The following is a 135,591-nucleotide window of genomic DNA, read 5'->3' as shown; positions in this document are numbered from 1 at the left end:
CTCAGTCTATATAATGCAACTAGCTAGACCTTTTTAATTCCAATTTATTACCTATTTCCAGGCTCATAATTTTAATACCCAGCCCTCCTTCCCCCCCCCCTCCCCCCCTCCCTCCCCCCCCCCCCCCCCCCCTCTCCCCCGCCACCCAGCAAACGTCCCATCAGTAATGTTGGACGTATTATCCAACATAATAAGCACATGTACTTTGATAGATGTTGCAGTAAAAACCCGCGTATAAGAACCTAAAATTTAAGAACCTGTTAGGCTAAAATCCTAAAACAGGTTCTTTTTTTTTTTTAAAAGAAAAAAAAAATAGAATCAATCTTTTCAAAAATATATTTATAACACAGTCTGTACACAATAATGCTATAAACACTATAACTGTACATGGTTACTGTAAAGAACATGTCCTCATTGAATAAAAAAATCCAACTTAAAATGAAACTTTATTTTATTTCTTGACCAAAAGTTAAGAACCTAATTAAGAACCTAGTTAGCCTAATTTAACACTAAATATCATTTATATAAGAACCTGTTTAGGCTAACTTGAAAAAACCTAGGTTCTTATACGCGGGTTTTACTGTATTCTGAGTGCATAACCATCACGTATTGTTGTATTATCTGAAATAGTAAGCCCATGTACTTTGATAGATGTTATTCTAAGTGCATAGTCATCACATATTGTTGTGTTATCTGACATAATAAGCCCATGTACTTTGATAGATGTAGTGCATAATCATCACATATTGTTTTATTATCTGACATAGTAAGCCCATGTACTTTGATAGTTGTTATTCTAAGTGCATAATCATCACATATTGTTGTGTTATCTGACATAATAAGCCCATGTACTTTGATAGATGTAGTGCATAATCATCACATATTGTTGTATTATCTGACATAGTAAGCCCATGTATCGTTGACAGATGTTATACTAAGTGCACCATCATCACATAAGTATCGACCAGGATACATACTAAAATGATTCACTGTAATCCCATTCTTCTGCCATCTTATTACATCATATTGCACCCTCGTCTCGCCACTCCGGTCACGCCTTCCCCATTCGTCAAAATTGTCTGGGCCACCCCATCCGTCACAGTTTCTTGCAAGCTCGGATGTGTCGTCTGGTAGGAGTTGGAAAGATATGCAAGCCTTTGCTGGCACTGGTGGTGACTCGGAAAAATATCTAGTAAAACAATTTGATTTTTTTGATACATTGATCAATTGAACGATGCAAATGCCGCTATTATGCCAATGATTTATCGTTAGATTAAAAAGTCTCTACTCCTTTCTGAAAGCAGAACAAAATTTGATTCCCAACCTCACCGTTCCTCCTAACTTGTAAAATGGCAATGCCTGGATCTTTTGTTGTTTTTTTTAATTGTTTTGAAAAAACGAGAGAGAGCGAGAGGTGCATGATTTTGCTTATATCTCATCCAGAACAAACTAGGCAATCAACGAACATTTTGTTTGTAACTCAAACCAGGCTTTCAGCTCCATAAACAACAGCTTGTACTTCTATCTTTTGAAACATGCCACATGCCACATGCCACATGCCACATGCCACATGCCACATGCCACATGCCACATCCGTTTTGAAATAGCTAAATAATTCGTTCGCTCCAAAACATTACCGTTCTACTAACCTGATAACACTGTCTCCTGAGGCGGTCGCCTTTGTCATGATGTGAACTTTCCTATTAACCGATTTCTTATAACAAAACCACCGCATTTGATTGAAGCCCAGACGATTTCTTAGCTCTTTTAATGTTGCAGGCTGGATAACCAGTTTAGGATCGTCATACTGTGAAATACTTCGCCAATTTGTTGACAAAACGATTAAGGTGTTAGGGGTTTGGCTGGTCAGAACGGTCTTCTTGACCAGCGTCCATCCACCTGATTAAAAGATAAGATATCATCACTGACGGGAACAGGTTAAAGCTGTGCTGGTTAAAATGGGAAAAGCGAACAATCTTTGGTAGCAAGGGTGGTCTAGATCTACGCTGCTTAGGCGTCATCCCCTCTCTACAATGCAAGGCTTGTGGTAAGCTGCCGCACGTTCCAATCCCGACCACGCAAGTGTGTAAGTTGAGTCCATGTATGACCCTGGAGCACAGCTCCAACCAGTTTGAATTAGTTGGGGTTCATTTGAGAGAAGGTAGGGAAAACCAGAAGACCCAAAAAACCCGGTCTGGTGTTCTGACTAAATTAGTAAAACGCTTTCAAAGATAAACAGAACGACGTAGTTAGAAATTTACGAGAATTTCACTTTGAAAAAAAGGACGGATACGCAAGATAAAGTGCTATTTTGCGACCTTTTAAGGGGGGCACGCTTCTTTTAAATGAAGGGGGAGGGCTGGGGGCGTTTGCTATAAACTTTTTAACATTAGGTATGATCCTCCCCATTTTACTCAGTAAGGATATGATCCTCCTATTAAGTCAACAAGGAAACAGTTTCGTCAAACTGTAAAGAGGTTTGACCCTCAACAATTTTTTTACTAAAGACGCTCACCTCTAAAGCCGCAGCCCGACTCCCTTACCCGCAATAAAAAAGGTACCTGGCCCTAAAAACTATGAACAATTTATTTAAAACAACAATGTAATTTTTCTCACCACCGTCAGTAGTCATATCACAATAAACCAGGATCTCTGTGGATTCAGGAGTTTTGATTGTATATTCACCATCGCCACGTGATTCGCCTTTGTCCCTGATCTCCTTACACGAGGTTCGAAGTACCTGAGCTTTGCAAGATTCACCCCCAGCTGTGGAAAATAGTTATGCACTTATTGAATTCATCCGAACCAATAGTCCCCTCCACAATTCCCTGCGCCATCTTGAAAGGTAGCCTTGCCTTTGCATCGAAGCGAAACGAACGGTGAGCTTGCAATGTTAGGATAGAGACCTGTTTTTAAGACCTTGTATAAACATTCGCATGTCTCTTTTAGTACAAGTTCACCGTTCGTCTCGCTACGATGCAAAGGCACGGACGGCTACCTTTCAAAATGGCACATGGAACTGTGAAGGGGACTATTGTGGCAGAATATTGAAGTCTGCCATGATGCGCGAAGAAGAATCCTATAGGTGTTTAATCATATCGGACAAATATGGAGACTACTATAATGCCGGCATAACAATAATTTCATTTGCAGTCCGATAGGCTCAGTACTACCCAAACAATGGATCGCCACGTGACTAAAATACGGAGATGGGATTGGAGGATTATTTGTGAGGTATAATAACATAAAAATAAATAGATAGATAATAAAAAGTAGTTGGGATAAATAGAAAGTAATTATCCTAACTAGTATCTCTCTGATTGAGGACGAATGCTTGAGAGAACAATCAGCTAGCACGCGCGCTTTCTATTTTCCCGTTTGTAACTAACAGAAGGTTTTTTTTTGAAAGAACATAAAAGTGGCCCCCAACGGTAACCGATCATGACTCCGCATTACCATCCCGCAACTAATGTATTGCCGATTGGCAGAACACAGAAGTTGACACGTCTTGCTCCTCTTGACACTTCTTTCGTCCGGTGTTCTATCAATCACCTGCTTGCTTTATAGTTGTACTCAGTACACGCACGCGCGTTCTCTATTTCTTCAATTTCATCAGTGAAACATTTTTAGTTTTATCCTTTTACTTTGCGAGATACCACTGAAAAACGCATAAGCGACCGGACTAGAACAGAACTACAATTTCCTTCAAACCATCGTTTACATGTATCGATGTTGACTCCACTCCGAACTATGTCTTGCCTAATTCTGTCCTTCTCCTCACGACATAAGAGTGTTATTTTCATTGATTAATCACAACATCCCCCTGCCAAGCAATTATCTGGACTTATTAGACCACTCAAACACGAAAAACAAAAACCATCAAATCATTTACTTCTCAGATCGATAGGAATAAGCCCGAAGTAAAATTTTATCATTTTTTGAATGGGATTATCTCGGCTAATTTCACTGGGAATTCTTTAATGGCGACTTTCCTGCTGTTAAATGTCTGCTCGTTTCCTTGTTTAGCTTCCGTTAATTGGGGGCTTTTTGCCTTCTGGCGATATAGAGCTTCATTCATAACACGTTAACTTATGACCTGCTTTTTATATACACTTATTTCAAAAAACGTTATCGGTCGGATAACTAAAATGGGCGACCTGAAACTAAACTGAATTTTTGTATTGTTACGTTTTCTGGCTAAAATACAAGACATCACATTTCTCACTTAAAGGGCATGCTTCATACTCCAATCTAAAAAGAAACTACGTTGTTTGTTGGCTGTGAATATATTTCATTCTGTAGCGTGTTACTTGGTTTTAGATTTCAGATTTCCGACCGACAAGGGTTTTTGAAATAGGTGTATAAGTAGAAAATACGTAATTATATCAATGTATATGATATACCAACTAGGAACTACGAAAGATAATAGATAATAGATAATAGATAATAGATAATAGATAATAGATGATAGATGATAGATGATAGATGATAGATGATAGATGATAGATGATAGATGATAGATGATAGATGATAGATGATAGATGATAGATGATAGATGATAGATGATAGATGATAGATGATAGATGATAGATGATAGATGATAGATGATAGATGATAGATGATAGATGATAGATGATAGATGATAGATGATAGATGATAGATGATAGATGATAGATGATAGATGATAGATGATAGATGATAGATGATAGATGATAGATGATAGATGATAGATGATAGATGATAGATGATAGATGATAGATGATAGATGATAGATGATAGATGATAGATGATAGATGATAGATGATAGATGATAGATGATAGATGATAGATGATAGATGATAGATGATAGATGATAGATGATAGATGATAGATGATAGATGATAGATGATAGATGATAGATGATAGATGATAGGCGTGTATGGATATTCATAAATTCATAAAATATAAAGTCGTCAAAAAACATTCGACCCCCTCTTCAGCATGGCCGGTTCTTCTCGTATTTCTTTTCCAGAATTTTCTTTTTATATTGAAAAAAAAGAAAGGGAAATATAAACTATTGTACTCTTAGCTAATTATCATTACCAGTTTATTCTATGAATATATTATTTACTTATTTTTATCTATTAATGTAATACTGTTTTGTAATTTAAGCTTAAAGTCTGTAAAGCGTTGTTGAATCTTATAGAATTATAAGATAAAGGTATTATTATTAGTAGTAGTATTACTCCAAGGCGCTAGCGTGCTGTAGTGCACTTAAGGTGGCTGCCTACTTTTGAACGTTCGAATTGAGCCCACGATGAGCGCGCGCTCAAAAACCGCTGAACAATCTACAAGATTTTATTGAAGAACCATACGCGTTTTGAGCTTCAACAGGGCAAAACCCTCATATTTTGCACGGGACTCTATGTTTTTTGATAGCTCATTCGAAGAAACTCCTAAAAATCTAGGTTATATCAACATTTTAGGAAAAGTTTAAATCAGGAACACGTGAAAAAATAGATTTTTGTAGGGATTTTTGTTCGACTTTATGAGATTTTCTAAGAGCACCGAAACTACAAAATATGACAAATCAATGTATCTCTCTGTCTTTTTGTCGAAAATATCCATGTATTATTGTAGAATGATTGACTAGCCTTCATTTATGCAATCATATAGTCTGCAAATAACTATTATTTTATTCATCTTAATTTTTTTCTAATCACTTCTAGTGGCGCAATTTTTACTCCAAAAGCTCGTGCGTAGGCTTCCATTAAATGCTGATTATCTCGAAAACGAGCTCGGGACACCCTATTTTTCTTTCCAGATTTGGAATCAGCATTAAATTTCAATTCGGAAAATCGAAGTTTTAAAAAAAGCTTAAATCAATTTCCAAAAGTAGGCAGTCACCTTAAGAACAATTCTCTTAAGACTCAAGTGGACGTACATTTTTTTTTCTTTCTTGTTTTTTTCTTCCGTTATAAAAATAGAAAACTAAAGCATTTAATGGCGCTTGGCTGGCATGCTGTTCTGCATTCAAGTGGGAATGAATTTTCAACTCGTAAACTAAAGGTATCGAAATTTTAGTCGTGGCGTTGTTTTGAGAAATTTTTTTAAGCAAACTATGTTTATCTGGGCTTACCTTGATTTAGTTCGGGCGCACATGTCTTCTCGGATAAACACTGCACTTGATTCTGTAATAAGATCAGCAGAAATTATCGCTGATTATCAAATTCTCTTTTTTGGAGGCGTCACTAGGGAATTGAGTTGGGCGCCGGATAATGTTCACTGTGGGTGGTTTGTAATCATTTTAAGGCGGAAAAAAATGAAAATAATGGTCATGTAAATAAGTGCGTGTCACTTTCCTGGAAGGTTTTTAGGGACCAAAAATCCAAATATGCTTTCACGAAACAGTAGCGGATCTAGGCGGGGTGGTTTCATGGATTCTTCCATTGAACCCCCCCCCCCCCCCCCCCTTGTGAGATCTGTGAAGCCAAACATGTTTTTACGTTTAGTAGAATGACATTGAAACTCCCCTTTGTGAAGCCAATCTAGTGACCATGACCTTTTTCTACGAGGCAGCTATTTTGAAAAGCCCTCTTTTAAACAAATTTGGAACCGCCATTTTGAAATCGTATGAATAGGGAAAGGAAAAAAAGATGGATTTTATAGATCCTTTAGTTCTATTCTTTAGTGTTTTTTTAGAATGAAGATGTCGGTTAGCCGCTTTTGTTTTGACTTCAATGCTGCTCTGCGAATTCGCAATGACTTCGAATTTAATTTAGGGATAAAGATAACGACGAAAGAATTTGAATCGTACTATATATAGCAGGCTCCATGCAGGTGCCATGACTATCGTTTTCAAAATCAGGCAAAAAAAAATTTGAAACGGTTATTATAATTGTACTACTAAGATAAGGAAGGCTTTTAGAAAGGCGAGCGTTGGTTATCAGCTGTCTATTTTCTTTACACATCATCTCCAAGGAAACGAAGAATTTAACAAAAAACAAATTAAGTGCATATTAAAGAGTGTGAGATTGGCCAGAGGGATGTTAATATCAAACACTCAAGATTATCTTTGACATCTAAGTTCTTGAATTTAGTACGGCACATGTTTGCACGAACTGATCGAAGTGAAAAGTGAATTGTCTTGAAAAAGGATCGAAAATTATACGGATATCAATATGATTGTTTCAGCCTCATTTTTTCAAAATGTCTATTCTCAACAATTGTCTATTGACCATCGTGATTGTCACAATAATTTGATTACGATTTTTTAAGGCCTAATATCCCTAAATAACTCGGAAAAAGTACACCAACTGTTCTTTCTTATTTGATTGATTTGCCAAAATCAAAGACTTGCTGTAGACATGTCACTATTAAGTTTTATTGGGTTGTTACTCTTGTTTCCTGTCTGGGAATCTCTTTCCCTTTGCTAGTTGGTCGAAACATTCAAGATTTCTCAACCATGGGCTGTTTATAAACGCATCTGACAATGCATGGCTTGCGCATGGCTTTTCATTACGAAGGACCAGAAAACAAAACAAAAACAAAAAACAAAACAAAACAAAACAAAACAAAACAAAAATTAAAATTAAAATTAAAATTAAAAAAAAACATCTCGACCAATCAAAATGGCGGCACAGCATCGGAAACAATATACTATACTTTTCTTGTTTGGCTTTATAATTTAAAGATTTCCGTTTAATCCAATATTTTCCTGGACGGATAAAAGCATTCAGCTTAGAACAAAGGAAATACAACAGCTTACAACTGATCAAACAACAATTTAATGAGAGATAATCAGTAGAATTGACTTTGAGAAACCTTAGAGCTCTTCATTCATTAAGGATAAACTAACAGAAATATCATTAACTTTTTGTGTATTTGCATCAACCGAATCTTCAAAACTTTCCTTTAAATTTCATCGAACTCTCAAAAAACCTGTGCAAATCAAAAGTCAAAACACGGAATTTAGCGATCAACGGTTTTGTTCATGGACGGAGGATCGGAAAACTGGAGAACCTAGAGAAAACACCTTCATTAAGGAATAAAGACCATTCTACTAACTGATCGAGTACATGAATTGAAACCAAGACCCCAGAGATGTTAGGCGAGTGCACTATTGCTACTACTGTCTCGCCACATGTCAGGGGCGGATCCAGGGATGTTAAAAGGGGTGACTAGTCACCTCCCTTTTGCTCAAATTTCTCAGTATATCGTTAGTAACGCTGACAGTCACGGGCTCCTTCTCCTCGAATTCATGGTAAAAACTTTTTAATAGTCGCCCCCATTCTAAATTGAATCCGCCCCTGCATGTATGTCTAATATGAGGATATAAAGCGCTGTATAAGTTGTATATGTTCATGCATAATTCAAATGTCATATAACTAATGCATTATGATTGCCACATATGTACTAATCTTTTACGATTTCTGTATTATCTTAAACCAAAAGAGTATGAAGTAATTCATACTTGCTTGCTCAAACATATACAAGTCTAGACATCATTTTATTTTGACGTTCTAAACTCATGAAATAAGGGTCTAAACAGCTGCCATTTTTTTAAATATTCTCAATGAATTCTCCCAACTCTTTATCCCAGTCTTATCCCTAACACAAACATAAGTTATATGAGCAAACAAACATAGGATAAGTCATATTTGATGAAGATCAATATTATGAAATCCAATAAAAATGAGGATTTCAGTTGATTCTATAAAATGAGATATTATGATATTTTGCAAAGACTTTTTTTAAACGACGTTCACAGTGACCGGTAAAATAATTAATATTCATAAACTTTTTCATTCTATAAATAAAATACGAATTCAATTACACAAACAAATCATGTGTGTTCTGACTGATTGATTTTAAAACAAAGTGCAACGTTAATATAAAAGTGCAGTTAATTCGGAAATATTTAAAAGTCTTAGCGCAGTTTTTACAATAGAATCCTAATGTAGCCAAAGGGCAAAACTGTCGTCCTTTGAATGTCGTTGAGAGTGTCATTGAAAATGTTTGCAAAGCAAAAATAGAATCAAGAAGATCTCAAAATATTAGGACTTGGCCTTTCTTGTTGTCTTCAAAATATTTCATTTAAATGATTCTTTTTGAATAAGGCGACCGGCCAGTCTACTGAAAAGACTGACACTGAAAAAAGTAATGAAAGCGGGGCACATTATACATATCGGGAGGAATGGCCTAGGACTTGGCGTATTTGTTTTAGATTTATAAGCAATATCAGTAATAAACAAGGTCTATCAATGTACGAAATGTAAAGATTTACAACCACTACTGCATTATTTTTGTCTATTTTTTGTTTATTTTTGTTTATTTTTATTTTAAGCCGTCTCGGAGCTCGTCGATCTCACTCGCTTTGCTCATGTTGTAACCAGTCAAAACCGATATTATCAGCCAGTCCAACTGAAAGAAATCTAACATCGACTTTAAAAAGGAAACAAAAACAACACTGATTGTAATTCATGTATTCTTTTTAACGAGAAAAAAAGTTTGAGAAATGGTTTATTGTTAGATGTAAAGATAACAGAAAAGTCCCTTGCAAATTTATGATTATCCATAACTTATACTCAAAATGCTTTTTTCGTGAACTTGTGGGAACTTTCGCGCCAAAAACACGCGCGCTCCCGGGTCCCAGATTCTAGGTTAGTTTTGACTATGTCCTATATTCAATGTAATCCTGTTTTTCACCTGGAGGGATAACACAATAAAGGTGTGAGGACGTGTTTTTAGTGCGCCTTTCAATCCAAATAATTAGTTTATCTTAAAAAGGAAACCCAAAATGATAAAACTATTATTTTAATTTTCAACGTTTTCCTTGTTTTTTTTTACTTTATTTCTTTATCAAATTCATATTTTTTAGCAGCGTTTTCTAGTCTATTCGGGACGGTTTCTGCCTCAGCTCGAACATAGTTAATATTAACTATGGCTCGAGTGAGGGGAAAAAGACAGTTAGAACTTCAAGACAAATCTTAAAATTTTTTAAGCATTATTCAAACCTTTTTTCTAAGGAACAGGTGTTCAAAAAGAAGTCATTTCTTATCTACATTCGTATCAACTAATATTATGAGGTGTTATGAGTTCTTGGTTGTACTTCATTCTTTCCTTTTTGAACTACACTATTACAGTATCCTTCAAATATTATTTTACTTTAAGTTTTTTATAATTGTTGTTAAAATCATCTTAGAAAACAAGACTCTTAAGACTTTATCAAAGTCGATATCAGAGATAAAGGCCCGTGTTGGAAATGTAACACATGAACTGAAGCACGGCTTTTTTACATTATTGAAATGGGTCTTACAGGGTCTACCTACTTTCATATACTTTGATATAAGTAATGTTAATGTAATCATTTAACAATCACGTCTGATGAAGGAGCTACTCTCTGAAAACGTTTGTAATTTTTTACGTTTAACATTTCTTCACATTTTACTGAGAGAATAATAGGGAAATATTTCCATAACATGTTGAAATTGTTTAAAAACAATGCATTCAAATAAGCTCTATATCTAGTTCATTATAAAAGCTGAAATCTCAGGCTTGTTTTAAGCGGACGATATCAATTTAGACATCACAGGAATCGATTCATCAGTGACTAGGCCAATAAACATAACGAGTGAACAAGATTTTGCGGGTACAAAAATAAGAAAAAGATAATAATAATAATAAAAAAACATACCTTCTCTTTCCTCAGTTGTTGGAAGACAACTCCTTCACTATAAACCAGTCGTTCACTATCACAGCTGTCAAAGCTCGCCGACAGTCCAAACGAATTCAATCCACATATTCCTTTCACCATATCAAAATGGTATGAAACACAGTTGTTGTCCTCGGAGCAACGTAAGATGCATTCCAACCAGTCAGTCGATTGAACCGAACAGCTATGAGTTGACCTTGTATACCGACTAGTTGGTAACATACGATTGCGAAAGACTTGAGAGTGAACGAGTCTTTGTGATGTGACCAAGGCGAACAGGCTAAAACTTTGAAAAACAGCAACAAAGATTTTCTGAATGCGAGACATTTTTGCCACTGACCGACACTGCAATTTTGATGGTTTTACTGCCCTTCTCTTCTTAATGATTTTGACTGTTTATAACTACAACCCTATCTTTAAAAATTAAAAAAAGTACTTGATATTAATCCATTCAAAATATATCTTCTGGCAATGTACGCGAGACATGCATGTGGCTTGCTATATTCCGGTGGAGATAAATACGTCTTATCAAGTTCCTAATTAAGGATGTCGCTAATTGCAAACTTTTGAAATATATTTTTTACTATAACGCTTGATAAATGCTTCTGCCCAGAAAAATCTTATTCTATTTAAAATATATAAACACAGTAGATATTTCATGCACTCGGAAGACAGAATTAACTCAATATTTTTATTTTTGTTTTTTTATTTTTTGGTAATTCAAAAGAATAATTAAGATGTTATATTTAAACATATAATATAACTGTTTATGACGTCACGAATGACGACTAATAAATTGATATTTAAAAACAGAAGATTTTCCCCTTCAAAGATCACTTAAGAAAATTTAAGTTTCTCACAAAGGTTTTCACTAAGCAGACACTTGAGTTTAGCAAATAAAAATCTTTATTGAATTTCTTCAACACATAATTCGTCAAAGCAAGTCCAGACCTTCAATGATTTTTACCTCGAGGCAATGACAAGATGATAAAGGACCTCTCTGAAAGATTGAGCGAAGTTAAACGAGAAATAGTGACCCCAGTTTGTCTCTAAACAAACTGACTAGTTCTTGTAGCTGTTTTGTCTTCAGTGAGTGACAACTAAGTGTAAAAGTGCCAAAGTTATGACGCACTCTACATAACATAAAATGAACGATGCCATACTCCTTACACAACTAACAAATCTCTTAACAAAAGCTGAATAAGCAAATATTCATGAAAAATTGCAAAATGAAAAAACTATATGTGATTTTTGCAGGCTACATTATTTGGTTTATTGAGAGTTCCTTCAGTTTTCAGAATTTCAGTTCTACTTAGTCATTCGGCCTTTCGAAAACAACTAAAAAATAGGCGGCGTTTATCAAGTTTTGTTTGAATAAATGATTTTTATTTTTTCGGCTTTTTGTTTATTTCCACAAACCCTAAATACTATTTTTGATCATAAAATATGTTTTAAACAAGAATACTATTTATTTATATTATCCTTTTTTGTCTCATGTTTTATTCTTGCTTTTTCTTTTTTTTTTCTTTTCTTTTGCTTACTTATTAGGAATTTCTCCAGCCAACCTAGAAAAGCTTTTCACCGACAATCAGTAGAAGCAAAAAAAAAAAAAATATATATATATATATATGTATATATATATATATATCTTTTTTCTTTTCTTTTCTTTTCTTTTCTTATGGAATTTTTTCCAGCCTGCATGCTTAACCGCTTCTTTACAATCACTGGGTCAGTTCTAGAAGCGACTATTGCCATCACTCCAATCCCCTCTATACTAAATACTAACTCTAATACTGAATACGCAAGAGTCCAATAAGCGAAGAGTAAGAAATCGGAAACAGCTGGTTCAGCTATTAAATCCAAAAGAAAAATAAGAGAAAAACAACGGAAACAAACAATTATCAACTCTATATTTGTCCAAACTGTTTCTCTCCATAGCACAGAAAAGTACGGGGGGAGGGGGGGGGGGAGTGGGGTGAGAAGTGGTTAAGTGTATGAGCATTGAACAACAATCACCCCCATCTTTCCCTCCCCTCTCTTTCAAAATTGACTATTTACAATAGACGAAGCTGTCAGTTGTTCTGGAAAAAAAGAAGGAAAAAATACAAATGAGGGCCACTTATATGTCCAACGAGACTTGACAGAGCGTTCTGCGAGTGCAGTAGCAGATATAGAATTTCCGGGTTTCTAGAGCCTACGATTTGGCTAATGAGAACGACAATGCGTCCGGAGTAGCTCTCAACAAAAATGTAAATCGGGTTACCTGTGGAAATGGTTGTTTCCCGCGTGATGGAGGGGCTGCTACAAACAGATTTCTTAAATTAAATAACCTTTTCCAATTTCAGATCACGTGTCATTCCTTTAGCATAATATTCTTTGTTTTCCAATAATCGGTTTGAGAAAAATATTATTATTACTAATTATCTATCTATAGAAAGAGTGTCAATAGATATAACAAAAGATCAGTATAAGTTATATTACACCAGAGGTTACCTCAAGATCCTCCAAGGCCCTCCAGTGCTTCCCGGGGGAGGGGGGGTACTCCCATATATGGACTATACGGGGATGATCCGCTGAACAGGGTATGGTTTTTCGAGCTTCTTGTCATAAACAGGGTATGCAATTTCACTCAAGTTCGAAGTTCTTCCTGAGTTTCCTTTCATATTCAGGGTTTCTACTTTCGTATTGACCGAAACTGGTTATTATGGTCGTAAAAAAAACGATACGCGAGATGGCATGATAATTGAAACAGGAACTTAGTACAATAAATTTTATCTTTTGTCATGAACAGAGTCTACAAATTTGAGTTTTTTTGTCATAAACAGGGTGCCCCTTTCAGAATCCCAGCGGAACACCCCTACCAAAATAGCGCAGCGCACTGATTCTAAAAATAGCTTAAAGATTCGGACAAACATTGCATTCTGTTTAACCGCTACGAGGACTATACGAACCGATTTTATTATTTTTACATAAAGTTACAATAATAACTCGTGTAAACTAAGATCAACTGCGATCGGCTGTGAAAATTATCTGCTGAAAGTAAACTTGTAAGTTTGTTTGTCCGAATTTCGCCTTTGTCTTCGTTTTTATGACGTCACGGCTGCGCTGCGCTATTCTGGAGGAGTACCCCCCACCCGGGCAGTGCTTCTCGTGCTTCTCACTCCTACGCGTTTGCACACGCTACACTCGGGCTGACCTGACACTTGAAAAAGGTTACTCATTAACTAAGCCTTTGTTGTCAGGCAGCTTCTCAAATCCGAGCCACAAATATTTCTCCTCTTCAAAAGAAACTTGGGCCTTTTAAAAAAGCCTTTATTATTCCCTCGTGGGACCCAGGTAGGTGACAAACTATAGAAAGATAGAAATCAAGCTCCAATAGTAATTCAGTGGTCCGGCTAAATCATCTTTAATATTTTTATCGATCGGTAGTTGTGTCAAAGAGTAAACAAAAAGTTTTCTATAATCCACAAAGGAGTTCTGAACTTCATTGATATCTCTCGTGACTCAGGATAAATACCTTGGATAAGTTGTAATGCTTGAATGACTCGGGATGGAAGTCGGTTTTCATTCTTTATTCTCGAAGTTTCAAGTAAGATCATCGGAAGACACAAATATTGCACTAGCTTACAACTAGTACTACTCTATGTTGGAATGTTACTTTGTCTTCAAATAATAGTTGAAGAACAAGATTTTCTCGTTGTAGGGGGCACTGGTTTTATGTATTAGCAGAAACTAGATACGTTTTTAGTTTCTCGTGGTATATTTATGGATAAACTGTGTGTTTTATACGATACCACTTCACACTCGAGGACATAGTAGAGTGAAGTCACTAAATCCGTGAAATAGTTTCTGTCGGGTTCAAATGGCGCATGAGAAGTACGTTAATTAGATGCATGCTGTGACCGAAGACCCGTGGCAACATCCACTGTTTTTAATACGCGTTTGGCTACCCTGCGAGCAGAGTCTCCTTTTAACTCCTCTACGGGCGAGAGAAGGAAAGGAGACTCTGCAGAAATCGTGTATTTCTTTGTAGTGCCGTTATCCAAGAATCTGGATAATGAGATGCATAATTTCAGGTTTCATACTGGTTTAAACTGGTTTTGATGCGCGAGTCTGCATTAAATAATATGGCCGATGACCAAAATTGAGCCCGCATCGTATCCCAAACTGTAATTTCGAAAGCGATCTATATCACGTTTTATCAAAACAAAAATCAATTTCAACCAATTACTCATCAAAGGAAATCGCTAGAAAGTTTTATGGATGCCAAAGACCCGTTTGTTTCGCTGCCAACAGGTCATGCAAAGCAGGGCTGTCAACCCCCGAGATATTCAAATCTGGAGAATTGATAGGGAAGGGAAATGACGTCACAGCGCGTCAAAAAGCGCGCGAAAAGACGTCTTTCGCTTTGTAACATTTGATATGATTGGTTTATTTCTGACCAATCAGATTATCGCTTATATTGCAATGGCCTGCTTGCAAGAACAGTTTATGAGGAACGTTTTGATTTTGTTAGCGATGTAAAATAACACAAACAACACAAAATAATTGGAATTTTAATTATGGTTGTGAAAGTTGAGTCTCACAAGAAATGGTCAGCTTCGGCGATTATCCGGGAGAATTGAGACTCTAATCTGGAGACCGGGAGATACGGTCCAAAATCTGGAGACTCCCGGTTTATCCGGGAGAGTTGACAGCCCTGTGCAAAGTCACTTATTTTCCAGCTTGTAACTCCGATGATCAAACATCTTCAAGAAATCGATCCAAACACTAGTCGATACCCTAAATATCCTCTTTTGGTGGCAATAACTCCGCTCCAGGCACTGATGAGCGACCAAATTTCCGCTTGTGAAAAAATAGTGCTTCAAACTGCTAAGCTTGATGAAATTGAAGCAGTGAAAGAAGAACACGAGATCATCTTTCACTGAGGTCATGACTCTAAAAACATGTTTTAAGTGGTAATCGTGTTCGGACAGGAACCGGAAACCATTTATAAAACGAGTGAGCTTGTGAACGAGTTAGTTTCTTAGCAACCGCTGCGCATGCTCAAATAAAATTGTACACGATTTCTGCAGTCTCCTTTCCTTCTCTCCCCCGTAGAGGAGTTAAAAGGAGACTCTGCTCGCAGGGTAGCGTTTGGCATTCTAAACTAGGAAAGCCGAGAAGGGACTTCAGACTTCAGAGATAACAATTTCAGAGATAACAATTTCAGAGATAATAATTTCAGAGATAACAATTTCAGAGATAACAATTTCAGAGATAACAATTTCAGAGATAATAATTTCAGAGATAATAATTTCAGAGATAATTATTTCAGAGATGATAATTTCAGAGATAATAATTTCAGAGATAATAATTTCAGAGATAATAATTTCAGAGATAACGATTTCAGAGATAACGATTTCAGAGATAAAACTTATTATTATATAATTACCAATGAAATATTTATTTTTCTCTATTTCTACGCTCATTCGTGAGAGATCTTTTCATTACTTGAAGATAAAATTCGTATCTCCGCGCGCCCATGCAATATCCTCTATTTTATTTATTTTATTCTATTCATGCAATTACACTGATCAAGTCTTTGCTTCGTCTCCTTTAGATCGATTCGTCAAGGGCGCCAGGACAGACGGATTGGGTTTTGAATATGTGTGATTGTTTCAGTTATTCGTAGATTTCTAATTGAATTGATATATAATGATGAAAAAGTAAATTATACACCGTGAAAAGATAATATATACTAATATTATACTAATCACGCTCTTAGTATTTTTAATGATTTTCGCTTTCCTGATAACTCTTCTAAGCTTTTGTTTACTATGGATGTCAAATCTTTGTATACTGTTATTCCTAATGATGAGGGCCTTCGTGCTCTTCAGCATTTTTTCGATCTTCGTCCTGTCCTCGAGCCCAGCACTCCCAACTTTGTTACGCTTAGCTGAACTTGTTCTTACTCTTAATTGTTTTTCTTTCGGTGATCGGTATTATCGGCAGGTAAACGGTGTTGCTATGGGTACTAAGATGGGCCCTAGTTATGCCAATTTGTTTGTTGGTTATATCGAAAACCTTGTTTTTCAACAATATACTGGACCTAAACCTGAGTTTTTTGGACGGTATATTGATGATTGTATTGGTGCTACTTCTTGTTCTCGTAATGACTTAGATTCTTTCATCTCTTTTGTTAACTCTTTTCACCCTGCCTTAGACTTTACGTGGGAGGTTAGTGAAACATCAGTCACTTTCCTTGACATCTTGCTTAGTGTTAATGATGACCGTCTTAGCACTAGTGTCCATTACAAACCTACTGACTCTCATTCTTATTTACTCTACTCGTCTTCTCATCCTAAGCACACTCTTAACGCTATTCCGTTCTCGCAATTTCTTCGTCTTCGTCGTTTGTGTAGTGATGATCTTGATTTTTCTGTTAAATGTTCTGAGATGCGTTCCTTCTTCCTTACTTTAAGCGTAATTATCCTGCTCATGTTATTGATCGCGCCATTCGTAAAGTTTCTACTATTGATCGTACCACCGCTCTCACTCCTCACACTCGTCCCTCTAATGATCGCATTCCTTTCACTCTTACGTATCATCCTATTAACATTTCCATTAAACCCATTGTTAACCGCAACTTTTCTCTGCTTGACTCTGATACTCGCACTTCTGCTATTTTCAACAACCGCCCTCTCTTTTCCTATAAACGTGATCGTAATCTTCGTTCTTTCTTGGTCAAGGGAGTTCTTCCCTCTAACAAAGAACCTGGTACTTTTCGCTGTTCTCGTAAACGTTGTTATACTTGTCCTAACATAGCCTCTCACACTTCTGTTGTCGGTACTAAATCAACTGTTAAAATCACTGACCATTTTGTTTGTACCACTTCTAATGTTGTATATTGTATTAAATGTACCCGCTGTAATCTTTTGTATGTGGGCGAGACTGGCCGCCGTCTTGGTGATCGCATTTGCAATCATCTTTATGATATTCGCAATAACGATCCCACCAAACCAGTTTCCCGCCATTTTAATCTAGCTAACCATTCTCTTTCTGACTTCATTGTTTTCGGTCTTTCTTTGCTTAACGGCAACAATGATTGTCGCAAGACCAAAGAAATACGGCTTATTCACCTATTGGGCACTCTTAGTCCCAACGGGATTAATGAACGCTTTATTTTCAACTAACCTTTTCTTTTGTCTTTTGATTATTTGTTTTTGTTTCCTTGCCTACCTTGCTCTCATTGGTTTCTTTTGTCTTATTCTATCATATATACACTCCTTTCTACCACTTCTTTCTCTTTTACTCCGACGAAGGACTAGCGTCCGAAACGTCAGTAAGTTTTTTCATCTTTTCACGGTGTATAAGTTACCTTTTCATCATTATTGTTTCATTAGAAACACCGACGCAGCTCACACTAGTTTTTAGCTAGTTATATCTTTGAATTGATATATATTTGTTTCTAAATGGATAGTAAATACTGTTCACTTATCTTTCCAACCAACGGTCTTTCTTGTTTGAATCAGCCGTACGATATGAATATATTTACCACGTCCACCAACGGTCTTTCTGGTTTGAATCAGCCGTACGCTCTGAGTATTTACCGCTGCACTATCCGTGCCAAGCAGTGCTGGCGTCGCTTCGTTAGCGATTACTCACCCTTAATAAGTTAATCAAATTTACCTTCAGTACAGTAAAATAGACCGTCTATTTTAAGTGAACAGTATTTACTATCCATTTAGAAACAAATATATATCAATTCAATTAGAAATTTACGAATAACTGAAACAATCACACATATTCAAAACCCAATTCGTCTGTCCTGGCGCCCTTGGATTCGTATGCATTACGAACTCCGTTATAGCTCCTGTTCGGGGCCATAAAGTCATAACTTGAAACCTTTTTCTTCGAGTCAGTTAAAATTTAATTTATTTCTTTAACTTGTTCGCTTTCACGCTTCTTGGTAACTAACTAACTTTAAGGGAATAAATTATTTGAATCTCTCGGGACATTTATTAAACAACTCGTCCTCGCTTTGTTCTTAATATTTCACTTTGAACTTTTTTAATACCTTGTTCACGAGCTTGTTCAGCCCCTATGTTTTGGTAAGTAAAAGTCATTCAATGAATTTTAATTATATCATATGAGCTATATATATTACCGAGTATCCACTGACATTCACTCTAAACGAGTATAATAATAATAATAATAATAATAATAATAATAATAATAATAATAATGGTTTAGTCAATAGAATCCACGAGGTGGCTCTTCCCCTATTGATAAAACTATCTAATTTACAATAACATACACACAAGATAAATTTACGATAAACTATGAAGCTATAAAATAAATTAGACATAATAAGGAATAAGATTGACATAATTACTATTGGATAATTCTAAGCTAGACAATTATTATACATAAATAAAAAGGACAAAAACTGAAGATACTGGGGCTACGCCCACCGCCCCCAAGCAACCACCCCAGGTCGAGATATTCGGGGCAACAGACAAAGAGAAAACTGTCCCAAATGCCACGACCCAATAATTGCCCAGGGTACAGCAGCGCAGCACCAATATCCATCAATCAGGTGAAAGATAAATTAATTAATAAAAATTAAGTAATGTCTAAGTATAGTATTGTATGATCTAAATGCAGAACACCCGATAATATAGCTCCGATATGAATGACTTTCACTTACCAAAAAATAGGGGCTATAACGGAGTTCGTGCTGCATACATCGATCTAGGAGACGAAGCAAAGACTTGATGTCATTGCATAATAAGTTTTAAATTATTATCTCTGAAATTATTATCTCTGAAATCGTTATCTCTGAAATTATTATCTCTGAAATTATTAACTCTGAAATTATCATCTCTGAAATCGTTATCTCTGAAATTATTATCTCTGAAATTATTCACTCTGAAATTATTAACTCTGAAATTATTCACTCTGAAATTATTATCTCTGAAATTATTCACTCTGAAATTATTATCTCTGAAATTATTAACTCTGAAATTATTATCTCTGAAATTATTAACTCTGAAATTATTATCTCTGAAATTATTAACTCTGAAATCGTTATCTCGGAAATTATTAACTCTGAAATTATTAACTCTGAAATTATCATCTCTGAAATCGTTATCTCTGAAATTATTATCTCTAAAATCGTTATCTCTGAAATTATTATCTCTGAAATTGTTATCTCTGAAATCGTTATCTCTGAAATTATTAACTCTGAAATCGTTATCTCTGAAATTATTATCTCTGAAATCGTTATCTCTGAAATTATTATCTCTGAAATCGTTATCTCTGAAATTATTATCTCTGAAATCGTTATCTCTGAAATTATCATCTCTAAAATCGTTATCTCTGAAATTATTATCTCTGAAATCGTTATCTCTGAAATTATTATCTCTAAAATCGTTATCTCTGAAATTATCATCTCTAAAATCGTTATCTCCGAAATTATCATCTCTAAAATCGTTATCTCTGAAATTATCATCTCTAAAATCATTATCTCTGAAATTATTATCTCTGAAATCGTTATCTCTGAAATTATCATCTCTAAAATCGTTATCTCTGAAATTATTATCTCTGAAATCGTTATCTCTGAAATTATCATCTCTAAAATCGTTATCTCTGAAATTATCATCTCTAAAATCGTTATCTCTGAAATTATCATCTCTGAAATCGTTATCTCTGAAATTATCATCTCTAAAATCGTTATCTCTGAAATTATCATCTCTAAAATCGTTATCTCTGAAATTATTATCTCTGAAATCGTTATCTCTGAAATTATCATCTCTAAAATCGTTATCTCTGAAATTATTATCTCTGAAATCGTTATCTCTGAAATTATTATCTCTGAAATCGTTATCTCTGAAATTATTATCTCTAAAATCGTTATCTCTGAAATTATTATCTCTGAAATCGTTATCTCTGAAATTATCATCTCTCAAATCGTTATCTCTGAAATTATCATCTCTGAAATCGTTATCTCTGAAATTATCATCTCTGAAATCGTTATCTCTGAAATTATTATCTCTGAAATCGTTATCTCTGAAATTATCATCTCTGAAATCGTTATCTCTGAAATTATTATCTCTGAAATCGTTATCTCTGAAATTATTATCTCTGAAATCGTTATCTCTGAAATTATCATCTCTAAAATCGTTATCTCTGAAATTATTATCTCTAAAATCGTTATCTCTGAAATTATCATCTCTAAAATCGTTATCTCTGAAATTATTATCTCCGAAATTATTATCTCTGAAATCGTTATCTCTGAAATTATCATCTCTAAAATCGTTATCTCTGAAATTATCATCTCTGAAATTATTATCTCTGAAATCGTTATCTCTGAAATTATCATCTCTCAAATCGTTATCTCTGAAATTATTATCTCTAAAATCGTTATCTCTGAAATTATTATCTCTAAAATCGTTATCTCTGAAATTATCATCTCTAAAATCGTTATCTCTGAAATTATTATCTGTGAAATTATTATCTCTGAAATCGTTATCTCTGAAATTATCATCTCTAAAATCGTTATCTCTGAAATCGTTATCTCTGAAATTATTATCTCTAAAATCGTTATCTCTGAAATTATTATCTGTGAAATTATTATCTCTGAAATCGTTATCTCTGAAATTATCATCTCTAAAATCGTTATCTCTGAAATCGTTATCTCTGAAATTATTATCTCTAAAATTATTATCTCTGAAATTATTATCTCTGAAATTATTATCTCTGAAATTATTATCTCTGAAATTATTATCTCTAAAATTATTATCTCTGAAATTATTATCTCTAAAATCGTTATCTCTGAAATTATCATCTCTGAAATCGTTATCTCTGAAATTATCATCTCTAAAATCGTTATCTCTGAAATTATTATCTCTGAAATCGTTATCTCTGAAATTATCATCTCTAAAATCGTTATCTCTGAAATTATTATCTCTGAAATCGTTATCTCTGAAATTATTATCTCTAAAATTATTATCTCTGAAATTATTATCTCTAAAATCGTTATCTCTGAAATTATCATCTCTGAAATCGTTATCTCTGAAATTATCATCTCTAAAATCGTTATCTCTGAAATTATCATCTCTGAAATTATTATCTCTAAAATTATTATCTCTGAAATTATTATCTCTAAAATTATTATCTCTGAAATTATTATCTCTGAAATTATTATCTCTGAAATTATCATCTCTAAAATCGTTATCTCTGAAATTATTATCTCTGAAAATCGTTATCTCTGAAATTATTATCTCTGAAATCGTTCGTCTGAAATTAATCATCCTCTAAAATCGTTATCCCTCTGAAATTAATTATCTCTAAATCGGTATCTCTGAAATTATCATCTCTAAAATCGTTATCTCTGAAACTTATTATCTCCGAAATTATTATCCTCGGAAATCTGTTATCGCTGAAATTATCATCTCTAAATCGTTTATCTCTGAAATTATCATCTCTGAAATTCTTAATTAATCTCTGAAATCGTTATCCTCTGAATTAATCATCTCTCAAATCGTTATCTCTGAAATTAGCATCTCTAAAATCGTTATCCTCTGAAATTATTATCTCTAAAATCGTTATCTCTGAAATTATCAGCTCTAAAACTCGTTATCTCTGAATTATTATCTATCTGTGAAATTATTATCTCTGAAATCGTTATCTCTGAAATTATCTCTCTAATTATCTCTAAATCGTTATCCTCTGAAATTATTATCTCTGAAATTATCACTCTCTAAAATTATTATCTCTAAAATTATTATCTCTGGAAATATTATCTCTAAATTATTATCTCTGAAATTATTATCTCTGAAATTATTATCTCTGAATTACATTCTAAATCTTATCTCTGAATTATATCTCTAAAATCGTTATCTCGAATATTATCATCTCTTGAAATCGTTATCTCGAAATATTATCTCTGAAATTATTATCTCTCTGAAAATTATTATCTCTGAAATTATATCTCTGAAATTATTATCTCATCTCTAAAAATCTCTGAAATTTTATCTCTCTAAAATTACTCTGAAATTATCATCTCTGAAATCGTTATCTCTGAAATTATTATCTCTGAAAAATTTATCTCTGAAAACTATATCTCTGAATTATTATCTCGAAAATCGTTATCTCTGAAATTATTATCTCTAAAATCGAAATTATTATCTCTGAAATTATCATCTCTAAAATCTCGAAATTATTATCTCTGAAATTATTATCTCTGAAATCGTATCTCTGAAATATTATCTAAAATCATCTCTGAAATCGTTATCTCTGAAATTATCATCTCTAAAAATCGTTATCTCTGAAATTATCATCTCTGAAATCGTTATCTCTGAAATTATTATCTCTAAAATCGTTATCTCTGAAAAATTATCATCTCTGAAATCGTTATCTCTGAAATTATCATCTCTGAATCGTTATCTCTGAAATTATTATCTCTGAAATCGTTATCTCTGAAATTATTATCTCTAAAATCGTTATCTCTGAAAATTATCTCTGAATTATTATCTCTGAAATCGTTATCTCTGAAATTATTATCTCTGAAATTATTATCTCTGAAATCGTTATCTCTGAAATTATTATCTCTGAAAATCGTTATCTCTGAAATTATCATCTCTAAAAATCGTTATCGTTTATCTCTGAAATTATCATCTCTAAAATCGTTATCTCTGAAATTATTCATCTCTGAAATCGTTATCTCTGAAATTATTATATCTGAAATCGTTATCTCTGAAATTATCATCTCTAAAATTATTATCTCTAAAATTATTATCTCTGAAATTATTATCTCTAAAATTATTATCTCTGAAATTATTATCTCTGAAATTATTATCTCTGAAATTATAATCTCTAAAATAATTATCTCTGAAATTATCATCTCTTAAAAATCGTTATCTCTGAAATTATCATCTCTGAAATCGTTATCTCTGAAATTATTATCTCTGAAATCGTTATCTTGAAATTATTATCTCTAAAATCGTTATCTCTGCAATTATTATCTCTGAAATCGTTATCTCTGAAATTATTATCTCTGAAATCGTTATCTCTGAAATTCTTATCTCTGAAATCGTTATCTCTGAAATTATTATCTCTGAAATCGTTATCTCTGAAATTATTATCTCTGAAATTATAATCTCTAAAATATTATCTCTAAAATTATTATCTCTGAAATTATTATCTCTAAAATTATTATCTCTGAAATTATTATCTTGAAATATTATCTCTGAAATTACCATCTCTAAAATCGTTATCTCTGAAATTATCATCTCTAAAATCGTTATCTCTGAAATTATCATCTCTGAAATCGTTATCTCTGAAATTATTATCTCTGAAATTATTATCTCTGAAATTATTATCTCTAAAATTATTATCTCTGAAATTATTATCTCTAAATTATTATCTCTAAAATCGTTATCTCTGAAATTATCATCTCTAAAATCGTTATCTCTGAAATTATCATCTCTGAAATCGTTATCTCTGAAATTATTATCTCTGAAATTATCATCTCTAACATCGTTATCTCTGAAATTATCATCTCTAAAATCGTTATCTCTGAAATTATCATCTCTGAAATCGTTATCTCTGAAATTATTATCTCTGAAATCGTTATCTCTGAAATTATTATCTCTAAAATCGTTATCTCTGAAATTATCATCTCTAAAATTATTATCTCTTAAATTATCATCTCTAAAATCGTTATCTCTGAAATTATCATCTCTGAAATCGTTATCTCTGAAATTATCATCTCTAAAATCGTTATCTCTGAAATTATCATCTCTAAAATCGTTATCTCTGAAATTATCATCTCTGAAATCGTTATCTCTGAAATTATTATCTCTGAAATTATCATCTCTAAAATCGTTATCTCTGAAATTATCATCTCTAAAATCGTTATCTCTGAAATTATCATCTCTGAAATCGTTATCTCTGAAATTATTATCTCTGAAATCGTTATCTCTGAAATTATTATCTCTAAAATCGTTATCTCTGAAATTATTATCTCTGAAATCGTTATCTCTGAAATTATTATCTCTGAAATCGTTATCTCTGAAATTATTATCTCTAAAATCGTTATCTCTGAAATTATCATCTCTGAAATCGTTATCTCTGAAATTATTATCTCTGAAATTATCATCTCTAAAATTATTATCTCTAAAATTATTATCTCTGAAATTATTATCTCTAAAATTATTATCTCTGAAATTATTATCTCTGAAATTATTATCTCTGAAATTATCATCTCTAAAATCGTTATCTCTGAAATTATCATCTCTAAAATCGTTATCTCTGAAATTATCATCTCTGAAATCGTTATCTCTGAAATTATTATCTCTGAAATCGTTATCTCTGAAATTATTATCTCTAAAATCGTTATCTCTGAAATTATTATCTCTGAAATCGTTATCTCTGAAATTATTATCTTTGAAGTCTGAAGTCCCTTCTCGGCTTTCGTACTAAACCGACCGCATTCACCATTTGCCATACATCGGTTCACTGGTCAAACCACAGGCAGCCCAAACAAGGTTCCTGTGTATGGTTTATAAGGGAATGTATCGGAGTTATGATAAAGTTACGAAATAAAATAATTATTTAGGTAGAGAAGAGCGGATTTTGAAAAAACCCACTAAACGGCCTCAAATCGCGCTGAAACTTCGCCAGAAGACTGAACAAAGTAAAAGCAACGACTGCAACAAGTTTTGAAGCAAATTATTTAGTGAAACATTTTATTTTCGTAACTTTATCATAACTCCCATACATTCCCTTATAAACCATACACAGGAACCTTGTTTGGGCTGCCTGTGGTCAAATACAAAGCATTCAGTCGAGGTTGCAAGTTTCAAATTTGAATAATCCTTCGAAAGTACCTTGGCGCCTCGCTTGAGCTCTTTGTGTTTGACCAGTGAACCAATGTATGGAAAATGGGGAATGGATGGCACAAATGAATACATTATAATATAATTATGTCATTTCCCATGTGCCATTTCAGTCTCAGCTTTTATGTTCTATGTTTCTGACCCCGACAACGATTCTTCAATTGAGTGTATATTTTTACTTGTAAAAGCTAATACACATTGTTAGGCCCTAATTCTTTAATTTTGTGTGTGTGTGTCTATTTGACTATTACACGTTGACTGACATTTTGTATTTCACAGGTTATATGCCTTTACTCTATTGGAACTGGCCATAAGGGACTCACCAATCATTTTTTTAGCTGGGAGGGGGGCTGGTGGAATTGAAGTGGGGGGGGGGGGGGTATCCGAAAAATTTAGGCTTCTAAGGGGGGCAAGGCAAAAAAAGGGCCTTGACGAAAGGGGGGACCATCCAGAAAAATTAAATATTCACATTTCATGTTTATGAATTTACCTATTCTATTAAGAAGATATCCAAACTTACACTTCTTTCTGGGTATGGCGGGGGGACAGCCAAAAAAAAACACTGGTTGATTCGAGGGGGGGATGGAATTTAGCCAGATTACTTTTCTCTTTTTGGACGACCTTCACCTGTATAAGTATTGTGTACTAAATTATAAAACAAACACTGAAACAAAAACAAAAACAAAAAAAAAGAAAAAAAAAAAAAAAGAAAAAAAAAAGGAAAAAGAAAAAAGAAAAAGAAAAAGGGAATAGCTGCTGAATAGTTTTGGACACTAGTTTATTAAATTTAAATTTTTTCAGCACTTCTCCAGAGCTAATTGGGAACTGGATAGAATGGGTAAAAAGGATACCAAGAAGAAGAAGGAAAAAGATGTTCCTCTTGTGATTGTGAATGATGCGAACAAAGAGAAGGATTTTCAGGATGAAGATGATGCAGAAGAAAAAGTAGAAGAAAAGCCGCAAGAAATCAAAGTAGGTGTATAGCTCACTTTTTAGACAGACAAAGAGGGAAGGGGGAGGGTAGAAGAGGAAAGGAAAGAAAAGAGGGTGGAAACTGGATAGAGAGGAAATCAGAGGCTGAAATAAAGAAGACGAAAAGAGGAAGATGATGGAAAAGAGTGTTAAGAACTATAAAAGGGGAGAGGGAGTGAACATGGACTAAAAATAGTGAGGCCGTGATCTCGGTGTTTGTTTTCAGAAACAAGGCACCAAACAAGAGCAGCTATGCTCTGCGGCCTATACTGGCGATAAAGAAGGAGTAGAGAAACTACTTGATAAAGGAGTTGGTAAGACACTGCGGGGATATATATATAGATAGATTGATGGCGATGATAAGTTCGGACATCCGTCGGAAAATACTCGGGTAACTAAGGCATTTTATACATTATATGGACTCGACTTTTTGCCCAGATTAAATTGTAATGCAAAATATGAGATAATGGGGTTTGAAAAGGCAAACATTAATAAACCTTTCCTTCTCTTGTTCAAAATTGCTCGCGCTGCTTTGTAAACGCAGGAAGCCCGCCTTAGATAAAGGTAATATTTAACAACTATTTGCCGAAGATGAAGTGAATATTGGGGAATATTCTCCATATTCACCGAGTCTGAAGTGAATAATTGTTTTAGTATAATATGGCTTGAATATCAGAGAAAAGATAAGATTCAGAATAAAAAAACGTTTTAGTATATTTACTTCCTGCTCCGGCAAACTTTGGAAAACCTCATAATCACCGCTCGAGCAGTGATTATTGTCTCAGAACCAATGGTCGCTCGACCAATCACAGCGCGAGAAACTTTATATTCAAGCCTAAAATTATACTAACAAGTAATCCCTTTTTGTACTTCTTCATTCCGATGTGTAGCAGATTATTGCTTAATTAAAGCCAAAATGTGCTAAATTTATAAAAGATTTGCTTGATTATTTTTGGTTTTATTACTCTTATCTTTAATGGGCTCCCTGTGGTCAAATTCTAGACATCAACTACCGTGATGAGTATGGCAAATCACCTCTTCACCATGCCACCTCGGGCAAGCATCACAATATTGTTGAGTTGTTACTTGGTCGAGGCGCTGACGTCACTCTTCAAGACCAACGTGGTGATACACCTTTGCACGCTGCCGTGAGAGCTGGTGACGAGCCTTCTGTCAAGGTTGGTAGCAATACCACTGACTACCACTACACCACTAACACTACCACTACCACAACCTCTACCGCCACCACCACCACCACCACTGTCACTGCCACTGCCACTACCACTACCACTACCACTACCACTACCGCTACCTCCACCACTGCCACTGCCACTGTCACTGCACTGCCACTGCCACTGCTACTGCACTGCCACTGCTACTGCCACTGCCACTGCCACTGCCACCACCACTGCCACTGCCACCACCACTGCCACTGCCACCACTACTGCCACTACCACTGCCACTACCACTGCCACTGCCACTACCACTACCACTACCCCTACCACTACCCCTACCACTACCACTACCACTACCACTACCACCACCACCACCACTGCCACTACCACTGCCACTGCCACTGCCACACTATATATTTATAAATATTGTGTTTATCTTTCATTCTGCCATCAGTGTTTACTCACCCAAGAACGATGTAACGTCAGTGCTGAAGGAAGAGGACTGTGTTCGCCTTTGCATATTGCTTGTGGTATGGACAGACTTGCCATTAGCAAAGTGTTGGTAAGTAAAACGTCTGAGTAAACGTCTGTTAATCTTCTGGGGAAAGAACGCAAACAAACATCAGTCCAAGTACTTCGGTGTCTAGTCTGTCTGTCTTCCTTTCCCACTCCCCTGAATTCACTGCATTAACTTGCTGTCCGTCCGTCCGTCCGTCGTTCCTTCCGTCTGTCCGTTCGTCCGTCCGTCCGTCCGTCCGTCCGTCCGTCCGTCCGTCCGTCCGTCCGTCCGTCCGTCCGTCCGTTCGTCCGTCCGTCCGTCCGTCCGTCCGTCTGTCTGTCTGTCTGTCTGTCTGTCTGTCTGTCTGTCTGTCTGTTTGTTTGTCTGTCTTGAGTTAATGGTTATCCAATTATTATTAAGGTTGAACACAACGCATCGATAGATTGTAAGGATGAGGACCAAATGACACCGTTGGGTCACGCGGTCGAAAAAGGAGCCAAAAATACCGCTGCTTACTTGTTTAAAATAGGTAAGTACCCCGCTACGAAGTGTCACGTAATAGTTTTGTACGAAGGGTGAATAGCACTATCCGATGGATAAATCTTATCCAGTGCATCGACTTATCCACTGGATAAACATTTATCCGTTGGATAGCGCTATCCAGGCTTCATGCAGTCGAGGCCAGGTGTTTACAAAGTTCAGCTTTAGACTATTTTTTATTTTTTTTATTTTTATTAAATACTAAAGTTACAAGTACAAACAGATAGTTGAATAAATAGTGAAATTACAAAAGCAAAAAACAAAACAAAAACAAATAAAAACATAAAATACCGGGGGGGGGGGGGGGGGGAGGTAATGCGTAATGCAAAGGAAGGAACGCTAAACAGAATCTGTAGTCATCAATGATATTAAAGGTTTCCATTTTACATTATGATATTCCAGTCTTTTTTCTACCTTCGCAATAAATAGTTTGGTAAGTCTTTTTGATCTTCGCAAGAAACTCTTTCATTGAAAGAGCTTTAGACTATGGTTGGATTCTTTTCAGTCAAATCAAAGCTTGGTAGTGCAGAATCGCTTCTCTACAATGCGGACTCCGAAGGAAGCACTCTTCTCCACATGGCTGTGGACAGCGGTATTACCGATGTAAGAAAAATTCTATTTGTTCATCTTATTTCTTTCTTCTTTCCTTTCTCCATTTGTTTATTCATCTGGTTAGGTCATTTATCATTTCATTCCTTCTTCCATTCATCGATCCATGCCCTTATCCGTCCATCCGTCCATCCGTCCATCCGTCCATCCGTCCATCCGTCCATCCAAGCATTTATCTATTCATTCACCCATCCATCCACCCACCCACCTATCCATCCATACACCCATTCATTTATTCATCCATCCATCCGTCCATCCGTCCATCCATCCATCCGTCCAAGTTTTATATGATCGTAATAGTCCAGCATGTTTAGTTTAGTTACCGAAAATGTTTTGACTTCGAGACCTACTTGTGTCCTGTTCGACAAACCTCTTTCGAAGCAACCTAAACATTGATATCCACAAGGTTAAGTGTTTGACCAGACACATGATGCCACACAATCGTAGATTAGATCCAAAGATCTCTCACCTTACCATATCAGTCTTACACATTCACTTCGTTTTTCGCGTCTACTTTTTCACTGAAGTTTCTAATGTTCTTCCTCCTAGATTGTCGAATTGTGTCTAAGCAACGGAGCAAGAGTGCGAGAACCAAAGGTATGGTAAACCATGACGGGTTACGTCGCGCAACATTATGCACGTAGGGGTGGGGGGGGGGGGGGGGGGCAGGGGACGGGGGTAAGGGATAAGGATAGAACCTGCCGGGGGACTGCTCGGTATCCCCACTTCTTGAAGTGTAATTCTGGATTTTGTTCTCAAATATCTCAGACATGAAAATGTTTTCTGTTTGCATGCATGATAACGTATAGTCACTATAGACAGACACCCTATAAGCATTATTAGCGTTGGTGTCATTTAACAAAAGATTTGTTATTAGCATCCATTGTTAACGGCACCACAATGGCCGCCATGCTTTTGTCTTTTAACTCTCTTAGGAATGCTTGCAACCCATCAATAAGATTCTTTCTTTGAGTTGTATCCAATAGGTTACTATCAATAGACGTCACTTCCGCTAACAGCTCTTTTTTGATGGCTTGTAGAATCCTGGAGATCGTTTTGATCTCTTGTTTTCTGGTTTGATGTCGTGAAAATAATCAAATACAATAGTTTGAGGACTTATTTTGATATGTTGTTTTGACTTAACATCCGCTAGTTGCCCCTCAGTCAACCGTTTGTTTGCCCCCCAGTCAACTCCAAAAAGTCACGTGATTGATAGTAAACAATATTCATTTGTCTTTTCATGCACAACCGTTAAAACAAAGGAATTATGCTCTTGGGGATGACACGTGGTCTAAAATGGGTAAACATTACGCCCAAACTTACGAAAAGTCTATCTGAAAGGTGGTTTGTAAGCATCTTCTCTAATATACTGTCCTTTGACTAAACGTTGTTGTTGATCGGATCATCCCTACGCGCCTAGAACGAAAAGGATAACGGGTAAACTAACATGAATAATTAATTGTTCTCTATCAGTCGGTGACAATCGCACAATGGAGAGCAAAATGCACAATTGTCTTCGCGTTTTACGCAAGGAAAACAAGAGCCGTTTGACATCATATTCCATCAAGGATGTCCCAAAGATCGACAACGTGCGGGCGCTAAAAGACTATCTGCTTGAGCGCTGTTCACACGAGTTATCACCGGCTACAGATAGTAGCTTCGAAATAGGTTACTTTCGGGGGATAAGAGCCAAAAATTTAGTATTTCCAGTCCAATACAACTTGCTCAAGACGTGTTAGATAACATATGCGGTAGCTAGTAAATGTGAATTAATTATCCCCATGATCCTTTTCGTTCTACGCGCGTAGGGATGAAGCCGATCAAACGACAACGTTTAGTCAAAGGACTGTATTGATGGGTTGCAAGCATTCCCAAGAGAGGCAAAAGACAAAAACATGGCGGCCATTGTGGTGCCGTTAACAATGGATGCTAATGAGAAATCTTTTGTTAAATGGCACCAACATGGCCGCGATGACGTAACGTGCAATCGAAGAATATTTTATGTATTTTTCATCATGAACGAACTTGCTACTAATCGAGCACGTCATTTAGCGAAAAAGATCTGCTACTTTAAATTTAATTATTAAACCTGCAGAGAATAGGGGCTCGTTCACACTAGTTTGGATAGATCTAGTTTGGATAGATTCAAAATCACACACTCTCTCGTCCACTCGCTCACTCGCTCACTTACTAAGATGTTAGATAATTAAACGTTTATCGATCGACTTACGTCATCTGCTTACGAACGTTACACGACACTAAAACTGAAGCACAAAGCTCTTATAAAGTATAGACTACTTTCACTATTTATATGACGAAATGAACTGCTGATGTTTCATGTGGGATGTTTCTAGCACTGTGGACCCACTGTCAATGCGCACACTCGCACATGGTTTTATCTTCGGATTATTTATATCAAGGGGTCTGGCACATTAAATCGCGGTAACCATGGCAACCCTGACACGACTCACCGTGCACCTGTCACACTGACGGTCTGGGCCCAGTTGTTCAAAGCCCGATTAGTGCTAATCCTTGGTTAACTCTTAATAAGACTTATAGAGTTAATCCTGGATTAGCGCTAATCCAGCTTTGAACAACCCGGCCCTGGTCAGTGGAATACTTACCTATACATACCTACCGTATGGAGGGAGGGCGGAAAAAAACAAATATAGCGTTTAGCGTGGTTGCCAGAGGCTAGCGATAGTGAATGCAAACGATAGTTGGCCGAATTGAATATCAAGCTAGCGTGATCACATGGATAGCGTGCGATCGAGTTGACCCATTAGCAATAAATAGCGTTGATCGATATCGCGGTAATCACAGCAAATAGCTTAGCGTAATCACCAGAATAGCGTGTGACTGTGATAGCGTGTGTTTAACGTATGTAGGTGGACAGAGGGCAGACAACAAACGACTATTCGCTGCTACACAGATGGAGTCTAACTTTGCCTAAATTTCATTTCACACTTAATTATGTTCACACTTACATGCGAGCTACTTTACATCGAGCTACTTTAGATCCGAGACGATCGATTTCGTACCGATCGCGGCTCGCTTTGGCCCACTTTGCCCGTTTGTCTTTAGATCGATCTAAATGGCTAGTGTGACCGGCCACTAATTGCGTGATGAAAACAGTGGGAGTGGGTATTAATTAATTCAGTAGCCCAATAGGGGTCAATACAGCCAGCGCACTAGGATAATAAAATAACAATATGCGTCTTGCATACAAAAGATCATTGATGCCGAAAAATATTTAGTCTGCAATCAGGTGGTTGTCAGTTTTGACCTTAATAGACTGGACTGTCAACTTCGATCAGCCAGAGTCCTCTCTTTGTACACTTGAAGGTTAATCAAGGTGAACGATGCGTCCAGTCGTGTATGTTTTCGGTGTGGTCAGTATTCGCGGGATACTTGCAATGAAACAAATCCGTTTTCAATTAATATACGGATATGTTTGGACGTGGCCATAGTTATATGGGATATCCAGGGTCATATCAACTTTTCGTTCTATATACATAAACCTTTACTTTTAACATTTACATTTTTTTCACGACCAACACCGCTAATTCAATTACCTATATATCCTTCATATTTAACAATTAGACTACGAGGTCGAGTTTTCTATGACTCAATAGACTCATGAAAACTTTACTGAAAACGACGGTCAACCGTCGGCTTTGTTTTCATTCATATTGACTTGATGTCTTAACTTATAAGCTCAGTAAACTTTTTCTATAATTTGTATAGCTTTCCGTTTCTATTATTACAGTCAAAAATCTCTTTCCAATATTTTCCATCTCTTTATTAGTTCTTGGGATCAGTTTTCTGATTAATGAGTGCTAAAATGAACGGTTTCATTCACAAATACTTCAAGTTGTTGTCAACTAATTCAAAAGCCAGCCATGTTTGAAATTTGCTTAAGCTTCTTGTCAGTTAATGTGTACTTTCTTTTGTGTTTTGTTCTTACCAATTAGACTTCTTCTTGAATACATGTGAATACGTTGTCTAGTTCTGTTTTGTTTTTTTTTTTTTGTTCTTCGAGGAAATACTTTTAAAATGCCATCATTATCTTTTACTTGTCCAGTCAAGCATCGCATTATGTACTTGGCTCCACCATACTTATAAGATCTACTTGTTGTCCAGCCTGAAAGTCGCTATTCACTAGGGAGAGAAACAACCAACTGTTACTTAAACCTATTCAAACACGATGTAAATCTTTCGGTGATCGTGCCTTCTCTGTAGCTGCTTCGAAAGTCTGGAACGCTTTGTCTGGCCCGGTTGTACGAAGCCCGGATAGCGCTATCCAACGGATAAATCTTATCAGTGAATGACAGTATCGACTTATCCACTGGATAAGGACTTATTCACCGGATAGCGCTATCCAGTCTTCGTACAACCGGGCAGAGACAATGTTGAACTCTTTAAAAACAGACTCAAAACGTTTCTATTCTATTTACCACATAACTGCACCTAATTATTATTATTGTTATCTTTATTTTATTTATTCATTTTTACCTATATTTCAATCTTGAAAAATGTCTTTAAAATATTTTTTTCCTATTTTTATTGACTGTATATAATATTATTATTAAGTGCTCTTGACTATTGTATAGTACGAGCGCTATATAAATTTTAGCAATTATTGTTATAAAAATCTCAGCCGTGAAATCTGACGGCCGCTTTTTGTTTAAATTGCCATAATTCTTCAGTTTTCAATTTATCTCTACCGTCCAAAACCTCAAATCCTTTCCTTGATACAGAGTTGGGTTTAATAAAAATATTTTAAAACAGGATTAACTGCAATACCAACATGTTGACCCACACATCAACAGTACATCAACTGGAATTCTGTATATTTTGAATCGCGATAAATTGGAATTAAAACGTTGCACAAGATGATCTTATGATTTAGGAATCAGCGGGTCTGATTCAGAATTATAGCCGTTTCTATCGTTAACATCATTGATTTTGACGCAGATGGGTTTTTTCGACCTCCTGATCCGTTTGATCAACAAAACACCACCAATTAAAATTAACAGACTTCCAAGACAAAATAGTCCTATTTCTACATAGAAACAAACCCTAAGTGGAATAATAAGGTCGTCAAGAAGCATTTTAGCCGTGCTATGATCTACTGTAGCATTGTTACTGAAATACATTACTGGTACATAAGATTCGCGAATGTTTTTGGTTCCAGTAATGTAATCGACTTGTTGGATATGAAGATTGATTTGTAAGCGTATCAGAGCTTGCAAAGGAATGCCAGTCATGGGCTCTATCGATAGGAAGAGACCATGTTTATCTTTGTTTGGAGAAAGACCTTGGACCTGTTGTCTTAAATACGGATCGCCCAGGAGAAAATGAGGTGTAGAAATGACAATGGGAGACTCGATAGAACTAGGCTTGCAGTCTCTGTTTCCTGCTAGAATACCGTTCGGGTAGCAACGATGTAGACAAAATGCCTTGTTATCTGGATTAGAAGTTTCATTTTCGAACAATGAAGGCGGCGTAGTGAATCTATAGACATCTATTCCCTCGATAGAGTGTTGGAGATCGAAATTCAAATATATTGAACGACATAAATTTGATGAGAAAAAGTACAGCAGATCACTTTTGGTTATCCCTGGATTGAATTGAGTTCCGTCGCTTCCATTGAACATGTTAGCGTACTTGGTTTTCCACAATCCAACGTCTGCTTTGTTTTTCCATCTTTCCCACGTGGCCACCAATTTCAAATTATCCTTCCCCGTGTTCACCGTCACTTCCCCATCAAATGATTTATTCGGCTGTAAGTTCATCAGAGGAGAAACATCTGGGATGAAAGAAATCTTAAATTTCTCCTTCAGTTTTTCAAACTCCGTGAAAATAGTATCATTATATCCCCATATTATTTGTTGAACACTTCTCCTCATTATCAAATCTTCGTTCATTGTCTCAAGTAGCAGATTGATGGCAAATTTAGCTATCCAGGGATAACCTTGAGCAACTACACTTAGAATCACATATGGAATATTTATAGTAGTGATATTGTCTTTGAAAGGATCACAGCTTGGACAAGAAAGTTCCTTATCAAAGACATAGGTTTTTTCCTCATTATAAGATACTTTAGTCCTTTCGCTATCGAAGGTGATGTTTTTCTTGTCTAAGAATTCCCTGTAGGAATATGGTCCCCTCTGCTTTACACATGGCAGCCCACCTTGTCTTACTTCAAGTTCATTTATAATGTCAAACAGATAGAATTCTATATGAATAGGCACTGTTGGAAATTTCCATTCTCGGTATCGGAGCGAACTGTTGTCTGGACTTATCACCAGTTGTGACTTTAATTCGGACTTGAATATCTTGTTGACAATCACTTTGAGCACAACGCCAAACGAAACCAACATAGCTCCGCTCAGAAATAAGATTATTACCTTCCTCCATCGAGAGATAAATCCTTTGTCAGCGATGTCTTCAGCCATGGTTGGTTGGTTGGTTTTGAATCGAGTTCCAAAGCCTTGCCAGTCAAAATATATACTTTGGACATTACGTAATCATTGTCACATGGTTGATTACATTCACGTGACATAATAGAGCGTTTAAGAGCGGCTGTCTGTAAAAGCCAGACAAATTATTCGAAATTTCGTGGCAACAGTCAAAAAATCGATTTATTCATACTTTGAAGTTAAATTGTACTCTATCTATGATGGCCGAGAAGAGACTTCAGACTTCAGACTTCATACTTCATACTTCGGACTTCAGACTTCAAACTTCAGACTTAATATGGTCACTCAAACCACGTGTCATTTCATATTTACTTTGTACAGAAATCAATCAATATGGCCGAAAAGGTAGAAATGAGGGTTTTTATCCTTTTACTACAATAGTTTCCATCGATGTTTAATATTTTATTGCTAAATAATTATTCTAAATGAATTTATAAGCCCTGAAGGGACTTCAGACTTCAGACTTATGGTCACTCAAACCACGTGTCATTTCGTATTTACTTTGTAAAGAAATCAATCAATATGGCCGAAAAGGAAGTCTGAAGTCTGAAGTCCCTTCTCGGCCATCGTACCTATCATATAATATTAACCCCTGTGCACTTAGTTTTGCAAAATTATTTTTTGTTCGGATGAAATCTTACGACTTTGACAATTTGACGACTCTGAAATAGAGAAGAATCAACGATCTCGTGTACAAAGTACAATCAATACTTGACTTTCAGACAGGTAGCTGTAACGAAGAATTTCTTGAATAATTATTTGCAAAACAGTTTTCTTGAACTTAAAAGTAACCTCAAAACAAGTGAGAATTTTACCATTAGTACATAGCCGATACAACGGAAAAGCGACTGAGATTTTCACTGTATGTGATGTCAAGATGATTTTGTTCAAGATTATGAAAAAAATTTCGCACTTAAATCAAATACAAATTTACATATATTGAGGTCGCACTGCGATTAAACAATCCCTACGCAATGTAATTTACATGACATTGTTATCGCGTGGATGTTTCCGAGTCTTCAGGAGAAGGCATACGTGAATCACTTGAAGAATTAGTAATCATTGTTGTGGTACTGCCATTTGAGGCGGAATGGACGGCACAAATCCCCGGGGGGGGGGGGGGGGGAGTACAATGTTGTCGTGGTACTGCTATTTTATCTTGCACGTATTATCTCTTGAATAGTTGTTCGAATTCATGTTTCAATGGTTAGATGTGGCTTTGCACAGCTTCACTCGAGGTCATGTGAACCGCAGGCGCTCTCAAAAATAAACTTACCAGTAATTGAGCTATTGCACTAGGCAAAGTTTGATAGGATTTGGTGTCTTAATACGACCAAACCTGTCATCACAAGTTCATTTCTAGTGCGACCGTAAATTTGATAGTCTCCCCCACAGCCGCTTCCAGTGTCGTCACGCAACGCTTTCTCCCCTGAGTAGAAAGCGTTGCGTGACGACACTGAAAGCGGCTGTGGGGGAGACTATAAATTTGACCGTCCATCAAAACTCTGCCAACTGACCAAAATATCAAAGGCGCCGTCGAACAGGGTAGAAACTGGACTTTTTGGTCAAAATTTCTCTAAACAAAAGAAATCACAGCGGGAACTATCATCGCTTGTCATCTTACAGGAAAACAGAACCCTGATATCTGATCAACTAGAGCGGAATTCATTAGAACGTTAATTGTATCCTTGTTAAGTCGTACTTTGGACTAGGAGCTCTCCAGGCGTATGGATTGCAGTGGTGTAATCTTCGACGAACAAGACTTCTCCTTTGCATATAACAAGACAAAATTGCAAAACAAATTGCTTGTTGAAGTTGAGTTTGAATTTGAAAATAAAAAAGGTAGAAAAGGCTTATAGTTATCGCTAGTGCTTCGACTGTACGCATTGTTGGAAATATGTTTATAAAAAATCGCTCGAAATAAAGAGTTCATTGCTTGGCACTGCTTTAATAAACTGTTACATTGCCAAGTTTGCAAACGTCAGTGCGACCACAAACACATCAAGAAGAAAGATCAAAAAAATGTCATTTCCGGTGTAAAGACCAAAACTTTGGAGAAAATTTGGCGATCAAATTTTTGTTTTGGCTTAAGTGCTGAGTGCGACCCAACAATAGAACTTGACACTTTCTGTGACATGCGCATATACAAGAATACGGCCAGGATGCTTCGGCGTCAGATTTCTACAGTTTAATTCCTGTTGACCTCTGTTAGTCACATGTACCAACCAATCACGTCCTGTCTCTTTGTTTCCTAACTCAGTCAATAAGCATTTTATCATATGACCCTCACGAAAAGAAAAATAATAAAATAAAAGAAAGAAAGAAATAGTAAATAAAAGCTTAAAAAGAGAAAGCGCGCGGATTCGAGCAGGGCCGTACGCATCCGTACGGCCCTGATCTCTCAAAGCCGTACGGCCCTGCTCACGCCATTTTCCCGAAGGTTTTTCTAAGAGCGCGCGCCCGGGCGAATAGGGATCATATGATAATTAGGTATATTTGGTCGATTGTAGAAGCTTAAAAGCACATTTACCTATGAATGTTTTTCATAATCTTGAACAATATCATCGTCAAATCACATACAGGGAAAATCTCGCTTTTTCGTTGTATCTGCCATGGTAAAATTCTCACTTGTTTTGAGTAAACTTTTAAGCTCAAGAAAACTAGTACTGTGTCTTGCAAATAATTCTTCCAGAAATTCTTCGTTACAGCTACATGTCTGAAAAGCGTTGTGACGCATATAGATAGTTTATTAGGTTAGAAAGGTAACGTATTGATTGTATTTTGTGCACGAGATCGGTGATTCATCTCAACTTAAGAGTCGTCATGAAATTAGCATATTTGCCTGTTTTCATAAACATTCAAATTTCTTGCGAACAAAAAGCTATTTTGCAAAACTAAGTGCACAGGAGTTAATATTATATGATATCTAATAACTTCAAAGTATGAAGAAACCTTATATCTTATTTTTTGCTGACTTTAGTAATATTGATTTTCCCCCATTTTGACATTCATTGGCCGATATTTGCAAAAGCTTGCTCTAACTTACAACTGAGTTAAAACGAAACTGAACAAAAAATTTTGTTGAAGAAATTTTAGATTAATATAATACAATAACCGCAATTTCTTTTATTAGAGAACTGACAAGACAACAGCGTTCCATCTTGCATGTTCTCAAGGTCCTGTGGAGATGGTGCGCCTGCTGACGAAACAAGACCCTGCAATCTGCCGCATTTGTTTGATTGACAAGGGAGGTATGTCTGGCCTTCATCGCGCGGCCACTAACAACCAAAGAGACATTGTTGAATTTCTCCTTGATCAGGTGAGAAATAGACCCAATTTGAACACGGGAAATTTTTTCCCATTACAAACCACTTGTCATTCCCTAGAGTATTCATTTCTTTGTTTCTTTGTGGCGCATGAAATTACAATCGCTAGAGAATGACGCTTGCTCACAGGACATGATCACGTGACTGTTGCTGCCTGACAAGAAAAATGCGGACTACTCTATTTTAAAATACGTTTTGATCAAAAAAATTTTTCAAAATGCTATTTTTTCCCTAGTGGCATGCTTTCGATTTCAAGATACGAAGTAGTTTAAAATTTGTTTGCCATCCACAGGCAGAGCCTTCCCCAAGTGATCTTTGGCTGAATTGATTCGCAGTGATATCAGCACGTGACTATTCGTTGACTTAGTTTGGCGTAGTTATTGACTACACTGTAATCCCCCCACATGCTCTCGCTACCTCACCCCCTCATCCATTTCTTCCTAGAGTTTTTCGTCAAAGACTCAAAATGTTCACACACTTTCAGTTGTTTTTTCGGTCGTTTCGTTTCGAAGGGCAGCTAGAACGATTCATATCAAAAAACGAAATGCTTCAGTGACGAAAGAAATGATACGTTGTCCTGAAATGAGAAGATGATTGGATATATTACTGATAATATACATTGCTTAGCACGATTTTTCGAGAAACTTGTCTCAGCAGGTGACACGAGAGTGTTAAAAGGCCGAGTTCTGTTGCAACTTGTATCGCGCGATGGGAAGCGAATGATTGGATATATTACTGGTAGTATACTGTTACTTCAAGGTCCTCTTGCATTGCATAGTACGATTTTTCGAGCAACTTCTCTCAGCAGGTGATAGAAGAGTATTATCGCGAAAAATACTAATGCAAGTTGCATATGCATATTTTGAAACAATCATGATATAAAAGCTGGATGTAATGGGAGGGAAAACATATCAGAAAAAAGCGTGCCTTGATATTATTTGTATTTGGATGTACTTGAAAGCCAAATTATTGTGATTCTCGCTTTCTGATTGGTTAGAACTTGTGTTGTGTTGCGTGACAAGTCACAAGTTCCTATGTCGTAGAAGAAAATTTTAAGAAAATGGTTGCAGAAAGTAGGAGATTTTATTACCTCTTCTGGAAAAATACCAGTAGCGCAAGTGTATGATGCACAAGTAGAATGCTCATGCAATCTGCCGAAAAATTTCCTCGTAAAACAAATTGCACTAAAAATCGTTGCGTGTAGCGGGGTCTTTAAGGGTTGTCCCCAACCTTCTCCCCAACAAAACTCCTTGGTTTGGGCGCAATGTTTTCAGACAACGTGTTATTCCCTGGAGCATTATTTCTTTGTTTAGCCGTTGTGCAAGAGAAGGCATATAGTTATGGATACATATAAAAACAAAAATCGTATTCTCAAGAGAATGACACGTGGTCTCAAATGGGAAAACATTACACCCAAGGCGTGGAGGTCTATCTTCTCCCCAACCTTCTCCCCAACCTTCTCCCCAACCTTCTCCCCAACCTTCTCCACTTTATTCTCCACCATAATCAAATATTTGATTTCGTTGTATCTTTTAGGGTGCTTCAGTTGATCTTCCAGACAAAGCACGCCGAACCCCGCTCTTTATGGCAGCGTCAAGTGGAGCGACAGAGACTGTGGAGCTCTTGATAAAGCGTGGCGCCAACATTACAGCAAAGAACCTGGCAATGAAGTCTGTACTGCATAGTGCTGTAGGACACGATAATACTATCGATGCTATACTCAAAGTAAGATCGCCACAATAATCAAAGACTGTTTACACGAGCGATTTGAAGTTAAAACCAAATAACTGCGATTGTCGCGCGACAATCGCACTGCAAATATCGCGCGTGTAAACGTAATTCTTCCATAATCTTCACGTCGTCGTATAAATTTCCCTCTCTTTTTTCAGAGTCCTGCAGCATCGTATCTCATCTCTGAGAAAGACAAGAATGGATTCGCTCCAATTCATCAGGCAGCGATGGGAGGACATCTACAGGTACGGACTTGGGCAACCTGTGGCAAAAACAGGGAACCCACAAGAAACCATTTTAGATTTAGAAATAAGAATTTTAAATCACTAAGTATAATATTTCAAACATTATTTATCTTGTGATCTGCGGGCAACATAATCTAGTACTTATGTTAGGGCGCTTGCTTTTCCGTTTCTTTCCACATGTAAATGAGATTTGATTCGATTTTGCTAAAAATCGAGGGAGTAGAACGGCACGACAATCTTGGCCGATGAAATGCATTGATATGTAAGAGATTTTGTATTAAAGAATGTTCCTTACCTGAGCCGGGTAGACTAATTCTGAATTGGTTCTTTCAGAATATTCATTTGTTCATGACCAAAAACAAAGCTGCAGCAGGAATTACATCTGATTCGTTGGACACACCCCTCCACGTGGCTTGCAGGTAAGTACACCACAGATAGAGTAGATCAGTTTTATATGACAGTAAAACAGCACAACGCTGACTAATGCAGGTGTTACATCTGATTCGTTGGACACACCCCTCCACGTGGCTTGCAGGTATGTACACCACAATAGAGTAGATCAGTTTTATATGACAGTAAAACAGCACAACACTGACTAATGCAGGTGTTACATCTGATTCGTTGGACATACCCCTCCACGTGGCTTGCAGGTAAGTACACCACAGATAGAGTAGATCAGTTTTATATGACAGTAAAACAGCACAACACTGACTGCTGCAGGTGTTACATCTGATTCGCTGGACACACCCCTCCACGTGGCTTGCAGGTAAGTACACCACAGATAGAATGGATCAGTTTTATATGACAGTAAAACAGCACAACACTGACTGCTGCAGGTGTTACATCTGATTCACTGGACACACCCCTCCACGTGGCTTGCAGGTAAGTACACCACAGATAGAGTAGATCAGTTTTATATGACAGTAAAACAGCACAACGCTGACTAATGCAGGTGTTACATCTGATTCGTTGGACACACCCCTCCACGTGGCTTGCAGGTAAGTACACCACAATAGAGTAGATCAGTTTTATATGACAGTAAAACAGCACAACACTGACTGCTGCAGGTGTTACATCTGATTCACTGGACACACCCCTCCACGTGGCTTGCAGGTAAGTACACCACAGATAGAGTAGATCAGTTTTATATGACAGTAAAACAGCACAACACTGACTAATGCAGGTGTTACATCTGATTCGTTGGACACACCCCTCCACGTGGCTTGCAGGTAAGTACACCACAGATAGAGTAGATCAGTTTTATATGACAGTAAAACAGCACAACGCTGACTAATGCAGGTGTTACATCTGATTCGTTGGACATACCCCTCCATGTTGCCCAATATTCTATGGGATATCTCCCAGTTTGCTAAATCAATATGGTATTGTGTTAGGTATGGATGGCTGGAAATCGTAAAAGACCTTTTGGTCGGTCGTAATGTTCGGATGATAAACCTGCAGAATAATCAAGGCAAGACTCCGCTTCATTTTGCTGCAGGAGAAGGCCATGAGAAAGTCGTGGAGTTACTTGTAGAAAGAGGAGCAACAGTTGAACGGTGAGAATCATATCACTGGAAAATAGTGCGTGCTCCAGTAAACCATTTTCGAGTTCCAAATTACTGCTGTGTTCCTTGATTACGGACTAATATACTCAGGATTAGTCTCGTATCAGTGTCTAAATATTCACATATACTAACGGTAAAGGAAACAATGCACAACACTACAAACACTTTGAATTGCCATGAACATTCACTATAAAAAATCAATATTATTCTTCACAAAATCGAGGATAAGCCTGATTAACCGAGAACTCAAAGCTGGAGTATACATAGATACCACGGAAGACATCATAGAAATGTCATGGAAGTCAGCACTAGCTTCCATACCATACCACATCTGAGGCACGCATGCATTTTTCACACGTCATTTCCAAATTATGAAAAAATATATTGTAAATCACAACTTCCAATGTATTTTCCATGGTGCTTTCCCACCAGGGAATTAGTTACATTGCATGAATGAAATATTCTATTATCATTGATCATTGTTAGGTCACGTGATATATCATTGGTTGCTGGTCAGGTGATCATTGTTGGGTCACGTGATATATCATTGGTTGGTCAGGTGATCATTGTTGGGTCATGTGATATATCATCATTGGCTGGTCAGGTGATCATTATTGGGTCACGTGATATATCATCAATGGTTGGTCAGGTGATCATTATTAGGTAACAAGTTTATTGTTGGGTCACGTGATCATTTGGTATATTCATTCTGTTCATGTCTTGGGGTTTGTTTCAGTGATGAGTTAGAGCGAACCCCTTTGCACTTGGCCGCAATCAATGGTAGCAGCAGATGTGTTGACTGTATTCTTGGCAAACATCCAGATTGCCTTAACTTTGTGGACGATGATCAGGTAAATATCTATCTAGTATCTGCTTTCACCCACCAATGATAAATGTTTCCCTAACAAAATGCTTCAGAATTCTCAAGGGTGCACAGGCTAAGCTATATACTTATGAGAGTTTGATCATCTTGGCAATTCACGAATCAGACACAGAAATCCTTCAGCATCATCACATTCTGACACTGCATTAATGATGTATTTGAATCTGATATCTCTCACGCCCAATGACTTAGTCAGAGTTCCAAAACTTGAGGGAGTTCCTGCAAAATCCATAAGAACTCCATCAATGTAAGCTCTCATTGGGATTAATCTTTGCTTTTTTGACTTCAGAATACAGCGCTAAACCTGGCTGCCCTTCATGGACATGAAGAACTGGTAGAAGACTTGCTGTCCAGGAGTAACCAGCAAATCCTGATGAACAACTTCAATCAAAATGCTTTAGATATTGCCATTAGGATGGAAAAGAAAGATGTTGCTATGACAATAGCTGATCATGACAGGTGGGGATTATCTCTTGATATATTCCAAATACTTATTAACTATTCACAAGGTGGCCAGCCAACCATATGCACCGATATCATTTTTTAAATCCTATTTTTCTCATGTGACAGATGGAGGGAGCTTATGAATACATCCTCTCCTGGAGGACTGGGGCAGATGAAGGTGCTTCTGATCAAAATGCCTGACGTCGCAGAGGTATATTCGATTAGTTCATTAGTATTGAACAGCAAGCTTTTGTTATCAATTTCATTTTTCTATACAAATCTTACATGTAATAAAATATTGAAGATTTTATGAAATGATATATATGCAATATTGTATATTAGTGGCTCAAACTTCCCCAGCTAACTAAGGGTCTCTTATATATTAATATCTGATGATTTGGGGGAAGTCTGTGAACAAAATAATTTTGTGTTTTGTAGCGTATCCTAGACCGTTGTGTAATCAAGGAAGGAGATCCCATCAAACAGGATTATAAGGTACATAATCATCATAATAATCATCACCACTACCAGCATCTGATCATCATCATCATCATCATCATCATCACCATCATCATCTGTGGCTGATTCATAATTAGTGTTACATTAACCAATATTTTTTTTAAATACATCAAAAGAAAGCCTCGAAAAAGCATAAAGGCTGGTTGCGAGTAGTAGGATTCAGCATTTCTGGATTTCTGGCATTTCTAATCTGTAGATGCTTGTATCTCAGCCTACATGATTTTGATTTTACTGTAAGGATTTATTCTAGCCTTTCATACTCATTATATACTCAGTTGAAAAATCATTGTCAAGTTCAAAAACATATTAACATAGAAGCTGAGGCCAAAAGGTTCAACTGAGATACATAGTCACTATGAAACATGAGTTAAAGCATTTAATAGAGGGGAATGGTTAGGAAACCTATTGTTATCAGGTCTTTGTTCGCTTTTGATGTTGAACCGGTCTTGACTGTGCACATTATGTTTGATTTATGCTCATCCAAAATTGCAAAATAAGTAAACATAAACTTTGTCTATGGGATTGAAATATCAAATATCTCTTATAAATCTTTAAGTATTTTGAACTAGAAGTCAAAAGAAAGATTTTGGTCTGTTCACTCAGCCATTGCCAACAATGGTAAAACAATGGTAAAACAAAGGATTGTGCTCGGTCACGCTTGAAAAAAGTGAACAAAGACTTATAACAAAAGGGTTTCTTAACCATTCCCCTCTATTAACTATGGTTAAAATGATTGTGCAACAATTTACACTGAAGATTTCAAGAGTTGTATCACTAGATATATACATCTAATTAACACACATACTTCCCATGTACATTCTTGGTCTCAGCTTCTATCTTCTTATTTTGATACCTACTATGATTTTGCAATTGAGTGTATGGACTCATTGAATGTGATGTCAAAGCAGCTCCATCTGGGATCAAAAAAAAAAAAAAGAATTCCAATCTCCTGAGATGAAAATTGGAACCTATTGTTTTGTCCCCCAGATTGAGATGCATTCGAAAGTGCTGCAAGGGGTCTATATGAAAATATTGTGTACATGCAAAGCTTAAGTAATGCCCAGTTTGATTAGGTAATTGCAGTTCACATGCTAAGAGACTTGAAATTACTGTAATAATTTAGCAATAAATTATTAATACTCAAATTTGTTCCTTCCAGATCACATATGACTTCAGTTTTATTCAGGGGAAAATTAACTCCAAACAAGACCCTTTGGGAGTGTTAAGGGTAAAGTCAACTTCTTATAAATAAAGTTAATTTCTTTATTCTAATTCTATTTTGAGTCTTGTTATTATTTATTTTTTTCAATTTGATAGTCTTTATTTTATTTTTATTCTTATTCTTATTCTCATCTTATTCTCATTCTCATTTTTATTTTTATTCACATACTCCTAGACCATGGCAGCAAAGCGCCATGACAAGTGTATGGTTCATCAGGTCATTTTTAAGTTAATGGACAGGAAATGGTAAGTTTTATTTTCACTTTTATTATTACTTCATCTCATCCCTTATCATTTTATTTCATTTTGTTTCAATTGACTGGTGCACCAATCACATTGCTTAAAAACATATATACCTACATGTATATTTTGATGTCATTTATTACGTCATTTTAGGTTGACGTATGGTTGGATCTCTTTGTCGATCATCATTTTTCTTTATCTTTGCTACTTAATACCGCTGACCATTCTTGCCGTCCACTTGAAGCAGAATGAAGTCGTTATGTGTCAATTCAACGAGTCAAATCCAAAGCTGGTAAAACAAGATCTTTTGTGAAGCTATCAGTCAGATTGGGGAATAAAATAAGAAAGTAGGAAAGAGAGAAAGAACACGAAAGAAAGAACACGAAAGAAAGAAAGAAAGAAGAAAGAAAGAAAGAAGAAAGAAAGAAAGAAAGAAAGAAAGAAAGAAAGAAAGAAAGAAAGGGAGGGAGGGAGGGAGGGAGGGAGGGAGGGAGGGAGGGAGGAAGGAAAATCGACTTCTTAGTTCCTATTGGAATATTCATATGCAGAAAAAATTATGTAGAATATACAGACCGTAGAATATATTACCAGATGAAATTACTAATATAGAGGATGTATTTATCATTAGATTTTGTTGATGTTCGCTGACCAGTTCAATTTTTAATTCGTTCTTGATAGGAACATGACCAAAGTGAATTGATCTACTCACTACAAGATAAGGTACGAAGTACTAGTACAAATGTATTGATGTGTCGTAAAATCCATGAAAGATTGGTTCACCGATTTGGTTCTCAAGGCACCAAAAATAAGGCTCCTTTATTCTGCATGTACCACATACTGATAGCTCCTCAATTTGAGCGTCTCTGTATAGAACTTTTCTTTTGTTCATCATTTTGTTTGTACCGAAGCTAGAACACAATACATCCTGTTAATCGAACTCAAAAAAGCATCAACATCATCAACATCATTATCATCATCAACATCGTCAGGCTCATCAACATCATTATCATCATCAACATCATCACCATCATCAACATCATCATCAACATCATCATCTCAACATCATCACCATCATCATCAACATCATCATCATCTTCAACATCATCATCTCAACATCATCATCATCATCAACAACAACATCATCGTCATCATCAACATCATCATCAACATCATCATCAACATCATCATCAACATCATCATCATCATCATCATCATCATCCATTAATATTTCTTCTAACATCCTTTCACTTAGGTCCGTCTTAAATACAACGACATCTGATTGCCCTTTTGACTTGTACCATTTAATTTTGTGCTAACTGGTTCCTCGTTACTCAGTTTTCTTTCTATTGTATTTTACATCCTTCAGGCCTCACTTTACCTTCATTACTGTGTTATCGCCATGACGGCTTTTCATGCTCTGCGAGAGTTTCTCCAGATGTATAACAATGTAAGTCCACCATAAAAATTATATAGTACGAAATTGTTTTGGTAGAATAACACTTATTATTATATAATTACCAATGAAATATCTATTTTTCTCTATTTCGAATAATTGATACCTTCACACGTGAAAATAACACCATTGCGATGGCTATTCAAAAATACACGGAAAGAATTGCCTGAAAAAGCCAAAACATACTTTCATTGATAATTATATAATAAACAGTATATTACATGGGCGCGCGGAGATACGAAATTTATCTTCTCGTGTTGAAAATCTCTCACTCGTTCGCTGCACTCACTTGTGAGAGATCTTTTCAACACTCGAAGATAAATTTCGTATCTCCGCGCGCCCATGTAATATCCTCTATTTATTATAACACTCGTTATTTTTTCCTTTCTCGCTCGCCTTAAGATAGCCATCGTAAAAGGAAGTTCACTATTTGAATCCGAGTTTGCAACGAAAAAGCATTAGCGTGCGAGACTTGGAGCAAGTCTACACTGCATGTGAATAATAGCTCTCGAAGAAACAAACTCGTGGTGCTTCTTTAACGTTTCTAGTTTATTAGTGACCCCCATTTACATGCTCATCCGATCAATGTATACATTCGTAGATGTAATTACAAAGGCAGCAAAGTTCTTTTCGGTTATCATAAGACCCTGAGTTTTGGTCCGGCCGAGGCTTGAACCACGACCTCCCGCACGTTCTTACCAAATGAGATAACTGTGTGTAAGTTTGTTTCCCTTTTGTCGTGAAACTTTTATATGTTCGTCTTCCATGCAGCGTCTGTTGTACTTCACATCGTTATCTAACTATCTCGAATGGACTGGGTACATCTTTACATTCCTTTACGTCATCCCCCCGTATGACTGCAAGTGGGGCATCCATCAGCGGTTTGGTGCTGTCTCTTTGTTTTTTAGTTGGACCAATCTCATTCTGTACTTTCGCAAGTAAGTATTTATAAATTATTACGACTGCATTGCCACCTGTTACATATAATACATGGACTTCAGACTTATCATGTTGATGATATTGCAAGGCATATCTAAACTTTTTCTTCTCTTCTCTTCTCTTCTCTTCTCTTCTCTTCTCTTCTCTTCTCTTCTCTTCTCTCATCTACTTTTTTCTTTCCTATCCATTGATTTGATCCTTTCCCTTTAATCGCCTTTTATTTTCTGTTGTCAATTTCCTTTATGGTCTTGTTGTCATATAACTCTTGTTGTCATATAACTCTTGTTGTCATATAACTCTTGTTGTCATATAACTCTTGTTGTCATATAACTCTTGTTGTCATATAACTTCTTTTCTCCATCTCGTTCAATCCAGGTTGTCATTCTATGGTCAGTATGTTATCATGCTGTCAACCATGTTTGTGACGCTGTTTAAGGTAAGTACGTCCATCTTTAGGTGAAACATTTTGGTGCCATTGCAAATGGCAAAACTTAGGTCCTTTCGGATATAGCGTGAACATGATGCATTGTGGTCTAGCTTGGGTACAAGCATCTTTTGTTCATTTTGCTCTCTCTCTCTCTCTCTCTCTTTCTCTCTCTCTCTCTCTAGTTTTATTTTACCACAGCTAGGTCAGAATGCCCATCCCTTGTTTGTTGAATTCTAAAAGTGCATGTCTATGGCAGCTAAGCGGTTGTGCTAGCCGCTTCGAACATAAAAAGAGAATGAAAAGACCGTTTTAATTATCGATAATATTAATATATTAGTTCTCGTTAGATCTATGATAACAAATAAAAACACTTTTTATTTCAGGTATTGATGCTGTTTTTCTTGTTTGTGATGGCGTTTGGGACGACGTTCTATCTTCTTTTGGATAATGTTGTAAGTACTGAATAAATACATTGGTTTTCTACATGGTGACACATGCCTGCTCATTGGGCTTCCTTTGGCATAGGCCGTCTAAACCACAGACAGTCCAACCTTGTAGCATAGGAAGTCCAAAGTCATTGAGATGCCCGTTGAGGAGGATGACAACGGTACTTTCTCAAAAAGCAATTGGATGCGTGGCTAACTTGAAAATACAAAACAAATCCCACCTTTTCTCGATGGAATTTGTGTCATTTCTTAATTTTGCATTTCCATGTTAACCTCTCATTCAAGATAATTTTGAGAAAAGTTCATTTATCATTGGGAATAAACCTCGATTCACACAGATTGTGAGAGGATAGTGTGAAATGTGTTAGTACATAATCTCCATAATTTTAATTTCGTAAGAAAAGAACAAAACACATTTCAAACAGTCACACACACGTTAGTCTCCCTGGCATTCGGAGCGTTGCGTGACGACCGACACTAAAAACGGATGCGAGGGAGACTACACACACGTTTGTAACATTATATTTCACAGGATTCATTTCTACGGCTCGAGTACTCCTTGATGACGATGTTCGTAATGACACTTGGCGAGATGAACTACGCCGATACTTTTATGCCGTGGAAAAACCTTCCCCACCCCACCCTGACAAACATCTTGTTTCTCGTGTTCGCTCTGGGGATGCCTATTATTCTTATGAATATGTTGGTGAGTACAGAGTTGATATTACTCTAATCCTGTCGGTCACGTGGGGCTGAATATGGACTACTTCGACGATACGGCGGCCCACAGGAAGCCCAATTTAGATTAAAGTGAATGGTAAATTAAAATAAAATCGGAAAAATGAAATAATTGATTATTTCTTAAATCGATTTCACGAGATTTCACGAGTTTATTGATTTCACTCTAGCATAAATAGCGTAGATCAAAACAATTTATGAACCACAATAGGTCGTTCCTATGTTATTAATTTAGGTGGAGCTTCCGCTAAAAAATTATTCGATTTCAGTACATATCGTAAGTGGTTGATGATTGCGCATTCGATCATATTCAAAATGTTAATTTTCGCATTATAAATAATAAATATTATTATGATCATTGTTTTGAGTCGGCTTCTCCCAACTGGAGCCAGAACTGGAGCCAGAAGAGGGATCAAACATTTCAAGATATAATCTCTCTTAACCCTTGATCTTTACTGGTTTCTATCGTAGGTTGGTCTTGCTGTTGGTGACATCGATGGTATCATGAAAAACGCGGCAATGGATCGATATGTCACGCAGGTACACGCGGTTATTCTTTCTTACTGACACAGCAGACTTCGCGTAGAAACTTTCAGCACACATCTGGCACATCTAGTTTTCTTCTCACTTGACAAGAAAAATCTATATAAGCACTACCCTGAGGTCTCCACCACATGTATTCCAGTACTTTGGAAAACAGAATTTTTATTCCTTTTTCAAAAAAAAATCGTATTAAAGGGTCCAAAACCAATCGTTTTCGAAAAGTTGTGTTTTCAAGAGGCGTATTCAACGGATAAATGTAGACGGAAACACAATCCGTAAAGAAAACAAAATCCGTGTTCAAAAATATCCGGATGCGGGATATAACTGAGTCGTCAGTTATTTTACCGAGTTGTTTCGCATTCGCAGATCGAGATGTTGCTTGATACAGAAGACACGTTGCCACTACGAATCCGAAGAGGCCTGAAATTTGACAAAGTTGAAGAATATCCTAACAGGAAGCTTTCTTTGAAAACGAAGGTAAGTATTTAGAATACAGTCACGTGACTCTTACCTTTCGGACACCTCACTATTGCGGAGAGGCAAAAAATACTGACACTAGAGACCTATAACATCAGGTTTACCCCTAACCGGTAACGCTTGGGGATGCTCTTCCATCGACACTTCAAGGCCTTGCTAAATGTCTAAAGTTTGAAGGAAAAGGCTTGACGTCGGACTGCAGTTTGGATTTGCGGTACCTAACAAGAGCGTCGTGCTAGAGGTCTCTATTATTGACTCTACGGAAGCTGAGGCTCGCTATTACGGACACCAAGTGATGGTCGTCCCGATGGTGTCCGCAGCAACGAGTTAATTGACTGTACTTTTGCGCTATAGTTTTTGATATACGGCAGAAAATAATAAAGCTATTCCTGTCAAAGTAGGGTCACTGCGTAGCTGTGTGGGTTAAGCGAGAGGAGGGAATGGAAACAAGGCTGCAAACTGAACCCTCTATTCTTCTTCTCTTCTCGTCTTTTGCAAGTTATTTCCTTCTTAGTCTCTTGATATCTTCCCACAAATCCATCCCAGTGTCGAGTTTATTTTTCCTAAACACAGTAACCCAAGGATTACCATGGTTCTGCACTTTTCCCAATTTCATGTTAATTGTAGCTCTTGGTCAGCACCAGCCACCTTTCTTTTCTCGGTGCTGACCAAAAGGAACGTGGGCTCAGGGTACGAGATTGCAAATTTTCATAATGTTAATGATATGTATCGATTTGTTATGTAGATCTATCATTGGATATTTGGTTTTACTCATCCTGGTGAAGACGAGGTTGAAGACGATGAAATACAGGATGATCCGATGGAGGTCATCAAGAACAAACTGGAAGATCAGGAAAACAGGTGATGGTTTATACTGCTCATATTTGAGCCGGCACTCGACCACAGCTCTGCCTGTCTGTCTTTCTCTCTGTCCGTATTTGCCTCACAGCTAGTCTGTCTGTACCTCAGCTGCCTCCATCTCTTGTTCTGTCAGCTGCTTCTATCTCTCTACCTCTACTGTCCGTCTGTCCAGTACTTATCTGCCTTTCATTCTGTCTGTCTGTCTGCCTGTCTGTCTGTCTTTTTTATTTAGGTTGATAGCGTTCGTAGCACATTAAATAGGTCGATGACCCGGGCGGGGGGAAATTATCCCCCATCGGGGTCGATGAATGACGAGAAATTAACAGCTGACAAATGACCTATATTTTACCCCTTTGACAAATAACAAATATGACAAACCATGATCAGACGGATTCCATGAGTCTGTCTAACGACGATAATAGACCATGCCAGAATCCGAATTATATATTGTCGCCACGAATCTCTGGAAAACGTTGTCTATTGTTGCCACCACCCTTTATCAGCTAAGAAAAGGCTCTGCATTAATCTGACTCGCAAAGTCTTTAGTACAGTTTATTAAAATTTCGTCTTATTCTTCAGGATTGAGCAAATTTACGAACTGTTACAACTCCAGACACAAGCTTTAGTAAAGATGGACAAGGATGGTGCTTTTAACGTCGAAAGCACGCAGAAACCCCAAAAGAAAGGGTTTTTCTCGGGGTTTTCTTAAAAACCGGCTCCAAGTAGCTCGCATATAACATATTTATATCGTGGGCCGTTGTTTGTTATAAAAAAGCTTAGGGACGTACCGTCTACAATTTATGGGTTGGGGGCTATGTTGAGTATGAATTTTAAAACAATTTTTCTTTGTTAGCCTCATGCACCATTACAAACCTAATATGTTGTTATTTTTTGCCCCCTCCCCCCCGAATTTTACCCATTTTATTATAACCCCCTACATTTTCGACTAATTAGCCCTCTCCCCTCCCCCCCCCCCCCCCAATTCTAAATAGCTAAACCCCACCCATAAATTATGAACATTCCCTTAGAACAGAAAAAAATCTCCCTTTTATTTAAAGAAAAAATTTCTTTTTCTGAAACTGCTAAAACAAACCTGCAGCAACTGCGTGCTGTAGCATTTAATTTATTGTACATAGACATCCAGTGTGTTAGGCAGTATATTTAATCTTTATAGACCCCTTGCATGTGCTCAATTTGGAGGACAAAACAAGACGATTTCAGTCTCATGAGAATTGGAAACCTATTGTTATGTCCTCCAAATTGAGCTGGATTCCGACTGCAAGGGTCTACTAAAGGCGTCATAGACAATGTAGGCAGAAACTCAGTGTTATATTAATTTATGTCGATAATTAAGATATTTACCCAAGGCTCGCCCTTAGGAGCATTAACTATTTTTTAACCAGCTATTTTGTAAGTTTATTTTTGTAATAAATGAAATAAATTATGAATATCGATTCGTTCAGCTATCAAAAAAATCCTTCTGGCTCCAGAGGTTATAAAATGTAATCTATTGAGATTTTGCACGATCACGTGCTCACGCCCATAATACAGCTTGGGCTGCCTGTGGTTAGATGGCAGAACAATAAAATCCCTTTGCTCTTGGGAATTGAACTCTTTCTTATGTAAAATGATTGTATTGTTCCTGCCATTTAACATGGCTGCCGTCACGTGATGGTGCAAAACCTCTATAGGTTGCTATCAATAGACGTCACTTCCGGTAATTGCTCTTTTTTGATGGCTTGTAGAATCCTGGAGGTTGTTTTGATCTCTTGTTTTCTGGTTTGATGTCGTGAAAATAGTCAAATACAATAGTTTGAGGACTTATTTTGATATGTTTTGACTTAGCATCCGCTAGTTGCCCCCTAGTCAACCGCTTGTTTGCCCCCCAGTCAACTCCAAAAAAGTCACGTGATTGATAGTAAGCAATTCACGGTGTCTGTAGCCTGTGAACATTGCTTTCCGTGGAGGTGACTGGGGAGAAGGAGGAAGGGGACATCCTTCCCTCCTCCCCAGCACCCTCCCCTCAACCTCGTTCCCAGGGCCCTCTCGGCCCGACTCCTAAAACAAAATGGCGGTCGTCGGGGAGAAGACCCTCTGGTAAAGGCTGTTCTATCAAGCGTTTTTATTGTCCTGAAAAAAAATTCTTTACAAGCACTTTGATTGGTTGAAATTTTATAGTACAAGATGGCGGACTTCTTATCTGTATTTCGTCTCGTTCCTCGGTGAATCGTTTCATCCTAAAAAGGTCGTGTTAATTATGATTTGAAAAGAAAGAGCAATAACCCAACGGCTTCTACTGATATCCTAAATGGCGCATACAAGGTTTGAATGATTGGTACAACTTAGTTCAATGTTAAAAACCGTCATGAAACAAAGTAGGTTCGAAAGAATTTTTTTATTCACAAATATGACCTGGAAGCTACACATAATACAGAATGAAATAATCATAGTACAGGGTGCAAAAATACAGACCAAGAAAGTTATGAAAAACTTAATTGCGCACGATTATCTTCAAACGGAATAATAGAAAGATAGACTTGAACAATGAAGTTTACATTCGAGTTGTTTAAGTTGTCCGCTGTTGCCTTAATAATTCTATGGATATGAGAGTAATAAACTATAGTTGTATATTTATTGTAATAAATTTACAGTAGTATTGTAAATAAATAAAGTATTGAAGTAACAAATTGCTGTTGGTGGTGTTAAAAAACCTGTTAAAAAATTAATTTAACAAAATTGCTAACTGGCAATGCTGAAAGAAGTGACAAACAACCTAAACATGTTTGAAAGAAAACAAATGTATGAGAACATTTGTCACTAATTCAAAATCCTTAATCTAAATTTATTTATTGCGGTAACTGCAAGTCAGTCATTGCTTCAGCTGCAAGATAGCGATAATTTGTTATAAGGATGTGAGAGTCCACTCCTCTTTAGTGCGTGGTGGGGAAGCGTCATCTAAACCCGAACGAAATGAGCTGTAATTAAGCCATGGGGCTGTTCAATATATCAACAACACACGGTGGGAGTTTTATTTGATTTGAATTATATTAACTCTTTCCCGTTCTTGCAAAAAAGGGGTTAAAATGGCAGGATCTAAGTTCAATTTTATATTTTTTAAACTATTTTGAGGCATCTAGGGCAAGATACCTCAAATTAAAGCTGATTAAATTTGCTCTTAAAATAATCAATTTTTTTAACCAGAAAAAGAGGATCACTTATGAATAAATTAGCATAAATTACATAAATTAACTCTTAAGGCAGTGATTTTTTCCTTAAAATCCCCTTAGTTTCCAGGGTTTACAGAGCTTGATGAATTTCTTTTACAAAAAAGTTTGATAATTTCATCGAGAAAAAGCACACCAAGTTTGGAGACAAAATTCTCAATTTTCAATGAGATATGAGATTTTTCGTGATATGGTTTTGGCCGCGCAAAACTGGCCAAAACATGTTTCCTGGGCGTCCATTTATTAAATGCCTTTTTTTGGTCTCCAAGCATTTCCTTTAATGCGATTTTAATTACAAAATTGTATTAATGCAGAATATATTCCTTCTTGAGCCTTTTTTTATATAATAAAGCCAGTCTCCTGCCCTTAAATAAAGTGTATATCAGGTCTAGAATTTTTTTACGGTTTTGGCATCTCTAGATGATATAAATAAATATTCCAAAAAAAAATTTTCGATTTCGAATTTTTTTCACCTCGAAATCAGCCTTCAAAGTTAGATTTCTGGCGACGCCCAGTCGTGTTGGCCGTGTTTTGGGAGACGCTAATGGACTGGCACTAGTTTTTCTGTGACGTAAATTCGGTGACACAGTTTAGATCGGCCTTTCGAAGTATTGTAAATATGCCTAGTAGGTGCGTGGTTGGAGGGTGTTCAAATATAACGAAGAAAGGCATAAAACTTCATACGATCCCTTATTTTAATGATGACCGACCAATAGCAAAGGCTAGAAGGAAAAGATGGGTCGATTTTGTGTTGAAAAGACGAGCAAAATGGACGCCTACGGCGACTTCGGCAATATGCTCGGAGCACTTTTCTCCAGAGGACTACAGTCAGCGTTACTCTTTCGGAGAAGACGACAGAAAGCTGGCACACTTAGTAAGGGATGAGACCGGAATTGTGTCATACCCAAAACTTTACCCAGTTCCATCGACTAGTTCAGCTGAAGCCAACAATTCTCAAAGAAATCGCCGAAAGGTAAGTCGTCGATTGATAATGAAAAAATGTCACACATATTGGACTATATGCCCCAACTGTAGCACTATCGTTTGTTTACTATATAGATTCTTAGAGACATGATCGCTGCTAGTACTGGTGAGTCCAGAGAAGCCATGGGACCTGTTAGAGAGCTTGAGAATGAAGACAGGTTACCTGTAGACAATGCAGAGGAGCCTGATACAGTAATCAGTGCCGAGGATTGTTCTTCAGCGCGGGATTTCAGCACCCAGACTCCAGATTGCTTGGCTTGCAAAAAGCTCAAAGAAGAAAAACGATTGCTACATAATAAATGCATCGATTTAAAAAACAAGATCGATTCTCTGGCAAAGGAACCCACTCCAAAATCGTCCTGTGGTATTCAGTGTAATTTAACACAGCTGAACGACCATGAAGAAGGTCTTGGAGAAAGGATCGGAGAGAATTTGGAACAAGACGATGAGTATGTAAATATGGAAGTGGAGGAAGATGATGAGGACACAGTTGACTATGACATTACAGAGGAAGAGCCTGAGAGTATCCCTGATGACGTTGACTATCACCCCTACACAGATACAGAGACAGAAACTGAAACGGAGGATGAAGAGCATATGACAGGAAAGAGGTATGGAATAAATTTGATCTTTATAGTTTAAATCTTGACAAAAAATAATTTGTTTTGCTGTTGTTTTGTCTTACAGATTCAATTCAAGCAACTATAGCACTAGAACTGAGCCTAAGTACATTGTCTTCTTGTCCAAGCTGTTATTGTTGTTCTCCTTCTGCCACTCCTGCAAGACTGAAAACCCTGTTGTGACATACCGAGAAGTAGGGACTATGCTCAATATCACTACTACATGCCAAAACCCCAGATGCCCAAAGAAGGAAAATACTTGGAGAAGCCAACCCAACATGACAGGCACTAAGATCCCAGCTGGTAATATTCTCCTGTGCTTTGCTGTCCTAACTGCAGGTGCTTCTGCAAGCAAGGTTTTCAGGCTATTTCAGCACATGGGAGTTGCCTGCATCACACTTACTACTTTCTTTAAACATCAAGGGGTACGCAATGTTTACAAAATGCTTTATTTATAAAAATGATCTATCATAGTTGAATTTAGTTGAGTAATGCAAACAAGGGCTCTGTACCTGAGAAGTAGGAGAATTATTTTCCATGTAAATTTATTTTTTGAATTTTAGGAAAAGCTGTTTCCTTCCATCCTGCTGTTTTGGAAAAAGTACCAAAAAGTAAACAATGGCATTAGAGTCTCAGTGCTAAGGTGTATTAGTCTACTATCCATTTCACTGGTTTAGTGACTTCACTCTTATATTAATATGTAGAAATGTATCATTTTGTAATACTTTTTACAATTAATTATTTTATAATTTTTTATTATAGTTGTAAGTGCAATACAAAGTGACAAATACAAAACAACCCTCATAAAGGCAATTTGAGTCATTTCTATTAGACCCATGATACAAAGTTGTATAATTAGTGAGGAGAGTCGAAGTAAAACAAAAGAAAACAGTGAATATCTACTACTATGTAGTGCAATTTTTTTCATGCTTCAAGTAAAATCACTCTAATGCAATGTTCTGTTTATAATATAATATGTATCACTCGTTATCTTTGTATCCACAAAAATCGGTGCTAGGAAACTGTTTTCTTATCGAGTGGTATGCACAAGCAGGCAGTGGGATTCTCTTGGATCCTCCTCCTTGATAACCATGAACCAATTGGGTGAATTCCCTGTAAGCTGTTGCACGGAGAAGCCTAAAATATGAAATGATAATTTGTTAGTATATAAACTTATCAAACAAACAAGAATATATTCTTGAAATAAACAACTGTCAGTTACAATTGCTATTTACATCATTATCATGGAAATAAGTAATACTTTAAAACGGCATGGTATGACTTGTAAAGCACGTGAACAGTAAAAGATATAAGAAAATAAGGAAGAAAACATTAGTCATAGTTATCTTACTTGTTCTGGGCCCATGTAATTAAAACTAAGCTTAGAAGAAAAAAAAAGGATTTACTCACTCTTCTTCACTGCCAGTTTGTCTATACTTATATCCGTCGATAGTGCGGTATTTGGCACATGATGAACGTAGGGACCAGCGATTTAAACAAACAGGCTCAAACCCTGGATGTAAGGTCACACAAATGGGAGGTACTTCCAATTCTTCGAGCACTTCGGAAGACTTCAGTGACTCGAGACAACCCTCTATTTCGTGACAGCAATTACACTGTTGAGGTTTTTGAAGTAAGTCTTTCTTGCAATGACCGCATCTACACCTAAAAGAGGAAACGTTTAGATTTGCGAGTTAGTAAAAAAATCAAAACGAAACTAAATATTTTGCAAAAAGAGTGAGCTTGTAGCTAGATCTTGATAGTTACGTACCAAGCGCTATTCGGCGTGACGCCATCAAATCTTTCTTGAAGCTTTTCATTTCTCTTCTCGATCTTTGAAATTTCTTCGTTATATTCACTGCAAGTGGTTCTGAAGAATATGGTCCTACCAATTCGTGAGATTCAGACCTGGGGTAGCTATCATCTGACTCGTGTGTTTCAGCATGTTGATGGCATTCGTCCTCTATTTCTCCATCCTCTTCCTCTGAATATATACTTGAAATCTCGCTTTCAGAGCTGCAATCACTCCCGTAATAGTTCGTAGCCATCTTGTGAAATTATATATTGAAATTTATGTTTTTTGAAGGAATGAAAGTCACTAACGGGTCAATGTTTACAATACTTTGTCTACTCGTATCCTTGACAATCGCTTTTCTCGGTTCTCGAATTTACGTCACTAGTTACCAGTCTCCTAAGACACGGCCAACACGACTGGGCGTCGCCAGAAATCTAACTTTGAAGGCTGATTTCGAGGTGAAAAAAATTCGAAATCGAAAATTTTTTTTTGGAATATTTATTTATATCATCTAGAGATGCCAAAACCGTAAAAAAATTCTAGACCTGATATACACTAATTACTAATACTAGTAATAATACGTACGGGTCAAGAGTTGTATGTGGCAGTAAATAATATTGTACATGCTTATGCTAATACTCTATTTGTACAAAACAAACAAACCAGTTAGAATTTTTTTCATCTTTATTCACTAAAGCAATAAAATATGTAGGACAATACACTTCATTTTCAACATTGCTTACGGTTTTCCTTAGTGTTTCTTAGGCAAACAAACCTTCAATGCAAAAAGGCAAAAGGAGGTAAACATTTTAGTTCATAAATATACAGCTAATTGATACACGTTTTCTTACGGCACAATGTCGGGAAACTGAATATAAAACTAGTCATGGTGATAGTCCTTACTGTGTCACACCCTGAAGCAGTTCATTCAATATAGCTGTTGACAATAGCTATGTCAATTAGGTGAAAGAAGAGAGTCTTCCACCAACGCATACACTTTCTGAGACAGTTGTTGTTAGCCAAGATCTGGTCAGAGCGATCAACAGCATTCATATAAGAGTTATACTGCTTGATTGCTGCTGGTTGTTGGACATTGATCTGCCTCCAGACATTTCCAGTCTTAACCGTTCTCGTCACCTGACATGCTTCATTGGCATTACCAATGGTTGTCAAGAGGGAAACAACCTTGTTGTCCTTCCACTGCAGGGTAAGAACAGGTGGGGTCCTGTCCCACCTCATGCTTCCACGATCTTTTCCCCTTGCCCAAGTCTTCCCATTTTTGAGAACTACTGGGAATTCTCTTCGACTTTCTATCATGGTACCAGTACATGGCACCCCAAGCTGGTACAAATCTCTCACCAATGGAAAAGATGTATAGAAATTATCAAAATATAAGTGATAACCTTGGTGGAGAAAAGGTTGCATAAGTTTTAAGACCACATCATATGCAAGACCATTGGCACTGACATTTCTACCTGCAGCCTTGCCAATGTAAACATTGAAGTCACAGGTATAACCATTACTACTATCCGCCAACACCCACAGCTTTATACCCCACTTGGTTGGTTTATCCCTTATATACTGCCTTATGCCTGACCTGTGTCTGGATTTTACCATCCGTTCATCAACGGCCAGGTTTTGCTTAGGCTAGTATAAACTAAGGCAGCGGGCTTTAAATGCATCTATAAAAGACTGCACTTTCCTTAGCTTGTTACCAGGGGCCTCAGCTGCGGGGTGGACAACATGGAGCATAGCCATAAGAGCTTTGAATCTGTTGATAGGCATAAAGGCTCTGGCCCAAAGACCATGATAGAGTGTCTTTGTGCTCCAATATCTGTCAAAAGTACTAGCTTTGACAAGACCAAAATAGATGAGGACAGCTATTAGCTTCCTGATTTCTTCTGGATTTGTATCCAGCCAGCTACCATCTGGCCTAGTGTAAGACTGTTGTACTCCAGTAGCTGCTATCTTTAGATATGCATAGCTGTTAGTATGCATACATATATCATTTGTCATATCAGTTGTAAAAAACAGCTGGAAAAATTCAATGGCTGTGGTTAAAGTGTTTCTTAGATATGGCTGGTCTGAGTGTAAGCCAGGTGGCCGTCTAGGTGCAAAGGGTGGTAATATATTGCTAGTATCTGGGTGGTTATAGCTTTTTTCCCCTTGTTGAGCAGCATTCTGAACTCCAACAGCACCTCTCCCGACATTTCTTTGACCACGAGCCCTGCCAACACCAACTCTTCTACCAGCACCACGGGGCCTGCCAACACCAACTCCTCTAACAACAGCACTAGCTCTTCCAACAGCACTGGCTCGTTTAACAACACCAGCTAGTCTAACAGCACCGGCTCGTCCAACAGCACCGGCTCGTCCAACAGCACCGGCTTGTCCAACAGCACTGGCTCGTCCAACAGCACCAGCTCTAACAGGTCTACAAGAATGCACAGCAGAAAGGGGAACATTGAAGTCTGGATCACTTTCCTCACCTGATGAGGGATCTGAGTCTGGTGGTGGTGAATCGGTCTCCTGTTGTTCCTCCTCATGATCATTACTGTTGAAAATTCAATAGTAAAGTATTAGTTCAACTTATTTTCAATAAAATAAGCCATTTGACTTTATATTTTATGGTCTAATAGACTGCTTAGAAAAGATGATAAATAGAAAAATCAATGAAGAAAAGGAAAATAACACCAGATTATGAAAAGTAAAAGATTTGCATCGATCAAGTTCTTCAAAAGCATTTGGTAAATAAAACAAAATATGTTAAAATTTCTAATCTTTTCTTAAGAAATTCAATCAAAATTAAAAGCTGAAAAGTCAAAAAGAGATTCTAGATGAGATTTGGCATACAATGTATAAAACGAGCAGAGTATAAGCCACGATAATATCAAATTTAAAAACAGCATCTAAATTGCCATGGAAACCGATTTGCCAAAGAAGTGCTAACCGCTTCAACGAAAATTTTATTCGTAAAAAAATTAATTCTATGGCAAGAGATTGTCAGAAATTTATGAATAAGTATATGACTGTTGCAAAAACACTGTTCTGGTTGTCTATGTGGTGTTATAAATGTGATTTTTTTTAGGTTTTACATGAATCTAAATGTGATCATTCGTAAACACGCTTCGTGACAGTTTTCACTCACCTCGATTCTTCACTTTCAGCGAGTATTTCTCGGTTCAAATCCGATTCTTCTGAACTAGGAATCCCTCCACAGCTGCTATCATCACTAAGGGCATCATCCATGATAAAAGAAAGCATTTCCTCTCCGTCAATATCAAAATTAAAGGCTCTTGCTCGCTTTGGTTGAGACGCCATTTTTGAGCGTCACGCTCCAACGAAATTTTTCGGAGTCGCCGGTCAAAAACAGAGTCAATAATTACTCGGCGATTCTGAAACGAAGCCAGTGATTGGTTTATTTCTTCCGAAGGCTAGTTATCGATTTTCGTGGCTTTTCGATGAGTTCCGACGATTTTATCCGATTATGACGTCATCAGACGAATTCGTCCGATTTTACTGAGCGTGAACGGGAAAGAGTTAAAGCGTAAAAATGAGAATTCAAAAATACCCATATGATACCCATATAATCTTTGTCTGTCTGTCTGTCTCTCGGTCGATTCAGTTATTAAACACTAACGGTAAGCCTGGGCTACCTGTGGTTTGGCCGCCATTTTGGAACGAAAACCACGTGATCAAATACTCCTTGGAGTATTTTAGGTCACGTGACCAGCCTTTACCAGGGTCTTCTCCCCGACGACCGCCATTTTGTTTTGGAGTCGGGCCGAGAGGGAACGAGGTTGCCCTCCCCTCTCCTCCCCGGAGAGCCATGTTCACAGGCTCTGGTGTCTTGGAATGTGTTAGTTCAAAAACGAAAAGAAAATAGGGAAAAAGAGGAAGAAGAAAGAAAAAACACATTCGACTTGTAAAACACCAAACCAATTTAATCATGCAACCGTAAAAAGTCTATTATTAGTTTGGAAATAAGATCCAGTAGCAACCCATTCCTCTTATGTTAACATGATAATGTAACGTACATTTAGAAGTCTATTATTAGTTTGGAAATAGAATTACGTAGTAAACCATTCCTTTTACATTAACATAATAATGTAACGTACATTTAGAAGTCTATTATTCGGTTTGGAAATAATATAAAATCACGTAGCAACCCATTCCTCTTACATTAATATAATAATGTAACATTTAGAAGTCTATTATTAGTTTGGAAATAATATAAAATCCCGTAGCAACCTATTCCTCTTATATTAATATAATAATGTAACATTTAGAAGTCTATAATTAGTTTGGAAATAATATAAAATCACGTAGCAACCCATTCCTCTTATATTAATATAATAACGTAACATTTAGAAGTCTATAATTAGTTTGGAAATAATATAAAATCACGTAGCAACCCATTCCTCTTATATTAATATAATGATGTAACATTTAGAAGTCTATTATTAGTTTGGAAACAATATAAAATCACGTAGCAACCCATTCCTCTTATATTAATATAATAATGTAACATTTAGAAGTCTATTATTAGTTTGGAAATAATATAAAATCACGTAGCAACCCATTCCTCTTATATTAATATAATAGTGTAACATTTAGAAGTCTATTATTAGTTTGGAAATTGTTGAGGCCACTAGCTCAACAGTATAGAATTCCTGTTTTCCCGCCGTTTTGTGCTGTGTGAGTCCGCTAACCAGTTAATGTCGCTGTCGCGTCACGTCGTGTGCACGTTGTCATTTGTAGTGTTAGTGTAATGTGATCATCAGCTTCATGTGTTATGTTCTCGTGCAGTGTGTTCATCAATTGGTAAGTTCTTTGCCATTGCTTGCTTGCAGTATTGTACCATCGTAATGTAATACTCTTTGTTTTAGGATTTTACTGTGTGTGTATCGGATAGTTTACATGTGAAACCATTTGATGAATAAATCGAATCAGTGCATATGAAGTTGAGACGTGTGTGTTTAACCCCTACAGAAATAATATAAAATCACGAGGCATAATTCTTCTTATATTAATATAATAATGTAACATTTAGAAGCCTATTATTAGTTTGTAAATAATATAAAATCACGTAGCAACCCATTCCTATATTATTATAACAACAAAAATGCTCTATTTTTAGTTTGAAAATATGACCACGTAACAACCCATCACTCTTATATTACTCAGTAGTCTACACCCTTGGACGTATATATTGTTCTCATATGCATGCACTATTTGGGAAGCAGTTAGTTCATTGTGCATTCATTCATATAAACAATTTTTTAGCGGCACCCGGGAAATCGGCGAATTATTTCAGCTAAAATGGATTTTTTTTACAACATTTCGATCAAATGTTACTAAGCTAAGTACCGCCTTTTTTCATTTGTTTTGGTCGTGTTTCGAAGGGTAGCAGAGGTATGTCAATATCCGGAATGCATAAACTGTCATTATCAGGAGGAAATATCATGATTAGGCGGCCACATTTGATTGCGAACTACAACCACTTATCGGCTGAACCTTTGCAAAAATGCCATGCAATAGGCCCATTTAGCTTATTCGTAACTAAGGTTTCTGTTCACAGTCTATTGTATAGAACGATCTGAGCCGTTTCTGTTTCTATTACAGACCACGTGTCTTCATTTGATCGTGAATGAAATTCTTTGTTTTAGCTGTATCGATACGATATTTGTGTTTTTTCACATGGCAACCGTTTATACACTAGGGAATGAATGGCACGTGGTCTGAAATGGGAAAACTGTTAAAGACTGGTGAAATCGTCGGTTTGACCCGGATAAGAAAACTCGACAAAGGTCTGATTCATGAAGAAAATTAAGGACTATTTCTATGTAACGACAATACAATACTCCCATTTACAGTGCGACTACCGTAAACAAGGACGCCCGGTCAAATTTTCATACACATTAGCCAATCACGATCGAGTATTTAATAACATAATCAAAATTTTCATATTTTTTCCAAGGACGGATCCAGATGGGGGTGGGGGGGAGGGGGGGTGGGGGGGGGGGACAAAACTGAAGAATTAGATGCTTTTTTATCGTTTTTCGTTGTGTTGACGGAAGAAACTCGATTAGCCCCCCCCCCCCCCCCCCCCCCCAAGCTCCATTAGCCCCCGCCCCCCTAAAATCTTGGCTGGATCCGCCCTTGTTTTAGTTCCTTCAGCTTGCTTATTTGTATGTTCAGTGAAAAGTGAACAGGAAACACTTTACACTCCAAAGTCTTCAAAGTCTTCGGCGGCGTCAAAAATGAGATTTGTTAATTTTGATTTAAAATGTGTTGGTTAACTGTAAAAACAAGAAGTTACCGAGTAATGCCTATCATGCGTGACTAGTTGGGACTTGAGTCGGTTGACTATTATATAAACAAAATATTCGAACTGCTGAAGTTTCGGACGTAGTGGTTTCGTCGAAGTAAAAAGAAGAAATTACTAAGTCCAAAAACCCCCCGAAGATAACTGGGAGTGTACTCTTCCAAGAATCAAAAGTAACCAGAAAATCAAAACTTCCCAGAACTCTTAGTGATTTCCCAGAATTCTTGTGCAGATTTTACCCACAATGCTGTTCAATCGGGGTGAGCCCGCGATACTTTGTACGTGTTGATATAAATATCGAGGCGGTATGACGTCAAGTAGCCCATAATATAATAGGTTCGGTTGGAGCGAGAGCCGTCATGTCCAACACTGAGTCGCATGGCGTTTTCCGAAACAGGGAAACTAAACCACTAATACTCCATGCAGCACTCGCCACAAGAGATCAAATCCAGGCTAGACCGTGCAGTGGACCCTGAGGGAAATGTGGGTACATTTTCAGGCCGTTTTGTTTTGTTGTGTACACACGGTTCGCATTTTTGTTCGAGTGTTTGATTTTGGTCGTTTGTGTTTTTCAAGGTTTTGGATATGGCCGCCGTATTGGAGCTCGTATCGACTTTAGAGCGACTGCCCATCACTAGGGAGGCCTTAGAGGTACTATACTTTGTACTGCTTTACTTTTCTCGTTATATGTGATCTAGATTCTGAGTTCTACGCGAAGGAAATAGTTCTCATCAACTAAAAGTCTAGGATGAATATCAAAGAGAAATCTTGGAAGACTGAAAACGTTGGTTTAAATTGTATTGTATTTCGTCTGAGAGAGCTAAAAAAGCCTTTATTCATTCTAGTCTTGCTTAAAAACGTCTAGCCTGGAAATTTTATAAGTATATTCGCTTTGGACTTTAATTTTTTATTTCAAAATGTGTTTTTCCTCAACAAAGTCCTTGGTACTAGTACTGCATGTACAAGCTAAAAATGCCACCTAAGCTAGAGGCCATACAGATTTTTTGTTTTTTTGTTTGAATATTGTAAAACGCTCTTTTTCTCCAACCCTAACATTGGATTCAACAGATTCTTTAATAATAATGGCATACGAACATACTATTTTATTCCTACGTTTTTGGTTTTCCAATCCAGATAATCCATAGAACACAGTATGACTATACGTCCTCTACATGGACATATCTACAGTATGTACACATAGAACAAAGCGATACTCTCGTCTATCGATTTCGTTTTGTAATGTTTTCCTGTCTTTCTTTATATTAAAGTACAAGAACGAAAAACCTCTTACAAAGCTAAACATTGAATCACGAAATTCCTAGCTTGATAATAATTTTAGTTTTTTTATAAATCCCTAAAAGGAAAGTTTCATTTAGTATATGTATCATATATTGTCCGAATACTTTGTATGTAAGACTATTAAAGAAACATTATAAGTAGTAATAAGCTGTAAGAAAATAATTTATTACGTGGTATAACATACAGGTAGAGGATTTGAGTTATTTTAACCCAAAAAGGCTTTGATTCAATTGAAAGTTTAGCAAAATTTATAAAGGTTACATTTGTATACATAGCTGTATAAATGACTCTAAAGACTATATTTTTTAGAGCTGATGGAAATACATCGAACACGGTTTTTAGAACCACATTTTGGAACTACCACGGTACCGTTTTTTTTTTTTTTTTTTTTTTTTTCAAATTAAATTCCTATAAGTTTTTTCTTTCTTTCTTTTTTGGTCTTCCGCATTCGTATTGTGTTAATAGGAATTCATCTACACAAGCTCCACCTTTAGATTGTAAGTGAATTAGTTATTTTTATGTTTTAAAAGAATTAGATGTTGCTTATGGTACACCTACTGGTCAAAAACGCGTCTCATAAACAATAGTGTCTATACTGTAGACAGGTCTATTTACCTGTCTAAAGTATAGATGTTTATGTCATAAGGGCTTTGTGTTCATGGTAACTCAGGGTTTTATGTAATTAAGCTTCATTCAACAAATAATATTACAAGGAAAATTTAAACAGGCATATGTAATGCTTATAAATCAGTATCGAGAGATTTGGAAACTTAAATTTTTATCTTATAAAAATATTGACGTCAAAACTTTATAGTTAATTTTCAAATTTATGTTCTTGGCTTTTTGAGGTTTGATCTTTCCAAAAGCATGAATTGATTTGATTGAATAATTGTGATAACTCTGTCTTGTGAGTAAGGACAAGTCTTGACTATATGTTAACATGTACACTACGGCTGAATACATCTAGATAATGTTCCACTAGCAGTACATTTGTATAGATCTGTCAACAAAAATTATTTTGATTTACTTACTTCATTAAAATAGGGTCAAAAGTTGGAAGTTAGTATTTTTGTTGTTGTCGTGTGTTTAAGGACAAGTCTTGGCTATACGTTAACATGTACACTATGGCTGAATACATCTAGATAATGTTCTACTAGCAGTACATTTGTATAGATCTGTCAACAAAAATTATTTTGATTTACTTACTTCATTAAAATGGGGTCAAAAGTTGGAAGTTATTTTTGGTGTTGATACCTCGTAGGGGACCAAGTGTCCTATATGTATTCCCATCTTTTTTCAGGAAAATCATAAATAAAATAAAAAATATATTTTGAGGAAAATAAAAGAGCATTGAAATTTATCTTATACTGTACTATATCATTTATCCCTGGTTAAAAACTAAGCCAAAACAGAATTTCAGATATAACCATTGAAATTTGGTGACTTTGAATAAATGTATTCAGAATATTTACAGTATCTTTAATTTGTAATGGAGTTAGTTGATATTTTTGCTGTATTCATTAGCAGAAGGCAAACTAAGAACCCTCCAACTCAGGGCTTTCCAAAACGGTTGATGTAAGTCGCCGGACATGATGACCAGTAAAATTATTAGTTTTAACTTGGTCATTCATTGTTTATGACTTGGTGTCACTGGTCAAAATGACCAGCAAGGTAAAGATTTGACTGGACAAGTTCCAATTCTGGGTAGACATTGTCCATTGTCCAGCTGTTATTTTAAGCCCTGCAGCTTAGTTTTGATAGGCATTTTAAAGAAACTCATTTCAAACTGCTTAAAATAGTTTTCACATTTGCTTGTACAAAACCTCAGCTCATCTTCTTGAACATTGTTTTACATTAATGTCAGTTGTGTGTAGTTTTCTATATTATGTAACATCTATTGTATGTAAAGACATGTGACTGTTGGTGTGACTGGATATATTAGCTGTCTGTAAGGAGGTCGTCTGTAAAGACATGGTATAATATAAGTGCTTTGATAATATTGGAATGTTTGGATATTGTTAGTAGAATATCACACTTGAATATACGCATGCCAATATTAAAAAAAGTATAACTGTATAACTGCCTGAAGAAATTTATGTTTGGCTTTAGCTAGAAATAACTTTACGAAAGCTACGAGTTCGTAATATTTTTCTATTTCTAGCCTAATATCCACTATGATGTGTCATCGTTTATTTTGCTCCCAAAAAATACCATCTTTTAGTACTTTACAGTTGTACTGCCATTTTGTCAGTTCTCAAGGCAAACATAATCCTACCTTTTTGCAAGGGTGCTTTTGGTTGTTGGCGCTGTTTAGATAACTCAATTATTGCAAAAAATATTCCAACTAATCACAGCTTTTAAAATCCTAGGATTTCCCAGAGTCTAGTATTTTGTCAAGTATTTGCATTACCAATGATAGGGATCTGTGGTCAAGAGTGGGTTGGTTGGATGTGTTTTTGGCTTTCACAAATCAAAATATCCTAAATCACTCAGTCCATTTAAAATTTGATGTCAAAATCCAAAATATTTCGGATATCTTGAATTATAGCTAGGTGTATGGCCCTTGTAATAATATAAATGGGTACTAAAAGAGCCACTATAATTATATAAAATCACACATCTCTTTTTCACATTTTTTGTATTTTTCTTGGTTATCAGGCAAAAGGAATAGTTGTAGAATAAAAATCATTCTTTCTATTTTTCACATTTTTTGTATTTTTTCATGCTTTTCAGGCAACAAGGATAGGAAAAACTATAAACTTGCTGCGTAAAAAGACAAACAATGAGGTCCTTGCTAAACGAGCAAAAAAGCTTGTTAAGAAGTGGCAAAAACTAGTTATCAACCAAATAGGAGCGAACTGTAATGTTGATTCTCCTATAAATGGCAGTCGCATCTCTTCTCCACAAATAAATGGTACCCTTAGTGAAACTGACAAGTCCTTGACACCGACCTTAACAGATAGGAAGGTCAAGTCTATATCTATTAATGACTATAAGACTAAGGGAGTGAAAAGGAAACGCAGTGGCTCGAGCTCTGGAGACTCGCCTTTGACATTAATCGACACTTCAACACAGGATAGTCCCAGATCACTTCACCCACCTAATGTATCCAGCGATTCTAAATCTCTCGTCCCCACTAATGGATCATCAAGCAAAAATGAATTTATACAGTCAAAAGAAATATCTTCATCATCTGTGGTGCACAAAAAACCTAAGCTCATGGAGGATCAAACTAAATTATTAGATGAAAAAGATGGTACATCCATAGCGCATACATCAGAGTCATCTACTAAGCACCTTACTAATTCTGGGAATTCAGATAACGATAGTCTTGAAAAAGATATTGTCACATCTGAAGCTCAAGATGAAATAAATATTATTGAAAATTCTGAAAATAAAGAAGATCGAACCAGTGCTCCCTCATCTGAGATCAAATGTAATGTAAATAATTTAGATCAAAATTCAGATAAGGCTAATTTTTCTAATGTAAATGACAATGCTTGTGAAACTGACAGCAAGAGAGATGTAAATACTGGACCAGTTGGTGGTCAAAACCATTGTACGCTTACTCAAAGGGAAAATACCAATATAACACTTACTGGAACAAAGGAGGAAGTTACCAGGGTTCAAGGAAAAAATGGCCTGGATATTGAATGCAAAACAAATGATACAAACTCTCAAAAAGATCCTGATATTCATAATGTTAGTGAAAAAAGAATCTTGGATACTGAACATGATATGTTACTAGAATCCCATGAAGATATAGAAGCGAATCAAACATCTGATGAACTATCTCCAAAAAGTAAAACTGAAAACCATTCAAAAGAAATGGTATCAGAGACTAACCAAGAAACAGAAGAATTAGATGATGATGAGTCAGAACCAAAGGAACTTGAGTTAGACATGAATAAAGAGGCAAATGGTATTAATGGTCGTTATAATGATGATGGGACATGGTATTCTTGGACAGACGTAATGCCCTGCAATGATGGCACCTTAAACATTCTACCCTATGTGATACTAGATTAATTTATGCCTTAGTCATTTAAACATTGATTTTCTTTGTTTATTTGAACAAATATTTGAACAATTTATTAACTTTGGGCTTTCTGAGAAGGTTCGAGAAGGTCAGGGCTCAAAATAAGAGGACCAGCCTAAGAGGTGTTTGACCAGACAAATGGTCAGAAATTGTCAGTTGAACAGCCCTTATTTAAAGCCCTGGAATATTTACATTTATTTGGATTGGATATATGTCTTTAAACTTATGCCAGCAGTTAGTTCTGGTAATCCATTACTGTTTCATGGTAGTGAATTTATCTTTGCTAAATGCATGCACTAATATTAATAGAAGTTAATGGTTTCGAACATTTGTGTGAACAGTTGAAGCTTTCCTTGTTTGTATCAGTTTATAGGTGTCTGTTGTACAGATGCTCAAGGGATCAAAGTGATTCCTGGCTCCAGTAAGAAAAAAATATAAATAAATTTGTATTGTTGAACATAGATTATTAAAAACTTTAGAGGCAGGTTTTTTTGTTGCATTAGCCTCATTGATAAAGTAATGAAAACTGTTAGTCTAGTAAGAAAGGGACTGGCTAAATGATGGACCTCAATACTTTCATTTCAAGTTCACTTTTGCTCAGTCTTATCCTCGATTGTGTTCTTTACTTTTACATTAAGGTTCATTGTATAGTAGAGTACAAACACTAAAAGTGTGCAACACTTTTCACTATTTAGTAGTAAATAGTGCTAATTAAACAATAGAAAACAATAGGATTATCATGATTTAGCAGTATTCAGTGGTATTTATGTTGCACACTTGTAGTGTTTGTATTCTAAGGAATGTACATACTACGGAACAATTTGAGTCGATAAAAATGCCATTAGTTTTGGTTGAATAGTTGAATATTTTACCGCACAACCCAGACTAAGGCTGAGCAAAAGAAAACTCAAAACTGGATTATTGTCTTTTGTATGTAGACAGGAAACCCATCTTGGATTTTTGGCAACAAAATCTTCATACTCTACATTTGCATACTCAATACTTTGCAGCTTTGGGAATAACCAGAAGAAAAACTGCTTTTATTATGCTTAAGGCTGATCAGACAATGTTGAAAATATGTCCTTGAACATTGAAACAGAGAAAATATTGAAACATTATTCTCACATTTTCCAAGCCAAGCCTTTTGATATCCTGAATGCACAAAAATAATTCTTAATGAACTGACCAGTATTTTACAGGTAAAAGCACACGGTATACTGTCATTGATTGAAGGATGTTTTTTGACCAGTTAACCTCCCTTCAAAAAAAAAAGAGAATTAAGTACTATGGGCCAGAGCATCTATCTTTGAGGGTAACCACGCCTGTGCATTGAAGAGAGAGCTGTGGTGAGCTTGCAGTGATAGAGACCTGTGAATAATTGTCCAAGGTGTTGAAAAGGATAAAGGTATTTTTATATGGCTCAAGGTCCAAAACATCAGTGTAGTAGTTTAGCCTGTTTTTCCCCTACATTGTTCAAAATTCAGTTACTAGTATCATTAAGTATATTTATATTAACGTGACTGGTTATACTCATGAGTGGTTCATTGAGTGACTCTTGTTTATAGTACATACAACATAACATACAAGAATGTTGCACTTTCTTGTTTTAAATAATACTCCTGTTTACAGTTGCATTCAGTGGCCTTGAATAAAAGCTGCAAGTCAAGATTGGAGTTGCTGCACATAGCAAAACTAAAGTTTATCATTAACTCCCACCTTAACTTGGAACTATTATTCATGGTCACTGAACGCAACTGTAAAAAGTAGTATTGCCAAAGCATAGTTCTGAGGGTGGGCTAATCTGGAGGTCTTGGGGATTCCTCCACCTGCCGGACCCCCCTGCCTGCCCTCTGAAAATTATGAAAGTGGGGATTTAAAGTGCAAATGAACCCTTCGACAATACTTTCAGTACTGATTCTACATGAAGTAAATAGTTGAATGGTAAAATATTTCTTGATTTGAGTGATGCGTTTCTAAGTTATGAAGGTTTATACTTCCAATATGCTAATGAGTGTGACGTCTATTAAGGCTTAATCAAATATACAAAATCGAACTGGTTCATAGAAACAGTATGTAAAAAGCATTATTTTACTCATGGTTTACATGAAAGCTATTTACAATTTTTATTTTCAAAATGGCCAGCATTTAGTATTACTAGTTACAACAAAAACACTCAAATACCTTACCTGACGTCATCATCATTAACATATTGGAAGTATACACCTTCATAACTTAGAGATGCATCACTCAAATCAAGAAATATTTTACCAATCAACTATTTACTTTATGCAGAACCAGTACTGAATGTATTGTCAAAGGATTCATTTGCACTTTAAAAAGCTCCCACTGTCCCTGGCTGTACATTGTGGTTAGACAATGGAGTCCTAAAACAGGGTCCCGACATTTGTTAATAATTGTAATTGAATACCACTAAGCTTTCATTGTTTTATTTCTGTTATCATGTCTTTGTCTTAAAATTTACAACAACAAAATATTGACCTCAAACTATGGTTACTCTGGGGTTTTAAGGCTCTCTTGTTCCATTGTCATTAGCCAATCCGAGTGGAGGAACTAAACTGGGTTGAGTTGACACTGCAGTGTATTGTGGGGCTCTTTTAGGGGACATTTCCAGGATTGCATTTATATTGTCCCCTTAAACAGTCCCACAATGCACTGCAATGCTAACTCAACCCAATTTTTCCTCAGCCTCAGACTGGTTAATAAGGATGACCTTAACTCAATATTACAGATTAGATTTCATTATCAAGCATAATTATTTATTTATACCATTAATGAAGTTACATAAATGTTATATGGTTGTTGATAAAATGTGATCGGGCCATAAGGTGGTGATGGTGCATCTGGCCAGCTGTCACCAGGACTGGTGGTTGGTATTTGGAATTCATTCATGTATGTCTGGTCATAATAGTGTACATTACTTTTGGTCTAACCTGGTTATGATCACCATTTTGTCCTTCATGCCTCATAAAGGAAGCATGGGTGGTTTAGGGGTGTAAGTGGCCCAGGTTTGATTGGTGTTGTCAGTAGAGTTGCTTGTTGGTTCTCTCCCGTGGCTTATGTCTAGTTTTTATCTGGATTATTCAGTTTTTCCTCCCTATGCAAATATCATCTTCTAAATTCCAGTTAGAATCCAGTGAAAGAATTAACTCTTTAGAACACTGTTCTTTGCCATTTATTATCCCATTTATTTATTTATATGGTGTCGTTTGTACTCAAGCTAGACCAGAATGCTCCCTGTTTATCTAACTCAGAAGAGGCCTGAAAATGTCTGTATTTTAAATAGACTCTGTAGCCATGGTGATGACAATGGTCCATTTACATGAATGCTCCAAAGCTACTACCGCTATGAAGCCAAGACCTAGATATCAAAATGTATGCCAACTAGTGAGTTTTAAGTTATTGGCTTTGGTTGATTTTGTATAATATCAACTAGTCAAAATATTAAACGTTTTTCGATTTCAAATCATGTGCAAATCATAAAAAATAGTTCACAAATCCTCAAATCTTTTCTACGAATGCATAAAGCTTTGGAGTACTCATAATGCCAATAATTTTGTACAACCTTTATAGGAAAATATTTAATTGCAAGATAAGCTTTACCGAAAAAGTGGCCCAAAAGAGATGGGCGAATGGGAAAAGGGTGAGTTTTTGTCCCCTTCCCCTTAAACTTCTACACTTGGGTATTGAGTTTTGGAAGTTATATCAAAATAATGTGTAGTTTTAGAAATTATCCATACCCCCTACAGAAAATTTTTTAAAGATCCCCCACCCAACCCCAGAAATTCTAATTTTCTTCCATACAATCTCCGTAATTTTGTTTTTTCTCTGAACCCACCCTTCAGAAATTCCAAATTCCTCTGGGGGTAGGGTTGGGAATGGATAATTTCTGGAACTACACATTACCCAATTTATTATTACATATTTTGGTGCATACTTTTTAACTAGCACTATGGGAAAATAAACAGCTTGTGGGCAAATACATGTTTGAAATAGCTGTATACCTGAAATTCAAAAATCATTGTCTGGTTGAAAAGGTCCAATCATGGAAGCTAAGGCAAAGGGTGTTCTTGGTAGTTGGTATCCTGGGCATTTGAAAAGTGTTTGCATATAGACACATGTGGAGAGTGACAAAATGCTTTGTTTGGTAGCTTGAATCTTTGTCTGATAGCTGCAAAGCTTCAATATTATTAGCCTCATAAACTGATTACCCAGAAATTCCCTCAATCTTATCTTCTATGATTTGAACATTTTGAACCTGTAGTTTTGGTTTTATGGAAATATCTAATAATTTTTGAAGGCATTTTTTCAAATAAAATGTTCCTTTTTAGATTTTCAGATGAGATTTCATCCAAGTTTTTTAAAATGATACAATACAAAGTTCTCATAATTTGTTCTTCCTGCGAGTATAATAATTCATTATTTTACCCACAAGGCTAGGATATAGCCATAGCCAGCCCAATTTTCTTACCTATAAACGAAAATATCATCCATAAGGGATGGATAAGCTTAAAAAGTTGCTGTATAATACACTTTATCATATAATTATCCATAAAATACCTATATTTCTCCTTTTCGAAAAATAAAAACTTTTCATAATAATAAAAAGCTTATTAAGTTGATTTTATGGATAAATATATAATAAACAGAATATTACATGGGCGCTTGGAGATACGAAATTTACCTTCTCGTGTTGAAAATCTCTCACTCTTTCTCTGCACTTACTCTTGAGAGATCTTTTCAACACTTGAAGATAAATTTCGTATCTCCGCGCGCCCATGTAATATCCTCTATTTATTATTGGTCAACTTTTCCTTAAACCATAAAGAATATATCTTTTTTCTATTCTAAGTTCTACGCAAATGAATCTGTAAAGTCTGCATCTGAGGAATCCTGAAAGAGAAAAAGCTTAGTTGAGTCATAAAATCATCGAAAGATACTTTATAGTTGAATTAAGTTTTGCCAATTATATCGAAACATGACTGTGCACAACAAAGGTCATATGTGACATCAAAGCAGATCTCGTGATTACGGTACAGAACGCTGCAATTGAGCAATAATTTTGCCTGCTATGATTGGTTTAATATGTTGTTAATGTAGAAGAGAGATTATCGGATAATAATGGTATTTGAAATTACCTTCCTTGACAAGACAGGAGTTACCTAGTCACTTGTATCTTTACCTCAAACTATGTTACATTAATGTCAAACTTAGAAAACTGTGAACACTTAAAATATGTTTGGAATGTTAAACTTCATATTCTGACCAATCACATGCAACAGTTATAATTAGAAAATGAAATCATTCTCACATACGATTGGTCAGAACACAATAATTACCATTCCAGACATATTTTAGGAGTTTTTTACAGTTTTTTAGTTTGACTGTAATTACAGCCAATAGTATAGGCATGTGTTTTTATTTTTTTCCATCCAAAATTTCTTTGGGTTTAATGATTATGCAAACAGATAACAAAAAACACTGCTGCATTTTCTTATAATATATATATATTTTAATTATTTAGAAAAAAATACATGTAAGCATTACTGATAACAAAATATTCCTTACCTTTAAATGGAAAGACATGCTTTCTGGTTCGTCTTTCTTGATGTTTGAGCCAAAAGGGTCATCATTAACAGACATTTTCTCAGCAAATGGATCATTATCATCACTAAAAGGATCTTTAATGGTGGAGAACTGGGAGAACACACTACCTTCATCTGACTTGAACAGGTCAATCTTTTTTCCTTCATTGTTTGAGGAGAAATCAGCAAAAGGGTCTTCTCCTCCAAAATCTGCTACAAACAAGTCATTCTTGCTCTCTTTTGCTAAAAAAGGGTCAGCGAAAAAATCCTGATTGTTCAGAGTAGCTTCGTTAGGTTTGCTACTTGTATCCTTTGCGGCACTAAGATTAAAGTCTGTAAAAAAGTCATCACCAAACGGATCTGGCGAAGTCTTAGAGTTAGTTACGTTATCTTTATCTTTGTTTTCTTTAGAAGTTTCATTTTCCCAATTTGCTTGCCAAGAACTTGAAGTCCCCTCATTTTTTGGGGAGCTAAAAGCATCAGGATTAAACCCTGTAATACTAAGTGGAACAGGGGGGTTTACATGTGTTTGAGTCTTTTCCATTTCCAAGTCGATTCTCGGAGGTAAAGCAGGAGGCAGGCGCTTGCCTTTTGAGACAGGGGAATCTCTCCCCGACAACCCTGCAGGTCTTGGAGGTGTTGGTGGAATTTGACTAGACAATGGACTCGAAGAGGTTCTTGGGCGGGGTGGGAGTACTGGAAGTGCTGCCTTGAATCTTGGGGGTAGGGGTGGCGGTGCATTTGGAGAAGTGACTTCATGTTGTTTGGGTTTTGTTGGGTGAAATGGTATTGAGGTTGGCCTGGTCAACTCCTCGGATGTTGTATCATCAACTTGGTCTTCACTGACTGGTTCAACTACTTTTGGTATGGTCACTTTGTCACTTTCACTGTCATTTTCTTTATCAGATGAACTTGATAAACCTTCATCATCTGCAAGGGACGGTTTGTTTTCATTTTCTTTATTGTTGGTATCTTGTGACTGAGTTTCTTCAGAATCACTTTCTTTATTATGCTCTTTAGTGTCTTTCTCGGATACCTCATCTTTTGAATCTACGACTTGTGACTTTTGTGGCTCCTGATCATCTGGTTTTATTGCAACAGTTCCAAAATTACTGAAAGAATCTTCAGGAAAGAAGGGTTCATTTTTGGAACTAGACTCCTTAGTAAATGGAGTTGATGCAAAAGCATCTCCGAAAGAGACCCCTTCAAAATAATTTTTAGTTTCTCCATCGTTTGAATCAACAGGTGCCCCAAAAGCATCGTCCCAGGAAAAACTTACTTCACCATGGGGTTTTTTATCATCAAAAGCTGTACTCCAGGTGACTTCATTCTTGACATCTGTTGTTGAAGTCAAATGTGGCTCTTTTTCATCCACACTATCAAAGCCCCATTGAAATTCCACTTTGGATTCTTTGCTCTTCTCAGATTTCTTGTCTTCTACATCAATGCCATTTTTTCCATTGTCAAAAGTACTAACCCATTCTGTGTCACCCAAATCTTTTTCTTCTTTCTTTTCAATATTTTCTGTCTTAAAAGGAGGGGAAGAAATTTCAGCCGAACCAAAAGCTGCCTCAAAATGATCACAGGATTTATCCATTGCTGGCTCTTGGAACATGTCTCCAGAGCTATCCCCTACACTAGAATCGACAATATCTGGCTGTTTACTTGGCCCAAAAGGCACAGGAGACATCTGTCCTGGTCCAAATGCTGCTTCAAATGGATCACCAGAGAAAGCATCAGCAGCCTGTGATTGGGATTCCTGTGTTGTTGTTACTGTCGTAGGTGCAAAAGGGTCATTTATTGGAAAATTATTGTTGGAGTTTGCTAATGCCATTTCATCAAAAGTATTGTCTCCAAAGCATTTGAACAAGTCATCATCACCAAAAGCTCCTGCTGAAAGCTGTTTCTCTTGGACTGCCGAGTTTTTGGATACTGTTGGATCATTCAAGCTATCACTCCGAGGAAACGGCTCTACAGTAGAGCATGATTCCTTAAAACTAAACCCCTTGAATTCCGCTTTAGCAGCATCTTTTGTCTCATTTCTAGGTATACTTGGAATGGTTTCATAATTTGTAGATGGTATAGTTTCATAGTTAGGATCTTCTTCAAGAATGGTTCCTGTTTCTGGGCTTGCATGACTGACAGCCCCTTCTGGGCTTGTAAACCCTCCACGCCCAGTTGGTGGTGTTGAGACAGAATGGCCTGCTTTTAGATCTAAGCTTCTAGTGTCAAAGGATGTAGCTTCAGATGATGATGACGACACTGATTCTTTTCTAGGGATATCAACTGATGACAGGGAAACAGAGTCAGAAGCAGAGTCAGATTGGGTGAATACAGACGCGCCAAAGAAAGATTCTGATATAAAACTTGTGGCTGATGAATCTGCAGTTTGTGGTTGATTTTTCTAAATATTAGTAAAAGAACAATAACGTTAGATCAATGATGTGCATGTACACCATTTCATACTTTCATTGGACATATACAAATGTAGAAATAATGTCAAGCAAGCTACTTTGCTTTTATTTGATTATTGTCTTGAAGTAATAAATATTGATTAAAAATGTATCTATCAGTAAAAATATACAAATAAAGAAAGGAATAAAGCACCAATTTATTGTTTATTGGAAAAGGTGAATCCAGGTGACAAGGTGAAGTATTGTGTGGTGGGGTAAGGTGAGTTGAATATTGAGATGAGATAAGGTGAGGTGGGTTGGTGTAAGGTGTGGTGCGTTGTGGATTGTTGAGGCAGGGTGGTGTTGTATGGGGAGAGGTGAATTGCAGTTAGATAGTCTGAGCTGGGTTGGGGTGGGGTGGGGTGGGGTGGGGTGGGGTGGGGTGGGGTGAGGTGAGGTGAGTTGAGTTGAGTCCAGTCGAGTCCAGTCGAGGTGAGGTGAGTTGAGTTGAGGCAGTGTGGTGTTGCGATAGGTGAATTGAGGAGAGCTGGGTTGGGGTAAGGTGGGTGGGGTGAGGTGAGTTGAGGCAGTGTGGTGTGGTATGAGTATAGGTGAATTGATGTCAGGTGAGTTGGATTTTTGAGGTTAGTTGAGACAAGGAAGTATGGTGCGGGGAGAAGTGAATTAAGGTGAGATGAGGTGAAATAGGTTGTGGTGGGTTGGGGTAAGGTGTGGTAATGTGAGGTGAGTTGGGATGGCGTGAGATGGTGTGGGTTGAGGTGAATTGAAGTGATATAAGGTGAGCTGGGTTGGGGTAAAGGTAGGTGTGGTGTAGTGGGGTGAGGTGAGCTAGGTGGAATGGTGTGGTGTGATGAGATGAAATGAAGTGAGATAAAAGGCAAGGTTGGGGTAAGGTGAGAGGTGTGATGAGGTGAGATGAGATGAGGTATGATAGGGTAAGGTGAAATAAAGTATGAAGGAATGAGTTCAGTTACAAGGGAAAACCGGAAAACCTCAAAAGGCAAAAAAGTCCATTGCATGGTGAAAGACATTTTTTCAAGTTTTTCAAAATACTTTAAGAAATATAAATAGGGAATTTCGATCTTAAACAAGAAAGGAAGATGTCAAATTGACACCATAATATACCTTGAAGTCAAGATGACCAGTCTTAGGGCTGTCATGAGAGGTGGATGACGCATATGGAGCTGGTGGAAGAGGACGTGATGGAGGCACCTAACAAAACATATATACTCCATTAGTTCGGAAATGAATTATGATGTACAATGAAGAGGAGATAACTAGCTAAGAACTAGAGTGAGCTGCGTCGGTGTTTCTAATGAAACAGCAATGATAAAAAGGTAAATTATAACCATGAAAAGATTACTGACATTTTTTCATCTTTTCACTGTGTATAATTTACCTTTATATAACGTCTAATGCTACTCTAAGTGAGAGAAAGGCATTAGGTTTGTAACTAGGGAAGATAAAGAATATAGTTCTTTTACCTTATAATGTCCAGCATCAGAAGTATTATTTTCTGACTGCATTTTCACTGGACTTGGCATTGCTTTTGGTTCCTTGAAACAAGAACAACATAATTTAACAACAATAATAATAATATTAATAATAATAATAATGATAACAATAATAATAATATTTCAGACAATATATTCTAATTCAATCAACTTTGAGATCATACACTGATCTTTTTAGCAGGAAGAATATTACAGTGTTAAGAGAGGAAACATAATGTGAATACATTATCACCGGCCATACTGTACTTTTGTGTGTGGTTTGCAAAAAGTGACAGTCTGTCAGTGGTTTTCAGGCAGATATCAGTAGGTTAATGGTGTAATTTGAGATCACACATTTATTGTTTTAGAAGGAAGAGTATTACAGTGTCAAGAGAGGGAACATTATGCAACTACATTATCACTGCCTATATGTGGTTTGTTCTGCAAAGTGACAGTCTGTCAGTGGTTTTCAGGCAGATATAGTAAGGCAATGGTAGGTTATCAGTAGGTTATATGTAGATTAATGGTGAGCCGTTGGCCAATAACCCCATAACCTCAGGGCCATAGCCACTGGTACAGTTGGTCCAGTTTCAACCGGACCAACTTTGAGGGAAAAAATATAAGAAAAATAATAAAAAAATATAAGAAAAATGGAAAACCAGACCAATCAGAAATTTGTGGCTCCGGCCCTGAACCTACTGACACTGATTATTTTGGGGGTCATATTCTTTATTATTACTAAAGTGACCCAGTGACCCTTGGAACCTTTCAGGCCCAGATCGAGAGTGGTGAAAAGCAAACATAACCAAGCAATAGATATTTTTTGGTTATCAAGGAAGCACAAAGCAAAGTAAATCTATAACCATCTTAAAGTTGGTCAGGATTAATTGAGGAAAAATTGTGCCCTCAGCCTTATGGACTTGGTCCGTATCTTTTATAGTTTTTCCTACCTCATGGCCAGTAATTACTTTTTTCTCAAGTTTGGTTAGGATACTTTACCTCATAAATGATATTTTCATCCACAGGACTGGCTGTACTTTGACCTATGTTGTCACAGAAAAAAAAAAATGTTGAAATTAAACGACATAAAACCCAACAACAAATTAGTCTGCCATCTAAAATCCGAGTAAGCAATAAAAGGAACAATTTAAAACATTATGACATCATGATCTCACATTTTAAATTATAAATGACTAATATCCAAAACGCCAGTATAGTACTATGTACTATATTTGGCTTAAGGTGATGCCGTACGGACCGAGCGAAATGATTGAGAGCCAAATATTTTCCTGTATGGCCTGACGTAACTCAGTCAATAAGCATTTTATCATATGACCCTCATGAAAAGAAAAATAATGAAAGAAAAGAAAGAAAATACAGTCGCAGGTTTTGAACAGGGCCATGCAGATTTGTATGGCCTTGTTCATGCCATTTTCCGGAAGGGTTTTTTAAGAGCGTGTGCCCGGGCAGATATGGGTCATATGATAAATTTATTTATTAAACTCATTAATAATTCATAAGGAAACAATAAAAATCATGACCATGGAGGAGTAAATTCGGAAACAGAATCATCCTGATTGGCATTTACTTTAAATTGGATTTTCTTTGTTAGATTCACTCTTATCTTGAAAATTTTAGCAGAACTCAAAAGAACTAACCTAGACGTTTGATAAGTAATGTACAATATGAGCAGCTGATCTGTATGGGCTTTACAATCACTCCCCTTTTACTCCAATGAAAGACTAATGTCCAAACTAACAATATAATTTTGATTTTTTTTAGCATTTTCCCTTCTTATTTGCAATCTCATGGATGGGTTGTTCAATAACAAGGTGACGGCAAATGTAAGGAGCATGGATTATATTTTACCATTAGGAACAGCAACATTGTTTGCTTTAGCATTTGATTGATTGTTGGCTTGTTCTTTTTTCTGGTTAACTGCATCTTGTCTTAATTTGAATACAGCTTGGAAGAGCTCATATAGAGTTGCAGTTATTACGCCAGCCTAAAAGAAGATAGTAGATTATTAATATATAGATGAATTATAGAAGATAGAAGATAATTAATTAACTTTTTGTTTATAGAGGATAACACTCCCCCCACACAACCACCAACAACTTCCCTTTTTGATAGTACGGCTACTCTAAACAACTAGTGTTTACTGGGTTGCCTGTGGAAAACCAGCCTTAAAATGTGTTCCGTTTCTCTGTCTGCATTGTGACAAAATGCAAGACCCTGGATGCAACCTCATTGATCGTTAAGTCAAGTCATCATGATAGCCAGAGGAAAGCAATTATGCTTCATTTCTCTACTTCTCTACTGATCTTGTTAGCCTTTGATTGACATGAGACACAAGAACATTGTCTCCATAATGACTGGATATTTTGTTTCCAGAAACAATCAGTGATTTACAGAACCGAATTAAGACAAGCTGAATGATAATTCTAATGGAATTCGTAGAAAACCTTGGCTTATTTTGTAGATTAAATGAATATTTTCTGAGTGAAAACATTCACTTCTTCAGCCGACTACAGTTTCAAGACAGTGATTTGATCTTGTCACGTCATGGCAAGGTCAAGCTGATAAGTATTGCAACTCTCTTAGAACTACGGTGAGGTACACCTTAAGGGGGGGGGGGGGGGGGCCCCAATTTAAAGGAGATGGTTCTTTTCTGTAAAACATTCCATTATCTTTTGGTTAACAATGCAAACTTCTTCAGCTATACTAGGCCATTGTCATGATACAGGCAACCCAGTTTTCTAAAAGTTTTAGCTTGCTGTTTGGTCAAATATGTTTTGTTCTGAGACGTACCACTTTGTCATACTTAATTGCATACATCATGTGACCTGTCTTGCAGCGTGCACTACAAATGTAACCAAAGATCTTCTTGTCATCAGTATCATGAGTGATAAATGAAATCTTGTTGACAGGGTGTTCAAAAACTATATTCTGAAATATAAATATGATTCATATTTATCAACATTATCAAGGGTGGATCCAGGATTTTGAAATAGGGGGAGATGGAGGGGAGGGGGAGGGGGAGGGGGAGGGGGAGGGAACTAAATGTTAAGCATTGAGAAACATTTTATGTAAATTAGGCAATTATTTCAAATGAAATGAAATTAGGCATTATACATAAGCAAGGATGAATTCCTTTTAAGGGGGTATGGGAGTCATGGGAATCCCGTTACCACCCCTTTGATCCGCTAATGATGGGAGTGTCAATAGAGTGGTTTCATGACAGCCATGTCGTATGGCAAAAGAACAGAAACGTTGTCGTTTTGATTAAATGCATAATTTTATTGGTCACCAGTGCCCCTTTTCAAAACCCTGCTTATCCATGCTTGTAAGGAAATGAAACCCCTTATTACGCAAGAGCCTAACATCGTCATAATAAAAATGGTTCATATTTATGACATACCTTGGACTTTTCATCAATAATACGGATCCCTCTGAGCGTTACATTGAGAATGATCTTTTGCTTGTGTTCACCTGTCTGCTTGATATGGTGCTGCCATTACAAGAATGCCAATAATAACAATAATTATTTATCATTATTATTATTATCTTTTCAGTAACTAGTCAATGCTAAAAACTAAACATAACTGGCACCTACTTAAATGTTTAATAAACTGATATTGGGGTTAATATTGATATTACCTTTAATTTCTTAATAGCCTCTATGCACATGTTGTCTCCCCTTGGTCCAGTGACTTCTGATATCCCCAGAAGCTGGAAAGATAATGTTTGTTAAAAAAAACTGGTATTGTTCAATGATTAGACCAGAACCTTTTATAAATTTATAATAATAACTACTTTGAATCAATTTTCTTTGATATAGTTTGTATTTACTGTAAGTTCTTCAATATTGTTATTTTCATCTGCAAATTACTCAAAACATTTTAGGCAACTATCATCTGTTTTTTCTCATCCACCTCAATGTCTCTTTTAACAGTCATTAATCCCAGGACACCAAAAGCTACTTGGCAGGTTCAGGGCTGTCAACCCCCGAGATATTCAAATCTGGAGAATTGATAGGGAAGGGACATGACATGAGCGCATCAAAAAGCGCGTGAAAAGGCATCTTTCACTTTGTAACATTTGATGTGATTGGTTTATTTCTGACCAATCAGATTATTGCTTCTATTACAATGGCCTGCTTGCAAGAACAGTTTATGAGGAACGTTTTGATTTTGTTAGCGATGTAAAATAACACAAACAACATGAAATAATTGGAATTTTATGGTTGTGAAAGTCTAGTCTCACAAGACAAGAAATGGCCAGCTTCGGGGATTATCCGGGAGATTTGATACTCTAATCTGGAGACCGGGAGACACGGTCCAAAATCTGGAGACTCCCGGTTTATCCGGGAGAGTTGACAGCCTTGAAGGTTATTCAAGCAAGTTTTATGCATATGGACTAAATCAAGGTCTAATCTTCATTTTTGATTCTTGATTTGGTTCATGAGATATTAGTGATTTTTATAAATTGAAGACTTAAATGAAGACATGGACATGATAACTTGAAATTCCATTAATGGGGTGAATCATGCATTGTTAGTCGAAACTCTGAAACTGAGAGAATGAGCATCTATTGTTTGCTATGAAACCAGAGAAAGAGAATTAAGAGGAAATTTTGTCAATAACGAGCAATAATGGCAAAATACGCCAAAAACTAGACCTTCGTATGAGTTTTTATCCCAATTTTCGCTTTGGGTTATTAAAACCTTATTTAACAGTTAGAAACTGATCTACTATGATAAAATGCTTCTTTGAAGTGGTATTTTCAATTGTACAAAGATGTTTTGTGGCATTTGTGTTAGAATGTAGCTTTGTCAGGCTTTTTTTATAGAAAAAAGAAATATGGGAAGCCTTATTTTATTCTAAATAAATAGCTGTTACCCAACCATTATTTATTTTCAATCAACATTTTCAAATAATGATCAGCCTCTCTAGCTGATGGCTTGCTTTAAATCCTTGATTTAGCTACAGTAGCTGCATCTCCTTTCCCCTCCTCTACCCTACCCTCCCCTTCCCTCCCCTTCCCTAACATGCATATCCTAGTAGTCAGTTATTAGATAGGCCCACTTTCAATTTTTATTTAAGTCAAGTCTTGTAATAATTAAGACACGTATGTCCACAAGGATAGGGTTAATGGGTGCTATTAACAAATACGAGCAACAATGAGAATTATATGAATATTTCTATATGGGAAAGCATAGCACTAATTTAGCATTCAACTGGGAGTAAAAAGCATCATAATTAGATCTTATTAACCGAGCGGGAGGTCTGTACGGGATAATCTTGACAGAAGTCTGTACCCGACCGAGGTCAAGATTATCCCGTACAGACCGACCAAGCTCGGTTGATAAGAGTTTTATTATATGACCACTTTTCATTGAAAAGGACAAAATGTTTTCGCCGTAAGATTTATATGCGATCGGACCGGTTAATACTGGAGAATCTAGACCAGTCCGCGATGCGATCTATCCAATCAGATTGCTCAATTTGCTAGTGTCCAGGCTCTAAGATTCACGGTCATATAATAAATAAAGGATATAAGTCGAGTTGAAAAAAAGCCAAAAAAATAATGAGGGTTTTATAGGAGCACCATATGCAAAGATCTGGCGAATCAGGCAGTATGTGAACATTTATTTATAATAACACCCCTATACAAACGACACTCTTCAAAAGATTATCCAAACAGAATTTAAAATACATGTAACTTAAAATGTACTCAAGCATCCATTAAAATACTCTGACATAAGATATTGAGTATAAACTTAATATATAACAATAATTATTAATCATGGTGTTAAACTAAACTATTATTTTATTGTTTCGTAAGAAGAATGCGTTATAAACACTAGTGTGTGTAAGTCTGTCTGACAAATGGACCAGACAGCTGGGCTACAGGACAAGGAAATACCAGAAATCCATAAGGATATCTGATTTATAATGATATTCAACTTGGGGAAAAAAGCCGTCCTGTAGGAAGCTTATAATTTTTAATATAAAGCTTACTTACTTTGCATTTGAAGCTCACACCATCTCCCCTAAACTTCTCGACATTGATAACTGCTTCCTTTCCTATTATAACGTAACGTATTAATCTTTTGAATATAAATTTAAAAACATCCGATAAAGCATGATTGAATAAATACAAACGATTTGCAACACGCTTGCATCAAGTTTAATTGAAATAGGCTTAAACATTCTGAATTAAAAAGTGGTATTCAATTTATGATATTGAACTCACACATGCAAGAGAGTCTCAATATCTCTTCTCGTTCGTAAAAAGAGTAATCATAAGTTCTATGCTTAGTTTTACGGTTCCTTGAAATTCAAGTAGTTTACCTTTAGGTGGTTTAGTGCCTTTCATTGAAGAGGACTTTTTACTCTTGGCTTTGCTTTGCTTGTCGCCGCCTGGAGCCGACATGTTGCTCTAGTTAACACGTTTAGGGAGAAACTCTCCCCTAAAAAGAAATACTATAGAACTGCCTTCAGCTTGGTCTCCATTTATATCATAAATTGTGGAGTATTTGGAGAACTTGGCCCCCTAAAACATCCTCCCTCTACCAAAAACCATTGGATCGAGCATGAAGATTGAGTTACGAGCCAAAGCTCTTCGCAGGCCTGTGCGACAAAACTAAAATCTAGGGAAGGGAGGGTTGTAATCTATCAAAAATGGTATTTGATTACATTGGGAGAAATCAGAAACACGGCTTAAATGCAATCGTACAATTAATATGATACATATACATAAGTTTGTGTTGGATTTTAGATACGATTTGAAATTGTAGACGCTTTTTGAAAGGACGTAAAATAATTTGACTCTCTCCCTCCCCCTAATAACAAGCATTTGGGGTTATAATAAGGAAAGCGGTTTATCCCATGAGAGGCTTTCACTTCCAAAATGGCGACTGGCGGGAAGATTGATATTTCTCAACTTCGAAATCTGATCCGCCATTATCTTGACAACCATCAATATAAAACAGCACTTTTCTGGGCTGATAAAACTGTTTCCTTATCTAAAGGAGAGGTGCAGGATGTTTATTGGTTCGCTCAGACTCTTTTCTTGACAGGACAGTTCCAACGGGCTTCTCATGCCTTGAAGAGCAGAGGTCTTGTGCAAACCAACCTTGCTTGCCGTTATCTTGCCGCCAAGTGCCACTCTGAGTGCAAACAGTGGCAGGATGCTCTCGATATCCTTGATGCCGAGCCTAAAGATGCTGGAGATAAGGATTCTGCTTCATTTAACGACAGTTTTTGCAGTAGTTCAAGTAAGTTAGAAAGTGTAGTGGCTTTGTTGAAGGGGACTGTCTATGAAGCGATGGATAACAGGAGCCTTGCTACAGAATGTTATAAAGAGGCGTTAAGTATCGATGTTCATTGTTACGAGGCCTTTGACTTGTTGATATCTCATCATATGCTCACAGACAAAGAAGAAAGACACTTGTTAGACACTTTACCATTTCAGGATCAATGCACTACTGAAGAGTCTGACCTTCTAAAATTCTTGTATGAAAGTAGACTACAGAAGTACACCAAACCTGAGGATCCAAAACTACCTGCAACCTTGGACAGCCTTAACGACAACCTTGACATAGTAGTCAACATGGCCGAGAGACATTTTTATAACTGTAGCTATTCCATGTGTCATAAGATGACGAGTGCTGTCTTAAATTCTGACCCATATCATGAGTCCTGCTTACCAATCCATATATCTTGCCTGGTAGAGCTCAGAAAGGCTAACAGCCTTTTTTATTTTGCTCACAAATTAGTGGATAACTACCCTCAAAAGGCAGTTTCCTGGTATGCAGTTGGATGCTACTATTATCTTATCGAGAAGTATGAGCAGGCGCGCAGGTATTTTAGCAAGTCAACTGCTATAGAACGTGTGTTTGGTCCTGCTTGGCTTGGGTTTGGCCACTCATTTGCAGCTGAAGGAGAGCATGATCAAGCTATGGCTGCTTATTTTACAGCTTCCAAGCTGATGCCAAAGTGTCATCTGCCTCTTCTATACATAGGTCTAGAGTATGGAAAGACAAATAATATGAAACTGGCTGAAAGGTTTTTTACCCAAGCCCTTACCCTTTCACCAAAAGATCCTTTTGTACTACAAGAAATGGGAGTGATAGAGTATCAAAATGGTGATTATCCACGAGCTGAAAAACACTTCAAGGATGCTCTTGAGAAAGCACAGAACATCAGTGGTGAAGTCCTCTCAGAAACATGGGAGACACTGCTTAGCAATCTAGGGCACACATATCGTAAGTTGGGAGAGTATGAAAAGGCCATGGAATGTTACAGGCAAGCTCTGGTTCTGGTACCAAACAAAGCATCTGCATTCTCAGCTATTGGTTTCGTACACAGCCTTAGAGGAAACCATTATGAAGCTATAGATTATTTCCACAAAGCCCTTGGTATCCAGAGAGAAGATACATTCAGCGTTCATATGCTTGGACAGACACTTGAACAGTTAACTTTTGAAACCCAACCAGAGATAACTGCAACCGAGACCAGTGAAATTAGCATGGAAATGGACAAGGGATCTGATGAGGAAGACGACTAGACAACTCTGTCATGAATGAAGAGAATTATTTTATTTTCTTAACAAAAGCCAAGAGCAGTACTTAAACAGCAATGTGAAATGACAGTTTTTGGCGATATTTGAGTGATATACTGTAGTCATTATACTAACAATGGTTCTAACAAAATGATGTGGCATACCAAGCAGTTGCCAGATTTATGAACTGCTCTTTAATGTGTTGCATAATTACCAACAAAGTGGGTGTAAAAATTCGACTATAGTAAACAAAATCATTACTGTATTTTGCTGCTGTTTCCATAAACATGCAAACTCTGTAGCTGCAAGCTGCATACTGAGATTTAGTTATTAGCTGCAGCAGTCAAAAATGTGACAGCTACCAAATGATTAGTTCTAAATTGACGGCAACGAAAAAACAAATTTAAGCTTGAAATTTATTTAATTTATATTTGAGTAATGTCAGCACAGAAGAAAATATGATGGGGAAAGCTGCAGATTTCATTGGTAAAATTCCATAACGTGACCTTTTGCTGATTGCATTCACATTACCCATTGTGCATTTCATCCCTTGGCATGGCCATAACCAAGGGGGTCCATTGGGTGCATGTCCAACCCCCCTCTCCTCTGCAAAAGCTGAAGGTCTGCTGACTCACTTATTTGTTGTTTCTCTCTTTCCATCTGCAAATTGTAGATGGAAAGAAGGAAAATTACTCTTGGTCTCTTTTAAGAAACTACATACTAGTCTCTTTGATTTTCCAATCATACGTGTAGTCCCCTGTTTTTTCCCACCCTAACCTCACATATTTTTCAACCTTACCCCCTCACTTTTTAGGGTGCTCCTCTGGTTATTGTACCCCAAAATTAAACTGAAAAAAAAAATTTCATCAAATTTCATTATTTACCTTCTTACACCACGCCGAAGGCTTCCTGCTGTCGGAATTTTTCCTGGACATGAAACATCTGGCCATCTTTTTACTGAATTTGACGCAGCCATGCCCTGGAATGGATTTGGTGCAGAACAGGCTCACCAAATCAGTGTGGCAAAGTATCTTATCTGCCACACCCTGATTGTGATGAGCCTGTTCTGGACTCGTTCCAGCGCATGCTGTCATACCAGCGGTCGAAATTAAAGAAAAATACAATATTATGCTTGTTATAATAAATTCGACAAAGTTACCCTATTCTGATTGGACAAGTCAAGCACAATTAAATCCCAAAGTTTACTTTGTAGTACAAGTCGGAATTTATAGATACTCGTGATGTAGCCTTAAGGCTTGTCCAATTTTGAAAACTTTCAAAACATCACTATAAATTCCGAATTGTACTACTCGAGATCGAGCTTTTTCCTATATAAAAAGTAATAAATACCAAGAAAATTATTGAAGTCCAGATTTTTTAATGTTGCATGGATCAAATTAGACGTACCTCGCTGCTGTATTTCCGCATAAGGCCGGATATAATTATGGAATTAAATTTGTTCCAATAGACGTATAATATATCTGGCCTGTACATTGCCCTGGTTTGCAAGGGTAACTATCATTCTCTTGGTTAAAGCATTTGGCTTATATTGGACATTCAAATCTAGGACTTTTCCTTGGTCTTCCTTCTGAAGTTCATCAACCGTATGTGTTAAACTGCTCACCCTATCTCTCACTTTATCCAGCTCTTCCTGCAAGCTTGCGTTTTGTTCTTTCTCATAATCTTTGTCCTGTTGGATCTTCCTCTTGATAACCGCTCTGCTCTCCTCTACTTCCTTCAGTTTGTGTTGCAGCTTCGAGCACTCTGCAATATTTAAATCCTGCGTGCATGCGCATGCAAAATTCCCTAGCTAAAAACTAGTGTGAGCTGCGTCGGTGTTTCTAATGAAACAGTAATGATGAAAAGGTAAATTATACACCGTGAAACATTACCTTTTCATCATTACTGTAAAATTTGAACACGTAAGTGATTGTATATATACAAAAAGTATCCTTATCCTATATCACTTAAAAAATTTCATTCAGTGTGACTCATTATAGTGCACACACTAAAACCGTGAACATTAAATAGTACAGTTCGTTCGTTCATTTGTTCGTTCGTTTGTTCTTCATTCGTTTGTTCATTTGCTCATTTATTCATTTTATGTTTGAATATTTAATAATTTTATCTGTTTCATGCAATCCTTCTCTATGCCTCTATGAGATTCCCTATTACTTAATTGATACATCTACTTATTTACATACATGTATTTTTTCCCACTGTAAACTTCCAGATCTGAAGAGGAATGTTTCCTTAATGAACATGGAGTATTTGTCCTTATTTTTTGGGATGGTTGGTAAGATGAAAAAAAATGTTAAATTTAAATTGTTGTTTGACCCACCCCCTTCCCCCATGACCTGTGACCTATTGACCACTCCAGGCACCACTAACCACACCCACCCACCTGATAATTCCATTACAGCCAATCACACACGGCCTCTAATGATTGTTTCTGTTGCGACAAAGGTTTTGGTGGATGTCAATCACAAGGGGTTTCCATAGCATTGTCAGAAAACACAAAGCGATAAGGGTACGTACCTATAGAATGTCATGGAAACGCCTTGATTGATGTCCACCAAAAGCTTCTTCATTGCGACAGAAACAAACGTTAGAGCGGCGCATGTGATTGAGAATGGCTGTTAAACAAGTGTTACAATAATACTTTCCACATCTTCTGAATCTGTATTTAATACTGTAAACACCTGTGTATAATGCACACTTTTTTCAGAAAAAAATAACAGCTCAAAAATCATGAAACATATTTTTATTTTTATCAAACTAATTTGATTATAAAAATCAAAAACCCATTTGTTTGATATATTCCTTCAGATAGTGTATAGCATTCTATTTACCTCATGTTTCATTGTCCTGGAAAGATTGGTTAAACCTAAGACTAGAGGAGTTTTCATATGACTATGAAATGCTCCAAGTACAAATACAGTCATGAAACGGCAAGGCATACGCCAGACCAATCATGTTACATGAGAATTTACTCTCCATCCAATCAAAGACCTAAAACACTGCATGAACACGGCACGGACACGGTCACACCAAGGTCATGGCTCTGTCAGACCAATCACATTTTGCAAGAAAAAATCAGCCAATCAAAATTCTAGAAAACACCATGGTCACCACAAAGAATGCATACAGCGCTGAGCTTTTCTCAGTTATGAAAAAATATTCTCTACATCCAAGTAGAGAAGTAAAGATAAGTGTGAGATCACACTTTTTCAACTTTTGTCTTAACCCCACACATGCTCTTATATTTACATCAAAATTATTTTCCTGTGACCGATATAAAAAGAGGGATTTTTTCTGTGTTTCAGGGCTTTTATGCAAGCCTTCAATACCTTTCCAATAAAGAATTCCATTTTACATTTCCTTTAATACAAGTGAGTACATATGAAAAAGCAAAAATACTAAAGAACATGACCCTTATCTTGTATCTGTACTAGATCTACTAATGATCACTGATATGAAATTGTACACCCTATCCCAGACTAAAAGACGGAAAAGACGGTTTTTCAACAGATTGCAATCAATACTTACTAACGTTTTTATTGTTTTTGTGCTGGCAGAAAGCGTAGCCTATTCGCCAGACAAGAATGACCAAATCCTTAACCCTATCCCAGACTAAATTCATTGATACCCTATCCCAGACAAAATGTCAAAAAATGATACCCTACCCCAGACCCAAAAGCCGAAAAACCATACCCTATAGGGTGGCACATACCCATATAGCAAATATAGGGGAGTACCCCCCCGGGTTATTTGGCCATGTATTTACAAAGCTGTAGTTTTAACATTCAAGGTAGTACACTGTAACTTTTATAATAATTACAAATTTGAAGTAAAAATGTTATTAAAGTATTCACTAACTGTTCAATGTGTTTTGATGCTTATTCTAGGCATTGAGATGGTACTATAGCAGTAGCATAAGCCAGGGTTTGCTGAGACCCTGAGACGTACCCTGTGGGGAGGGGAAAGTTGATACTCTGGAAACAAACCTAATTTTTTAATTTAAAAAAAGTTAAATATTCTATTATTCTATTTGATGTTCCTGACAATCCTTCTACAGTGAGCACTTTTCATCTCTTGCATGGCATTCTCCAACGCTGAAGTCAAATGCATCAGATTAACAGGATCCACTTGGACAATCTGAGCCGACTCTTTAGTGCCTTCCTTCGTATGCAGTTTCATTAAGACCAAAGGGTTTGTCTGGTGATGTAAGGATCTGCTCGCTAGCTCCACATCAAACCGCCATTCCAAGTTGTGATACTGTGGCAATGTGACAGCCATTTCTGCCAGAATATCACGAATCTCCTTCCGATTATCCAGATAGACCTCCAACAGGGCTTTATTAACTTCCTCAGAGAAACCAAGCGTCATTACAGAATCCTGAAAGTCTATCTCACCAATAGTAAGTCTTGAGCATTCAGTAAATAAGTGCATCAAGCCATTTATTCCATTTTTCACCGTCTCGACATCCACCCCCAGTTTCTGGGCTGCGGCTTGGAAGATCTTGGTATTTGGCGGGCCCTTGCGAATGAAATCGAGAGAGATCCTTACAAACTCGAGAATGACCTCCAGATCTAAGGTAGTTAGGAACTTTAGGTGGTCTTTTTGTTCTTGTGAAAGTATTAGAAGCATTTTGGTTCACTCGAGATTCCTTCCTCAAGGTTATGGATCATGTTACTATCACCAACTTCCTGTGTAGCCAAGCCTTCTAAAATCAAAATGGAGGACGAACTTTGACTTCTTGGTGAAAAATAGTCAATTCCTTAAAAAGTCACGAAAAAAGCATGGATCTCACTTTTAAGTTGAAAAATGCCTTCCAGGGCCTTTCTACGGAGGCTAGGGAACTATATTTAAGCTCTGAGGTTCCTGTGTTATCTGCACCACCTACGTCTTTACAGTTTTATCGTCAGTGGGTCAGTCCTAATATTCCAGTAATCATCAAAAATGCAATAAACCATTGGCCTGCCTTAAAGCTTTGGAATTCAGATTATTTTAGGGAGAAGATAGGGGATAAAGAAGTAACTGTTGCTGTCACACCTAACGGCTACGCTGATGCCGTGGTTGGAGATAGGTTTGTAATGGCGGAAGATCGCTCCATGAAAATGAAACAGTTTCTTGATATTCTTGATCATAAAACAGAAGAAAAAGGAATATTTTACATCCAAAAACAGAATTCAAATTTTACTGAAGAGTTTTCTGAAATCATTTGTGATGCAGAATTAGACATTCCATGGACCTCAGAAGCGTTTGGGTTGTCGCCTGATGCAGTCAACTTCTGGATGGGAGATGAAAGGGCTGTGACGTCAATGCATAAAGACCATTATGAAAACTTATACTGCGTCGTGTCTGGGACGAAAACATTTATTCTGATTCCACCAACTGATGCTCCTTTTATTCCTCATGGTCTCTATAAACCTGCAAAATATGAATACAATTTAAAAGGAGATTTTGATATTGTCGATGTTGAAGATTCGACACAAGAGGATAAAGAAGTGAAGGCATTGCTTCAAGATGAACTTCCTGAAATCAAAGATATCCATGGAAAAAATCAAAGAGATGATGTCAATAACCTTGAAAAAAATCATTGTGAAGGTGACAAGGAGGTTGATGATGATGATGAGGTCGATGAAGATGACAGTGCTGATGTTGATGACAGGGAAATGGAAAATGAGAATCTTACTCCATGGATTTCTATCGACCCATTAAATCCAGACTTGGAAACATTTCCTGAATATGCAAAAGCCAGACCAATAACTTGCACAGTTCATTCAGGAGAAACTCTTTTTCTTCCATCTTTGTGGTTCCATCATGTCCAGCAGAGCCACAAGTGTATTGCTGTAAACTTTTGGTATGACATGGAATATGACATAAAATATAGCTATTTTAAATTCTTAGAAAAGCTCACAAAATTGTGAAGAAAATAGGTTTTTACATTCAATTATGGATTGAGAAAAATTTCCTGATACAAAATTTCCTACAAATATACAGTATCTTGCAAAGGCTGTCTATGAAATAGTTCTGGATCCCTCACTGCATTTAATCAAGAATGCAAGATACCCTAAGCAGATAAAGACTTTATGTTACACTTAGTGTTCTTTCTTATTTATTGACGACATAAAAAATAAAAATAGACAAATGAATAAAAGACATGAATAATCAAATGAGTTTCCAAAGTAATAAAATGCATAGGAGTGCACTAAATTATCGTATGTAGTTACTATTCAGTGCTTTGGCCTATTATTTTCCTTTTTGCACAATAATTTATGGCTTCTTTTCGAAATCAAATATGCGTAGAGGCATCAACATTGTTTGGATTGAGCATCCTACATGAATTGCGGTTTTGTTTGGAATAAGTGGAAAAGCTATGCTTACTATTTTTCAAGGGCCAAGTAAAATCACTCTAACTCTAAAAACTCTATCGTATGGAATTACTTTGAATATTCATAAATTCTAATGAAGATCCATGGAATTTCAAAGTGTTGGTATTGTTGAAGTTGTTCATTCTTTACTTTACTGTTGGTATTTGTGAATATTTGGACACTGAAATGGGGCTAACCCTGTATAATAAGTCTGTGATCAATGAACCGAGCCATAAAATGGTCTTTTACATAACTCGCCCTCACTTAACTTACCTGCAAACTTGTAGAGCATGAGGGCGAGAAGTCTAATTGTTTAACAAAATTTGAGGTTTACACATGCTCTCATCTCTTAGGTCTTTGGTTGATTCTTTGACTAACTATAAACATCAGTAAAATGTGATGGATCTCTCCCTTTGGCTTTGTCCAGTTTCCTCCCTTTTAAAAACCCTAAATTGTGAGTTAGCTGTGCCCTCACTGCACTTAGGTTAGCCCCAAGGCTGTTTCAGAGTATGACAAATTTTGTTCATAGCAAAAACATTATACCTTTGTCCCTCATAATCTACAAGTTTAGGTCCAGGTTACCATGAAGATATCATCAACTTTGTCAATGTCATCTATTTTTCATGTTTTAGACAAAAATTAAATTTTACGCTTTTTATTTCATCATGTTCAAGCATACATGAAATGATTTTGCTTTGTTGTGTTTGCATTTTCGCTGTCAATTTTGCTAATTTGATTACAAAGAAGCCTTTAGTGAACCAAGTACCACTTGATACAAAAAAAGGAGTAAAATGTTGTTCACTAAAGACCTAACCTTATTACAAGGAGCAACAAAGGCTGCGAGATCATATATTTTAAAAAATAGAGTGGTTGACAATAACATAAACTGGCTGCCATACGTATTTTTACACCAACACTGGACCTCAAAGAAAGAATTAAGTCTAAGAATTGAAAGAAGCTAATTAACAAAAGGTGAAGAAAACTAAAAAATTCCCACTTTCATGTTGGGAAATTAGAGTTCATCCCTCTTCGTTTCTTCTGTTGTTTCATCCTCATCTTTCTTTTCTTCAGCTGGTTCTTCTTCTGACTTTTCTTCTTTCGCCTCTTCCTTTTCATCTTTCTTATCTTCATCTTTCTTATCTTCAGCCTGCAAAAATTGAAGGATTGAAGACTTTAATGAAGTTATATCACAAATATCACCTATAACACCTATAATGAAAGTGCTTCCAAGAGCTACCAAGTCAGAGCATTGCACCGGAATCGCCAGGGTACAGGTTCAAATCCCATTCAAGACTCAGAATTTTTTCTGAGTCTTTCAATTTGCAGCTGCATAAGTTGCTTCACATACTGTGAGGATCAGCTCAATTTGATATATACATTACAACCACAGTACAATACTCTCATACACATAATAGTCTTGTTATTATCAATGACAGAGCAAGTCTTGCAAAGCATGTAACACGTCCAACCCTGCTGCCATTGAAGAGAGTATTATTTAACCTACCTCGTCCTCTTCATCTTCTTCCTCCTCCTCCTCCTCCTTCTTCTTGCTTTCTTCCTCCTCTTTTCTCTTTTTGTCTTCCTCTTCTTGCTTCTTTCTTTCCTCTTCATCTTGTTTATCTTTCATCTTCTTTTCACCTTCTTTAGTCTTTTCAAATTCTTTAGCAGCTTCTTCTGCGGATTCTATTGAGTCTGTTATTAAAACATTATCAAAGATGGTACCAGCTTTCACCTAAGAACACAAAAGAACAAAACATCCATAAGATGATAAAGATACCAAAAGATAAAGGGTTTGAGGGCGTTTCCATGAGAACACCATCAAAAATACCATTCATATTTACTTTATAATGCCTTTCAAAAAACAAAGGCATCCTGTAGACATTAGGTGCACTTTAATGAAACTTTAAATGCGCTTTTAGTAATAGAAAAGCTATCAAATAGGGTTTTTAATAGAAGCCGGCAGCCAGCGAATCTTGCTGGGTATTTTACATGAACTCGCCACCTTTTTTGGTTAAATTCCCCAAAATTTAGGGAAAAGTGAGAAAGGTTTGCTCGCTGCTGCCCACCTATTCACTAAGTTTTGCCGCTTACTCAACCTGCTATTCAAAACCCTGCATCAACAAACTGAACAGTATTCACAGAATATGCTGTATAGAATGAATAGAGCAGTTTTCATTACCATATGAAACAAAGTGAACTTAAATTAGAGTGTATTAAACACAAAATGACATAGAAAACAAAAGAATTATTGTGAAGTAGTGCTTAAGTGTATTTCCTGGGTTAATGAAAACCACTCTATAGAATGTCTGACAAACTTGAATTCAAAAGATTTTTAGTAGCTATCGATTTTTTACTTTTCATAGCTTTAGAATGCTTTAATTGTAAGGCAGGCATTTACGATTTTAAGAAATCAATGTTCCATGCTGTATATCGAAAGCACATAGCTTGTAGGATGTAGCAACAGTGACTAATAAGGTAGAACAATGGTTTGGGGACTGGTGTAGTGGTGAGGATGTTTGAGTCAGTCCTTACCTGCCATAGGTCAAAACCAACAGCGCCAATGTCTTTGTACAAATATAGGTTCTTATCTTCAGAATAATCTGGGTTATCAATTTCTGGATGAACCCATTCACCCTTGTAGTTGGGATTGTCAATCTGTTTTGGTTTCCATTCACCCTAAAACAAAATGAACAAAATTTAATATCTGTTAAAAAATAAGCTTTTTAGAAATTAAAACTTTAACATTTGAATGTTTTTGACATTTATTAGGCATTCCAATGTTGAGTTAAAAACTGGGTTGAGTTTGCATTGTGAAACTGTTTTAGGGAACATATTTCCAAGTTGGTTTCTATTTCATCCCTAAAACAATCCTGCAATACACTGAAATGTTACAGAGGATATAAACACAAGATCAAAGAAAAACGTTAGACAACAAAGTTTTTTTATTTATCATCGGCTTGATCTTTTTCCAGCAGTAAAATTTTCATGGAACTTTCATGGATTTTTGACTGATGATTCTATGCTGCAACTTCTGCAGTTCTGATTGCAACTGAAACTCAAAAGGAGATGTTCACAAGGGATTGTAGGTATTTACCTTATACTCAGGATTGTCAATCATTGGTGGCTCCCATTCCCCATCAATTTCATCATCCCAGTCCTCTGGTTTCTTGGCATCAGGGTCTGGAATGTTCTGTGGCTTGTCCCAATCCTTAAAAGTCACAAGGAAAAAGTAATAGAATCAGTACTCATTTCAATCTGTATTCTTATTGTTGTTATTTATTTGTGACCCTTGGTGTGACTTTGAGGGTTAACCAAATCTGTATTGTAATGTATTTTTTTAACTACATTAGGTCTGTTCCTTGTGAGTAACAAATACCACTATTTTTACAACAACATTAATACAACCAGCTATGTGTATTATTTAGCACACAGATTATCATTAATGTTAGTGCTATAGCTTTGTCCTTACTTCTGGTTTCTTGTCTTCTGGGTCATCGATTTTCTTGTTATCATCCCAGTCTTCAGGCTTCTTGGCATTTGGATCTTTGATCTTCTTGGGTGGAAGGAAATCCCAATCTTCTTCAAGTTCACCACTCTCTACTTTCTCATTATCAATTCTAACTTCATAGGTGTTGCTTGGTTTCACAATTAAGGTGTAGAGATGGGTCATTTCATCATCCTATACATAGAACGAAAAAGAATATTAAATTAAGATTGGTACTTGAAAGCACTACAGAGGCTTTACAGAGGGAGGAAAACCAGAGAACCCAAAGAAAAACCCTCATATCAAGAGAGAGACCTAAAAGACTCATGTACAATGCAGAGTCTGAGAATATAACCCAAGACCCCAGAGGTGAGAGGCAATTGTGTTAAAGCTTTGCAACCTTAATTTCCAAAGTTTGGACAATTATACACCTATTTAAAAAAATTTCAGTTGAAGATCTGAAAAAAGGGATCCTAGACTGAACAGAATGTTTGCGGGTTTATGCTTTATGGCAAAAATCTGAAAAATTGAATCTAAAAGGGAACTATTTGTTTAGCACTAAATACATTATATTTTGCAGCGTGTTACTCAGTTTCAGATTTCAGATCTCTGACCTGCAGTGTGCTTTGAAATAATATATAGCTGTATAGCAGTGAAAGGTTCATCTGAAAATGGATAATGGAGACAATGCACCAACTATACCTTGCATCTAATTTCCTTCTTTGTCAGAAGATTCTTTCCCTTATAGTTGAAAATGACATGAACTTTCTTGGTTCCTGGTCCACAAATGTCAGGTCCTGTACATGAAGATCATACCGAATAAGAAAATAGTTCAGTTTGTTTCTAATGTCTCTAATCTAATGTTTCTTTGTCCTCTATAATTCCAAGGGATCAGTGCTTCAATCAAACATTTACCAATTTAGATCATTGTTAATTTGTTGAATAATAGGTAATTGCTAGAATAGGTGCAGAACCTGGAGTATTTGGAATAAAGACACATGAAAATCACTCTTATAAACATAATAACATTGCGTTTGTACATACAGTACAAAATGAGGATGCTGGTAATGCATGAAAGGCTGGGCCTAAAGACAAAAGATTGAATTTTGAATGAAAAACCATCCATTTTCCCTCTATGACAGACCATCTTAATCCCCTTGTACCCGTGTTTCTGTAATGCACTTGTATTCAGAGACTCACTGAAAAACTGTATGAGGATGCGAGCCTCCCTCATTAAAAATCGTCATTTATCAAACATTCACAATAAATAAAAGATGCTAACCGGGGTAATAAGGAGTCTGTCTAAATTTGTTTAATGCAAAGATAGACTCTTAATCAATAAAATTGATAGACATTTTTTCAGTTACATAGGCTTTTCTCAATGAAACTGATTATCTTCCCATTTGCAGAAAAATCTAAGAGATTTTTGACTTTTGTTGTTTATTATGTCAATGGGAATTTTTTTTTAGAGGTGAATTTTCAAAATCAACTGAAAGTGGGCGGTAGAGTTTTAGATTCTTTGCTATCATGCAGTTCACTAACTTTTAATTTGAGCTGCTAAGCCATAACATTTTTTCCCAAAATTATAACAGAATGAAGTGGGGATACATTTTTAATTGATATATCTATGGGGGGTACAAACCATACTTAATGCTTTTTTTATGAAAGCACTGTCCCCCTGCTACATAAAAAACAATAGGTCCCTAAGGATGCTTGGTAGACCACTTGCAGAAATACTTAATATATCTTGATTTTGAACTAACAGGGGGTCCAGAAATAATAACAGTCAACAATATCTTAATTTAGGGGTAGAAATCAAGTGGATATAAAATTATAGATGTGCACATATTCTGAAATGCAACTACTTACCAAACATAATCAAGTATGGGGAATCTCCATGCATATTTTTCTGATCCAAATCGCTTGCGAAGACCTGACAAGAGAATACAGCAATGTTAGGACCATCCTACTCCACCCCACCCCATACAGTAAGAACATGGCGGAACTACAATTTTAAGATTTCTACACCCAAAATCTCAAAGAAAAAAATCGAAAATTAAGTTATTCCTTAGTTACCTTGATATAACCACCACCACAATCTATGTTCTGTTCGTGCTTGACGGTAAATTGGATAACTAGATTTTTGTCTTCGTTGGAAAAAGGCTTGTCGAACTTGGCCGAAACTGCATAAAACCTTGCATCTTGGCTAGTCTTAATACCTTGGTTTTTAAAGAATAAAAATCAATTGTAAATATGTATAACGTGAATATAACGAACATCTATTCAGCTGAATACACTCATTTTCATTGAGGGTTAAAGATAGCTATTCATATATTTTTTCAATTAACAAATTATAGGCGAATTTCGATTCAGAATCGTGAGGCTTACAAACCTTTGTCTTTCTCTGCATCGCCGTAAAATTTACCGGCAGTCAATATAAATTTGCCTGCTTCAGCTCCTTTCTTCGTGGACTGAACCCATCTATCTTCCCAAGATTTATCTAAGGAGAGAATATTGATTTTGATTTGTGAAATAAGACACACCATGCTCTCAAAATTCAAACTTCAAGCTTGGATGGACTACGAAATCAGAGAAGAACACACGGAGAAATGCAAGATTTACCTTCAAATTTTTCTACAAAATAATCTGTCGAGAAGACATATGAAACTAAGGAAAGCAGCACAAGTCGATGCAGGAACATATTTAGCTTTCTAGAGGACCACAATTCGGCAATCTTGACTATAAAAGAATGGCTTTAAGAAGGAAGCGTGAAGTTTTGTCAAGAAACCATGTGAATGGAACAACGCTCTGACCGGCCTTCTGCGTGGTGCGTTCTGATTGGCCGATCCCTAAAACAACCAATCAGGTCTCAAGATTTCAAACACGTGGCCTGTATCGACCAATTAAAATGCACCACACGTCGAAGCGGAGATTTGACGGGTGCCTCGATCATATGGAATTTCCGGTGGGTTTTCTCTGACATGGACTTTATTCAAATTTTTTAAATTGCTAATTTTTTTAACCGGTTTCTTTTTTTTAAATTATGGTTGTCTCCTAAAAGCAAGACGAAATAATAGTTCTTATAGTTAATGAATTTATTTATTTTCTCCAGATTTAAGATAAACAAAAAGCAGACTGTAGACATATCAACTGAATGATAATGAATGCATAAAGTTTCTTCAAAACTTCGGCCTAAAACATTGAATTTAATTGTTTTTGAATTGAAAAACAAGAGAGTAAAAATAGAAAAGAGATAGTTTTACGCAAACTAATCCTATGGTAACCGTAACGGCATCTCTCATGATGTTTCCAGCTAATATTTGGTGTCGTAATTATAATTTTTAAAAGCGTCGAAAATGAAGTTCAATTATCTTGGCTTTCACAAAGTTACTTAAAATGGAGCTAAAACAGCAAAATTCAAAGAAGATAAACACTACCTTTCAAAAATTGGCAGGTGCAAAGGGAAGTTACCAGGTTGATAGCAGGTAAAGTTGTACCTATTAATTTTATATAAACAGAAAAAAGCATACAGCACAATAACTAATGACAGCCCCTACTTACCTTTCCGCGCCTTGGAGATAATGAACTTTTAAAGTTTATGCTCAGTCTTCTAACGTAGAAGTGCTAGAAAATAAACTGCCAGAAAAAGAAAAGACAAAGCCAAAAATATTTGCCGAAATACATTCATAAATAATAAATATTAAAGAAGCACGCTATCCGTTGGAGGCACTCCTGTTTTCGTTCAGTAGGAAATAACCGAACCTTCTGCCACATTAAGTTCACGAGGAACTAGCTTTCTTCAAAATAAAAGTGTTTGACCCTCCACAAAAATTGAAATTATAGTTTACGGATTGCCCTAATTTATGGACTAAAGACTTTGACAGAATTCCGAATGTCTGATGGAAAAATGGCTCAGATTTCCCCCTCTCTCGTCCCCCTCTCTCGTTGTTTATCTCAATTTAGTCAAAATATAAAGAATGTAACTAAGTTTTCATGATAAATCAGAGTTATCACGGGATAATCTCTTTATCATATCAACGACAAGTAATGATTATAGTAAAATATATCCATTTAATATTTTAACTAAACTTTTAACTCGGGGTTAACAATGGGCTAACTGCAAAGAGAAGGATGTAACTGAAGTCAAAAGTGAACTTAAAACCAGCTTCTACGTGGCAGAATGAATAAACAGTTGCACCGGCGCCAAAATAATCGCTTTCAGTTTTTTTTTCTTCATTCAGTTGAAAAACAAATGTCTTCATTTTTCATTATAATTTTCAATTGAATGTACATTTTATTTCTAAAGATAAGTTTCCATAACAACCATTTTAGTTAATATTAAAGTTACTTTTAAACTATTAATCAAGCCATATTGTGGGAACTGAAACTAGTGTATTAGTATAATATCCGCTTTTTTACAGGCATGGCGTAATTATTTTCTGATATGGTACCCTGATATGGTCTAATTGTAAAATGTACCTGACTGAAATACGTAGAAGTTGTATATTGAACAAATCATTCCATTTAGCCGGAGGGCAGTGAAGACAGCACCAACGTTACTCCTTGTCGATGGTGTCTCTGTCTCACTGGCTCCATCAAAACATATCCACGTACGATCACGAAACATGGACAATGTTTATTTTTTTTAAATATCGAACAGAAAGTTTTATATATTTAACCAAATTAACCTTACAACATGGCATTTTTTAGTTCAAACTCCGCCTAAGTTTCAATTCAGTAACAGCACGGCTTCTCATTTCGGAGTTCTCGTTGAACTGATCTGTGGGAACGAGAAAGAACTTAAATGCTTAAAATAATATTGTTGGCGATTTGATGATTATATACATATTAACTGAGTTTTTCATTGTTTTTTCTTCTTTTCTTGACAATTATGAAGCTTGCTTCTCGTGCTTTAAATCAGTGTCACGTGATCGATGGCAACAGCTTTTTATACAATTTCTTCATACTCATATAGCAGCCTATAACAAACGGTTAATAAACGAAAGACCTGACTTTTTCGTGCTTAACATAATTTGAATGAGTCCAGTCCGAGGAAGATCGATGCCCAAATAAGTAGGCAATCTGCTCTTTGCGATAACGGAAGTTCGAATCCACCTCTGTCCGTTATAACTGTGAAACACTGTCTCGAATCAATTACACGCATATTTGACAACATCTAAATGGTAATTATTGTAATGTCTCGATGTCCATTCCCCCGCGTCTTATGATTAGTCTGGTCTGTTTGGCAGTGATGCCGGTTTAGGAAAATTAAGATAAAAGTTATCCGCTATTCTTATGTGCTTTCCTTTGGCTGAGAATTATAGCAAGACCGTTTATCCATAAATGCTTGTAAATGCTCTGTTCTACCTAGGCTTCCTTCCTGAATTTAACTATGGGGCAGAATTGGTATAAAGTGGCTTTAAAAAACAAAGTCTACGAAATTTGGTGAAATGGCGATCGGCGATTGGCGATTGCACGACCGAAAGGCACAATGGGCACAATGGTTTCGTCGATCGAGTGAACACTAAATATCACAACAACATCTGTGTTATTGACAAAAATAAAAATAAATACAAGTCATTTCATCTATTCTTGCATCTTGGTATGACCTATCTATCACTTATCGTCTATTGCCTATCGCCATTCTCCCCTTCAACCTTTTTTAAAAAGCAGCTGTATCACAGCAAAGACAAGCGCGCGCGTTTTATATTCCTTAAAATGATGATGAAAAACAACTTCATTTAAAAATATAAATTTTCTAAGTTTATTAAATTCTTTTCAATTATTTTATGACTAGTCTACAATGCTATTCATTTATTATCAGTTAGTATTTGAACACAACCTATTCGTTTTTAATATTAATTTTTGTCAGGCATTTATCAGAACGAAGCATGTACTGGTAGATAGTTGCTCAAGAAAATAAACTTTTTATTTTCGTCAACCAAAAAAAAAATGTAAATGTGAGACGATTTTGTGTCAAATCAATCTCGTACCCAGAGCCGGCGTTTCTTCTTTGACGCATTCCCAGTTTTCCGGAAGTTAAATATAATTATTGAAATCATGCTTTCAACCCGAGTTCTGTGTTTACTTCCGATCAAAATAAAAATTAAAAATCATAAACATATTTTTTTAATCTTTGGCAAGTCTTTTAACGTATGCGCTCTTATACCGGTCCAAAAAAATCGCGGATTCAAAAAATGGATTATGCCAGAGCCCTTGTTCTTCGCCGCAGACCAGAAGAAACGCAGGCTCTGGGTACGAGGTCGTTGCAATTTTGCATCAATAACTTAAACTACTTTATTCTGATTGGCTGACGATAGGGTATTTTCTTGGAACGGCATGTCTCGAAATGCTGGTGTGTTACAGGTATTACTACCATTATCGTTGAAGTGCGACCCTCGAAGTTTGATGTCTCGTTCGCCGACTAGCATTTTCAGTAACGACCGCCAATCGAAGAACTGAAATAAAAAACAATATATTGAGGGAAATTTTGGACAGAATTAAAGATTTTAAAGGATTAAAGGATCAAAATCTTTAATTCAATCTAAAGTCTCCATCAAGATATTTTCCCCAGTTCTTTGATTGACGTTCGTTAAGATGCTAGTCACACAGGAGACGTCAAACTTCAACGATAATGACAGTAATACTGAAACTGCCTTGCGTTTACTTCAGTTTAGTTGGTGTTTGGTAAATCTTAAAAACCTACCTTGTAATATCAGATAGCACACATTTTTAACCCAATAGAGCTTTTTACTGATACGGCAGCATAAAGCATAAAGTGGCCAAGTTACTTTTTCAAGTGATTTTACGCCTTGATGTTTCACATCTCTCTCCATCTCTCTTCACATATTAGTTTTTAAGTGTGTTACGCGACGTTGGATAACGTAAAGTTTTATAAAAAGGCACCCTGACAGCTACGCTGTCTATAAATTTTCAAATATTTCCTCCCTCAGCATCCCATGTCTTGCTTAAAACAATAGAATTCAAGATGGCCGCCGTATCAGTAAAGAGTTCAATTAGCCTACATTGTTTTAGTTTTGGGCGTGATATATAGTTTTTGCCATTTTTGTTGGATATCAACCTCTTGAGTACTATTCCTTTATTTTCCAGTAACGTTTTAACGAGGAATAACATTCCCAAGAGGTTTAGAATCAGTATTAAAATATTACTCCCAATCTAAAAAGTCCTTTTTTTTTTGTCTACCTATTTTTTACAATTCTTATTTTATGCAAAATTTCGTATAATAATCTCTTACAAGAGTCCATACACAAAAAAATAACAAACCCTAACACAATTTGTATGGCAACGCCTAGAAATCTTGTGCCAAAAGAAAATGTCTTAAATCTTAAGCATCAATAGACCTCTTCGGCTATGACGTAATGTTTTCCCATTTCAGACCACGTGTCATTCCCTAGAGTATCATTTCTTTGTTTAAGGTTTGCGCTCGGTTGCACATGAGAAGACACATGAATATGGATACAGCTCAAACAAAGAATCTTATTCTCAAGGGAATGACACGTGGTCTGAAATATGAAAACATTACCCCAAGCCGAAGAGGTCTATTGTGGACCTTATGATCTCCTTATTAGCCATTTCGAGGCCGAGGAAAAAAAACTGGGTCGAGCTGACATTGCAATACATTGTAGGACTATTATAGGAGACGAAATACACGCTTGAACATATGTTCCCTAAAACATTCCCACAATGCAGTGCAATGCCAACTTGACCCAGTTTCTCCTCAGCCTTAGAATAGCTAATCAGGCAGACACTTTACCAGTATGCCCTGTGGTTTTGTACATACAGTGAATGTTCTACTGACAGCTTGCCCGTCACCTGAATAGACCTATATCACTTTGATACGGTAGGGCTAAAAGTTCAACCTTTTTTTTTGGTTGGTGTTCAAGGGCACAGCCGCCATGTTGGGTGAATTCACAATAGATTCGGGAATCGTAGTTTTTTTTGTTACGTTATCCAAAATGGCAACCATGTCTTTCGATATGTAATTTCCTTGAGAATGCCTGCAAACCAAGAATTACGGCGATTTTTAAAAATTTATCGCTATGTGTCCACGAACTCTGATTATAATCGGAATCAAAGAATCGAAAGTTGGCTACTGTTTGGACTCTCACTTGCGTCACCCAGTTTGAAAACCCATTGCCATAGCAACTGTGTTACCATGACAAGGATTCATTGAGATAATTGGTTATCTATTTTATAGAAAATCTCAAGTAACTGAACTCTCTAACGTAGTGCAGTTACATTGATAATTCTAATATAGTAACTGTTAATTGAGTTTACGTTGCTCGAGAACCAACTTAACTGGGAAAGCAAGTTTAGTGGCAAGATGAGGATTGTGCTTTTGTAAGGAGTTTCGATGGTAGTGGTTGACCAGGTCTGCTAGTGATTCGTACAGCATGAAGTTAGCAGCAAAACCAAAATGCCCACGGGAATCATTGTAGATAGCGATGTGACGAACTTTAAAGTCGAATCTGAAAACAAAAACATCTATTTTATTACGGTAACTTACAAATTTCTCGCGCGCTGATTGGTTATTTTTTTATCATTAGTAAGAGGACAGCCCTGACATAAAAATCTGATGTCAATCTGTTAATCATTTAAGAATAGCATCATAATAATGCAAATCATTCACAAACTGGAATCGAACAAACTGAGGGTTTTCCTGGTCCATATCATCACCACCACCACAACATTAAAGCAACATCAACATCAACAACACGATCAACTTCAACGACATCATCTTCATTTTCGGCATAAAATTACAGATAAAGAGAAAAGTCTTTGAGGAGAGCAGGCCAGCTGAACTGTAAACTGATGCGATAGAAATGTTAATCTTTCTCGCAAGAACATACAATAAAATCTCATCCTAGATCCCGCGTTTCTTCTAGTCATGCAGCACCAAGCAAAGTTCCAAATTTTTTTAAAATTCTCCTTGCCAAATCTCCTCAGGTTCTGTTGCAGTGACCTGCGTGCGTAACACGGAGAAAAGGATGTACTTCGAAACAACATTAAAAACTGTACAAATAGAGGACGTGACGTTACTTACGATAGACTGACAGAAAACTCGTCTTTCCTATTGATGCTTTCTCTTATCATGAACGTCCCGTCAGGGCAATCCTTCAGGAGGTTCTCCGATTCTTCCCTGCAAAGACAAAAGCAAACGTTTTTCAATGTCCATTATGACCTTTAGTGAACTTGACGTGATAGATGTATTATCTGCAGTAAGACCTACAGATGATCATGCCCTAGTTCACATGATACCAGGAATTGGCTGAGGGCTCTCGGCCAATCAGAAGCGAGATAGTGAGTACGATGTATGATAACCATCATTATCACCACGGCACCAACATTTATCACCATTACCATCATCAAAATCCTAGGCTACATCAAAAGAGCAGCACCACTTTTTTGTAAACAGGATATTTATAACCCTTTAGCAGTCCCTTACCTAGTAATTTTTCCAAATCTCCAGTTTTTCTCGCTCATATCAATGTCAGGAATCTGATAAATCCTGGAAAAAAGAAGAACTGGCTGTTACCTAATTTTATATATGGGGGAAGGCTGAGGCTTCATAAGGGTCATAAGTAAAAAATTGAGCTCTTGTAGAAGTTCAACCCTATTTATAATATCTTAACGAAATGAAGCCTAGTTCCTTGTTGGCTTATGGGGAAGGTCATGAATTACTTACTGAGTGAAAGTTAACAAGGAAAATGCTTTCATCAAAATAAAAATGTCGTGACCCCCCAGAAAAGTTCATTTTTTTACTGATGACCATTCCCTCTGAAGCCCCAGACCGAGAGGCACTGAAGCAAGAGAACGACTTGAACCAAGGGCGATAACCTAATTAAAGCGCATCAATTTTTACTAAACAAAAGTTCTTTAAAACCAAAATAGTTTTCACCACATGACAACAGAGAGTTAGGTGTTCTTTAATGCTGGATACACTTACCCTTCGTTGACTATGTCCTTGATTTCATCATGTGAATATCCCTTTTCCTTTAGGATGCTGAAAATCAAGCGTAACACATCAATCACATATATACAGCATGTGCATGTTACGTCATAGTCGCCATCTTGGTTGATGATAACAAAGTATTCCTCATTAGCTTTTCTTGTTAGATCAACCAAGATGGCGGCTGTTTCATTGTTATTCATATCTCTAGGGATTTTGAGTCACATGGTTGCACACACTCTATAGAGCAGGTGCATGTTACGTCATTGCTGCCACCTTGGTTGATAATAACACAGCATTCCTCATTAGCTTCTCTTGTTAGATCAACTAAGGTGGCGGCTGTTTCATTGTTATTCATATCTCAAGGGATTTTGAGTCACATGGTTGCGCACACTCTATACACCTAGGTTCATTGCTTGAAACAATTGAAACATGGGACAATCACTGATATAATGCTTTGCACTTGGCACCCGACATCTAGATGACAATGAGGCTACTACTGTAGTAATAACATACTCCATATAACGTTGTCTATTCTTCTGTAGTTCGATGATTTTCGACCGAAGGATGTTCATTTGCTGGTCTTTTTGCCGACTGTCTTCTGTAATGTTGGAGTTCTCGCGTTCTGATTCCAGCAATTCACATTGTGCTTCGTTCAAGCGGTGCTTTAGCAATTCAAAATTTGTTCTTAACCTGGCAAAGAGCAATAAATGTGACATTAGAAACATGCACTCTCCCCATTACAAACCCGCCTCCTGTTTACAGACACCCTGCCTATTACCAACCCCTCCCGTTTACAGACACTCTACATATTACCAACCCCTCCAGTTTACAGGAACCCTTCTCGTTAGGTCCATCGTTATAGACAAGTACTACGTATCAGAGACCAATTACGACACTTTACTGATAAAGAACACCATCTATTGCTGGTTTTCACAGCCGGATAAATTTAACAAAAGATTCGTCATTAGTCTCTTTCGTTATATCATCCAACATGGCCGCCGTGTCTTTTGTTATTTCATACTATTGGGAATGATTAAAACCAGCAATTTCACATAATGTATAAATAATGTATAAATGTATAACAGAAAACTCTCCCTACAACAGACACTCCTCACTACTCCTCAACATCCGTTATGGACAATCACTCCCCTCCCCCCTTTACGGAAACGTTCTCGAAGGAGAATATACACACTCAATAACAGCCATCTCACTGTTCCTTCAGTGATCATATATTTATGGGCAGGCTTAGGGGTATTGATCATAAACTTGACTGGTCAACTGGCTAAACCGGCTTCATTTGATGTTACTTACATAACACGTGCTTGTGGAGGTGCTTCCCTCTGAAATGATTCATGAATCCGAATCTGTTCTTCGATCATTAACACAACAGACTTATGCGCATCCAAAACTAACTGAAGATCAGCAATATTCTAAACAGAAATCGTTCAAAACGTTATATTAGCAGGCGCTCTGGATCCTTGCCGAATAGGTGTTTATGGGTTGCCTGTGCCATGCAGGTAAATACATGGCGCTCAGGATACGTACCAGATACCTTTGGGGTTGCCTGTGGCACGTGGGTAGATAAAGGGTATCTACACCAGGTACCTTTGGGTTCCCTGTGCCATGCGGGTACACACGGGTATTTGTTTCAAGACGTGTGGGAAGTGCACCAGATCCCAAGGGACCAGATACTTATGAGCCCGCGCGACTTTTAAGAAACCGCATGCGCGTCCATACCACAGGAAGACCAATCAATTAAATTATGTACCACAGGAAGACCAATCAACAAATTTATGTCTGCCGTACTCCCTTGCAGATAACTCTGGGTTCTGTACCATGCGGGTACAGATGCGCATCGATGTCATTGTGCTTGGGATGTGCACCATGTTCCTCTGGGTCACTCATGATGTACATTAACTGTAAAGTAAACATTTCAGTATTTCTGTGTCATAGCTAATTACCTGTATCGATTCATCATATTCCTTACGGAGGCCTTCGAAATTCTTAGTTTCACTATCCAACTCTGCATTGATCTTTTCCAAATCTTCCAAAATGGTTATGTTTTCAGAGTTTTGGGCAACTTCGTCCTCCTGATCAGAGGTAAAAAATAATAGAAAAATCAATGATTAAAAGAATTTATGCTATTAGGAAATGTTTATTACTTATGGGAAGATGATAATGATGATGATGATGATGATGATGATGATGATGAATGTCAAAAAGTAACCCGGTTTGAAAGCAAGGTGCATGCTTGTTATCATACCTGTTCGTACTTGGAGATGGGGTGTGTGAGCCTAACATCCAGCTTGGGATTATACTGTGCTAGAGACCTGCCTTTATAGTAGTTGACAAGTTCCACAACAGAGTGGAAAGTCAAGGGCTCTGAGAAACCATATTTGTTGTTTTTATACATAATACGGATTAATTTAGTTACTCCTCCTTTCCTACAAGATGAAAAATATGAAAACAAAAGTTAGTAAAAAAATAAATGAAAATGTCTTTATTTAAGTGTCTAGTCGTTCTAGCGTTTTGGACACTTTTCACTTAGGCCAAAAAAAAAAAAAAGTGTGTTTCCTGTTGTGCAACCAACCCTAATTTTCTTGCCGATTTTCGCCAACCCTAAAAATTTTTTATTCCCAAATGCACCACAGGGTTCCCAGTAAGCTCATTTCCACTGTTGTATCAGTAAAAAAAATTAATTTAAAAAAATCCGACCTACCGACCCCAATTATTTTTCTCATGCAACAGGAAACACACTTGTTTTTTGGTTTGGCCTCACACACACTACCACTACATTCAATGTTTTATGTACACAAGGCTTAACTCACAAGTTGATTTTTACAAAAGGAAGAAACTGGAGAAAACCCTCGTAGCAAAGGAGAGAACAATACATCAAACAAACTCAATTCATAACATGTGGCGACCTCAAGGCCCAAACCAGCAACCCGACCCGTTGCAGCATAACAAACCTTTGCTACCCATTTAAGAAGTAGTAAAAACAATAATGGCATTAAGAATGGCCTTTTTTTCTACTAAACTCTGAAGGAACTGAAGGAAAACAAAAAACCTGTAGAAAAACCCTTGAAGCACAGGAGAAACCAGCAACTCTACTCACAAACAACACTGAATTTGTAAATCAATTCTGGATTGCATTATTGAGAGGCAAGGATTCTCGTAGCTACACCACCCATGTATTATATACATTGAGAAAAAATGGTACAATTAGCTGGAATAATCTGAAGGGTGGAACCAACATGGCCTATTCAAGCTGCATGTGTGCAAAGAAACCAGTCACAGCAATTGAATGAACAACGACCTTTCAAGATAAAGAAGTTCTTAATAGAGTTGTCACGCAAGGTTTTGTCTGTTTGTGGGGAGGAAACACTTTGTGACTTAACGTTGCATGATGACCAGGTAAGAACATTTGTGTGTATGGACCCAATACATGTCTTGCTTCAGCTATTTTCTTACATTAGTGTTAAGGTATATTCTCCTTGGAATCTCTTGGAATCTCTGACAATAAAAGAACCATCTTCTGTGTCTTTCATACGCTCCTGAACCTGCTCTCTGGAATTAAGAATAAAAAATGAACACAATCAATAAACAGCCAAATTAATCAACTACCAAACTTTAATGTATCTAAAATTTCATGTAAGCCTTCTATTAGTTAGCCCCTGACACTAGATTTACTGTCTGTCCAGATCCCCATGCTTAGCTATTTATATTCCTTCCTGAAGTGGCACAGGCAGTTTACAAGATGCAATATATTTAATCTGGCACCCCCTTAAATAATTTGTCAAGGAAAGGTAGGTTTTTTTATTAGGGGGAAGGGCTGGTATTGCAGTAAACTTTTTTTTAATAGTTGTAGCCCTCCCTCTTTCACTCAGTGAGAAATTTATAACCCTCTTTTATTGAGTCAACAAGGAACTTGCATTTGTCAAAGTAAAAAGGTTTGACCCCATGAAAACTCAAATTTTAACTGATAACCCCCCCCCCCCCCCCCCCTCAAGCCCCAGCCTGCTCCCTGATAAAAAATGTACCTTCCCCAATAAGGGATAGAAATTGTAACTATTTTATGTCTTACTTGCTTGCTTCTCCCCAATACCAAACCTGCTCTTTCAAGTCAGGCAGGGGATCTGGTCTGCTAACGGAACCAGACTGGCTTTGTGGTTTATGTGGTCTGGGAGGAACTGCATGAAAAACAAAGAAAATAATTAAAGCTGGAATAAAAATCCACAAAAAGCTGATAGTGATGTCAGTTTCCCTCCCTCCCTCCCTCCCCTCCCTCCCTCCCCTCCCTCCCTCCCCTCCCTCCCTCCCCTCCCTACCTCTCTTCTCACTCTCTCACCCATCCTTGCATTACTTCTTTCTTTGTTCCTTCTTTTCCTTTCCATTCTTTCCTTCCTTATTGAAGTTCCATTCACTAATCACTTCTCCCTTCCTTCTTTCTTTGTTTCTCAGTATACATCTTTCTAGTTACAATGTATCAACATCTACATATATACAGCCTTATGCACTTTCTGGCATGAAGACCAATGATGATCATGATCATTTTCTAAGCCATGGGAGCATTCATTATTTATGGAAAGGGGTATGGGGATAAGGGGGGTCCAGCCCTTTTCTCTAAACAAGTATGGGAAGGGGCATCAAAAACATTTTGATATATTTATGATATTTGGTGGATACTAAAAGTTTGTAGTTTGGAGGGTCAATAAAAATGTTTTGTTTCAGTGGGGGGGGGGGGGGGGGGGGAGGGAGGGAGGGGGGCAGGATCAATATAAGTCCCCAGAGCCTGCCCCCCCCCCCCAACCCCACTGCATAACTTATGAACTGTCCCTAATAACAACTTTTTACAGTATGTGTGGGAGAGTAAAGGGACTACAATAATTAAGCAGTGTGATAAAGAAATGAATTTTATGCTGGGAAGTTCACACTATACCTGGCGGTGCCTCTTCAGCTATTTCCTCTACTGACCACGGTCCTTGGTTTATGAGAGTATCAAGAATTTGAATCTGGATCTCATGGTTTGTAGCCATTTTCCTAAGCATCCAGACAACAAGGAATATTATGGAAACAATCATGTGTGTCAGTAAATCACACACGGGGCTTAGAGCCCCTGCTAGCCTGCTTGCAGGCATTCCTGTTTAAAGCCCCATTTACACTGGCGACGTTTGCAGTGATTTTTGGTGCGATTTTTGTGGCAATTATCAGAAATATGAAATCTTTTGTCTCATCCTTCAAAAGAGACATTCGTCTAGGAAAATTTTGGTATCCTGAAAAAAACTTTACAAGTAAATTCTTTACCATTATTTATTATGGAAAATATTGCAAAAAATTGCAGTAAAAATCATTGCAAAAATCGCTGCAAAAATCGCTAGTGTAAAAGGGGCTTAAGAACCAGGAAGAATGGGGTGGAATCTCTGCACTAATTTTCCCTATTCCAAACAGATTTACAGATTCAATGTAGGCTATTACTGAACACTCACAGTGCCTCCTTTTACCAGGTTTTACACTGACTTAACACTGGGGTAATGGGTCCCATCAGGGAGGGGGGTGGGGGTTGATACATTATGCTGAGAAAACTAAAGATAAGCTAGCCTATGATATTAAGGTCTTGCGTAGAGTTGAATGAGTCCATTTTACTTCAAGGGGAGTGGAGGGGAGAATAAGTCCATTAATTTTGAGCTCAACATACTTTAAATCTCTCTTGGGTGGTTTCAGCAATATATGAGCAAAGATTCTAGACAAATCCATTGAAGACATTTTGTTGTGCTGCTGATGCTTGCACACCCTACGACACAGATAAATTAAACGCTAAAGATCAACAAAATCTAATGATTGTTATCTACAGCAAGGAATTTTTGGGAGGGAGGTCCAAACAGAGGGAGGTCCAAAAGTGTACTCCATATAAAACGGACTTCAAACTGGCTGTGGCAAAACTAAATTTTAGAATAAAACAATCAATTATTGAATGTCTAGGTACAACAGGGGGTTCAGATCCCTTTCCCTCAACCCTCTTCCTAGATCTGCTTTTAGAAAGACAGATAAATAAGACAGGAAGAATAATTCAGGTAAAGAGTTAGAGATCCAATCTGTATGACTTGGGCTTTAAATACCAACTGGATTAATGAGATAGAGAAAGATTAAAAAAGGATATTTGATATTACTACTTACATGTGGAAGTGCTTCATTAGATAGTTTATGACAGACTTGTTTGGATGTGGTAATGTGTCAATCTCTCTTAACAGATTGTCAATACAGTTTGGGTTACCTGTATGAAGATATATAACACGTTATACTATGTAAATAATCAAGATGGAACTAGCAGTTAGGGAAACACCAGATCCTACCAAAAATTAGAAATAGTGGCTTGTCATGATACAATGATTTTTGCTGTAAGATTACAAGTATTCTATGTACTACATATAAGCAGCAAGTTCCAATTTGTCAATAATTGTTTTCTAGTCTTAGGCTCCCGGGGGGGGGCCTCTGGGGAAAAAAGTACCGGGGATGCCCCTCGTATCTCTTAGGGGTAAAAATGCACGATTTGGTATCTTTTAGGGTGTTAAATGTGAATTTTTCAAAATCAGCATTTTCTGATATATCTTAGGGTGTCGGAAAAGGAGAGAAGCATGCATTGATATGGCTTATCCTAGTCACTTTTTATATAAAATTTAATATTATTTGTTGTGGTATTTCTTGGGGTTAAAAATCATTCAGCCACGCCCTTTTTTAAAGACTTCCGGTATCTTTCAGGAGTCTTTTTGAAAATTTCCGACGAGCATCCCCAGTACTTTTTTCCCGGAGTCCCCCCCCCGGGCTTAGGCTAAGCCTTGTAAAGCAACAGCATCTTTAGGAGTTGGGGATGGGAGGGTAGTGGAACTAAGGGCCACCATGTTCTTGCCCATGTGATGCACAACTTTATTTGATCCCTCCCTCTTCCCTTTTTCCCAAGAGAAGGGGTGAGAGACTGCTGTTCACAGGCTAAGACAGAAGTTAGATTGAAAATTTGCTGAAATTACAGATGGTAACATTATTTCATGTTACACTCACTTTGACATATTTCTATGAGGTCATGATACTTTTCTTCTGTAAAGAGACATGTGGGAAGCTCCTGCAAATACATCTTTAGGGCAGAAGCAATACAATGAGGGTTGTTCCATTCCTCATCTTTCATATTCACTGATTCAGGATCTGTCAGAACAAAAAACATAAGAATCAGTTAGTTGCAAATTGCCGAAAACATTGGCATGACTTTAAATTCAATCGCATTTCCAAGAATATTCAGGGAATGAAGGCACATTAAATTGACATACTCTGGTTTAAAGCAGAACGTAAGTTGTATTTCTCGGATCCTTCTGGTGTCCAACTGTAAATCCCTTCGACTTTGAGACCCCTGGCTTCAATTGCCTGCACACATTTCATTATTACTATTGGGGCTGGTCTGGATGATGACTGGAAACAGCTACTCAATTCCTGGCCAAACACTGGATCTGGAAACAAAGACAATGGACAATATGTTTAACTTTTTAACCTTACGTCAGTAAGACTTCAACATTCCAAACCTGCTTTTCGATTGCCTTATAGTAAAGCTGGTGTGCTCGAATTCTTCCCTGTATATGGGAAGCACGGGTGGTGTAGCAGTGTGAGCGCTCACCTCTCATCAATGCGACCCGAGCTCAAGTCACGCAGGGTTCAGTGTTGTATATAAGTAGAGTTGTTTGTTGGTTCTCTCCTGTGCTTCGAGGGTTTTCCGGTTTCTCCAGTTTTCCTCCCTCCGCAAAAATCAACTCCTAAATTCCAATTCGATCACGGAATGAGGGCCACAGGTTTGTTAGCCACTGGCTATTAAGTGCTACCCTCGTGAATAAAGGACGGTTATGCTTACCCTCAATATCTGAATCTCTTGCTCCTTTGACTCTTCTCATGGGACACACTGGTATGCCATCTATTTTACACTTTCTATGGCAGCAAAGTCCACACACTAGGAAACGAGAGTAACATGTAAATAGCATATTAGCTAATGGTAATTAAATCTGTACTATTTCTTATCTAGTAAAAGAACAAAATACTGAACTAGAGAAAATCATGTCAGGGCCAGGTTGTACAAAGGGTGAATAGCGCTATCCGATGGATAAATCCTATCCAAGAGATAAATTTATTGGATAACAGCATCGATATATCCACTGCATAAGGATTTATCCATGGCATAGTGCTATCCACCTTTCATACAACTGGGCCCAGTTCATTGGCTTATACAGTTCTTATACTTCCAGACAGAAATTATGATCACAGTTTAATAATTTTTATAGTTTTCGTGATCTCTGATTCCCAAGGAAAAAAATTTTCCATAATATAATAATAATAATAATAACTTTATTAAAGTCTCAATAACTTCTAGCCAGGCACAAGCGCCCTACTAATCGGGGAGACATGATTCAGGATTCTAGCATATTCTAAGTTAATTTGTGAATATTGTTACAGTTGTTTCAGCAAGAGTGGTACTTTCTCAGACTGTACCTGTGCACTGTAGCCCCTGATCATGCAAACCCCACAGGCACTTCTCACAATTATCACACCACTGTAGACTGTAGAAATTCTGAGCTTTGAAAGTGTGTCCTCCATCTGAACCTTAAAAATGCAGAATAAAGACAATAACAAGCTTTAATCAATATATGCTTCAATCATATCAAATGAGGATATTGTTTTCGAATGTAAAGAGTAAGAATTGATGTACAATTTTATTAGCCTTTTCTTCATCTGTTTTGGATTCCTGTTGCAAGTAGTGAATTAATTAAGGATGGAGACTGAATCTCTCAACCTGTCTCCAGTCATATGTCAATGGAATGGAGTGGAGAAACTTGCTAAAACACACTGCAATTTAGTGTGCAAAAATCTAAAAATCGTGCTGCAAATTGCCGAAAAAAATTGCCTGTGTAAACAAGCCTTAAGAGTGTTACTATCTTACCTTTTGGAGCTTTTTGGACACCACAAAAAATATTAGATTGCCTCTAAAAAGTGCAAAACACAGTTTAAGTACAAAATCTAACCTTTAAACTATAATCTTTAAAAATAATGATTATTAATGATTAATAACGTTGATTTTATTTTGATTTATTGTCTTATCATATTTGATTGTAAGTACAATTGCTGGGTTTCACTTGACATCATTTTCTGTCTCTTGTGGAATAAATTAGATTATTGTGATAACCTCAGTGCTCTCCCAGAGAGCTGTGATATAACTAATAATAAATAATAATAAATAATAGTATAATATATTTGAAAGCTAAAACTAAACTAAATACTTTATACATCATTGGAAATATCTATTAATGAATTGCGTATATATTAATTAAGTGCTGATCTCTGATATTGATTTAAATATTATTCCATAGATAGGCCCACTACAGGAAATACTTTTTTGTGTGTGTTTATCAGCTGAATTGCATGATGTGATTGACCACCATTATGTTACCAGTAACACTTGATATCATGTATAAAAATGAAGACATCCAACTAAATGACATCTGCTTTGAAATTATAGTGGAATGATTGGAACCAGTTTATATTCCTGGTAACTGCATATTTTATGGCCGGCCAACCAATTGTTGGTCAACGATATTGATGGTTTGAAAACATTCCCACGTGAGTCAGAAGACATGGTGGTATAAACAGTGGGTGTAAATGGGAAGTTTTTTGCTAAATACCAAAACGATGGTGGCGATGACTTTATGTTCTTAATGAAGAATCAGCTGTCACTATTGACTAATATACAAGTTTAATTCAAATCTAACTAGTGGTCTATCAATAATGCCTCGTTTGAATAAAAATATAATAATAAAAATGCCTCGTTTGATTGAATGAGCTACTACTAGGCTATAAGTTATATCCTATTGGTAGCAAAAAGTGCCAGCTTTGAAAACCAAAACATTTATTTACTTTAATTCAAAACTTGTTTGCATCTATATATTTGACCAGCTAGTTGGATTTGACTAAAACAATAAGTCCTCTTGTTCTCATGGCCTATGAGTGATTCATTGCCCATTCAGTTTTCGGGACTAATTGCTAAATAGTCGAGGTATAGTCTATAGTTGATAGTTGGCAGATCATTGGCCAGCTAACATTCGGTCAATTGGTGATTATTGATCACTGGTTGGCTGGTCATAAAGTACATGATTACCTATGTCCCTAAAAGTAGTAAAAGATAATTCATAGCTTCTTAATTTACTGACCTCTGGAGAGTCAGATGAAAACAACTCTTTAATGATATATAACAAGGACTGCTGGTGAGCTTGATCAGTCACACCTATTTTTACCAAGCTCTCTTCATTCAGTTGAGGTAGAGTGCATCCATCAACTCCAAAATCTCTGAATGCTTCAGCATAGGTATAGTAGTTTGTAGTAGCCAACCATGTCATTACATCTTCTGTTCCCCACTGATCAATGGACTAGGGTTGAAAATGCATAAAATACAGCCAGGATTAAAACAATGGAGCTAAAAAATATGGTGATCATGCATGTTGGTCTGTGCTGCTTATGAGACACTGAGCTCAACAAAGCGGTCCAGTTCAGGGGCTGATCAATCCAGGGGTGGTTCCGTGGGTTCCATGGAACCCTTCTTTTGTGAGATCTCGTGAAGCCAATCATGTTCTTTATGCTCAGTAGAATGAAATTGGAACCCCCTTTTGTGAAGCCAATCTTACCAGCTTTTTCTGATGGAGTCATTTTAGAACCTCCCTTTTTAAATTTATGGATCCACCCCTGTAGCTTTGATTCCTGGGCTGAGTGTCATATATGAGTACTACTTCTAAAGAGTTGCTCTTTTGTTTTCTCCTGTGCTTTGAGGATTTCCTCTGTGTTCTCCAGTTTTCCACCTTAAAAAAACAACTTCTAATTTGAAATTCAAACTTTGGGCTTTTACCTAGTCAAGCTTAGAGCTCTATTGTAATAATTATTTATTGTCCCACACTTTGGTATAACAGCCAAAGGTACATATATTTTTTTTAACTAAGTGAAGTGAAATTAGGAAATATATATAAGGTAGGATGATTCAGAAATGTTTCATAAGCTTGTGGCATTTTTATCAAGTCCTGAACAAGTGTGGCTGAGTTCCAATAGTCCATTTTGAATTTGTAAAATACTGCTATGTTTCTTGATAGCAGATTGATTAACTCAAAGCTAGCATCATTTCAGTGTCAAAATATTTAAAAATACCAACGCAAAGTAAGGAATACACATCTTTAAAAGTATTCATGAACACTTTGAAATTCTACAGACCTTCACTGGCACATATGGATATTCTACACACAATCAAGGCTAACCCTGGGCGACAGAGAACTTAAAACTGGAGTATTCAATCAGCAACAGCAAATCACATGATTGGGAACCACTGTAAATGCACAATAGAAATATTTAACTTACTGATACCAAGCGCTCATAACCACTCTCATCTTCAGCATCAGTTTTAATGCATTGAAAGTTTTTCAAATCAATTGCACATCCTAAATGACATGTCAGGTTACAATCTGTAGACAAGACAAACAAAAAATATATAGAAATTCATCTTTTTATAATCTGTTATTTTTCCAGGTTCAGGGTTGGGGACATGACCAAAAGCCAGGCTAGTCTGTAACAGATTGTTATAGAAATTGCACTTTTATGAGATGAAATTAGTTGGACAGCTTTATTTTTCTCCTGGTTTAAAGATGGATGATGCTAAGGACAATGATTTTGAGGAAGTTTTTTTTACTAATAGTTACCTTGACATTTGTAATACTCTTTGACTCTACCCCAAATAAAGTCTTCACCTAAAATAAAAATATATAGAGACTTTTTATTTAGCTTTAGACAATTTTGTAAAGGTTTTCTTTTTCAATATATCCCCTATAAGCTTATCAGATTTGCAAGACCAACATGCCTTTTATCCAGGTCCTAGCTTGCTGGACTCCCAAATTAATTCTGATAAGTATAACAGCTCAAAATTGGGTCCCAAATATCATGTTATGGGTGCCAATCAAATATTTAGGGAACCCTTGTCAATGCAGGTTATTTGTGCCCTGGGACATTAAAATTGTGAAATAAATTTGCTTTGATTCACTTAACAGATCAAAAACAGTTTTCCGTGTTTGATACTCTGATCAAAACATGTGGGATATTGAGAGAACATGAAAGGAGCATAGGAAACCACGATGCATAGCGGAGTGGTTTCCAGCTTCTCGAGTGTTCTCCCAACATCCCAAGTGTTTTGATCAGAGTATCAAACACGAAAAACTGTTTTTGATTTGTATTATAAAATAACAAATGCGTGAAAAGATCGAAAAAAAGCAAATTTAAGTAAATTCTCCCTACGTGCAATCTTATTCAACGTGCACGATAGATTAAAATCTGACAGTTGCAATACTTGTGCCTGCTAAAATGACGATAGCGTGTTTTGATACTCTCATCAAACATGGTTTTCGATCAATCATAGTGCCCGTACTATCCCAATTATTTTATTAAAAAAATAAATAACTTCTGCCTAAAATCTCTAGTAACCATGGTGAATGGCTAGACCATAAACAAAACATATCAACAATACATTTTGTAAATAAATATATTTTCCCCTGCAAACTAAGATATAACTGTGGATTGAAACATTTATTATAAAATGTTTGGATGAGCAAAAATATCTATAGCTGAATATATAAAAAGCTAGTTACTGTATTCTAGACTCCAGATGGAAATGACACAAAGATGGATACCATTTTACACTTCTAATAGATTCTCATTGATGATTTATGGAACAAATCAAGACTTTAATGCCCTGCTGGCATAGTCTCCTTTTATTTTCTTCCAAGCAAAAGAGAGAAAGGAGACTCTGCAGAAGTCTTGTAACAAGTATTAACAATTTTTATTTTAGCATACTTGGTGTGGTTGCTAAGAAACTGCTACATGTATGTGACTTAAAGGCCAATCCTAGGGAATCCTTAAATAAATGGTTTCAGGTTCAACGGTATTAATTGCTATTTGGGAATTTAGCAATTTCCCATATCCTGTAGTTAGTGAAACAAACTATCTTAAACAAATTATTTACTGGGGAGTTTTTTTTCCGGTTAAGACATGCTTTACAGCTCTTTCAAAACAATCCTTCAATAAACTGTTGGCCATTTTGCTTCACAATGCAGACTCAATGTAAATAGTATGCAGTATATTAGTACCATATGTCTGGGTGGCTGAATAATGAATATACTTACATCTATAGCAGAATACTGGAACTGCAGAATACATTTTAAGCAGTTTATGGCCATCTATAACAATAAAGAAAATAACATCTATAACAGTGTCAAATAAAAGAACTCTTCCTTGCAGGAAGTTAAGATATTGAATTTATTCATATTACAGGTATATAGGGAGAGCTATGCACTGAATAAAAATTATGACGACCAATTTGGAAAATTATTGTTCTGGACTGACTACCCTTGTGTTTATTGGAAAGACACAAAAGGGTTTTCATATGTAAGAGAGGGAAGTAAGTAGTCCAGAACAATGGTTATTCAATTGTTGCCATATTTCAATTTGGCGTATAATTAAATATGTCATAATGTCACACATAAAAATTAAATTGCTCATAAGAACAGTCACCATATTTTCTTCTTCTTCTACAAAATGAATGCATTCTTTTCATTGTGGTTACGAGTCATGAACATATCTTAGCTTTTACATTAACAACTATTAGCAAAGGTCATTCAAGGTCAAGGAAACTTGATATCAAAAAGTTATCTTCTATCATATGATTAGGAAAAAGAGGGCTTAAACCTTAAAAAATACCTCTTAAAAACAAATTAAATTATATGACATGATACTTGCTACATTTTGTGTCTTAAATTTTTTCAAATTGACTTTGAAAAAATTCTAATTGACTCAATTGAAATTTAAAAAATAGAGTTTCATCATAAAATTCTGTGGTCATGTTTTGGGAATAAATTTTAAATCCTTGAAAAGCTTTTACAAAACGTATGTTCAGTGTTAATATCTTTGTTGTAAGTTATAGGAAAGTATATTTTTAATGGAAAAATAAACATAACATTACTGCTTCCACCGATTTCACCCCCTGCACTGAAATAATTTTCATATGGAAGTGATATGATCTTTACTGCCATCAAAATCGCAATTTTCAGCTGATTGTGAAACAGTGCAACGCAATAAAAGCTGATTCTACGAGGATATTTTAATAATATGAAATCTATTTGTCAATCAGGTCAAAATAATTACGTCTTTGCAGTAGAACATTACTGTAACCAAAAAATTAAAATAATTTCGCAAGGATACCAATCACTTCCGTTTTCTGGGAATTTTCATAAAGACAAATATAGTGGCAGAGGGAAGGGTTATTGCTTCTATTTTAGGAATTAAAGGAGTTAATTGTGTTATAAATCACAGCTCAATTCATGAGGAAGCTGTCATGTGATACGATGTAACTTGATTATTGTATATGCTTTTGCATCAATACCTACCCCGGAAACAATCCACACTTCAACAAAACACTAATTTTCTCTTGGCAAACTCCTCAATTACTGAGAAATTCTCCCAGACATGTCTTTCAACTAGCAAAAATTGCCTCATAATATCAAAACAACAAAAATATTGATTGTTTGCGGGGGATATATTTCTGTATCGTCGACAGTTTGCAGATTTTTTTACATGATGATTATCATGCATACCTTGGGTCGGTTGTCTTGGAAGTCTTGGAGGAACCGGTGGTGGTTTCTCTGGTTCAGGCTCTATTTTATCCTCTTCAATCGTATCTATATCACCAATATGTTCCACATAATTGCCAGGAAAGTCTCCATGTTGTCCCGTTCTTTGGTTTTGCCCTACTAGCCAGTCTTTGCTGTCTTCATAGGGCTTTGCAACTATTAAAACATCACCTTCAAGTAAGGCTATTTCTCTGTCATTTCTGGGAATAAAATCATACAAGGTCCTGAACTGTGCCCAGCCTGTATCCATGATTATTTCTTGCAGTGTTTGGATGTAAAGATCGAGTTGGCATCGAGATTCTGCTTCATATTTTAACCTTGATCTTTGCTCGCTGACAAGTATCCGCCATTTTGTGCACTACCAGTGACGTCACTTCGAGCACTTCAGTCATGTTTGTCAGCGGATGTTTGAAAAAGGCGTTAACCTGAGCAAGCAAAAACCGGCTAGAAAAAAATGGATATTGCATTTCCCCCACCCCAAATCATTGTGAAAAATAGTGGTATTGCTTTATTACGAACCAATTATTCAGGGTTAGCCTTCCAATTCAACCGAAACTGTTCTTCTTCAAAAACTTTTAAACTAAAAAAAGGATGACAATGTAGCTGAAGTATGACACAAACTTTCTCACAAAATCCGGTTAATCTTGAGCAGAAAAGAATATACTCGAAAAAGAGCCGGACTTTTCAAAGGTGGTCAAAGGTTTATATAACAGCAAAGGCATATAGCTATTTCAAAAAACGATGAAGGGGAGAACGGCAAATGGCGACCGGTTATTGGTTGCACGACCAAAAGGAGCTGTAGGCATACATCCAAACACGAATATTCGTCGACTATACTCGACTAAATATCCCAACTCGCCAATCTTTAATCAGCCGGAAAAGTCTTTAAATCGATCTCACGCGGCTTCTCATGACTGTCACTGAAACACTGACCACTTGTTGCCAACCAGAAAGAAGAATCTTGTCGAAAACTTGCGATTTAGGAAATAATGTCTAGTCAGATGGAATCAAGTGCAGCAAAATTTCACATCACAATGCTTTCTCTTTTACAAGGCTTACTGAACGTCAACTACATTAATTCTTTTCATCAGTCCACCACAACAATTATTTATTATTTCTGTACTGATCTGCCATATTATTATCATTATTAATAAATAAAGTCCAGCTTTTGAAGCCCTTGAAAAGTCGTCGCAACAAGGTCAGTTCTGGTGAGCGTCATTGAAGGCGTTTCCATGACATTCCATGACACGTGATCTTGAAAACTTTATATACTCTGACAATGTCATGAAAATAACAATTTAGTTAAAAAAGAGCAGTGTAGATGGTCGTAAAATATCCTTCAAAGTATAGTTCACAAAAAACCTGTATTTGTTTCATATATTTTTCGTGGACGCAAGCTTTTGGGTCTCTTACTCATCAACAGGGAAAGGATTTTCTCTTCCTTTTCTCGTTCCAAAATATGTCATCTGTAAGAAAGTTTAGAAGAGCCATTTATTGATTGATTATTTATCACTATTTAGTATATAAAATATGTGAAAATGGCTGCTAATATCTTCCTCAGAGGCTTTCCAAACCATTTGGGTAGACAGGAATTGGTTTCACTATGCGGGATTATAAGGAGGGAAACATTTAGCTCTATATTAGTCCAAAAATCTTTAATCTTTATGTAACTCATATGAATTTAAGGTCACCCATCCAAGTACTAATCTCCCTCAACCGTGCTTGACTCAGTGACCTTTAAGCCCCAGTTTATTCCACTGGGCCACGATTTCAGGAAATTAGCACAACAATAGCCATGACAACAATGCACCAGATAGACTATATTATTTTCCACTTGAAATCAACGTGCCAGTGCGTGGCAGAGTGCAAGGGATTAGCTGTAGATATGGTATGGGGGCCGGCTAGTCTCTCCCCTGATGCTTCGGCTAGAACATAACTGATCTGCGTAATCCGTACACCCAAGGGCAGAGGGACTTAATTGCCGTCATGTCCGAAGTCCATACGTCCGATGACCCAGCGAACGTCTCGGGGTATGGCATGAAGGCACTACTTTTTCTTTTCTATTCTGTATTTTGGAATTAATTATCTAATGTGGGTTCAATTCCCAATGTATTAAGAGTAACTTTTTTTCTTCTTCTTCTTTTCCCTTTTCCCTTAGATCTTTTTTATACTCATTCATTTATTTATTATTTTTGTAAACGACTCTTATTAAATCAAGAAAATGAACTGGTTCTTTTTTTTTTTTCTTAACAAAGGAAGTCTACTTTCTTTCTAGCATTCAGCATTAACAGTGAAGCCATCTTCATTTGAAAAAGTCGAGCTGTGTTTTCCTGGTTTAGAAAAAACTGTCTTGGAGCAGTTGACTGACGAGAGCTTTTACTAAACTTGAATTCTTAGTAATATACAGTCAATTCAAAAAACGTTGTCGTCGACCGGCTCAAGCCTAGGCGACTGGACCGAAAGGAATATGGGTAAAAATCATTGAAGCGGTAAAATATTCGTTCTGAATAAATTGTTTCCGCTAGTAATAAGATAATAATGGCGAGAAACGATCCATCAAATGCATGTCTTTGGGTTTAGGGAAAGAAAAACAAAGTAGTTATGATTCAGTTTACAATTTCGAAAATATGAAGGCATTAAAAAAACGTCTCCTTCAACACTTCCCGCTCGCCTACGAAGGTTCGTGCTGTAAACCAGGCATAACTAGTCAGATAAAATTTCAAATGTTTGCTACCCAGAGCTCCTTTCGGTCCAGTCGGGTAGGCTTGAGTTTGTCGAAGACAACGTTTTTTGAATTGACTGTATTCTATACGTGACATAGATGAGTTACCAATTTGCAATTTTTCTTTAAGGAATATCTGGAACCTTTAGATAATTAGCATACAAGAAGCAGGGATCATCCTATTAGAGTATGTTGTAACAAACAATGGTTTCTTTGTCCGTACGCTTTGTAAAACTCCGTTTTTAATATTGATTCGAGATGATTTTGGAGAAAGTATGCGCAGGGCCAGAGATTTGTGTGTAACTGTAATCTAGCTTACTGTCGTAAAATAACAGAAGAAAAAAACCTAGTTTAAATTCCGGTGGTTATTAGAAAACATTCGAGAAAAAGATTAAAGTGACGTCATTTTCTCATTAACACAATGCTATTCATGACGTAATCGTAATTATCTCATTAGCCGTGCTGTTGAACGCACACAGTTTCACGGATGTGGCGGTTTAAAGCGTAGAAATGAAGGTTTATCCTATCCTTAGGCAACATTTTGAGATTTCCATCCCTGTTTTACAGGAATGGAGGAGGTAACGTAGAACTATGTACGTCTGGCAAGTAGGTGTTGATTAATATCGCACTTGCGCTATTTCTTTTTCAATTTTGATTCACACACCTTCAGAACATGTAGCCAATGACGGATGACTTGGTAATTTCATACACTACCCAGACAAAATCTAGTTTGGATTTGGCTTCCGTCGACCAAAATTAGATTTCCTTTCTTCTTTTAATCACACACTCTTCTGAAGGTGATATCAGGTTGGTTTAAGTGTTGGTTTGAATAAAAACATTGCAATGCGCGATCAGATTCAGACGCTTTTCCAACACACAGGAGAATAGAACGGTTTTTTATATCAAATTTTAAAATTTTTATCAGTATTTATATTGAACATAAAATGGACATGGACTTTACAAATAAGGCAGTTAGTATTGAAAGCGATATTAAACAAGAATGATTCGAGTGTTTTATGATAGACGTCAATATTCCTTGGTTTCAAGTCATTCTGGGTAGATTCCCACACAAGTGTGGGCTAATAAGGATAAGATTACTTATACAAGTCTGTGACATCAGTATCAGCCGTCATTCAGAACCTAATACAATAGTTGAGTTCAGGGATCGAGACACTTGTGATTCACCAATCTTTAGACATGGAAGACGCACTGACAGAGAGAGCGTTGTTGCTCATCCTGGAATACCAATAGTTGAGTTCAGACAGCCAGACACTTGTGATTTACCAATCTTTAGACATGGAAGACACACTGACAGAGAGAGCGTTGTTGCTCATCCTGGACCACCTTCGACGTCCTCTCCTCGACTGTTGTTTCTTAAGCCACATGTCCTTGACATTTTCCTTGGTCAGGTTTGTTGTCAGTATGCTGTGGATAAACATTCAAAATTGATGCACTTTTAATAGATTTGTTTGATATTCAAATTCTGAGATTTCCTGTGTTTGATGGTATCGTATCGTGACACTCAATTGGTTACCATTTTGAGCCAATCAGGAATCAATAAAATATTCGCCATTTAATCACAATGCACGTTTTGAGAGGCCATTTATTTAATACCATATCTGTTTTTCAGTTGATATATTACAAGCCTTACCTTCTTCTAATGGTGTCAACCTCCTCTCTAGTCGTCTGCTTGCTTGTCTCAGGGCGTGGCTCAACATTTGTTTTATCGCTCAGTTGTTGTTTCTTTGGTTTTTCCGTCACTTCACTCGTCTTTCCCTTCTGGTTCTTCAGAATCTCTCTTTCTTTCCCTGGGCTTACAAGAAATATATCTGTAGTTTTACAACAGCAGAACTGTTTGCCATTATCAGATGCCAAGTTGCTGCAGCGATCATATGCAAGTAAAGTCATGACAAATACTAGATTCATCACTTTCAGGCCAAGCCACGCCATTAGTACCAGCATGCATGGTAGATAGGACAGTATAATGTAGACCATGGCATAAGTTCCTAGACCACAGATGTGTAGTACTATGTAACACTCCTCGTATATCAGCCAGATAATATAAGTGAGTAGTGTTCTTGTGGACCATGGCTCCAACTCAAAACTACGACAGACTTGCAGGATTGCTTCACAGATAAGGTAGGTAAGGTAACAAATACAAACCAAGGCAACCCCCAGTACTAAATGTTCTGATACTTGTAGCATCAAAGGTAGAGCAAACATAAGCAGATTCACTCCACAACCAGACAGGACAGAAACGGCTTTGAGAACAACCAGACAAGCTAACATTGTCTTGAGTAAACAAGCAGGCATGATGAGAGGTAAAAACAGGGCAAACATCAAAGGATGAGACTTCTTGTACTGGAAGACGTATTCAAAAGTTGCTATATACCATAGGTAATGGACGGTTTTCTGGTAATGGATTGGTGATTCCATGACAAACAAACCTTCCAGGTAACCTGCAAATGAATGAATGATACGATTATTTTTCATTCATATCTGTCCTAATAATTTGCGGGAAAAAGCTAAAAATTCGTATGCGCAGTATGTCTTTTTCTTGTTTTGCGAAACATTGTATACGCATTATCTTTTCTTTCTTTATTCATCTTTCTTTAACATCTTCTTTAAATTAGACATGATTAAAAAAGTAATTATTTTAGATCTTTGTCTTTTTTTCTTTTTAATTTTACAACCACCTTAAATGTAGATCATTGTTTCTCAGCCTCAAAACCTTTGTGTGCGTACAAGTTTCTCATTTTTTTTCATTTGGATGTTTCACTGTCAAACTTTCTTTATTTTCCACATAACTGAACTAGAAAATCATAATAAAACCATTTGAGTATGTCAAAGTTCTTACCTGAAACTGTGCTATGTGCTATCAAATCTGCAAATAATCGTATCCGCTAAAAAATTTTTCGCTTGTGTATTTTTTTTTTTTTATCGCTTTCGCTCGTTCCTCGGTTTTCTCTCACTGAACAACTTCATCCAAAGCGCGCGCAAGGCTGAATATCTGATTGATGATGTAACGCGCGCTCTCGTATCCAGTATCACTCGTCCCTACAGTGGAATTATGGGTAGACTGTCTTATAATTCACACTAAAATTATGTAGCAATGACTTGTATTTCGAAAATCATATATGTGTTCGTTGTTTTAACAGGACATTCAATTTACAAGTTACCTCTGGTATTGAAGTGCGGTAGAGATTCCGGGTCGACTCTTCATTAATAGAAAAGTGTTTATTGGAAATACAATTAAGCATGGCTTGTCACGCGAGACATGCGGGTATATTTTTGTGTAGCAGTTGACTTTTAAGTCTGTTTGATGTGGAAAAAGGCTGGAAAGACTTCTCGCACACAAAAATATAGACCATTTGATCCATGACCACAGATCTTCTTCAGTGTGCTGTTAGTGTTGAGACAAAAATACAGACCATTTGATCCATGACCACAGATCTTCTTCAGTGTGCTGTTAGTGTTGGGACAAAAATACAGACCATTTGATCCATGACCACAGATCTTCTTCAGTGTGCTGTTAGTGTTGGGACAAAAATACAGACCATTTGATGCATGACCACAGATCTTCTTCAGTGTGCTGTTAGTGTTGAGACAAAAATACAGACCATTTGATCCATGACCACAGATCTTCTTCAGTGTGACGTTAGTGTTGGGACAAAAATACAGACCATTTGATTCATGACCACAGATCTTCTTCAGTGTGACGTTGGTGTTGGGACAAAAATACAGACCATTTGATGCATGGCCACAGATCTTCTTCAGTGTGCTGTTAGTGTTGAGACAAAAATACAGACCATTTCATCCATGACCACAGATCTTCTTCAGTGTGCTGTTAGTATTGGGACAAAAATACAGACCATTTGATGCATGACCACAGATCTTCTTCAGTGTGACGTTGGTGTTGGGACAAAAATACAGACCATTTGATCCATGACCACAGATCTTCTTCAGTGTGCTGTTAGTGTTGGGACAAAAATACAGACCATTTGATGCATGACCACAGATCTTCTTCAGTGTGCTGTTAGTATTGGGACAAAAATACAGACCATTTGATCCATAACCACAGATCTTCTTCAGTGTGCTGTTAGTGTTGGGACAAAAATACAGAACATTTGATCCATGACCACAGATCTTCTACTTTCAAAAATGACAAATTATAAGTATTAGATAAACATTGATTACAACATAGGCAAACCTAAAGTTCTGTGTGTTAAGATTATACGAAAGAAAAGTCCGGCTGCAAGCAGGTTTACTTCTTTTAGCTCTATCTTATTTCGTTTAGATTACTTGTTATTTCCAGGAGGATGACGGAATAATATTCCGCAAAGAAAAACAGTGAATATTAGATCCATTTCAAAATACGTACGCGTTTAATCTCAGTTTAGGGTTTTTCCCAACCAACCAACTTTAAAACTCATTGTAGTGATAAGTTTGGGTTAAGTGCCAGGGTGCCAGGGGTGGTCGCGCCTAAACAGCCCGTTCGCAGAGGTGACCATGGCAACCGGGAGCACAGTCCACCGCTCACCTGGCACCCGACACACCTACCGCGGTCCAAATACTTACCATGTCCTATACTTACTTCTGAAAGGTGGGTGGGAAGAAGAAACCTTTCCACAAGTGCTTGGCCAAACCACAACACAACGACAAAGCTGCCATACACAGCAAACCTGCAAATACCCCTGAACCACAATGGGCTCTACCCACACTACCACTCGGCGAAACCGCTGAGCAGTTGGACTTGGTTTTAACTTTGCCTAAATTACATCCAGGCTTTGAAAAAATCAACCGACCCACCGACCCACCGACCCACCGACCCACCGACCCACCGACCCACCGACCCACCGACCCACCGACCCACCGACCCACCGACCCACCGACCCACCGACCCACCGACCCCACCGACCCACCGACCCACCGACCCACCGACCCACCGACCCACCGACCCACCGACCCACCGACCCACCGACCCACCGACCCACCGACCCACCGACCCACCGACCCACCGACCCACCGACCCACCGACCCACCGAAAACGAAACGGAAAGAGCGCGAGCGCGCAAGTTGATGGCGCACGGGAGTAGGGGAAGGCGAAATTTAACCTGTGGTCCGGCTACTAAAAATAGCCCAAACGGGAATTTCCATGGCTCGCGCGTTATTGAGAACTTTCCCTCTCTTATTTATGATTTCTTGTTTTTCTTTCCCGCCAAATCCACATATTACAAAGCATTAAAATCTTTTGAAGCAAATAAAATTGGTTATTGACTATACCAAATAATTCATTTTGATTATAAAGTCCAGATATTTATTCGCCGGTTATTATAAAAGATACCAGATAACAGAGCCAAAATTAGATTTAGTTCCAGACGTTTCGGAAGAGATCACTTTCCCTTCATTTAGTGACCAACCCGTTCACGCATTTTAATGCTAAAACACTTTGTCATAGCCCGTGGTTGGATTTCAGTGCATTCCTCTTTGTTGTTTCAATTAGGCTTATTTCTTCTTATTTCTACGGCTTCTCTGATCTTTCTCTTTTGCCGATGTTGCTACTTAGCAAGGATGCGGACATTCTCTGTTGACATTTCGTGATCTGGATGTGCTTTAATGTGTTTACCAATTGCCGTTACAGATGTTCCTGATCTCACTCTAAGATGTTCCTTGAAACGGGTTTTCCAGTTCTCTGCCAGTTTCACCGATGTGAGTTTGCACGTACTTTAATTCCTCTCGCCATTTTTTCTGTACTCATATAATAATTAACGATTATTCGCCGAAGGCGAAGTGAATATCGGGGAATATTTACCGAGACGCGAGTCTTCGAGCGGCGAGGTAAATATTCCCCGATATTCACTGAGGCTGAGGCAAATAATTGTCTTAGTATAAATACACAGGTGATTCTTTCAACAACAAAAAATAAATAAAGAAGATAAAAGACATTTTTTCCCGGTAAAAGCAACAAAGCGGCTGGCCGCCATTTTGGATTATCGCTCGAGGTGATTATCGTGTGATAGTGTGAGTTTCTCGACCAATCAGCGCGCGAGATTTTCAATAATCACCTGTGTATTTTTGCTAATCTTTAATATAGCTAATAATATCTGTTCCTTTTTCATGTAAGCCTCGTATTCAAGTTCTTTTTTGAGAAGGGTCTATTGCTGGATTTCAATCAGCCGATAAAAGTCTTTGAATCGATCGGCTGCTCATGGTTGTCACTGACCACCGTGTGTCATCAACAGAAAGAATAATCCTATTGAAAACTTGCGATTTAGGGAATGATGTCTGGTTTTATTCACGAGATTTTTTCACATCACAATGTTGAAATTAAAATTATTGGCCTTTTTACAACCTTTTTTACATGGCTTACTGAACGTCGACTATGCCTTAGATATTAATTCTTATCATCTCCACTACAACAATTACTTATTATTTCTGTATGTACTGATCTGCCATATTATTATCATTATTAATACGGTTAATAAAGTCCCGCTTGAAGCCCTTGAAAAGTCGTCGCAACAAGGTCAGTTTTGGTGGGCGTCATTGAAGGCGTTTCCATGACATTCCATCATGACACGTGATCTTGAAAACTTTATATTTCTTCACAATGTCATGAAAATATTAATTTATTGAAAACGAACTTAGGACGTTAAATTCGTCTTTTCTCAGATATTCGAGTCTATGAAATTATACTAAAACAATTATTTACCTTCGGGTCAGTGCGATTATGGTGGACATCTACCTTGCCACACGAAGACTCGCGGCTTGGTAAATATTCACCAATAATCATTTCTGAATAATAGTTCATTTCACAGTTCAGTTCAGTGACCACGAATATATATAATAGTTCCAAGTCGAGATTGGAGGTTCCGCGCATAGCAAAACTATACTTTTAATCATGCACGGCAACTCCAACCTCCGTCGGCTTGGAGCTTTTATATATTCAACTCGTAGGATTCATGGTCACTGAACAGAACTGTAAAGACCGGTTTAGACGGTATAAAACACGCTCGCGTCTGTCGTAGGCTAGTTGTAGGCTTGATTTACACGCTACGACTCGAGTTGTACGTAGGATGGCTCGAGCGTGTTGTATACGATAGTTGTAGGCGAAAATTGTACCGTCTAAACCGGCCTTGAACATATAGAATAATTAAATATCGCAATCTTAGCAGCTGCATGAATTGATATGTCCATGCTAAAAGGACGTTAATGAAAAGTCGTTAAACCTTTATTTTTGTTAAAGCTCACTTTTAAGTGAGCTTAAAATTAATTTGCCAGCAGGTCATTTGAAAAGGCCCCAAAATTATCCATCGGCTGATGCGTTTTTTCTTACTCAAACCGGAATATTTCATGTAACTCTACTGTCACTAGGAAAATTTAACATTCTTAACCAAAAATTCATTTAATTTATCTCTTACGAAGACATTACGAAAGGTTTTAAAGTTTGTGGCGTAGATGTCTTTTGCCACAGCGCATTTGGATAGCAGCTTTCTTCTTTTTCTGTACAGTCTGTTCTTTCTGTCACTCTGTTGCGTAAACAGAGGTGTTTAGACCGGCATTACCTTGAACTGATGTGTCTAAACTAGAATTGTAGTGCATTCCTGGTATTAAACCAATAAGCAGTTCTTTGAAAGCTCGTCGGTATTGTCTGTTGAAGACCCCATAAATGATAGGATTGTTTGCATGATTTGCAAAAATTAAATTCATTGTTATAATATCGACCCAAAATGGTATCTTGTACATCGGACTGGCCATTTCTATTAAGTTGACGACGGCTGGAGGAATGAAACATATCAAATAAGCGAGGATGATGATTATAAGGGTTTTTGTGATGCGTATTTCTTCCACATTGACGGATTTTTCGGTACCCATCGCCTCTACCTGCGACCGGTGTTGTTTCACTTGTTTATAGATTTTATAGCAACAAAATATTATGATAGATAGAGGAAGTGGTATACAGAACGCCATTAACGATATAGAAAAACCCACAGATGAACTGAAGTAAAAAATACATGTTGCTTTATTGGATTGGAAGACGTACTTTGACCAGCCAAAGAGAGGAGGCACTGCAAAAAAGAGCGGGAAAATCCAGATGAAGAGTATCATCAAGGAAAGCTTTCTTGCACTGAAAATCTTCTTGTAATGGTTGGACTTGACCACAATGAAATAGCGGTTGATGCTGATAGTCATTAGACTGTACATCGAAGCAATAACGAATAGAGTGGTGACGAATCCGTGCAAAGTGCACATCAGTTCCCCAAAAATCCATTCTCCATATTGTGTAACAGTCACCAACATGAATATCATGTTGACGGACTCCAGCATGTCGGCAAAAGCCATGGATGCTATCAAACCTTTTCCTCTTGTTCGTACTCTCGTTCCTTGTAGACTGACAATGATTACCAAGATATTGCCTACCACTCCAACCAAAATGATCACCGTCAGCCAAATACTCATTACCACAACACTCGCTAAAGTCCATTCTCCAGACCCTTGGAAATAACTCATGACTATCCAGGTATTCTAACGATGCTGATATAAATTTCGCAATTAAGATAGGAAACAATTTTCAAGCCTCAAGTCTCTAATATCCGTCTTTCGTATAAACTGTTAAATCTTGACCACTTGGACCACAAGACGCGGGTAGCTTCCCTCAGTCGGTTTCTGATGAATACCAGTTGAATGCACAAATCGAATTTATATCAAATCGGGTATATAGTTCAGTGTTTTTTAAAAATTTAAGATTATTGATGAAATTGGAGAAAAACTATATTTAAAAAACTTTCTGAATACTGCGTAGGTTGGCGTAGATTGAAACTCGACTTTGATTCGTCGCAAATTAATCTTCCCCACTAGCTGGTGAATGCTCAGTGTTTTAAACGATCGGAGGACTTTACTAATATTTTCACATTCAACTTCCGAAAGAACTATGTCACATTTAGAGTCTGAAATGGCGGTACGAGTTGAAGAAGGTTTTGTGCATAAATTACTCAAATAGGTGAGAAGAAAAGAAACGAAAAGCGAGTACACTTGCTTATGATAAGCAAGGAAATTGTTTTTTTAGGTGTATTTACAATGAAAGGATCATTATTTATTTTTTGACGCCTCATTGGATATTGCACTATTCTGTATCGTTTCAGTGTTGAACATTCAACTTTCAGCTGTCGTATTATACTTCTTGGTTGCCATTACTACCCACTCGTTTTGACAGCATAAATATTGCTTTCGGAAGAAATTGAAAAAGGTAAACAAATAGATAAATATATTATTCAAAATGTTAATAGAAAAATTAAAAAAAATTATGCAATACGATTGAAGTGGAATCCTTTCTTTGTTAAACAACTTGATTGAAATAAGTTTCCAGGATGTGTGGAGAACGCTATAGAGAGTACTTGGCTGCCAAGAGGACGTAATTTGAATTATTTTTTTTATAAGCTCTTTCGATATCATTGGTGCGTAGATAGCATAGGTGAAAGGCAGACAGACAGACAGTTAGAGTGGGTGGGTGGATAGGTAGGTAGGTAGGTAGGTAGGTAGGTAGGTAGGTAGGTAGGTAGGTAGGTAGGTAGGTAGGTAGGTAGGTAGGTATTAGGTAGGTAGGTAGGTAGGTAGGTAGATAGGTTTTAAAGACGAATTTGTTATGCAGAACGTTGAAAAGGTGTGGTATAAAAGCTGTGTAATAGTCACATGACAAAAAACCTAACTGTACATACTTGAGTTGACTCTAAAAACCGTTTAATACTCTAGTAACATTGCCCACATCTAATATATCTATATATATTGCCCACTATCTGAGTTAATCTGCGGTGTACCAAAGACTCTATATTGTCTTAATGCCTATAACGAATAAATTAAAAGTAGTCGTACATGCCAAGAAGCAAATATTGACGTTCATTAACCAATAAAAATTTAAATTTTATCATTGCCTTAAGAAACCGAAACACAAACAGCGAAGAAGTACGTGTAAATGTTTCTTAATCTTAATTGCAACCTTCTTCTTATCTGTTACGATTC

At 36.8% G+C, this 135,591-nt stretch overlaps 14 protein-coding genes across 14 annotated transcripts; 5 read left to right on the top strand and 9 right to left on the bottom strand.

Moving 5' to 3' along the window:
- Positions 1-359: 359 nt before the first annotated feature.
- On the bottom strand, positions 360-11,098 carry LOC116302384 (uncharacterized). Its single transcript, XM_031711665.2, has 5 exons — positions 10,676-11,098; positions 6,119-6,170; positions 2,617-2,766; positions 1,650-1,899; positions 360-1,189 (listed from the first exon to the last, which is right to left on the bottom strand). Exons 1-5 carry the CDS (start codon positions 11,018-11,020, stop codon positions 892-894), a joined length of 1,095 nt encoding a protein of 364 aa, XP_031567525.2. The 5' UTR covers positions 11,021-11,098; the 3' UTR covers positions 360-891.
- Positions 11,099-13,933: 2,835 nt separating this feature from the next.
- Positions 13,934-52,888, top strand: LOC116302382 (transient receptor potential cation channel subfamily A member 1). Its single transcript, XM_031711661.2, has 30 exons — positions 13,934-14,029; positions 26,380-26,550; positions 26,777-26,864; positions 27,553-27,728; positions 28,180-28,287; positions 28,645-28,753; positions 29,270-29,367; positions 29,923-29,970; positions 38,992-39,177; positions 40,721-40,909; positions 41,074-41,160; positions 41,494-41,579; positions 42,555-42,716; positions 43,462-43,576; positions 43,898-44,067; positions 44,179-44,263; positions 44,491-44,547; positions 45,731-45,799; positions 45,968-46,038; positions 46,189-46,327; positions 46,714-46,755; positions 47,402-47,482; positions 48,260-48,426; positions 48,803-48,863; positions 49,238-49,306; positions 49,833-50,006; positions 50,510-50,578; positions 50,948-51,058; positions 51,804-51,919; positions 52,499-52,888. Exons 2-30 carry the CDS (start codon positions 26,413-26,415, stop codon positions 52,626-52,628), a joined length of 3,201 nt encoding a protein of 1,066 aa, XP_031567521.1. The 5' UTR covers positions 13,934-14,029; positions 26,380-26,412; the 3' UTR covers positions 52,629-52,888.
- LOC116302383 (lysosome membrane protein 2-like) lies at positions 33,848-35,880 on the bottom strand. Its single transcript, XM_031711664.2, has one exon. It carries the CDS (start codon positions 35,832-35,834, stop codon positions 34,275-34,277), a length of 1,560 nt encoding a protein of 519 aa, XP_031567524.2. The 5' UTR covers positions 35,835-35,880; the 3' UTR covers positions 33,848-34,274.
- A 2,695-nt stretch (positions 52,889-55,583) lies between the features above and the next one.
- Positions 55,584-57,971, top strand: LOC148911010 (uncharacterized). Its single transcript, XM_089030757.1, has 4 exons — positions 55,584-56,116; positions 56,203-56,738; positions 56,815-57,172; positions 57,311-57,971. Exons 1-4 carry the CDS (start codon positions 55,763-55,765, stop codon positions 57,422-57,424), a joined length of 1,362 nt encoding a protein of 453 aa, XP_088886883.1. The 5' UTR covers positions 55,584-55,762; the 3' UTR covers positions 57,425-57,971.
- Positions 57,486-59,013, bottom strand: LOC148911009 (uncharacterized). Its single transcript, XM_089030758.1, has 3 exons — positions 58,519-59,013; positions 58,158-58,412; positions 57,486-57,884 (listed from the first exon to the last, which is right to left on the bottom strand). The coding sequence occupies exons 1-2, from the start codon at positions 58,793-58,795 to the stop codon at positions 58,342-58,344; spliced, it is 348 nt and encodes a 115-aa protein (XP_088886884.1). The 5' UTR covers positions 58,796-59,013; the 3' UTR covers positions 57,486-57,884; positions 58,158-58,341.
- A 312-nt stretch (positions 59,014-59,325) lies between these two features.
- LOC148911008 (uncharacterized) lies at positions 59,326-61,985 on the bottom strand. The gene is made up of 2 exons (XM_089030109.1): positions 61,691-61,985; positions 59,326-61,096 (listed from the first exon to the last, which is right to left on the bottom strand). The coding sequence occupies exons 1-2, from the start codon at positions 61,861-61,863 to the stop codon at positions 60,190-60,192; spliced, it is 1,080 nt and encodes a 359-aa protein (XP_088886235.1). The 5' UTR covers positions 61,864-61,985; the 3' UTR covers positions 59,326-60,189.
- A 3,192-nt stretch (positions 61,986-65,177) lies between these two features.
- On the top strand, positions 65,178-70,692 carry LOC116307339 (uncharacterized). Its single transcript, XM_031717526.2, has 3 exons — positions 65,178-65,353; positions 65,447-65,521; positions 68,903-70,692. The coding sequence occupies exons 1-3, from the start codon at positions 65,291-65,293 to the stop codon at positions 70,196-70,198; spliced, it is 1,434 nt and encodes a 477-aa protein (XP_031573386.1). The 5' UTR covers positions 65,178-65,290; the 3' UTR covers positions 70,199-70,692.
- Positions 70,693-72,639: 1,947 nt separating this feature from the next.
- On the bottom strand, positions 72,640-86,342 carry LOC116307340 (uncharacterized). The gene is made up of 11 exons (XM_031717527.2): positions 86,075-86,342; positions 85,746-85,807; positions 83,379-83,450; positions 83,140-83,229; positions 82,530-82,667; positions 81,588-81,723; positions 80,718-80,761; positions 79,710-79,781; positions 79,351-79,437; positions 75,795-78,215; positions 72,640-75,119 (listed from the first exon to the last, which is right to left on the bottom strand). The coding sequence occupies exons 1-11, from the start codon at positions 86,154-86,156 to the stop codon at positions 75,081-75,083; spliced, it is 3,243 nt and encodes a 1,080-aa protein (XP_031573387.1). The 5' UTR covers positions 86,157-86,342; the 3' UTR covers positions 72,640-75,080.
- A 291-nt stretch (positions 86,343-86,633) lies between these two features.
- LOC116307346 (cell division cycle protein 16 homolog) lies at positions 86,634-88,551 on the top strand. The gene has a single exon (XM_031717534.1). It carries the CDS (start codon positions 86,634-86,636, stop codon positions 88,290-88,292), a length of 1,659 nt encoding a protein of 552 aa, XP_031573394.1. The 3' UTR covers positions 88,293-88,551.
- Positions 88,552-91,818: 3,267 nt separating this feature from the next.
- Positions 91,819-92,991, bottom strand: LOC116307345 (COMM domain-containing protein 2). Its single transcript, XM_031717533.2, has one exon. The coding sequence runs from the start codon at positions 92,934-92,936 to the stop codon at positions 92,334-92,336; it is 603 nt and encodes a 200-aa protein (XP_031573393.1). The 5' UTR covers positions 92,937-92,991; the 3' UTR covers positions 91,819-92,333.
- Positions 92,992-93,031: 40 nt separating this feature from the next.
- Positions 93,032-94,763, top strand: LOC116307344 (bifunctional peptidase and (3S)-lysyl hydroxylase Jmjd7). Its single transcript, XM_031717532.2, has one exon. It carries the CDS (start codon positions 93,089-93,091, stop codon positions 94,217-94,219), a length of 1,131 nt encoding a protein of 376 aa, XP_031573392.1. The 5' UTR covers positions 93,032-93,088; the 3' UTR covers positions 94,220-94,763.
- A 539-nt stretch (positions 94,764-95,302) lies between these two features.
- Positions 95,303-100,962, bottom strand: LOC116307343 (calreticulin). The gene is made up of 10 exons (XM_031717531.2): positions 100,770-100,962; positions 100,540-100,647; positions 100,224-100,366; positions 100,017-100,080; positions 98,850-98,944; positions 98,133-98,342; positions 97,758-97,871; positions 97,196-97,339; positions 96,168-96,395; positions 95,303-95,810 (listed from the first exon to the last, which is right to left on the bottom strand). The coding sequence occupies exons 1-10, from the start codon at positions 100,846-100,848 to the stop codon at positions 95,676-95,678; spliced, it is 1,320 nt and encodes a 439-aa protein (XP_031573391.1). The 5' UTR covers positions 100,849-100,962; the 3' UTR covers positions 95,303-95,675.
- A 2,925-nt stretch (positions 100,963-103,887) lies between these two features.
- On the bottom strand, positions 103,888-123,231 carry LOC116307342 (phosphatidylinositol 3-kinase regulatory subunit alpha). The gene is made up of 23 exons (XM_031717530.2): positions 122,820-123,231; positions 121,353-121,406; positions 119,880-119,927; positions 119,542-119,645; positions 118,353-118,568; positions 117,089-117,131; positions 116,641-116,751; positions 116,009-116,104; positions 115,437-115,613; positions 115,174-115,314; positions 114,295-114,391; positions 113,816-113,911; positions 113,060-113,160; positions 112,205-112,310; positions 111,592-111,687; positions 110,384-110,564; positions 110,082-110,210; positions 109,432-109,550; positions 108,634-108,810; positions 108,115-108,171; positions 107,614-107,676; positions 107,212-107,307; positions 103,888-106,636 (listed from the first exon to the last, which is right to left on the bottom strand). The coding sequence occupies exons 1-23, from the start codon at positions 123,103-123,105 to the stop codon at positions 106,432-106,434; spliced, it is 2,799 nt and encodes a 932-aa protein (XP_031573390.1). The 5' UTR covers positions 123,106-123,231; the 3' UTR covers positions 103,888-106,431.
- An 8,614-nt stretch (positions 123,232-131,845) lies between these two features.
- On the bottom strand, positions 131,846-134,606 carry LOC116307338 (melatonin-related receptor-like). The gene has a single exon (XM_031717525.2). The coding sequence runs from the start codon at positions 134,083-134,085 to the stop codon at positions 133,099-133,101; it is 987 nt and encodes a 328-aa protein (XP_031573385.2). The 5' UTR covers positions 134,086-134,606; the 3' UTR covers positions 131,846-133,098.
- Between the last annotated feature and the right edge of the window lie 985 nt (positions 134,607-135,591).

The sequence above is a fragment of the Actinia tenebrosa genome, unplaced genomic scaffold, assembly GCF_029948245.1.
Source record: "Actinia tenebrosa isolate PJP-AT-01 unplaced genomic scaffold, QUT_ActTen_1.0 PGA_scaffold15__27_contigs__length_11533743, whole genome shotgun sequence".
NCBI lineage: Eukaryota > Metazoa > Cnidaria > Anthozoa > Actiniaria > Actiniidae > Actinia > Actinia tenebrosa.
The sequence above is the reverse complement of the archived record's forward strand: the minus strand, read 5'-3'. Positions and strand labels throughout refer to the sequence as shown.

What these genes read in the sequence shown, in the direction of transcription:
- LOC116302383 (XM_031711664.2), bottom strand. Translation starts at nt 35,834, where the DNA reads ATGGCTGAAGACATCGCTGACAAAGGATTTATCTCTCGATGGAGGAAG.
- LOC148911008 (XM_089030109.1), bottom strand. Translation starts at nt 61,863, where the DNA reads ATGGCGTCTCAACCAAAGCGAGCAAGAGCCTTTAATTTTGATATTGAC. An exon ending in GCTGAAAGTGAAGAATCGAG is followed by an intron (nt 61,097 to 61,690) that starts GTGAGTGAAAAC and finishes AATTTTCAACAG; the next exon opens with TAATGATCATGAGGAGGAAC.
- LOC116307342 (XM_031717530.2), bottom strand. Translation starts at nt 123,105, where the DNA reads ATGGATACAGGCTGGGCACAGTTCAGGACCTTGTATGATTTTATTCCC. An exon ending in CCACCCAAGAGAGATTTAAA is followed by an intron (nt 113,161 to 113,815) that starts GTATGTTGAGCT and finishes CTGGATGCTTAG; the next exon opens with GAAAATGGCTACAAACCATG. An exon ending in AGCTGAAGAGGCACCGCCAG is followed by an intron (nt 112,311 to 113,059) that starts GTATAGTGTGAA and finishes TTTTTCATGCAG; the next exon opens with TTCCTCCCAGACCACATAAA.
- LOC116307343 (XM_031717531.2), bottom strand. Translation starts at nt 100,848, where the DNA reads ATGTTCCTGCATCGACTTGTGCTGCTTTCCTTAGTTTCATATGTCTTC. An exon ending in TTGACAATCCTGAGTATAAG is followed by an intron (nt 97,340 to 97,757) that starts GTAAATACCTAC and finishes ATTTTGTTTTAG; the next exon opens with GGTGAATGGAAACCAAAACA. An exon ending in TTGGTTTTGACCTATGGCAG is followed by an intron (nt 96,396 to 97,195) that starts GTAAGGACTGAC and finishes TTGTGTTCTTAG; the next exon opens with GTGAAAGCTGGTACCATCTT.
- LOC116307338 (XM_031717525.2), bottom strand. Translation starts at nt 134,085, where the DNA reads ATGAGTTATTTCCAAGGGTCTGGAGAATGGACTTTAGCGAGTGTTGTG.
- LOC116307340 (XM_031717527.2), bottom strand. Translation starts at nt 86,156, where the DNA reads ATGTCGGCTCCAGGCGGCGACAAGCAAAGCAAAGCCAAGAGTAAAAAG. An exon ending in AGGCTATTAAGAAATTAAAG is followed by an intron (nt 83,230 to 83,378) that starts GTAATATCAATA and finishes TTGTAATGGCAG; the next exon opens with CACCATATCAAGCAGACAGG. An exon ending in CTGATGCTGGACATTATAAG is followed by an intron (nt 79,438 to 79,709) that starts GTAAAAGAACTA and finishes ATGTTTTGTTAG; the next exon opens with GTGCCTCCATCACGTCCTCT.
- LOC116307346 (XM_031717534.1), top strand. Translation starts at nt 86,634, where the DNA reads ATGGCGACTGGCGGGAAGATTGATATTTCTCAACTTCGAAATCTGATC.
- LOC148911009 (XM_089030758.1), bottom strand. Translation starts at nt 58,795, where the DNA reads ATGGCTACGAACTATTACGGGAGTGATTGCAGCTCTGAAAGCGAGATT. An exon ending in GTCACGCCGAATAGCGCTTG is followed by an intron (nt 58,413 to 58,518) that starts GTACGTAACTAT and finishes TTCCTCTTTTAG; the next exon opens with GTGTAGATGCGGTCATTGCA.
- LOC116302382 (XM_031711661.2), top strand. Translation starts at nt 26,413, where the DNA reads ATGGGTAAAAAGGATACCAAGAAGAAGAAGGAAAAAGATGTTCCTCTT. An exon ending in TTGAATTTCTCCTTGATCAG is followed by an intron (nt 39,178 to 40,720) that starts GTGAGAAATAGA and finishes TGTATCTTTTAG; the next exon opens with GGTGCTTCAGTTGATCTTCC. An exon ending in CCCCTCCACGTGGCTTGCAG is followed by an intron (nt 41,580 to 42,554) that starts GTAAGTACACCA and finishes GTATTGTGTTAG; the next exon opens with GTATGGATGGCTGGAAATCG.
- LOC116307344 (XM_031717532.2), top strand. Translation starts at nt 93,089, where the DNA reads ATGGATCTCACTTTTAAGTTGAAAAATGCCTTCCAGGGCCTTTCTACG.
- LOC116307339 (XM_031717526.2), top strand. Translation starts at nt 65,291, where the DNA reads ATGCAGCACTCGCCACAAGAGATCAAATCCAGGCTAGACCGTGCAGTG. An exon ending in CAGTGGACCCTGAGGGAAAT is followed by an intron (nt 65,354 to 65,446) that starts GTGGGTACATTT and finishes GTGTTTTTCAAG; the next exon opens with GTTTTGGATATGGCCGCCGT. An exon ending in TCACTAGGGAGGCCTTAGAG is followed by an intron (nt 65,522 to 68,902) that starts GTACTATACTTT and finishes CATGCTTTTCAG; the next exon opens with GCAACAAGGATAGGAAAAAC.
- LOC116307345 (XM_031717533.2), bottom strand. Translation starts at nt 92,936, where the DNA reads ATGCTTCTAATACTTTCACAAGAACAAAAAGACCACCTAAAGTTCCTA.
- LOC148911010 (XM_089030757.1), top strand. Translation starts at nt 55,763, where the DNA reads ATGCCTAGTAGGTGCGTGGTTGGAGGGTGTTCAAATATAACGAAGAAA. An exon ending in GAGCATATGACAGGAAAGAG is followed by an intron (nt 56,739 to 56,814) that starts GTATGGAATAAA and finishes TTTGTCTTACAG; the next exon opens with ATTCAATTCAAGCAACTATA. An exon ending in CTTTCTTTAAACATCAAGGG is followed by an intron (nt 57,173 to 57,310) that starts GTACGCAATGTT and finishes TTTGAATTTTAG; the next exon opens with GAAAAGCTGTTTCCTTCCAT.
- LOC116302384 (XM_031711665.2), bottom strand. Translation starts at nt 11,020, where the DNA reads ATGTCTCGCATTCAGAAAATCTTTGTTGCTGTTTTTCAAAGTTTTAGC. An exon ending in TGCGCCCGAACTAAATCAAG is followed by an intron (nt 2,767 to 6,118) that starts GTAAGCCCAGAT and finishes TATTTTCCACAG; the next exon opens with CTGGGGGTGAATCTTGCAAA. An exon ending in TCAGGAGACAGTGTTATCAG is followed by an intron (nt 1,190 to 1,649) that starts GTTAGTAGAACG and finishes TTGTTTTACTAG; the next exon opens with ATATTTTTCCGAGTCACCAC.